At 49.5% G+C, this 142,325-nt stretch overlaps 3 protein-coding genes across 3 annotated transcripts in view; 2 read left to right on the top strand and 1 right to left on the bottom strand.

The window, feature by feature from the left end:
- The window catches only part of KIAA1755 (KIAA1755 ortholog), a 39,979-nt gene extending 17,006 nt beyond the window's left edge, over positions 1–22,973 (bottom strand). Inside the window, exons 1-5 of the mRNA XM_045804601.2 lie at positions 22,711–22,973; positions 12,606–12,803; positions 7,314–8,655; positions 6,534–6,722; positions 397–520 (exon numbers count right to left, since the gene is read on the bottom strand). Coding sequence (XP_045660557.2) covers positions 397–520; positions 6,534–6,722; positions 7,314–8,655; positions 12,606–12,803; positions 22,711–22,713 — 1,856 coding nt within the window. The 5' untranslated portion in view covers positions 22,714–22,973. The remainder of the gene's footprint in view (positions 1–396; positions 521–6,533; positions 6,723–7,313; positions 8,656–12,605; positions 12,804–22,710) is intronic.
- Positions 22,974–48,909: 25,936 nt separating this feature from the next.
- On the top strand, positions 48,910–74,767 carry BPI (bactericidal permeability increasing protein). Its single transcript, XM_045804602.2, has 15 exons — positions 48,910–49,109; positions 51,714–51,828; positions 53,125–53,253; positions 54,612–54,773; positions 56,035–56,098; positions 58,281–58,344; positions 59,676–59,767; positions 62,959–63,135; positions 64,126–64,185; positions 65,575–65,742; positions 66,769–66,836; positions 68,993–69,035; positions 71,698–71,761; positions 72,800–72,876; positions 74,379–74,767. The coding sequence occupies exons 1-15, from the start codon at positions 48,980–48,982 to the stop codon at positions 74,415–74,417; spliced, it is 1,452 nt and encodes a 483-aa protein (XP_045660558.1). The 5' UTR covers positions 48,910–48,979; the 3' UTR covers positions 74,418–74,767.
- Positions 74,768–83,727: 8,960 nt separating this feature from the next.
- LBP (lipopolysaccharide-binding protein) lies at positions 83,728–106,086 on the top strand. Its single transcript, XM_045804603.2, has 15 exons — positions 83,728–83,883; positions 85,812–85,926; positions 87,099–87,227; positions 89,564–89,719; positions 90,300–90,363; positions 93,829–93,892; positions 95,819–95,910; positions 96,422–96,598; positions 98,182–98,241; positions 99,520–99,687; positions 100,961–101,028; positions 101,544–101,586; positions 103,372–103,435; positions 104,251–104,327; positions 105,682–106,086. The coding sequence occupies exons 1-15, from the start codon at positions 83,760–83,762 to the stop codon at positions 105,724–105,726; spliced, it is 1,446 nt and encodes a 481-aa protein (XP_045660559.2). The 5' UTR covers positions 83,728–83,759; the 3' UTR covers positions 105,727–106,086.
- The last annotated feature ends 36,239 nt before the right edge of the window (positions 106,087–142,325 follow it).

The raw sequence follows: 142,325 nt of genomic DNA, 5'->3' as shown, positions 1-142,325 counted from the left end.
TAAGTTCTTCGGCCCAAGATCTACTGAATGAGAAACTTGGGGTGGGAGCCAGCGATCTGCTTTAACAGCTCTCCGGGTGACTCTGAGGTACGCTCGAGTTTGCGAACCACTGATGTACATCCCGCTGTTTTCTTCACCACACTGGTGCTCCTGGGAGTTGCTTGTCCGTGCTCTGCTCCTTACACACCATCCATCTCCGAAACCCTCCTAATCTGGGAACCCCCTGATGGCAGGGACTAAGTCTGTCCTGCTTTCTCCCCAGCATCTGGCTTGGGACTGGCTTGGGAACAGGCGACTGGGTGGAAGGACACGGTGTCTCTCCATTCAGTGCCTGGTCCTGGGCTCCGGGCCAAGAAGTTGAAGGGGGACGAGTGACCAGCTGGCCCAGCCCCTTACCTGGGAACAGTGCACAGGTAGGACAGCAGCTTGGTGACCTCTGCGGCTGTGCACCACGGTGCCTCCCAGGCCCCCTCGGTGGCTGACACCAGGAGCAGGGGCCTCCCTGCCCTGTCCCGACCTCCTGGAGGAGAGAGGACACATGTGAGCAGTGAGAACTTTGGTGGAGCCCTCTCTGTGGGAACCTTCTCTGTGGCCTCCAGGCCCCTCTGCCTCGGATGCCCTTTCTCTCCTCCCCCGTGAACGCTGAACTCTGAGTCAGCCTTCAAGCCCCAGCTCAAAAGCCACTTCCTCAGAGAGCCGTCCCTGAGTCCGTCCTCCGGGCAGAGGGAGCCTCCCCTCCTTCTGGGCTCCCCTCTGTGCAGGGCACTCTGGGAGTCCCAGCTCGGGGACTGCGGGGGCACGCGGGTGGGTTCAAGTGTCAGCTCGGCACTGGCTCGCTGGGTGGTCTTGGGCTAGTCGGTGGGCCTCGGAGCCTGTTTCCTCATCCGTTAGATGGGGAGAATAAAATGCGGAGCTGGTTAGGTCATTTCAAGGACTAACTGAGAAGGTCCTAAGAAACACACTGAGCCAGGGGCTCAGTGACAGCCGTTGTTATCCGGATCATCCCCTCTGTCCTCGTCTCTGTCCCCGGCCCAGGGCCGCGCGCTCACACTTTATTTTTGCAGACTTTTACCCATGGGTTCTCCACAGACTGTTTCCTGCTCCAGGAATCAGGGCTGTGTGGCCCACTGTCCCCCCAGGGGTGACAGTCCGAGGCCCAGGGAGTCAGCACAGCCTGGCTGCTGTGGCAAGGAGAGAGGACAGAGGGGGAAAGGGGCTCAGGCCTCTGGAAACTGGGCCGGTCTCACACCCTGGGCTTGAAGCCCTGCCCTCCAGAGTCACCTCATGCAGAACCATCCTGAATGGCCACTGCCCGCTCCACGTGGGCACGGCCCTCTACAGTGTGTAAGTGGGGAAGACCCTTTATGGCTCAGGACGTCTTGGAGACAAACTTAACTACTTTCGTAAGGACTGCCTTACACAGGAGTGCAGGCCTCTGGAACATTCTTTCTTTCACACAGGTTTGCAAATTTGACATAATTTAAAAATTTAAAAAGATGTCCATCTCTGTGTATGCGTATCTAACTTTATATCCTCTCGATATCATGGGTTTGATCTTTTTCTCCTTAATACTCATTCATAAATCTCAAGAGGAAAAACATTTTGTTGGGGACAATGTGGGAAATTTGAATATGAACTGAGTGTTGAATAGTATTAGAAATTATATTTAATCTTGTTAGATGTGCTAATGGTATTGTGGTTATTAGGGGAAATATCCCCAGAGCTGAGAGAGGCATGCTGAAGTATTTAGGGGCAAAATATGAAGATCTTTCATTTACGCCAAAATGTTAAGACTTCTTAAATCTGGGGTCGCCTGGGTGGCGCAGTCGTTAAGCGTCTGCCTTCAGCTCAGGGCGTGATCCCGGCGTTATGGGATCGAGTCCCACATCAGGCTCCTCCGCTATGAGCCTGCTTCTTCCTCTCCCACTCCCCCTGCTTGTGTTCCCTCTCTCGCTGGCTGTCTCTGTCAAATAAATAAATAAAACCTTATAAAAAAAAAAAGACTTCTTAAATCTGAATAATGGGTGTGTGTGTTCATTATACTACAGTCTCTACTTTTTGGTATGCTTGAAATTTTTTATGAGAGAAAGTCAAAAAACGTGAAATGATTAAATGTGAGAAAATGACATAACCTGCAAAGCCGGAGATGTCTGTCCATGTCCCTCTGAAATCCTCTCGCAGCCACTGCATCGTGTCCCCCCGGCCCATTTTCTTGGTAAGGAAACCAGGGCCCCGCGAGGGGAAGCGGCTTCCCAGCCTCGCACAGAGCCCGGTCCCTAACCTGCCAGCGACGGAGGGGGTCACACTTGATCTGGCCCTTGACCATACGGAGAGATGAGCTCCTATCTCTGTAGATCCATGACTGGAGTTCAGTAGAGATTCTTGGGGTGCTACTCCCCTACTCTAAACCCTTCACAGCTCCCCATGGCCTCCAGGAAAAAGTGTAAGCTTCTCCACTTGGCACTTACGTTGCCCCAGAGGCTGCACACTCGTCCGGGCTCATTTCATTCACTTTGTGTTAGGAGCCCTCCCCACGCCTCCCACCCCCTTCATTTGTTGAAGTCCTAATCCCTGGGGGAACTCAGATTGTAACTGGATTTAGAGATAGGGTCTTTAAAGAGGTGATTCAGTTAAAATGAGGTCATGGGGGTGGGCCCTAATCCAATATGACTTGTGTCCCTGTGACAAAAGGAAATGTGGACACATTCACGTGTGAAGATAAGATGGACATGTACAGCTCATATACTGTGTCACCCCTTGTCACCTATGGCCCAGCCAGGGTGGGTCATCTGTTGTTGCCTAAACTAGCCCGATCCTTTCTCACCTCCCCACCTTTGTTCATGCTGTTTCTTCTACCAGGGATTCCCTCCCCTCCTATTTCTGTCTGGTGAAACCCTCTTCATCTTTCCAAGCCTGGTTTAGATGCCACCTCCTCCAGGAAGACCTCCTCCCTGCCCTCTATAGAAGTCCTTCTCTCACCCCAGCCCCCTACAGCAAATGTAGGCCTTTATTCCATCCTGCAAGACTGAGGGCTCCAGTATAACCTGGCTCAAATTCATTGTATCCCAGCACTCAGCACAGAATTGGAACAGGTAACCGATGTCTGTGGCTGATGAATGCATGGATTATTACAATCTTGCCTCTCAAACCTCCATGCACCTGAGGATCCTGCTAGAATGCAGATTCTGATGCTAATCCGGCCTGAAAGTCTGCATCTCTCCCTAGCTCCAAGGTGATACCAATAGAATTGGTCCCCAGACCACACTCTGAGTGGCAGAGGCTCCTGGTATTCAGAACATTCCACACTGGGACATGGCTATCAGCTTGTGTGTCTGGTTCCCCACCCAGCACCACTGGAACAGGGCTTGCCCACAGCCAGAGCTAGCTGAGCACGCAGATGCTGGCTGAGTACACTGGAGCGATGGGCAGCTGTCCACCTGATTTGCCTTCAGCTGGGAGGTCCCTTCTCCCCCGATGCCTCCCTCATCTGACAGCTGGAGCCAGGAATATTAATGCCTGGAGCCCTGGCTCAGAGCTGCGCTGTGCACATCGGGCTCCAAGTCTCCGGTGGAAATAGGGACAGCAAGTCGGGATGTGGGGAGTACCAAAAGCCACCAAAAAACGGTTGCACCTTTCTGCAGCATTATTCACTCCCAGTCTGGGGGGAAATGGTAAGCCATATAACTGGCAAGCCATTTAGAGCATTTTTTAAAATATTGAAACAAATATCAATGTATTCTTAAGTAGAATACAAAATGGATAGAAATTTTAAAGACAAAAAGGATTTCAAAGATATGTGCAGAGCAACCAAGAGCTCAGGGAGAGACTTCAACCCCTGGGGCCCTGTTCAGTTTCTTCTGCATTCGGGGTTTTTCCATGCAAAGCCTGAGAAGCCCTCTCCAAAGGCTTGGTGCCTGTGGTACGCAGAGTGATGGTTCCAAAGATGCCCACATCCTAATCTAGAGCCTGTGCGTATGCCAGCTTACCTGGCAAAGGGACTTTGCAGATGTCATTAAAGCAGGACCTCTAGCTGGAAGATTAGCCTGGATTATGCAGGTGGTCTAATCTAATCTAATCTAATCTAATCTAATCTAATCTAATCATATCTAATCTAATCATGTGATCCTTAAAAGCCAAACACCTTTCCTGGCTTCAGGCAGTCAGAAAAAGGTGTGAAGACAGATGGGCAAGATGCCAGCATGTCTTATGCTGGTGGGAATGGTCCAAGAGAGGAGAATCTCTCCGGAAGGATGTCTCTGAGCAGGCGAGCAGGAGCAGAGCTGGGAAGAAAGAAGGACAGGATGAAGGGTGGGAAGGATGAAGGGAAGGTGGTTGGACCAATGCGTTGAGGGTCTGGGGGATTGAAAGATTATTAAAATTGGGCTGGTGGGTGAGCAAGGAAGAGGGGCAGGGTAATGTAATTCTGGGGTGGCCATGGCGGGAGAAGCTGGGAGGGGGTGATGAGGACAAGATCGCTGCAGATGAGGCGGTCAAGGGAGGAAATGGAAGGAGCGTCAACATGGAGAATATTCCTTCACTCAGAAAAGGCACCAGACGGGGTGCCTGGGTGGCACAGTCATTAAGCGTCTGCCTTCGGCCCAGGGCGTGATCCCGGCGTTCTGGGATCGAGCCCCACATCAGGTTCCTCCGCTATGAGCCTGCTTCTTCCTCTCCCACTCCCCCTGCTTGTGTTCCCTCTCTCGCTGGCTGTCTCTATCTCTGTCAAATAAATAAAATCTTTTTTCAAAAAAAGAAAAGGCACCAGACACTGCTCCAGGTGCCCAGGACCCACGAGCGCATGTTGCAAGTCCAAAAAATCACAGTAAGAGTCATTGTGGAAAGAGTGACAGTGGTGAGCCAAGCCCTATCTGCTTCCTTTCCTCTTACACAAGGAGGAGCCCAAGGCTCAGAGAGGGCAAGTGACTCCCCTGAGGTCACACAGGAAGCCGATAAAACCGAAATTAGAATGGTCTCCTGCCTCCCAGAACAGGGCCTTTTGATGGACAAAATCTGAGCGTTTAGAACATGGCAGCCCGAAAGGATTGTGAGGCCCTTTGTGTACAATTAATATGGGCAAAAACAGCATGAGTTTCAACAAAGATGACCCAGAAGAGAACGGCCAATGACGCCTAGGAGCTTCAAAAAGACAGAGTCATGTCCAGGGCCCTATGGAGATGCCAAAGTCTAGGAAGTAAAATAGAATTTCAAGACAGGGAGTCGAAGAAAGCACTGTGGTCTCTCTTGCCTCTAGACATTTGCACATCCTGTTCCCTCTGTCTGGAACACTGTTCCCCTCTGCCTTCACCTGGATCACACCTAATCATGCTCTAGGACTGAGATTTCTTTCTTTTTTTTTTTTTAAGATTTTATTTATTCATTTGAGAGAGAGACAGAGCACAAGCAGGGGGAGGGGCAGAGCAAGAGGGAGAAGCAGGGTCTCCACTGAGCTGGGAGTCCAACGTGGGGCTCGATCCCAGGACTGGAGATCATGACCTGAGCAGAAGGCAGATGCCCAACCTTCCGAGCCACCCAGGCGGCTAGGACTGAGCTTTCTATTGCTTGCTCCTTCCTCCCTGACCTCTCCTCCAGCCCCAGCCTGGGCCAGGGCACTCGTCTGCCCTCCGCGGTTGCCATTGGTTTACACTGGATTGTAATAACCTGCTGAATTTTCTCTACTATGAGATTATAGACTTCTTGAGAGCAGAGCACACATCAGACTTGTTCCCCGCTGAATCCTCAGTGCTAAGCCCAGGGCCTGGCTGTACACAAGCAGGTATTAAAGACATATTTATTGCCAAGATGAATAAATAGTCAACAGAAGTGATGACACCCTCTCTGTTAGAGGCTGATAACACCCCACTCCGCTCCCTTCGGGCTAGCTACCCATCCCCCAGAGGCTCTTGGCTGTTGGCTGTATTAGCTCACGAATGTCCCTTTCTCTGGAGAATTGTCCTCAGCTGAACCGGATCACGGGCTCACCCTGCATCCCCATCCCAGGATCAGCCTGGGGTGATGATCCACAGACCCAAGCGTACAAAAGACCAGCCTCCTACACCTGCAAATGGAACCAGCCCCCCAAGTGTAATTCATGCTCCAGACCCTCATGGGGTCAGGCCACAGCCTTGTTCAGCTCGTCCCCTGCCCCGTCCTACTTCCCTCACTTCCCTTCTCCTGAGAGCAACCTTCAACCGGCCACTTTCCCAAGGATCCCTGTCTTAGGCCCTGCTTCTAGGGAACTGACCTAAGACACCCACCCTGGCTGCCTCATTGCAAAGTAGGATGGATGGATGGATGGATGGATGGATGGATGGATGGATGGATATCTAGAAATTGCTTTCATATAATCCAACTTCTTCGCTGGAAAGATGAAGAGCCTGAGTCCCAGGGAGGCCTGGTCCAGAACACAAGCCTCCGGGACCTTCTCTGTCTCCTCCACATCCACCAGCATCAAGATGCTCAGAGACTCCCCCCACCCCCACCCCCACCCTGTCACCCTCCCCTCCACCTCCAGCTGCCCCGTGATCCCTGAGGACCTGGCAGGCATGCTATCCTTGACTTGAAGATCTCCACACTCAGAGCCCCCATCCTGGGCTCAGGGCCTGGGGCCTCCTCGTCGAGAGTGGGGCTTCTTTCAGGAGGGCCTTCTGGGAAGCCAGCCTTTTCCCCGGTCAGTGGGCCTGAGTCAGCGTCTGGGCCAAATGTTTTGGTCTGAGTTGCTCCAGCTGGGGAAGAACAACAAAGAAAAGGGTATTAAGGAGAATATGGGTTTCCCCGGAGGAAATGTCTTTTCTGGCACCTTCTGACTGATAATAACAGCTTACAGCTATTCATCTCCTACTACGTGGCAGGTGTTATGCTAAGTTCCTTACTTTTTTTTTTTTAAGTTTATTTATTTATTTGGAAATCTCTACACCCAACATGGGGCTCAAACCCACAACCCTGAGATCAAGAGTCACACGCTCTTCCAACTGAGCCAGCCAGGTGCCCCTAGGCTCCTTACTTCTGGTGTGTCTTTGAACCTCAAAACAACGGTGTGAGGCAGGTGAGACCCGCACAGCACCGAGGAGTCCTTGACCAAGGTCAGCCAGCCGGTGTGGGACCGAGCTGGCTGTGGACCTGGGCCGGCTCAATACAGCTCAGTTCCAGATCCCCGAGACTTCAAGCCTCTGACATGCCACCTGTGCACTAAAGCCCTGAGACTGAGCCAGTTTCGGGGGGGGGGGTGTCTCTGTCCCTGGCAACCTGTGCCTCCTTGTCACCTGGTCATGTCCAGAGAATAGTCCCCTGTCCAGCTGAGCAAGTGCACGCCTTACCTTTCCCCAAGCACTTGGCTCGGTGGGGTTTGGGAGAATAGAGTGAACACAAGACTTTCCAGGGCCCGTCGTGCTGGAATGAGGCTTTCTCTGGAGGCCCCGGGGCTTGCCTTTGCCCTTTCAAGAAGGAGAATCTGAGCCCAGGAGTGGGGGATCTGGAAGAGGAGGTGTTCTGACTGGGGCCAGTCCCAGGTTTGGGAGGTTTCCCATGTCCCAGTTTGGGTCTCTCTTCCATCTTGGTTTCAGGGGCCGGAGCTTCAGGAGGGGAAGCTGGGCACAGGTGCAGGGAGGATGCTTGCTTTGGTTCAGGCCTGGGCTGCACCATATTTTCTGGGTTTCCCAGAAGTCCCTGCATCTTGGAGGAAGCTGGCTTCTCTGAACCACCTGCCATGAGGCCAGAGGCACAGGGCAGTGGCTTCTCAAGGACAGTGAGGTAGGGCTCCTGGGGCTGGTGTTCGGAGTCGTGGGTGGGGGAGTCAACTTTATGGTTGACCATTCTCCTCAAGCCCAAAATGCAGGGCTCCTCTTCTGAGCTTGCTGGCTTCTCAGAAGCCCGTTTTTTCAAGGAAGGTCCCCCACTGGTCCCTGAGAGAGGTGGCGTTTGAGAGAAAGGGACTTCCTTAGTTCTGGATAGTTCCTCCAGTGTCCCCAAAGGACAGCCACTGGATATCTCCACTTCCCTAATGGGAGATCTTCCTCTGCTCTCCAGGAGGGCCACATAGTCTCCCTCCAAATCCTGGCTGGCCACATGGTCCATCCCAAAGGCCACCCCCGCAGACCTGGCTGGCTCCACCTTGATGAGTCCTGGGTACTTGTTCCCGTATGTCCTGCCCTTGCCCTTGGCCAAGCTCCGGGCAAGCAGCACCTGGCTGCCTGGGGACCTGGGCTGCTGCGGCTCCGGAGGGCGACTCAAATCGAGGGCCTCTAACTGAAGGGACCCCCAGGGCAGGGAGGCTTCATTCACAGCTTGGGGTCTGTCATCCACAAACTCCGGGCTGGTGATCTTGGTCCAGGGCACAGAGGCAATTCCATCTTCCGAAGCGACCAGGCAGTCGTGTAAGGGGCTTCCCTCAAAGTCGCTATTGATGGCCTCCAGCCACGTTGGGGTGAAAAGTATAGGGTAGGACGACACGGGGACAGGCTTTGTGTCCACCGTGCGGAGGTCCAAGGAGAGGCACTTGATCGTGATGCAGACAGACTGCTCCTCCTGGGGCTCGACCTGCAGGTAGAAGTCCCCTTGGCGCAGTGAGAGGGGGCTGAGGGGGGCCAGGTGCACCACGACCTCACCCCGCAGGCACAGAGGCCAGCCCTCGTGCAGGAAAAGGCAGTGTGAGTACGGGGCCTGCGGACAGAAGGGTGACGTCAGAGAATCCCGCCCTGAAAGACCCTACCCAAGGGTCTGCTTACTTCCCTCTCCCAGATGGAATCTGGAGCAGGTCGGGGAGGGGGAGGGGAGGCAAGAGAGGTGCCTCAGGATGCAGCAAAAGGGGCCCCATCTCAGGGTCTGCAAGTCACACCACCCCTAGAGCAAATTCCTCTCCTGCCTCACCCTAGTCCTGACCTTGACCTTACAAATGTTTGCTAGCCTACTTGCCCAAAAAAGCTCTGAGTGGCAGGCGCTACTGAGTGGGTGCCTTTCCCACGAGGATCGTCTTGCTTGGGTCACGGTCCCTTCTCCCCGTCCACCCAAAACTTCTCTCAACCCAGATCGAGTCTGAGCCCGTCATTTTAGAGCCAGGAAGAGACATGGGTTCCAAGGTCTGAATCGCTGATTTGTGCCAATTGCTTCAAGCCCTATCTGCAATTTTCCCATCTGCAAATAGGAATAATCATATGTATCATACAATTGGGTTGGTATGAGGATTAAGTGACATTTTATATACATGTAAAAAAAAAAACCCACAACGCAATGGCTGGCATACTCTAAGTGCGTGTTCAATAAATATTAATTTCCTCTCCCTTTGACATTTACCCTTTGAAAAATTGTGGGAATTTTCCATTAAAACATAAGCAAGGCAATTACTGCATTTACACCATTCTCTAATTTTGAAGCAGAGAGATTACAGAGTGGGTGAAGTAGAAACAATACTGAATGAAAAACCAGGAAATCTGACCCCGCCACTACCTTGCTGGATGATCTTGGGAAAAAAAAAAAACATTCCACTATTCTGGGCTTGAATGTTTATTATTTATTTGTTTATGATTTACTTATTTATTTATTTTCCTTTACTGAGTAAGGACATAGCAGATGAGGCAGAAATTATTATTATTTTTTTAAATAGGAGGTGCCAGCAATTCTCTGTACAGGTGGACACAGCAGGGGGTCCTGGAGCGGCTTGGACACTGATCTCTCTCTCTCTCTCTCTTTTTTTTTCCCCCAAAGATTCTACCTACTTATTTCCAGAGAGAGAGAGTGAGAGTACAAGCAGGGGGAGGGGCAGAGAGAAGTAGACTCCCTGCTGAGCAAAGAGCCCGATGCGGGGCTTGATCCCACGACCCCAGGATCATGACCTGAGCTGGAGGCAGACACTTCAGCGACTGAGCCACCCAGGTGTCCTGGACACTGACCTCTCTTGCTGGAGCCGCTCCACTGGGCTGTGTGGGACCCACGTCCCACAGCAACACCATGTGGCAACAATAGAAGGAACAGCCCCCCCAGACTGACAAACAGGTCTCTCTCTCTCCCTGGCTTTCGAAAAAGAGTCCTGTGGATGGAGCAAAACCTGGATAATCTTAGCTAATTCGGGCATGTGTCTGGGAGGGCTCCAGAGAATGACATGAAAGTTCCCACTAAAGAAGCAGGTCCTTCCTGGGTTGATTAATTGGGGCCAGAATATAAAATCTTTAAAAAAAAAGGGGGGGGGGCGCCTGGGTGGCACAGCGGTTAAGCGTCTGCCTTCGGCTCAGGGCGTGATCCCGGCGTTCTGGGATCGAGCCCCACATCAGGCTCCTCCGCTATGAGCCTGCTTCTTCCTCTCCCACTCACCCTGCTTGTGTTCCCTCTCTCACTGGCTGTCTCTGTCTCTGTCGGATAAATAAATAAAATCTTTAAAAAAAAAATTGGGGCCAGAATAAAAACTGACCCCCCTTTATGCCCCTAGTGGGTAAACCAGCTCCCGTCCGTGACGCTGTAGATTTCACTGGGAGCCTTCATATCCGTAAACCCCTCAAGTCTGACTTTGACGGAGTGCTCTGCTGTTGACAACGTGCTTTCCCTCACTTTCTCATTGAACGGGGCAGAACAATCCAGCAGTTATCGTGCAAACTGCAACGCACCATAGACATGACAGTTATGATCAACTTATTTGAACCTCACCATCACTTGGTGGGGCAGAGAGGTTAGGCATCATGGTCCCCACTTTACAGATGAGGACAACTGAGGCTCGGAGGGGTGAAAGAGCTGCTCCTGGTCACACAACTGAAAGCATCATAAACGGGACTTGTGCCTACGCCTTCACAATGGACCCCCACTGGACTTCATCGGAGGGCGCTGGCTGCCCCGGGTGCTGGCCGTTGTCAGGGCCGGCTTTGAGGCCGGCACATTGTTATTTCCAGGGGAGAAAGAAGGAATAGCAACAGCCAACGGCTACTAGGCACTTACTGCATGCCAGGCTCTGTGCCAGGCTGTGTGTATCATTTCTGGGAGGTAGGTACCGTGTTATCAACGTTCTCACTTTCCCATTAAGGAAACAGAAGCTCGGAGGGCGATCCCCCAGCCCCATAGTGACGGACACTGGCTTTGAACCTGGGGCACCTCACTCCTGCCACCCCCCGCTCGGAGGTGGTATGAATTCACCTATAATTACAATTAAAATCACCTATAATTAAAAATAGAGAACTTAAAAGGTTGTGACCCTTGTTCCTGGAAGAAATGGGGAAGGAGACCGTGCAAATGCAGTTTTAACGGCCAAAAGAGGGAAGCGGGGAGTTGTAGAGCTTGTCGTGGGGAAGAGTCGGGAGGGGCAGGATTTGCATGAAGTAGTGTCAGGGTGGAGAAGTGGGAGTTGGCAGCAGGTGCTGGGCGAGCATCTTCCTTCTCCTGCAATAACAATGACTGTGTGTGCCGCTGTTCCTGCGAGCCAGGAGCCACACCGAGCACGTGAAACGAAGCATCTCAGTCTCCTTCCAGTTCCAACCATCTCTAGTTCTAGCTCTGAGACCTGAGCTTTTAGCTGCCATTATTCAATTTTTTGCTACCACTGAAATGATGTGCACAGTCCCCACTCTTATTTTTTGCTCCCGGTGCATCGCGTCCCTGATGTACATAAGCCAGCGGGACCTACGAAGCTCTCAGTGATGCCTGAGCCTGGGGCCGCGGGGGGATGGGCGTTAACAGCAGAGCGGGCGCAGTTGGCAACCGCGGGAAGGGTGTGGGCAAGTTCCTGCAATGGGCGTCTGAGGGTTTGGTCTCCAAAGGCCTGTCCCCACCCTCGGAACAGTCACCACCTCTGACCAGAGATGTAGGCGTATGATGCAAGCCTGGCCAGCCCCGCTATCCCATTTCTCTGGCTGCAGTGATTGGTCCAGAGATGGACATCGAGTCCAAACCTGGCCAATCAGGACCTTTCCTGGCAACTTTTTAATCTGCAGTTGATGGGGAAGAGTTCTTTCTCCTCTCCAGGACGGGAATTGATCCCAGTCTTGTGGGGACATCTAACTGTAAGAAGGATGTTGGCAAGCAAGGAGAAGCAGAGACGAGAGACAGAAACCCCTAGGGGTTTGATTGGTGTATCAACTCAGGACTGAGGCCAGATCACCTTGAGTAAAGATCTGTCATTTGCAGCCAAGGAGAACGACCTAAAACCCTTTCGTTCCACTTTGCCTTAAAGAGGCCTCCCTGAAATCTGGGTTCATAGAGGTCTCCTGGGACAAAAGTGAGTCCTGAGTCCTCAAGGGCTCCAGGAAAGATCTGGAATATTCTCCGCTATTTCCCCAAAGAGGACCCACTTCAGCCAAGGCAGCCTGGTGATGCCCACAATACCAGCCCCGGGGCAGGCTCCCAGGGGCATCCCACAAGGGCGCCTTTTATCCAGGATTTACTTTCCTGCTGGTGAACAGATAAACGTGATTAACTCCTAGATATCAGAGAGCAAAGGGCCAAGAGAGCTTCTTGCTCCCCTAGGGGGCTGACATCTCCCTTTGGGCGAGCAATGGTACCTGGAGAACCATCCCACATACTTAGTTCTTGCTCTGAGACAAGATGCGCACCAGCCCACTTCCTTCTCTGCTCACCTCCAGCCCCCTGGATCCCGGAGAGCTTGTCCCCCAGCCCCGCTGTCCCTTCCAACTTACACAGGCTGCTTCACGCACTTGCTCACACAGGCGCTTGGCAGGAATAAGGAAATCCAGGAGGAATCTCAGCCCATCCCCCTGAAAGTCAGAATCCAGCAGACGGAACACCTGCCCCAGGATGGTGGGCGCCGTGGCTTCAAAAGGGGGATAGAGGCCTGCCAGGGCGTGCTGGATGGCTGCGTCCAGGGATGGGGGGTCCTGTGGGGGATAAGAGGAGAGTATGAAAAGTGATCATAGCAGTAATATTAAATGTAGTGGCCACTTTCCATGACCTTCCAGGCCCCATATGACTAAGGCCACTGCTAACTTGATGACTTCCTCTGCTACCCCTACCCCTGTTCATCTCCTCCAGCCATATTGGCCTTCTTTCCTGTTCCTCAAACACACTGGGCACCATCCCACCTCAGGGCCTTTGCACTGGCAGCTCCTTCTGTCTAGAACACTCTTCTTCAAGACATCCTCATTCCCTCACCTCCTGCAGTTTTTGCTCAATGTCATCCCCCTCCTGGAGGAATGGGGGGGCATTCAGGTCAGGGCCAGAGGGAACAGGGAGGTCAGCATCCCCAAATCCCACCATCTGACAGACCTGCAGACCTGCAGCGTGAAGCTGAGGCATCAGTGAAGACCGACCTGCAGGCAATGTCCACACGCATCGACATACAGGTGCATGAGCGATAATAAGTAATTGCTGTTTTATTTAACACCAAGTTTCGGTTGGTTTGTTACACAGCAATAACTGATTGATATAAATTAATATAATTGACATGTGAGCTCACAGATCCAGACTCCCAGAATGAGCTGCTCCTTGAACGCCTCCCCTAGACGTCCACAAGGCACAGCTCATCAACACATCAAACCCAACTCAATACGTCCCTAAACCCACCCCTCCCCGACGTCCCTACCTCAGTGACGGCCCCACAGTCCAGTCAGACTCGTAGGCCAGAAATCGGCTCATCCTCCCACCCCTCCTCTTGCCTCCTCTGCTCACACACAACCCTCAGCCACATGCACCACTCTTCTCCCCTCCGGCAGCTCCCCCACCAGCTCTGCTCTGCTCCCCTGTCCCTCCCCTGGCCCAGGCCTCTGTCTCTTCCCCTGAATCCCTTCCTTATTGCCATCCAACCTCTAGGCTGCCTCACCTCTGACCATGCTGGACCAGGGACCCATGGTGATCTTTCTTAAATGCAGAAGTATCTGCACTGCCTTCAGGAAAGCATTCAGGTCCCCTGTGATCTTGGCATTGGCCTCAACCCACAGTCCTTCTGCCTCTCTCATGCTTCGGCCACAGCGCTGCATGCATTCTCTTGCTTACCTCCAGGCCTCTGCACGTGCTGTTCCTTCCCCCTGGGATGCCTTCCACTTCCACTCCTTCTCCACCTGGCTAACTCCTTCTCATTCTTCAAGAGTCAGGCCAGCCCTCATCTGTTCCATGGGATTTCCCCTGACTTCCCTCCCCCACACCACCTGCACCAGGCTCTCTGGGCTTCTAGAGCGCCCCTATCACAGCGGCTCCCACCCTGATTGCCGTTTCCCTCAAAGACTCTGGGCTCCCTGAGGACAGGACTGGTAAGCAGAATAGTCACCCCCAAAGATGCCTGTTTCCTAATCTCCAGAATCTGTCTGTCTGTTTCCCCATAAGGCAAAGATGGAATAAGCTTGGCGAATCAGCCCGCCTTGAGTAGGGAGAGTAGCCTGGATTATGCAATCACAAGAGGCCTCCAAAGTGTGAGAGGATGCAGAAGAGGCGAGAGTCGGCGGGAAATGGGACATTGGAAGAAGGATCCGAGAGATGCCATGTTGCTGGCTGTGAAAATGGAGGAAGAGCCCAGGAACGCGGGCTGCTCCGAGCTGCTGGAAAAGGCAAGCAGATTCTCCTCTAGAGTCTCCCGAAAGGAGTGTAGCCGGCCAACACCTTGGTTTGAGCCCAGTGAGGCCTGCGTTGGACTTCCAACCTATAGAACTACAAGATAGTAACTGGGTGCTGTTATGCTACAAAGTCTGGGACCATTTGTTTCAGCAGCCCTGAAACAGCGGGAGGCATTGGCTCCTCCTCTCCAAGGGTCTCCCGTTCCTGGCACGGGGCCTGGGCCAAAACAGGTGCTCAGTAAGTGCTGTGGAAGGACAAGTGAAACGTCCCTCTCTGGGTTTTTCCATCTGTAAAACAGTTTGGACAAAACCAGAGAACCCATGGGTTATGATTTTCAACTCTTAAAATGCCTAATGGAAGCCATTCTGGTTGGCCCAGACTGCTTGCAAGCTCTGGGTCCATCTGTCACTGAGCGATGTAAAGCAAGATGAGAATAAACTAGAATCCAGCATAAAGGGAGCTTATTTGAGACTGAAAATCATTTTTACAAATGAGGTCCCTTCAGACAGGGAAATAAAACACCGGCTTTGAGGAGGAGGAATATGTCACTTCACCCCAGCAGGAGTCCAGTGCCAGGAGGCTGTAACACAGGGGGCGCTAGCCCAGGGTCATTGGACCAATGTCGGGGTCACCACTCTGCCCCCGCACCCACACAGCACTGGGCACAGGGTAGGACCCCATCACTATGTGTAGAAGGAATGAAGGTATGTCTACAGCCCCCATTCTGAAGGAAGGAGGGTCTCACCACTGACATGGCGTAAACGCAGTGGGGATGATGTACCGCGGGTTCTTGATGTCAAAAGTGCGCATGCCCAGGAAGGGCTACTTTCCAATTGAGCACCAGGCAAGGTCAGGGGTGGGGGGAGGGGCGCCTTCAAGTTGGCAGAACAGGGAACGGCTCATCTGGCCTGGCCACCTCTTCTAATGCTCTTCCCTTCCAAAGCAAGGCCAAACCCCGAGAGTTACCCCCACCCACGCAAGCCTGAGGACAGCAGAGGGAACAGAGGGAACAGAGTTAGAGCACCCCGGCTGACACCTGTGAACACGCAGACACACGAAGTCGATAAGCCAGCAGCCCTCCCCACTCCACCCAGCCTCTCAGGGGGCACTCGATTTCCCGGGTTCCACACCACTGTGCCCCCTTGAGCAGGCGCCTTCCCTCTCTGGGCCTTTCCTTGTGTGCACGTTGAGCTGGGCTAAGTTTGTTTCGTTTCGGTTTTGGAAATTTAATCGTTCGCTGGCATCCTCACGAATTTTTGCATATCCAAGTACCATTTGTACTATCAGCACTGTTTTGTTTTGTTTTGCTTTTCAAATCACTCACTTTTAAAAAACTTACATAATTGCATTTTAAACGGAGACTCAATGCCACCATACTGGTTATGAGAATGCAGCCAGACTGCCCGAGTTCAAATCCCTGCTCTTGCAACTTTCTGCTTATGTGGCCTGGCGAGGGCTTAGCTCTCTCTGCCTCAATTTCCTTACTGGGAAAGCTGGAGCTTGGCATTGCACGTGCCTTAAACGGTTGAGCAAGACCAAATGAGGTAAGACACGGAGGGTCTCTGCACAGAATTAACACTTAGTAGGTGCTCATTCAGGAACAGCCGTCACTGCTACGCTTGTGGCCATTGCTATGGTTACTACGTCAGCACTTTACGTGGAAAATCAGCAGCAACTGGCATAAAGGGAAGGGAACTTCAATGATGCATTGGGCAGGTTTGGTATTATTGTCTTTATATAAATATATTTATATTTATCATATGTATTTCTTATTATAGCTACAGGATAGACCTTATATTAGTATATATTTCTATAAATAATGCAATATCTAACTATATAATAAGTACACCCTTATTATTCATTTTTACTGTTCTGGTTCTATAAAAATAAACTTTTTTTTTTTAAGAAAAAGCAAGCAATGAGAGCAAATACATTTTCTAAAGTAAGTTCTAGGACACGTGGTCACCTCCTGAAGGCTCGTCAAGTTTCTCTTTCTTTCTTCCAAAGCAAGCTTGCCACGCATTAGAAAGGTGGTAAAGACATCTTATCGTGAGAGGGGGATTTTCTCTGGGGGTCCCCAGAATATCAGAGGGAGATTCAAAGGGCCTGAGTCTCCCACTACATGACTCTGTGTTATTTAGCTCCAGTCTGTGACAGCCTGTGTCCCGACTGTGGTCTGCAGGCCAACCTCTGGGCAACAGCAACCTCAACCATCTCTGCCTCCGTGTACCTCAGTTTCCCCATCTGTAAACGGGGATTCTAGAGCCTATCCTATCTTGCTCAGAGGATTCTTCTGCAGATGCAGGGAGATGATGGGTGCAGGGGTCCTGAGAAAAGGAAAAGGTGTTGCTGCCTTTTTTGTGATTGTTTTTTGTTGTTGTTTTTACTCCTCCTGTCACACAAAGTTAGAGTCCCCACCACTGTGTGAAGTCATGTCCCCCTCCTGACCCCTTCCTGAACCTACCGCTGTCACCCCAAGAATAACAAGAGCTTCCAGGCGCCTGCTGTGCACCGGGCCCTGTACTCGCTCACATTCTCTTGCTTAGCCCCACGGTGGTCCTGGGGCAGAGGAGGACCGTCCCGCTCTGCAGATGAAGAAACTGAAGCTGACCTCGTCCAAGTTCGCAGAGAGCAGGAGAGAGACAGAGCCACGATCCAACCCGGTCTTGGCCAGTGAGGCCCGCCCTCTTCCCCTGCTCGCCACGGCCTTGCCCCCCTCGGGACCAGCAGCAGCCACCAGCCTTCAGGGTGGCCTTCCCTGCCGCCTGTCCTGCAGTGTTTCAAGCTGTTTACTTCTCGCAGACTAAAGCTCACAGATGGGATGCCTTCGGCTTTCACAGATGGGCTCGCTGGCTGCACACTGGAACGATTTAAGAGGCAGCCAGTAAAAAACAAGAATGTTCCAAGTTAATGGGACTCCAAGCTCTTGGCCAGAGCGTTACCTGCTACAGGCCTGAACCCCAGGGCTTCATAAGCTGTCCAAGAAAGCGGGTAAGCACACAGCATAGGAGCCCAGGAGCCTGCAGGAAGGAAAGCTGGCCCCTCTCCACTCAAAACCAATCGGGCAGCCCAGCCTGGGCCCTCAGGAACCCAAACACCACTGGCCAGACACGGGCCCCTCAAAATGATTTCCGTGAAACTTAATCGACGTGTTTCCATTCCTCCCCAGCCAGCGCAGCCAGGCTGGGCCTTTAACTGTTCCAGCACAAAGCCGAAAAGGGAGAAGGCGAGACCACCCCCAGCCGGTCTGCCGCCCTCCAGCCCCTCCCTAGCAGCAGAAAAGGAGCCCCCAAGGGGCCCCATGGACCCCGCTGCAGGCCTGGCGCCTGGACGGTGCTCAGATGCTCACGGGCCTTGTGGATGGACACGAGGAAACTGCTATGGTGCTGACAGAAAAGGGTCTGTCCCCAGTGGTCCCCTCTGGGCATGGGGGCCGGGGGGGGGGGGCGCGTTTCTACCCTTCTGCCCCGTGACCACTACCCAGATGAACATACAAGATTTCCACCACCCCGAAAGAGCCCCCCCCGCCAGGCAACTCTCTCACCCCAAAGGGAACAACTCTTCTGACTACTGGAAGTTTCTAAAAGAAAAAACTCCCAGACAGCGTGATCTCCACTGCGTAAAGATGTGCGTAAGCCAAGAGGCCTTGGAATAAAGTGTTAACTGCCGTCACCCCCGAGCACCGTGGGGGGCAGGGGCCTCGTCAGTCACCATGTTCATTTTCTTCATAGTTTCCTGGATTTTCCGACCGTTCTGTAACCAGCCTGTGTAGCTTTTATAATCAAGGGGGGGAAATAAAAGTGCGATTGTGTGTGTTTTTAAGGGCTGTTCCCTTTTCAAATGGTCTCACCAGATGTTGCGAGCTGGGCTTTCTGAGATGCGTGCTGAACTCTTCTCAAAGGCCCAGATTCATCCATTTGCCCCACCAGACAAAGCTTTGAGCGCCACTTAGCACCAGTGCCTCCTAGCCTGGGAAGAGAGGGCTTCGAACACCTGAGTAGGCAACGTCCCGGGGCTGCCGTCCTCCCCTGCTCTCCTCCGTGGCAGGGACGCCTAGGGAAGCTGAGATTCCACCCTTGACTCCCAGGGTGACCGTGGCCTCAATTCCCCCATCTGTAAAATGGGACAAATCTATCTATCTCTAAAGGTGCCTCCAGGAGGGCCGTTCTAGAATTCAAGGTATAATCAGGTTCAGGAAGGTTTGGATCTGGGACATCGTTTCTAAATGGAATCAGTTAATCCTCAATTGATGGAAAGTTTAAAAGATCTGTCTCATCCATCCCTCTACTCAGCCCTAGAAGAATCCAAACCACCAGCCACAGACACAAAGGCCCACAGGGGACTGAAAAGAGACATGGAAGACAGAAGGAGGCCAAGTGTGAGAAAATAACCCCTCTAGCCCCTTGGTGAGCGGCCCTTACCAGTCGGCCTCGGGCTCAGGGAAGCAATAGGGAGTAGTGAGGCCTGGGACACATGCCCCAGCTCATCAGCTCCAGCCGAGGGTTGCCTTCGCCCACACTGCTGGGTCTGCTGACATTTTAGTAAAGCCTCCCAATATTTTAAAGGTTAGCCAAACCAAACACATCTGTGAGCCAGATACAGCCCAATGGATATCAGCTTGTGGCCGCAAGGCTCAACTACCTGGGACCTTCCTCTTGAACTTCTCCAGGCTGGAGATTCTAAAACCAGTGTTCTGTTGTCCTGGCTGCCAGGAAGTTGTTGCTCCAACTAAAACTTCTCCTGCTTTCAATCCTTTTTATTTTTGTGTGGGTGGAGGCAGGAGGGAGAACTGGCTCCTTATTAAAAAAAAATAAGAACCTTTCAGAAACTGGAAAAACAGCCCCGATGCAGTGAACTGAGAAGCCACGTGGGTGTTAGAAGACCCACATTCGAGTCCAGCTCTGTCATGTGTCATCTGTGCAACCCTGAGCAAGTCACTTCACCTGTCCAGGGCTTACTTTTGTGTTGGTTCCTCTCTCTCCCTATCCCTTTTGCCCCTGCCCTGGGGCTCACCGTCACCCACCCAAAACACATAATGATAAAAGCAATTATAACTAGAGCTTCTTCCTGAGCAAGCTTCTGTATCAGGCTTTATCCTAAGCGCTTTGCATTATTTTATTAACATTATTTTATTTCATCTTTCCCAACAAGTCTATGGGATGGGTATTTTTATTCCCATTTTACAGCTTAAGACACGGAGCCCAAGGCTCTACCACCAGGAAATGGCAGAGCTGGGGTATGAACATGGCATATCGCTACCTGCTCTTCTGCCCCTTCCCCAGGCTGGGCTCTCCTCTGGCCACAACGGCCTTTTGACACAGAGACGTGATTGTGACCTTCCGCTGCTCACAATCTTGAGTGGCTCCCCACTGCCTTAGCGACTCAGCCTGCCGCTAGTGGCCACCAGTCCACACCAGCATACCTTTCCTGCTTCTTCTGACACACTTGACACTCCAGCCCAGGGCTTCCCAATCACCCATGTGCCCCATGCATGAGTTTTTCTTGCTGTTCATACATCCTAATTTATTTGACTTGATATTGATTATTATTCACTTCACATTTGTCTTTTTGTCAACTCATTTCCAACTTAAATCCATTGATTTTTATTTATCATCCTGTGTTCCTGCTGCTTAAATCACTTCCTACCACTCACTAAGATGAAAAACTGTAAATAAAAACGTTCATCTGAAGTCTCCCCACCCAGGACCCATGGTGGGTGCCCACTTTGAGAAGCGCTGCCTAAGCTCACATTGTGCCCCTCCCTGGACTGGGCAAGCTCCTTCCCACCCTTCAGAGCCCCGATCAACCTGCATCTCTTCCCTTTTCACCACACATATGCTTCCAGGCAAAGAGAGGGACTCCCATCGCCCATCGCCCAGCCTGGAAATCTCAGCGAAAAGTGGGCACTAGGTTCCCCCAGCGCCGGGACCAGGGCTGACTCTTTCACATGCAGGTCCTTACATGGGGCCGGGCACACAGAAGGTGCCTTGGGTACTTTGGCAATGGTGAATGAATTGAATTCAACCAGCGTTTGTCAAAGCGTGGGAGAGGATGTCAGGTGACTCGCAAGATGCGTTGGGGAGGACATGAACTCTACGTGAAATCACAGAAAGTTACCCCAACTCTTATCTAGTCCTTCTGAGAACACCAAAGAGAAAGTCTCAGTTCAGGGCCAGGATATCTTAAAACACATCTCAGACATTCAGTGATTACTCCTTTTAACAAAAAAAAAGCAGTCCTCCCACATGGAATCATCCAGAGCCAACCTCATTGAGCCAGAATTTACTAACACAAATTTGCCTTTGTTGTACACATTTTTACAGTTACTTTGTGTTTAGGACAATGGATACTGATTTTTCATGGTCGTGATATAAAATGTTTCATTTAAATATATCTTTACGTGTATAAGGTAAGCTGATTAAAAGAAAAATATTAAGCAAATAATAATTTTGATTTTGTTCTTTCTTCATAATACCTTATCCAGAAAGTGAATATGCAAAAATTGTTATGATAGTACTAAAAGTTCGGGAATGTGAAACAGGATAAGCCCAAAGCCCCTTGGTCATAAGATGTTCTGACAGTGGACTGCCCCAGAGCCCTGGGTAGCCTTTAATCAAATCATCCCAGGAAAAGAACAGCTGTGATGGGGCCATGAAGGAAAGATACATGGCATGCCGGAGTGGGAGTCAGGGAAATTGGGAAAGCCTTTCCTGAGGATGTCATACTTGGGTGGAGATGTACAGGACGGATAGGAATTCCTCAGGTGAAGGGGTGCCACCCCAGCAGGAACAGCATATGCAAAGGCCCTGTGGCAGGAGGGAACATGAACGATAAGAGGCTCTGAACCAAGGTCAGAGTGGCTGAAGTACCGAGGTGAGGCCAGAGAGGTGGGCAGGTAACAAAGGTGGGAGAAAAGTCTGTCCATCATTCTTATTCAGGAAAGAGTTGCTCAGCCTTTTGGGGGGAGCTACCCAGGGCCTGACTCTTGATCTGAGGGTCTGGCGTTCAGCAAGGAGTTTCTGGATTCTAAAAGTAATGACTGAGTTAGGTCCAAAACTAGGGAAGGTTCAGCAAACACCGCTTGGTGCAGATGTGGTTCTGGGTGGCCAGGACCGCTGAATGCGCGTTCAGAACTCCGGCTGTCCTATCTCCCACTTCCTGGTTGGGTGACCTTGGGCAGCCACTGAAGCTCCCAGAGCCTCGGGTCCCCATCTGCCGGGTGGAGAAACCAGCAGGTCTATTTTTAGGGCTGGTGTGAGTTACCTGAGCTCCTGCATGTAAATCGCCGGGCACCGCGCCTTGCCTGTGGTGAGAGGTGAGGAACCGTGAGCTGACGAAGATTTCTGTTCAACAGCTCGGGCAGCGATGTGCGTCGTGCACGGTCCTGCTGGTGTGTGACCCTAGCAGCCTGGTTTTGCAATATGTTTGTGGTGTGGATGCCGGTGGCTGCCCATATTTTAGCAGTAGGGACGGCAGGTGGTTAAGCCGTGTGTGTTTCAGAGGGCACGTGTGTTCAGCCGTGGGAGTCGAGGGGAACACGCGCTGATAAGCTCTGCATGTGTATATACCCGTCTAAACAGAATTCTTCTGCACCGAGTGAAAACCCACCCAAATTCAACACGGTCCATCTGTCAAGGGGTTAAAGCCTTGGCCTGTCTTCACAGCACTTTTCCAAATCCCTGCGCCCTGGGGCTCCCGGACCTGTTCGGAGCTGGGCTGTGATTCCCTGAAAACAGACTTTTCTTTCTTTCCGTGTGCCCAGGTACTGGCAGGCGCGGGCACGTACACACACACACACACACACACACACACACACCTTTCCCACAGCACCTCAACCTTATGGAGGGGCCGGCCAAGGAAGTCACAGTATGGAGGTATCACCCTCCTTCTTCCCCCTCTCCTAAGTCTACCTACCCCCCCCCCCCGTTCCCCACGAGACCACCTCACGTCAGGACTAGGTGCACATCTAACTTTCCTGCCCGGAGTCTAAAGATGGGGCGACATCAAAGTTCAGTCATCCAATCTTACCCAGCCACTCGGCGCCTGGAGAGACAGAGCCCAGACAGGAAAGACGACATGGCCAGAGGGAGGTCCCCGCACCCCCACCCCCATCTTCCCCGGATCCTGGTTGGGGGGCAGTTAACACAGAGGGTCATAGCATAAAAGGTGGGGGTCCGCCCTGGACACCGCCACCAAAAGGGGACAGAGCAAGGTGGTCCAGGCCTTGGCAGGCGTTACCATGGTGATGGGCTGCTCCTCTCTGGGGCGCCGGATCAGTCGGTCCGCAGGTTGGTCTGTCCTGCGCGGCCCCCTCCTAGCACTGGAGCGAGCGGTGCCGGCTGCCCCGGGTAGGGGAGGCCGGGGACCCACGGAGAGAGCCCGACAGAGCCGGCGAGACGAGACTGGAGGCACGGCGAGGCGAGCGGGGGGCCGCGGGCGGCCGCAGGGGCGGGTCAGAGCGATGCTCCCAGCGCGGGACGGGGCGGCGCGACGGCTGCCCCTTTGTGGCGGCGCCCGGCCCGCGGCCCGCGCCCCGCCCGCCGCGCGGGAGGACAAGCAGGCGCCCCCCTCCCGGCCCGGGCCGCGCCGCCGCGGAGAGCTGCTGGGCGCCCGCTCCCCTCCGCCCTGCCGCCCAGCCGCCCCCGCTGCACCGACGGCCCAGGCTCTGCTCGCACCGCTAGGCGCGCACCGCTTTGGCCCCAGCCCTGGGTTTGAGTCTCCGCCTCGTCCATTTCCCAGTGGGGGGATCGGACAAGTCACAAAGTGTCTTAAGCCTCAGTTTCCTCATCTGTAAAATGGGGATGATGCTACTGATGCTGCTGATGGGGATAGTACCTGCTTCTTAGACTTGGTGGCGAAGAGCAGGCCTCTGTCCCAACGTCCTGCCCTGTGAAGCCCACACCGCCCACCATCAAGATGGCCCAATTCAAGACTTAGAGGTGATGGTGGCTGGTCAGTGAGTTCTGGTCTTGTTTCTGGCAGATAATGACTAATTTTGTGACCTTGGTCAAGCCATTGCTCCTCAGTTTTGGAGGGAGACTAGAAACTAGATGATTTCTGTCTGGATGACTCTGGGGTTCATCCATTTATTGAGCAAACATTGTACCAAGGACGAGCCAGAAGTCAGAGCCTCTGCCTCAGGGAATGTATGATCTAGTGGGGAAGAGAGGCAAGAAACAGATAAACAGAAACAAATCATAATTGAGCGTGCTAGCTTGCTAAGGCAACAGACAAACATGGACAAACGCAGGAGGACCAGCTTGGAGCTGGTGGTCCAGGAAGGGACAGAGAAGCCTTGATCTGAAAAACGGGAAGAGATTAGGTGAAGAGTGGGGGAGGGATGAAACAGAGAAGAAAGAAAGGGAGTTCCAGGCAGAAGGAACAGCATGGACAAGGCCCTGAGGTACCATTAAGCTTAAAGAAACTGGGAATCAGTGAAGAACCGAAAAAGGGCAAGTGTAGTACTAAGGGTTCAAGTTCAAAGCCCAAGCCTTATTTACAGCCCATCTCCCACCCCATATAGGTTAATCAGTCTTTTAGCAGAGAGAACCTGAGCTAGGAACCATCCCATCTTGCTGTGTCATTTTTAACAAGTCCCTTCATATCCCTGGACCTCCCATTTGCTCATTGTTAATTTGGGACTAATAATCCCGAATAGTTTCACCATGTGACACAGCCTAGAGGATCCCTCGACAGCATGTATTAAGCAAGCTGTGCTTGTCTCCAGCTTGCAGGGGCAGTCTCTTTTGGCATCACTACTCCAGACATGAATGAGAGAGAACAGACTTGTTGACGTCAGGTGAAAAATTCCACTGGGAATTGAGGGGATCCCAGCTTGGAGCCTCCAGAGTCCCAGTTTTATGGTGAGACAGAACTGACATGACATCCCGTGTCCTGGGGTGGCAGGCAACAGAGATGGACTCTGGGTTAGTTTAGCAGAGAAATAATAGATTAGCCGAGTATTGGGAGCTTGCAGAATCAATGAGAAGACTGGGGGCCCATCTTCTGGAAAGCACAGGAACCAAATGAGATGCTCCAGGGGTCTCCTTGTGGGAATGAACGGTAAACCCTTGAAGACTGATGAAAATACATCAAGACAGAAAAACACACCGAAGTAGAGCTTTCTGTGTGCAGGTACTTCTCTAAGTGTGTAACAGTTATGAGGTAGCTTCTATGATGGTCCTTATTTTACAGACAAAAAAAAAAAATGCACAGAGAGGTCATGTAGCTTACCCAATGTGGGATAGGTACTAACGGTGGGGCTGAAATTGCACAAGGCTATCCGTTTCCAGAAATTATGTGATTAACCACCTTCCTATGCTACCTGAATGAATCCCAAGCTATGTGTCACTCTTTTCTAGAATCGAAGAGATTCTAGAATTAAATGAGAGATTCTAATTGGGTCATGCGCCCAATGTCCCATAACACTGAACATATTGAGACTAGTTGGTCATCTAAAGGGAAATCGGTTCACTCAAGAAGGGTAGGAATGGATCTGAAATAGCTTGTAAACAGTGGTGCCCATTACAGTCCATCCCTTGGGCCTCTCAACATCCTTTGTATCTTTAGTCCCATCCACGCTCTTCCAAATATACTCTGTACCGACACGGTACAACTACTCCACGTGCAGCCCAAAATGTACACACACTTACCTACACCCTTGTATGGTTTGGCTCCAAACTGTGTGTGACCTCAAGCAGGTTCACCTTTCTTTTTTTTTTTTTTTTTTAAGATTTTATTTATTTATTCGACAGCGAAAGAGACAGCCAGCAAGAGAGGGAACACAAGCAGGGGGAGTGGGAGAGGAAGAAGCAGGCCCATAGCGGAAGAGCCTGATGTGGGGCTCGATCCCAGAACTCCAGGATCACGCCCTGAGCCGAAGGCAGACGCTCAACCGCTGTGCCACCCAGGCGCCCCCAGGTTCACCTTTCTGAACCTCAAATCATCCTTTGTAAGACTGCATATGACTTACTTCCTCAAGGGACTGTGGTGGGGATTAAATAAGCCAATGAATGTAAAATGCTTTGCTGTGTCTGGTACACAGTGGAATTAATATGTGACACATAAAACAATGTTGTTTATGTAAGAGGCCAACGGTTGTGAAATCAGTCTCCAACTACCCAAGCTTAACTATTGGATTGGATTTGCTTCATGTCTCAGGGACTTTCCAGAGGATTTTCCAAGGACTGTTCTATGTATTTCCTCTCTCTTTGGCAAATGATTAACTGAATGAATCATGCTTCACTTGCTACACTAGATTTGGGGAAATAACGAAAGCCATTGCTGCTCTTACATATGGTAGAGTGGAGAAAGCGGGGAAGCATGGTGGAAATGGGTCTCTGCTACCGACCTGCTGGGTCGCCTTGCACAGATCCCTCCTCTTTGGGTACCACAGTTTCCTCAGCATAATTTAGAGGCTCTAGTCCTCTCCTTGTGAGACTTTTGTGAGAATCCAGTGAGGTGATGATTGAAAGAGCCTAACTCAGAGCCTGGCATATAGGAGGTCCCCCGCAAATGGCAATTGTCCTTATGATTCTGAAATTCCCAGGGCCAGGTGCCAGGACATCACCTCCTGGAGACCATCTCACTTGGGGGAAGAGAGTTGCCTAATTCAAACAGAATGTCATGAGATTCCAAGTTCATCCTAGCACCACATTCTTTCCCTACATCTATATACTAATCCTAGGGAAGAGACCTTGATTGGCCTTGCTTGGGTCCCAAATCTATTCCTTAGCCAGTCACTGTGGTCAGGATAATGAGGATATTCTGATTGGTCAGAATGGACTCTATGCCCACCGCTGGGTGGGAGCATACGATGGTAGCTCTACCAGGACTGCATGGAATGAGGGAGAAGTTCTTCAGAGAAACCAGAAGGAGAGGGATGGAGACACAGGTTAAGCCAACAAAAGCTTTGGGGATCATTGCCCAGTTCATGAACAGTGAAGAGAAAAGATGGAAAAGACGTAGTGTTGTCCCTCAAAGACCTTCTCTTCTTGCAGGTGAAAATACGATGTTTAGATGAGTTTCCTGAGACCAGGTCTTGGGATGGGAGTGGAGGAGAGCTGGGGACACACGGATACCTCAGACACTGTCCCACCCTCTCCTAGAATGCCCACCGTCTTGTCCACGGGGACAGAGATGGAAACAACCTATGAGAACAAAAATCCCTGAGACTTAAAACTTACCTCGTTCATCTGTTCTGATTTACAGCACGGAGCTCCACCCACAGAGGGCTGACTCACGCAGCGTCACACTGCTCAGCCAAGACACCTACCTGTCATGTTTGGACTGTTTCTAATATTGCTTCCTGGTGGAGGAACCCATGATATATATGTAGGGCCCTGAGTTCAAGTCCCGGCCTGTCCACTAACTTCCTGGGGCTCACAGGGGTTTACTTAAATTCTCCAAATCTCAGTTTTTTGGGCTGTACAATGGAACCAATAATCTCTGCTTTGCCTCCATCCCCTGCCTGCTGTGAGGCAATAGCCACGAGCATTGGTCACATCCTGCAAGAGACACAGATGCATTTATTGATCACCCACTGTATGCCAGGGACCGTGTGCTGAGTCCTGGGAGTAGCAGGGTGAACATGACAGACAGGCCCTGCCCTTGTGTGGCTCACAGTGTGGTAGGGGATCAGATCTTAATAATGAAGCATCATACAAATCGTGGTATGGTTGTTCAAGAAGGAAAAAGCACATATCAAAGGAACCCAGTAGATTCTAAGGGTCTAGGAGGGCTCCCCTGAAGGCCTAAGCTGGGATCTGAAAAGAGAGAAAGAATGAACTAGTGAAAGAAGTCAGGGAAAAGCATTACAGTCAGAAGGAACAACATATGCAAGAGCCCTGTGGCAGGAGAACAGTTGGAAGCACAAAAGAGGCACAGTGAGAGGGACAGGACACAAGAAGAGGTGGAGGAGGTTTTTGCCTTAGAGCCTTGAAAAGTCATGGGAGGGAACTAAAAAGAGAATAATGTGATCAGACTTATTTTTACCAAAAGATTCTTCTAGCTGCTGGATGAGCTGATGGTAGAAGGAGGGCACAGGCTGCAAGGACATCCACCAGCCAGGGGGCTACTTCAAGAGCTGGAGAAGGGTTGCGCTCTAAGGACAGTGGAAACCAAGAGCCAAGGCCCCATTACAGAGGCCACTGAGGGCCATTTCACTCTGCCCAGCCCATCCCTTAGCCCCCACCTGGGGGGCTTTTCTCTTTTCTTCCCAGTCCAGCCCTTCCTTGTTATTGTAGGACAGACTCCATCAATGACTCATCCAGGACTTGGGTTTCTCCCTCCAGCCACCTCCCCCTCCCAGCTCCTTGGAGCTCCTTGGGGCCTGTGGAGTTCGCCCCTCCCCATCTGGGAAGACAGCCAAGAGCCCCTCCAGCTGGGATGGGAGTCTAAGAAGGGAGGAGCTGGGACTCTGCCCACTCAGGCACCACCCACACTTCCCTGCCTTTGTGATTTTGCTCATCTTCTTTTTCCTGCCAGGGGACCCCCTATCTGCAAGTCCTGTTCATCCCCCCAGGACCACCTCCTCCGGGAAGCTCTGCCCCATGCACGAAGGTGATTGTTTCCCTTTTGCTCAACAACACCTGTCTTATCATTCACTCACTCAGGAGCTCACCTCTTTGTGAGGGAGGCAAGGGAGTGTGTGAAGATGGAGCTGGGGGCACAGGGTAGCAGCCTAGAGGAGGAAGCCAGCAGCACCCCACAGGGGAGGAGTCAGAGGAGCTTTCCCAGAAGGAGAGACTTTTGCACCTGGGTTGTGAAGGAGGAATAGAAGTTCACTATGGGAAGAAAGAGGAGAAGGCATTCCAGGCCAAGAAAGCGGTGTGTGCATGGGGTGATTACGAATCATTTCTGGGATGTGTGAAAGGGGCCCCATGCATTTTTTAATGAACAAATGTTTGGGGAGAGCATTGAGAAATTCACTATAGCTGCATCAGTTTGCAAACTAGTGAGGTATGCGCCAAACCTGGCAAACACGGGGTTTAAAAAAAAAAACCAAAACTGAATCTATTGTCAACATCTAACAACAGGGAGGCTTCACATAAATTTCCGGGCAGCAGCCTCTCCCCTTGTCCACTTCAAGCATGTGGTTCCCAGCTCACCGGAGTCTCCACCTGGGTCACTTTGTTCACTGCACTTCCTGGGTCACTTCTGGACCTTGTGGGCATTCGAGTTCACAGCCTTGGTCTAGATGATATGCTTGCCAAGGCTCTGAACTATCTGAGATGCTAAAAGGGCCAGGCGCACAGCAGGTGCTCGATAACTGTTGGCTAGGTGGATGGATAGCGTGATTCTAAAACCTGCCCACAAATGTCTTAGCACTCCTGCCTTTCCAAGGTGGAGCCCCTTCAGTGTGGGCTGGATCGAGGCACTCACCTTTAAAGAATCAACTGTGGAGGAAGTGATGGTATGTGACTGTCGTGACAAGGTCATAAAAGACAGGCGGCTTCCACCTAGCTGTCTCTTGGATCACCCGCTGTGGTGGAAGCCAGCCACCGTGTTGTTAGGACGCTCATGTGACTCTGTGGAAACACCCACGTGGCAAGGAACGGAAGCCTTCTGCCAGCACTCAGCACCAATGGGAGCGAGCCATTTTGGAAGAGGACCCTCCAACCCAGTCCAGCCTTTGGATTCTTATAACGCCGGCTGGTGGCTTGGCGGCCGCCTCCTGAGAGACCCAAAGCTGGACCCACCCAACCAAGCTGCTTCCGGACACCTTATCCACAGAGAGTGCAACAATAAATGTGTACTGTTGTTTCAGATGCTGAGTGCTGAGCTATGTGTTACATATCAGTAGATAAATTAACACAAATGGATGGATGGAAGAATGGATGGATGGACTGATGGATGGGATAGATAGAGGGAATGGATCGCTAAAGGGTGTGTTATTTAGGGAGAGAGATTCTATTGGGAAAGCAAGAGGAGTTCAGATCCCAACTGAGTTTTGTCATCCTGGAAAGCCAAAAAAGTTTGTAATCCAGGAATGCCATGGTCGTATCGAAGTTTCAGGTGGGTCACTCAGGCAGGGGAGGGGAGGACAGATAATGAGCCTTCAGGCTGAGAGGTAAGCAAGAGGCTGTGTCAGTCATGCTGGGGAGACGGACTGCCTTGTGTCTCCAAACACAGCTTCCTCCAGCAATAGTTCTATTCCGTTCTTTGTATCCCATGGTCCTGGCTCTGTCATTCGTCAGCCCTGACTGGCCCTCTGGGCTGTGGAGGAGGTCAAGACTTGAGCATTTCTCAGAGACCAAGTCATCCTCCTCACTCAGAGTCTTCTTTGTGTCAAGAAAGCAGTTGCTCCCTTGGCTGGTGGGGGCTCGGAGTAGGGTCGTGGCTTTCAGGAACCAGAGAGGGGGACCAAGGAGCTCCGTTCTCTGTGCAGACCCCACTGGCCCCTAGGCATGATGGGGACCCACAGCTACCGATCACCCATGGATTAAGTCAACCCTGAGATTCAGTCCATTGACATAGTTTGCAATGGCCCAGCACGTGTCCCAGGGAAACATCCTTGCAAAGGAGTCTGACACATATGAGAAGCTTTAATGCAAATCAAACTGCATTGAAATTCCATTTCTCATCTATTACACTGGCCAGAGTTCAAAAGCTTGACAACACATGTTAGTGCGGCTTTGAGCAGATAGGCACTCTCACGCATCGTTGGTAGGAATGCTAATTGGTAATAAGCCTTATAGAAGGAAATTTGATGATATCTAGCAGAATGACACATGCTACAGCCTCCAACCCAGGATGTTGACTTCTAAGATTTATCCTAAAGATATAATTCCACAAATACAAAAAAACAACACAAAAAACACAACAACTTATGCATAAACTTATTCACTGAGGTATTATTTGTAATAACAAAATGTTGGAATACCCATGTCCATTTATGGGAAACTGGGTGAATGAACTATGGTACCAAACAAGGGAATGTTATGCAGCCATAAAAGCAGGCAGGAAGGTCTCTACGAACCTATATGGAGTGACTTACAGCATAACACAAAATACAAGCGAAATGTAAAGGACTGTGTATGGTATGCTACTTTCCACAGAAGAAAAATTTTTTGAAAACCATTTATTTATGTGTGTACTTACTTATTTATTTATTTATGCCAAATTTTATCCAGGAAGGATAAATAGAAAACGTACTGAAAATGGTCACTCACAAGGAGTTGGTCACAATGCAATGGAGAGGAAAGAGATGGCAGCGAGATTTCTCTGGATATATTTCTGTACAGTTTTGACTTTTTAACTACATAAACACTGTACATTTTCAAAAATAAAATTAAATAAAGATATGAAAACCTAAACCCTAAACTTGAAAACAAAGAGAAAAAATGAACTTAACTGTCCTTTGAGTAAATAGTGTAATCACACACACAAAATAATTAATTCAAGTAACTTTAGCCACAAGATTCTGACTCCTGATCCCTTAGTGGGATATACTTTATGGATAAAGAGAATGGCAAAGAAACCCTCAACTTTAATCAGTAGTAGTTGGAGAGGTATTGGGATTATAATTCTGAAGCTACTATCTGTGTTGCATGATTGAAGAAATGAGCAAATCTATTGATGATTTTCACTATGGGAAAAGGAAGTTAAAAATACAGAATGGAGAAAAGATCTGTGACTCTGAGTTTTAACTGGAGACATCAGTAGGAGCTCATGCTTTAAAAGACACACACTCACGCAAGCACATGCACGCACATGTGCACACACACATACACACACACACACATAGACACTCGCTAGTTCTGCCCACTGACAGGGCCAGGGAACTACAATACCCTCATAGCAATTAGCGCACCCAGTGCCCAGATCTTGTTTCCTAAATATCAATCTCCCCTAAGTAAAACCCACATCCTTAGAAAAGAGACGGATTCCAGGATTGGGTAGGGAAAGTGCAAGGTGAACCTCAAATATCTTGCGTCAGAAAGCAAGGAAGCACTCAAGAATGGTGAGGCCAAGTGAAAGGATCCAACTTAAATGGGCTTCCACTAACCAAAGTTCAGACAATTTGATCATCAAAGGAAGAATGATGTGGTTTCTCACCGTTGGAGTGAGAGCTTACAGACAAGCAGGGAGTAGAATGATCTCTGCAGGAATGGGTTAGAGCCAGAAATAGTATAAACTCATGCTTAGTTTACTATAGATATAGATGAAGACTGGTAGATTGATAGATACACATAGAAACAGTTAAAGATATGTGTGTACACAGAGGTCAGTTTATACACATATATCGCCTTGCCCCACCAGCTGAAGGAACTTACAAGCAATCATACCCCAGTAGCAATGAGCACCCCTAGCACCCACATCTTGGTTTCTAATACCATTCTCCAATAAAAGAAATCAAAGGGGAGAAATAGCCGATTCTAGGACCGGGGTAGGAAATACACAAGATGAGCCTGGAGAAGGTAAGGAAGTGCCAAACAACAAACGGACAAAACCCACAATGATGGAAGTATGTCAAAGAGACGCAGGAACCCACTGAAAGCTTCTAATGACCAAAGCTGCAACAATTTGAGCAAGAAAAAAAAAATGGAAGTGTTACCTTGATACAGATATGAGTGAATAAATAAGTGGGAGAGAACAGACAAATTTCCCATGCAGAAGAATTCCAAATAATTTATGCAGACATTTTGCCTTTGAGAAGATGGAGCGTAACTCCCCAGTCCTAAAGTGAATTTCCTTCCAAAGAGCACAGTATGGAAAGGAGGGAAATCAATTTTACAGTGTATAATAAACCTGAAAAACACTACCTCAGCCGAGTGATCAAGGTCAACATCAAGACTCGTAAGATATGTTGATAGTAGATACTCTGGATATGCTTTGCAAGGACAGGGTAATTAATGACGGACTGTCTTAGACATCCTCCATTCTCACCTTACATGCCTTGCAAAGATGCCCAGAGAGGGCAACAGTCTTATCCGAGACCACACAGCACATCCGTGGCAGAGTAGGGATTAGAACCCATCATCCTGATCCCTGGCCCAGGGATCTACCCCAAAATTTGAGTGCTGGGGAATGGCAGGGACCGGACAGGCCTCTTCACAACATCAGCAGAGCTGCCACAGAGAAGGCGGGGGCAGGGGAAGGTTTCCGAGGGTTAGTGGAATGCCCCCACATCACCTTGGAGTGACAGAGCTGCCAAGAAATAGGAAGCAGGGCTCCCCAAGCCACCCCACCCCCAAGGCCACAGCTTAGCCTGATGTAGCTCTGATGTCTCCTTCCCCAAAATGCTTGTTCCCTCTCCCTCCTTTCTCACGGTGACAGCCCCTTCCTTCTGTGTTTCCACTTCAGGGATCCGGGGCCACCCAAGTACACCCTGGGCCTCTACCTAGGGTGATGGGGTCTAGACAGGGTGAAAAAACTGAACAGATGGTGCTGTGGGGGCGGCAACAAGGAGGGAGAGGGGTCGTGCGGAGGAGAACTTGGCCATGAAAGAGCTCCATTGTCCTGTGCAGCTGTGCTTGTCTTTCTCCCCCTTTCAGTCTACAGCCCTGACAGGAGAGGGGGCAGCCGCCATCTCTGTGCCTGTCCTACCCCCACCCCCCAGTCCTCCCAGGGTTCTCAAGCGCCACTTTCCCTTTCTGGTTTCTTGTCAAAGTAGAATCTCAGGTCTGCAGAGCAAGAAGTGGTCTGGAAGCCATGGTATCTCGCTGCTTCCACATCAGAAAGGCCCGCAGGGTGCATTTCAGGCAGACATTCCCCCTTCACCAGGATCAGAACCCCCAGGGCTGGGACCAGAAATTGTATTTTTAATAAACACAGCTGGTTGGTGAGACACCTGGTTCCACAGATGAGAAAAACTGGGGACTCCCTATCTGGAAAGGGACATGGACTTGCTCAGGGTCACAGAGCCAGTTTTATGGCTAGACCCAAGGTGATTCATTCATTCGTTCATTCATTCACTCATAAAAACATTCACTCGGCACTGACTATCATAGCCTACATGCTAGGGATTTAGCAGAGAGAAGGTTTGCTCCCAAGGTGCTCACAATAAGCAAGCAAGCAAAGAAACAACAACTACGTCCTTCAACAACACGATGATAGGTACTGCAATTGACATGTCCAAGATACTGCAGGAGCCCTCCTGGAAAGGGTACTTACCCCAGGCAAAGGGGGACAATGATCAGGGAAGGCTGCCTGGAGGAGGTGATAACCCAAGCAGAACATTTAAGGAGTCACAGGAAATACTTATGCCAAGGACGAAGGGCCTCCAGGCAGGTGGATGAGCACAAGCAAAGGCTTGGAGACAAGAAACAGCGTAGTGTGTGTGGGCAGCCAAGAGCAGTTCAGTGTTGCTGGAGCCTAAGATGTAAGGCAAGAAGTTCATTCACTGATTACATCTGTTGAGTGCTTACTGCATGACAGGCCCTATTCAGGCACTGGGTTTGGGCACCCTGGACAAAGCAGACAAAATTTTTGCCCGCACGGGTCTTCCATTTTAGTGGGAAAGAAAGAAAAAACAAACCAATAAGCAAATAAATGCATAGTGTGTGTAAAGTGCCAAGTGCTGAGGAGGGATATAAATCAGGGCAAGGGGCTGGGGGTCCCTATTCTGTGAAGGGCAGCCAGGGAAGACCTCGCGGAGAAAATGGCCATTCGTAGAGACTTAACGGAAGCAAGGCAGTGAGTCAGGAAGGACTGAGTGAAGCAAATTCTAGGAAGAGGAAACAGCAAGTACAAAGGTCCTAAGGCAGGAGAGAGACGAGAGGCTGGAGGAACTTATGGCAGGAGGAACTTATGTGGCAAGCTGAGACTTTTCTTTTTCTTTCTTTTTGTAAAGTATAGGAAACCAGCAAAGGTTTTAAGCAGAGGAGGGAGCACAGCCAAATTTAGATTTTAAAATTCCTTCTGACTACGGAAAATGATTCATGGAACACGGAAGTCGATGGCAGCAGGCAGAACAGTGAGGAGGCTGCCACAGTGGTCCAGGTGGCAGGAGATGGTAGCCCGGGCTGCCGTGGGAGGGTGTGGGAGGGGTGAAAAGAAGACAAGAAATACTAAATGAATTATCCAGGAGGCAAAATCCACAGGGCTGGCAGGGTTGCTATCATTGGGGGAAAAGGAGGCCCAGGATAGCATCAGATTCCTGGTGGGAGGACACCTCTTAGATGGAGTAAGACTGGGGAGAAGATACAGTTAGGTTGCAACTCTGAGCCTGAGGCTCCTAGGGCATGTCCCTGTTCAGGGATGACAAATGGGGGCTCTAGAGAGATCTGAGCTGGGGAGGGGGTTGGGGAGCTGGCAGCATAATGAGGGCTGGGAGAGCTCTGGCCCCACTGCTCATTTGAGTTGACTCATGATTATTGAGTAGAAAGAGAAGGGAGCCCAGAAGAGAACCCCAGGAAATCCTGGGGTTTAAGGGGTGGAATAGAAGCCCACCAAGGAGCCAATGAAGGAGTTGTCTAGGCCCCCAGGAGAGTGAGGAGCGAGTTGGAGGAAGCCACGGATGCTTCGAGGGGAGAGAGACAGGCAGTGGTGAGTCTGCTCAGAGACCCATTCAATCAAGGACTAAAATATGTGCGTGGGAACTTAGCCAGGCGCTAGACTGACTGACGGCGCTCTCAGCACACGGACGTGGAGCTGTCTTCAAGGTTGTGCTCCTTATACACTGCCGGGTAACAAATGACTCCACCGACTCAACAGCTTACAGCGACAAGGACCATTGATTGTTGCTCGGTTTCCGTGGATCAGGAATTCAGGAACGGCATGGTTGCACCGTTCTGGCTCAGAGTCTCTCATGTGGTCGCGGTCAGGGTGTTGGCCGGGGCTACAGTCCCCTGAAGGCTTGGCTGGGGCTGACAGATCCATTTCCAAGGCTGCTTGCTTAAGCGGCTGATGAATGGTGCTGGCTGTTGGAAGGAGGCCTCAGTTCCCCAGGCTCTGGGCCCTTCCCTGAGGCTGCCTGAGTGGCCTCACAACATGGCGGCTGGCCTCACCCAGAGCCAATGAGCTGAGAGTGTGGAAGCCACAACATCTTATGGCCTAAACTGGGAAGTCCACAGTTATTTCCTCCATAACTGATCATAGTCCTATTCCATGTGGGAGGGGACTCTACATGGAGGCTGGGGTCACTGGGGGTCACCTTGGAGGCCAGCTTCCACAAGGTGAAGACAGTAAGAATGTAAGTGCCTGGCGGTATGTTTGGTTTGTGGAGGTCTTTAAAAGGTCACCCATCTACCAGACCACATGGTGCCTCTTTCACAGAACATCTCTGAGACGATATGCTTTTCAGAGTTTATCCCTTTGTAGCTCACGTGTTTCTTCTCATCTAAGAAATATATTTAAAACAAATAATTATCAGGTGGCCAAAAGGAGCGTCTGTTGAGTTTGGAAAAGTTCTTTCATTCCTTCAAACAACCAATATTTTCACTGAGTTCCAACTGTGTGCCAGGCATTGTTCTTGGCACTGGAAATAGTGACTTGAACAGAGCAAAGTTCCTGCTGTCACCAGCTAGATGAGTCTGTAGGGCCGCCATAACCAAGTGCTAGAGACTAGAGAGCTTAAACAACAAAAATTTATTTTCTCACAGTTCTGGAAGCTAAGAGTCTGAAATCAAGATGTCAGCCTGGTTGGTTCCTCCTAAGGGAGGAGAGGGAATGGTCTGCTCTAGACCCCTCTCTTTGGCTTGTGATTGGCCATCTTCACGTTCACGTGGCATTCTCCTGTGTGTACTTGTGTCCAAATTTCCCCATTTTATGAGGACACCAGTCATACTGGATTAAGGCCCACTGTAATGACCTCATTTTAACTGCATTACCTTTATAAAGACCGTATCTCAAAGTAAGGACACATTCTGTGGTACTGGACCTTAGGACCACAACATAGGAATTTGGCAGCAGGGGTAAAGGTGGACGGACACACAATTCAACAGGTAACACTAGCCTTATAATCTAGTGAGTGAGACAGACAAGAAGCAGGTAAGTACGAAACACCTTCAGGGCTGAGGAGTGTTACAGAAAGAGAGAAAGCGGGGCACAGGGATGGGTAGGTCAAGGGAAAGGTGCTGCTCTTATCTATGGCGTAGGAGGTTCCAGGGGCTGAGTGGGGAGGGTAGCCTGAGGGCAGGAAGTGGGAGTCTGATCCTGGGAAACAAATGGGGCTTTGAGGAGGTTTGGCTGAAGAGGGAAGGAAGGCCTGTAGCTGGAGGGAGGTGGGGGATCAAAGAGAAGCTTTATCTGATTTTCTGGGGGAGAATTTTGTGAGCTGAGAAGACCAAAAAATTCAGAAAAGGGGAGGACCTGGCCTCTTCTGGGAGCTGAGAGGAAGGGGAGGGAGAGGGGGAAGAGGCAGGTGTGTAGAGAGAGGGAAAGGAGGAGGAGGCTACTTACTGAGTGCTGGTGAGGAGCAAGCAGACTTAGGGCTTGGCTGAGGGACACAGGAAGTGCGAGGGTGGGGGGCCTGCCCGCTCCGTTCCCAGGCCTCCCTCCCAGCCACCACCAACCCCTGCAGCCTCTGGCCTTCCCATTTCCTCCCCATCTCCCCCAGGACCCTGCGATGACGGGCTGTGGGGCTCTCCCTCCCCACCCGATGTCCGCTCCGATCAATGGATGCTGTGTTCTCCCTGGCTCCCCTCCACGTGTCCTTGGTCGCGGGGCCCGTGGTCAAGGCAGGCTCCATCTGGCCAAAGGGTAGCTCTGCCTCCACATCTCCGACAATATTTGAGATTCTTAGGAAGCTATGTTTTGCCTTTCCACATCCATTGGACCCTGCCCCACCTTTTGAAAACCCTCCAGTAACCCCATTGCTCACAGGACAGAATCCAAACACTTCTGATAGCCTCCAAGGCTCTGCATGGTTTGGCTTCTGCAGTACTTAAAAAAAAATTTTTTTTTATTTTGAAATAATCTTAGGTTTGCAAAAGAGTTGCAAAGACAATATAAAGAATTCCAATATATGCTTCACCTCACTTCCCCTAATGATAGCGTCTTACACAATCGTAGCACATTTATAAAAACTGAGAAGTTAATGTTGGTACGATGATGTGTTCCTTTAACAATAAATAAAAATGATTATGGATTGTTTTTCGTTTTTATTGTGGAATGTACCACAGATACAAAGGTGTGTATGTGCAGTTTGAAGAATAATGATAAATGTTTTGTCTTTTATGGAACTTCTGTTCATGTTTTTTTGCTCATTTTCTATTGTTATTTATTAGTCTCTTTGATTCATAGGTGTTTTTATATATTCTGGATGCTACTCTGGTTAGTTATGTGTGTTGTAAATACCTTACTGCAGATTGTGACTGGTCTTTTCATTCTTTATTTTTTTTAAGATTAATTATTTGAGAGAGAGAGTGAGCGCGCATGAGTGCAGGAAGGGGTAGAAGCAGAGAAACTTTCCAGCAGACTCCCCGCTGTACACAGAACCCAACACAGGGTTCAATCCCAAGATCCATGAGATCATGATCTGAGCTGAAACCAAGATTCGGATGCTTAACCAACTGACCCACCCAGGCCCTCCTGGGCTTTTCATTCTTAATGGGGTTTTTGATGAATGGAAGTTTTCAATTTTAATGTAGTCAAACTTACCAAATATTTCCTTTATGGTTTAAATTTTTTGTATAATATGTTTAAAAACTCTCATTAAGGATCTTTCTGTGGGGAGGCTGTCCCATATTTTATTCTAAAGTTGTAGGTTTTACCATCTACATTTAAATCCTTAATCCATCTGGTATAGATTTCTAGTGTATGGTGTGAGGTAGGGAATCATTTCCATTTTTTTCCATATGAATGGCCAATTATTCTGGCCTTGTTTATTAGATAGGTCTATCTTATCTCTAATATCTTTTCCTCCTGGACTGGCAATGCAGTTTGTGCTGAATATCAGCTTTCCATATACACAAAAGAAAAAAATGTTAAGGAAAAAGTCAAATGAAATATGTCGGCAAGTCCACATCTAGGAATTTATCCTAAAGAAATAAGTGTAAATGTGAAAAAATACTTAGTTCTAGGATGTTGTTTATAAGAACTAAAGAATAAAAGCAATCTACTTGTATATCCAACAGGAGGGGATTGTTTAAATACATTTTTGTAAATCCATACAATGGGTCATTGTGTTGTAATCCAAAAAAGAGGTGGTAGATTTTAACGCGGTAACATGGAAATACTGAAAAGAGCAGACTGGAGAGCCACATATGTAGTTTAATCCTCTCGGTACAATCTAGAGGATATCCATACATACATTACAAAGAAGGAAGGATTTATAGTAAGCTGTTAGTTGTTTATTCTTTGAGTTGCTACAAGGATATCAAAAAACACAAATAAAATGGAATTCGTTTTTTACATCGTCCAAAAAAAAATATTGCATATGCTCAGGCTCCTACCATAGGATCCAGCAATCCTGCCCAAGGAGTTTCCGCAAGAGAAATAAAAGCATAAGTTTTCACAAGAGTCTGTGCGTGAATGTTTATGGCAGCCGTAGCCATAATCACCAAAAGCGGGAAGCAAGCCAGATTCCTTCAGCTGGTGAACGAATAAACAAACTGTGGTTCTCCCATAGGCGGATTATTACTCAGCTTTACAAAGAAACATCGCGGATCGGCGCAGCTCCTGGTTCACCTCAATGCACTGTGTAAAGTGAGAGAAGCCAGACTCGGAAGCCGCATAGTCTGTGATCCCTTGTATATGACTTTGCAGAAAAGGCAAATTTATAGGCAAAGTAAACATCCGCGGTTGCCAGACGCTGGGGCGTTGGGAGGAGCCGACTCCAAGTAGGTACAGGGAACTTGTTTGGGATGAATTGTGCTAGGCATTGATTATGGTGGTGATTACACGGCTGTGAGTCGCTCAAAATTCAGACATACACACGAGAAAGGGTGATTTTTACTGTATGCAAATTATAGCTCAATCACAAAGCACAAACTGTAAGAGGCGTGGCGTATAATACCCATATAAATTAAAATAAACCAGCGATGTGAGCGCTAAAGAAAAGCACGTTGTGCGAGAACATTTAATGAGAGGGAACAGCATTCAGCCTATTGTCAAATGAATGCCCATGTCCTACAACTATAAAATGAGCCTCCGTCTGTGTGTGTGTGTGTGTGTGTGTGTGTGTGTGTGTGTGTGTGTGTGTATGTGTGTACACCTGCACACATTGGTAGAAAGACAAACTGCCAGATAAGCATCATAAATGGCATCCGGGAGTCTCTCTGAGTGGAGGGGTTCCAGCTCGTCTGCATTTTCTTTTGCTCCCGTGAATTGCTAATTTTCCCACGATGACCGTACGTTGTCTGGGCTCCTTGGAACTGCTGGAGTCCAGCGCTGGCTTGGGGAAGCGGGGAGGAGGCGGTCACTTCACAGCTGGGAAAACAGCAGCCCCCAGATGAACCCTGAGTCTCGTCCTGTCGATGTTTATTTTTCTTTCCTGGGCAGCCAAGGCAGGAGACTGGACAAAGGGGCAGAAATTCAGACTCAGAAGCCCCGTTCGGGGTAGCCTTGCCTCAGCGCCCGCTCGCCCCTCCTCTGCCTGGGCTCTTGCAGAGGAGTATAAGGCCCCCCAGAGGGTGGGCTCTGGTGCCTGCCACATCGACTCGCATTTCATCACTTCCGACTGTGTGTCCCCGGGCCGGTTACTCAACCTCCATGTGCCTCCGTATCTTCCTCTGTAACATGGGGATAAAGATGGCGCCCACCTCGTCCGGATGTTGTGTGTGTTTATGTGCGCATGTGCTCCTACAAAGACCTTAGAACCTACCGGGCACCACTGAAGTGCTCAGTAATGTTTAGAAAGATGGTTGTGGAAATTCAGCTGATCGACGTATGAGCCTACCGTCCCACCGCAGGGCATGTGGCAGTCCCAGGGTCACACCCCCAACATCCCCCAAATAATTTTAAAACGACTCCAAGTTCTTCACCGCGATGCAGAGCAACCTGAAGAGAATACGCGCTGTCTACAAAACACGGTCTACTATTTCTCTTCGGCCAGCCGCTCCCCTCGCCACCGTCACTACCAGCTCTCTGGAGGTTCTCCTTCTCTAAACCGCCTTCGTTCAGCCAACAAGCATTTACTGAGCACCTACTATGTGCCAGGAGCCATACTTGGGATAAATCAGGGAACAAAGTAGGTAAGAATCCCCACTGTTCACATGGAGAGTACAGATCTGTCCCCCAGAGCCAGCCCTAGAATCTTGGTCTTTCCCCACCTTCTTCTTCTTCCTCATTCTGCCATCCAGAACCCAAGAAAACCCCGCAGGCCCCTCCTCAGACGGCAGGGGACGGAAGAAGCCAAGGTGGCAATGCCAGACGCTAGTGGATAGGGCCTGGGCAGAGACTGAGCATTCCCAGCTCAAAAACTGTGTCCCACGACGAGCGCAGAGCACCAGCACACAGTAGGAGCTCAGCAAGGGTGACCCCATTTTACAGTAGTCCCCTTGTGCCCAGTGGGACTGGCAGCAAGTTCCAGGCAGAACCCCCTTGTTGTTCACTCCTCGGGGAACATACAACACAGGGCAAGGTGCACAGTAGGCCGGCGCCTCCTGAACTCATCTCTTTCAGAAGCCGTGGATGGCCCAGGTCAGAGTCTGCTGATGTGCTGGGAGGCACGTGGGGGAGATGGGGGAGCTCACTGGCCCAGCCAGGGTTTTCTCTGGTCCTTTAGACCTCGCAGAGCTCTGTCAGCCCCCCACCTGGCTACCTCCCAGCCCCTTAGTCCTGGCCTACCTGGGGGAGCTTCCTGGGGCAGGAAGTGGGCGCTGTGGGAGGAGGCCAGGGTTTGCACTTCTCCTCAGCTCCACGGGTTAGTAGCTCTGAGGCCTGCAGACCTTCCTGACCCTCAGTGTCTTTGGCTGTGAAAATGAATGTTAACCCCTTCCTCGGTGGAGAGAATTAAATGATATCTGGTACATCGAAACATTTTGTAAATGTTTATCTGTCTTTTCTCTCAGAAAAGAAGCCTCTATCTTCAGACTACAGACACCTGGGAACAGACTCCAGGACGCAATCTTGGGAGGTACTTGTCGCCGTGGCCCCCTCCGTTCCTTCCAGCCACACGGGCACGCACGTGCACGCCATACAGACACACAGACACGGGCATTGCACTAATCCGGTTCCCAATTGCAAGCAACAGAAAGCCAACTGTGGCTAACTGGAGCAGAAAAGGAATTTATGGAAAAGATAAAAGTTGGACTTGTGGAATCATGGGAAGTTCTCCAGGCCTCTACCATGAAAGCAGAATGAACTTTATTAAAATTAACTGAGAGGCAGGACGCCTGGGTGGCTCAGTCGGTTAAGCGTCTGCCTTCAGTGAAGCATCTGCCTTCGGCTCAGATCATGATCCCGGGGTCACGGGATTGAGTCCCGCATCCTCATCGGGCTCCTTGCTTAGCGGGGAGCCTGCCTCTCCCTCTGCCTTCTGCTCCCCCTGCTTGTACTCTGTCTGTCTAACAAATAAATAAATAAAATCTTTTTTAAAAATTAATTGAGAGGCACCATAGCATTGTGTTTTGTTTGCATATGGTTAGTGCTCCGTGAATGTTACCTGGTAACAAAAGCACGTCTCTGCTCAAAACTGTCACCAAGGAAGTCCTGGCCCCTGGGCTGTGAATACTCGCAGTGGGGGTAGAGACAGAGACTCTGAATTCTTCCTGAGGGTCAAACCCAGGTAGCCAAGAAGCATTGTCTGGGGGCGGACCACATCCCCAACTGGGGGGGGGGGTGAGAAACAGTCACCCCCACCTGCCTCTCTGCTCTCTGGTCCTTCTCCCACCCTAGGAATTTGGAATTGCTGCTCTGATTGGCTGGATCCAGGACATGAACAGACCCTTGTTTCCAAGCCTCTAGAGCTACGGGTAACTTGGAGGTTACCTTTTCCTGTTCTTCAAGTCGTGCTATGAGACCAGGAAGTATACCAAACTCTCTCCCTCTCTCTCCCTCCAGCCAAGCCAGTCATCCTGGGGATTTCTCCCCCATGCAGTATAGAGGCCGGCCGGAGGCTGGAGGAGAAGGGCTGGACAGTGGGGAGAGGCCCATCCCACCGCCCTCTGTGCTCCTGCCCAGCTCACCACTGGCCAGTGGCCCAGCTGACAATGAATCAATGCTTTGTTTCTGAGTCTGACAGTCTCTGGCTTCAGCTCCCAGGTGTAGCGAGGGCTGGGGGCAGGGAACAGGCAGGGCAAGTTTTGGGCATTCAGAGGTCCCTTAGCCAAAAGATCAAATATCATCAAACCTGCCCTCCTGGCACCTTATTTCAAACGCTTGCAAATTGGAGGCTAGAAAAATGCAAATTCATTAAAAAGCGTTGCTGAATTTCCAGTGGTTTTCCTCAGCCTACCAGCTGCAAATCTAACTACTGTTATGGGAAGACCTTCACACTTGAAAAACATGGGCGGTCACTGGTCTCCCAGAACAAGACCACAGCATGACCCCGTGGCCCTCCCCAGCACCTTCCCCCTTTGCAGTCCACACTGCAGCCCCGAGAGGATTTTCACCCTCAGTGCCTTTGCTGGAGCTGTTCCCCCCACCTGGTCTGCCCCACCGCCCCCCACGCCTCTCCATGGCAGGTGCCTGCACAGAGGACATGTTTCTCCAGCGGTCCTGGCATTCCTTAGTCACCCCACCACACAACCCAGAAGGATGCTCCCCTTCCCCTCATTCTGAAGCCCTCAACATCCCTTTGTCACTTCTCATTTGTGTGGCCTTGGGTGAGCTGGTTAACTGCTCTGAGCCTCAATCTTCTCATCTGTGAAATGGAGCCAATGAGACCTACCTTCCAGGATGGGTGAGGATTAAAAGAGAATGTTAGCCAAGGGCTTGGCTTTGTCTCTGGCATGTTTGAAGCCCTCCAAAGACGGAGGCTGCCCTTATGGATGAGGAGCCTGGAGTCCAGACAGGCACAACCACACAGAGGCACAGCCAAAGCCAGGCCCTGTTCCTCACTGGCCCCTCTAGTCCCAGGCCGTCTGTGTCCCCAGCAATGTGTTCTGACCACCCCTGCGCAGGGCCAGGCAGGGAGCAGTGCCACAGTTCTCTCTGGGACCACCCTCGGCCCCTGGGGCTGGCTGAGCACACATACTGATTTCCTAACGAGGCTGAGCGGAATTGGCCACGGCTTTGGGGGCCCTTGGCCCTTTGGCAACAGCGTGTTGCTTGACTTCCTGGGATCCTCCCTAAGGCTGGAAGAGGCCCAGCCGGCTAGAGCCGATGTTGCAACAGAGGTGAAGCTCTTCGGAGGGAAAGAAGGAAGAGTGACACTCTCTTCCGTTCCCCCCTGGGAGAGCAATTTTGTTTTCTGTTTTGTATTCCCATACTTCAGCTCTTTGCAGAAACTCTCCCTTGCGCAAAGCCAATGGCTTCAGTGTCAGAAGCGAGCCTTCCACCAGCCCCACACCCAGGTGGGTTGCCACCCTGGGGCCAAGGTCACCTCCTTCTGGAAGCCTTGCAGGATGGTCAGCTCAGGCTGCGCTTGGCCTTCTCAGGCTCCAAACACTTACCGTCTGGAATTTATGCTCTGGATTCTGACCCTTCTTTCATTTGTTCCCCATTAAATACATCTTGTGACCTGCTCTGGGACTGCAGAAATTACAGCAGCACTGAAACTACCTTGAGGACGATCTGCCCGCACCTCCTGGAGCAGGGTACCCGAAGGGGCCCTTTTATGAGACCGTGGCTCAGGAGACAGACACGTTTCTAGCATGACAGGGTAAGGGAGACACCCTCCCGAGAGGTTATGCACACGGTGCCGTGTCCGATTGCCTTTTAGATACTGCACCTCGAGGTCGGATCTCCATGAAGGACCTGCGCTTGCGGATCGGGGCGGGGCGGGTGGGGGGACAAACGAGGAAGTCGAGGTTTGGCCAGGATAGGCTACCCGCTCAAACTCACACAGTGAGCAGGTGGCGAGCCGGGACTCGGGCCCAGGCCTATAAGGTTCCCAGCCCACGCTCGGGTTTGCTTTGCCGTGTGGGAAGTGGTCACAGCTCACAGCCCCACAAGAGGCAGGCTCCCGGAGGTGATGTGAGCCACGGATTCCTCTCTCGCGCACGTACACAGCCCAAACCCAAGCTCGGAGGACCGAGAGCACGGTTTGTGGTACACCTGGTGGGTTTTCCTGGGGGGTCCAGGACTCTCCAGCCAGCTAGTGATGAAGGCTGCATAAAGACTAGGCCCTGAGCAACTTCTCCGTGCAAAGTGATTCCCACCTTATCTCATTCAATCCCCAGAGCACACCACAGGCTGGGCACTGTTTCCCCCTCTTTAAATACGGATAAATTTCAGACGGGTCAAAGAGCTTGCTCAGAGTCACACAGAGAGTGGGTAGCCTGGCTGGAACGATGGACCCAGGTCCACCAGCTCCAAACCCAATGCACTTTCCTCTGGGAAAAGGCAACATCCTAAAGACCACAGAGTAGAAAGATGGACAAAACCAGCCCCTGAATTAACCAACTCTTGATCCACCCACCTTGGAATTCCTGCACAGATGCTGGAATTATGATTTCAGCCATGTTGAGCTGGGATAGCAGGAGGGAGTGTGAGAGAATGATGGAAAATTCTAATCCTTAATGTGGTCCTGGTTACCTATAGCTACACATGTATGAAAATTCATAGAACTAGAAGAAACTATAGGAAGTAAATATGGCATCATGTTAAGATTTTATAAACCTGGGTAGTCTATTCCTATCTATATGTTTGAAATATTAAATATATAATAAATAATAAAAAGACCAAAAAAAAAAAAAAAAGAGGAAGAGGAGCAGAGGAGGAGGAGGCATTGGAAGAAGCTTGCTTAGTTGTGATGGCTGGAGCTGCTGCAGCCATCTTACAGCCATGAAGGAAGTCAGTGTGAGAGTAAATCTGAGACACTAGGTTAACAGAGCAGAGAGATGGAGAAATGGTAAATGTCTGCTAGGTGCTGAATCAGCCAGAACCTTAAACCTGCCCTCTCTCTTTGGACTTCTCTGAAATAACATGCTTATTGTTGAAGCCAATGTAAATTGGGGATTTCTGTTATTGGGTTGAAAACATTGTCACTCATACAGATTAGAGAGCCAGATCTGAAGCAGAGGGGCACCTCCGTGGCCAGTGGCAGCACTGAAAAGAGGCTGGAGGGCCACTGATGGACTCATTTGGATTTAGCTGGCCATGAGCCATCAGAGGGAAGCCTGAGGAGGTGGCTTATTCAGAAACTTGCCAGTTCGTTCTAAGATTTTGTTTTTGTGGCAATGTAAGTCACAGTCACATGAGTTCCATTGTAATGCTCCTTTCCTGTCTGACACCCTCACAGATGCAGCCCCTGCCTGGGCCCAGGGGACTCAGGAATTTGGAGCAGTTAGAACTGCAAGTGTTCAAAACTATGTAAGATAATTTTGGGGGTCACCTGGGTGGCTCATTCTGTTAAGTGTCTGCCTTTGGCTCAGGTCATGATCCTGGGGTCCTAGGATCGAATTCCGCATCAGTTCCGCATCAGGCTCCCTGCTCAAGGGGAAGCCTGCTTCTCCCTCTGCCCATCTCCCTCCTCATGCTTTCCTTTTCCCTCTCTCTCTCTCTCAAATAAATAAATAAATAAATAAATAAATAAAATCTTTTTTAAAAATCTAATTTTTTGACAAATCATCGATCTATGTGTATTGGCTGTTGCTTAGAGTTATCTTCCTTGCACAAACACAGACATCTGACTCTGGGGGCCTAGGAGGTGAGGGCCCAGAGTGACAAGTCCTCCTGGCAACTGCCCTAAGTAAGGGGAAGAAGTCTTGTCTCCATGAAAGGCGGTGTGACCTTGACAGGGACATAATGGCTCAGTTTCCTCAACTCCAAAATGGAGAATAATCACCCCTCCCTCCCATCCCTCCTTCGAGGGTTGTTTTTAGGCCTGAAAATAATATATGTAAAGCGTCTGGCACACAGTAGATGTTCTGTATGTGGCCCGTGTTTTCATTCTTAAGCAAGCCAGAAGGATTCTTGTTGTGGATGGGGGCAGGAAGGGAGAGCCTTTGAGAACTGGGCAAAGAGAAGGAAGAAAAACAAAACAAAAACTAAAATACTCAGGTCTTACAACCTCCCTGCTCAGCGGGCTTCATTAGACTTTCATAAAATTAGAGTCGGGGAGACAGGGCGCCAGGGGGCTGATGGGGACCCAGCAGGAGAGAAACTGGCCTCCCCCTCCGCAGCCCCGCCCCTTCTCTCATCACCATGGAGACCGAGCTGGCTGCCCGGCGGGGTTCCCGCCCACCCAAGGCCTAAGGCTGCTGGCAAAGGGAGGGGCAGCGGCCCAGCAGACACACACCCGACTGGAAAGCTGGAGTGGGGGTGGGGAGTGTCTACGTCCCCTCAACCCCCCGGAGGCGCTGAAGACTCAGGCTGAAGTGGGACGCTCCTGGCGGTCTGTGTTTGACCGCGGCTCTGCTAGCGGCTAGCTGCGTGACTGTAGGAAGAACACTTCCCCTCTCCAAGCCTCAGGTTCACATCTGTCAAAGGAAGGGGTAAAAAAGAGCAAAAACAAAAGCTTGGTGAAGAAACCTGTGGGATGAGGAAGCAATGATATATGGTGCGGGTAGGATATCTAGGGCGGGGGGAGAACATTCACTACATCCTGGTTTCTGGAAAAGGGGAACTTAACAAAACTGACCAGTGTGATCCCGTTTTTCTTTGTTTAAAAAAAACACACTTTATCTAGGCTTACCAAAACTGGGGGAAGGCATAGTCTAAAAAACGCAAAACACCTCAGCTTGTGCCTAGAATTGGGGATTGCATGCGATTTTTATTCTCTTGGTTCTTTCTCACATTTTGGCTGATGAAAATGGATTACTTTTAAAGTCAGAGAGACATTAATAGCTACCATTTCTGTGCTTATTATGCGGTGGGGGGGGCATTGTGCTAAGAGCTTTACATGGTTTAAAGCCCTTTCTGTCTTCACAGAAATCCAAGGAGGGAGGGTACTCTGATTATCCCCACTTTACAGAAGAGGAAATTGAGTTTCAGAGAGGTTAAGGGGCTTGACCAAGGTCAAACTGATGTAGGAAAGACGTTAGGGTTGGAAGTCGACCGCCAAGAAAGAATTCTTGAGATGTCTTGGGTGCAAAAAGGTGATTTTATTAAAGCACAGGGACAGGACCCCTGGGCAGAGCCACCCTGGGGTCATGAGGAGTGGCCCATTATATAGTTTCAAGTTGGGAGGGGGTTAGGGAGAGCGTAAGTCTCTAAGGAATTTTGGAAGCAAGTTTCCAGGACTTGAGGGGGCTGGCTATTGTTGGGAAAAGGTTATTTATTACCGTCTAATAAAACCTTAGTCTTGAGACCCTTCAGATGTATATCAGTGGGTCATATGCTTGGGGATGATTGCCAACACACGTATCTTGGGGGCTTTAGAGATAAAGGAAGTTTCCAAAGGAATTTTTACATGTTAAAGTAGGCTTACAGGATGGGGGGGGGGAGCTGTTGGGCTAGGACTGGCTTTTGCCCTTAGCAAAGTGTCAACATCAGAGGCAGTTGAGTCCCTAGAGGAATGTCACTCTGCCTGTTTCAAGAACTTGTCAGTGACTGTAGGTAGTAGGGAAATTAACAATTTTTCTTCTGCCTTTGCTTCCCACATCAAAACCACAAGAGAATGACAGAGCTGAGTTTTAAAACTACAGCTAAGATGTGGACTCCAAAATTCAAGCATTTAATTATCACCACTGCTGTCTCTTAGGACAAGAAAATGCTAAAGGAACTGTTTTTTAAAATGTTTTACTACGGAAAATACCCAAGATATCAAACGTGGGAAGAAAAATATAACTTCCAGTTATAAAGTGAATAAGTTCTGGGGATCTAACGTACAGCATGAGAAGTAGAGTCGAGAATACTACACTGTATACTTGGGATTTGCTAAGGGAGTAGATTTAAGTGTCCTCCCCCAACACACACACGAAAATGATAGCCGTGTGAGGTGAGGAATGTGTTAATTAGCTTGGTTGTGGCAATCATCACGTCTATACTGTAAATGTGTACCATTTCATGTGTCCATTATACTTCCCTAGTATGGGGGGAAAAAGAAAAATATAATGAATCCTGATGTACCCACAACCCAGTTTCAATGAAGCTCTTAGGCGGAGGGATTTGGGCGAGGGCTCAGAGAGGGTCATGGGGATGCTTGGCACGGGGGAATGATGCCCAGAGCCAGAAGTCTCGTCCTATTATACACACACACCACACACACACCACACATACCACAACACCCCCCCACACCACCGCCACCCCCATTCACACACACCCCACACTCGATCCCCCCATACACACCACATACACACACATAGACACATACATGCACACACACATGCATGCACACACACAGAGACACACACACACCGCACCCCCCCCCCAACTCCCAGGCTCCCCTTCTGGCTGCCTCTGGGGCTGTGGCCCCAGCCGTGGCAGGCAGCAGTCCTCCCCCTCTCCCGCCCCCACCCAGTTTCCTTCCTCCTTTCTACATCCAACTGGCTTGCGTTTCCCCAGTCAGCTCCTTTATAGATCCCTGGCTCCCCTCCAAGGCCTCCAGGCTTTGGCAGCTTCAGAGGACGAAGACATGGCCAGAGCACCTGGCAGCGCGCTGAGGCGGGCAGCCCTGCTGGTGCTGGCCACCCTGGGCACAGCTGTGATCGCGACCACCAACCCCGGCATCGTGGCCAGGATCACCCAGAAAGGCCTGGACTACGGTAATCAGATGCCTTCCTTCCCTCCTCTTCCGCTCCTAAGGAGCACTTTTTGAGCACCTGCTGTGTGCAGCCCTTTAAATCCAGTGCATGGCTTGCTCGCTGCTCCTCAAAGGAGGCCCTCTCACCCCCCTCCCCACGTCATATAGATGAAGAAACTGAGACCAGGTGAGTTGCTCAAGGTCACAGAGCTGCAAAGTGGCAGTGCTAGGATCAGAGTGCTGGTCTGGAGGACTCCAAGTCCAGTGCTCAGGCCTCCAGGGTCCTCGCTAACCAGCTGCCAACTCGGGCTTCTAGGCCCTTCTCTTCCCTCCAGAGCTGGTTCTCAGTGCTGTCATTTGCCTTGAGATCCCTGGCTCGGTCTCCAGCATGGGCAGAGCCCAGGCCTGTGAGGAGGCTGAATGATGAGGAAGGGGAGGATGAGGAGGGCCTTCTTCAAGGTCTTCCCCAGGACAGGGGCTTGGCACAGCCATACTGTGCACATGACCCATCCGGATGCCCCAGAGAGGTTCCCTCCAGGCCACTGACCCAGGCCGAGACAGAGAAAAGCGTGGGCCTGGGACAGCCCCTTGCTGACCTGCTCAGATCTGTGCCAGGCGCTTTACACACCCGATCTCCTTTCATCTTTATGTCAACCTGGGTGGGACATACTGTTACTAGCAACAATTTACAGATGAGCAAGTTGGAAAGTTGAAAGTTGGAGGAGGGACTCGGGAAGTGGGTGGTCTGGAGCTGACCTCCAGTCTTGGCTCATGTCCCCACGTGGGGCTGTTTGAGGCTGTCTCCAGTGGAGAGAGGAGCCATGGGCCGGTGTGGGAGAGCCAGCCACAAAGAAATCGGACCAAGGAGAAGGCAGAGGCTCATCAGCTGGTGTACCACTGAGAGAGTCAGGACAGCCCTCGAGGGGACCTCGAAGGACACCTCTGAATCCCAGGGGTGCAGACAGAAGGCTCCCTGTGAGCTCAGAGACAAGAGGATGGGTAGCCTGAAGGCTTCCCGGGAGCAGAGGCCTGGGCTCAGCCTTCAAACCCGACAGTATTCGTGGTCTGTCATAGCGGCCTCAACCTCCCCATGCGGCTACCAGGGTGGGTTTCCTGAACTCTGCTCGCCTCCCTGCCCTTAGAAGACAGCTGACCCTCTGGCATGGCATTTAGAGCTTTCGAGACCTGACTCCAGGCAACCCATGGGTCCCAGCCATCCCACATTTTCCTTCCCCTCCCATCAGTGACTATGTCTGCATTGTTTACTTTCGAATCCCCAGGAGACCTGTCCCAGGGCCTGGGCTCTGGGACCAGAAGGCCTGGATTCAAATCCTGACCCATTCCTTGCTAGCTGTGTGGTCACTGGCCCAAATTTCGGCTTCCTCCTCTGTGAATTGGGGTTGGTAACGGGACCTCCCTCCTGGGATTATTCAGATTCAACAGCTTCATACATGTACAGAGCCCAGAACAGTGCCTGGCCCACATAAATGGCAGCAGTGGTGGCCATTCCCTAACGGGCTGTTGGAAGACACAAAGCGTGGGATCCCTCTTCTTACTGCTTCCTCTTTCTCCAGTAACATCTTTGGCTTTTAACTGGTCTTGGGTGCTGTTAGCCACATAATAACCGGTGGCAGGATTCCTGACATTGGCATTCACTCATTCATTTATTCATTCAACAAATATTAAGTGTCTTCTAATAGTAAGTGCCAGTCACTGTGGTAAATGTGGGGGCCACGTGCATAAATAAAACAGACGTTCCTGCCGCATGCCTTGGAGGGCTCGTACCTGGCAGGGGGGACAGACAGGAACCACAAAGTCACATGAACAGACGTGCCCTTACAAACAGTAATGGCCGCCCCTTAAGGAGATGCATTGTGACAATGTTGACGAGGAGGATTGCTCTCGTCTGCTGGCTCAGGGCAGGTTCCTGGAGGAAGAGATGATCGAGCTGACTAGAAGTTGACCAGGTGAAGGTGGGAGGCAAGGGCCTCCTAGGCAGCAGGAATGGCACAAGCAAGGGTTCAGAGTCCCGGCAGAGTCAAAAAAAAAAAAAAAAAAAAGAAGAAGAAGGACTGACACAAGCAAAGGTCCTGTGGAGAGAGAGGCCAAAAGTCAGGGAAGTAGTGTGTCTGTGAGGGCATAGCACTGAGGGAGGGGCAGAGACAGTGTTCCGGAAAGACTCATAGGACACCTGACTGGGTGCTTGGGGTGATATTTTAGACCAGGGATTGGCAAACAACAGCCCTCAGGGCAAATCCGGCCTGCCCCGTGTTCTTCTATGGCCCTTGGACGAAGAATGGCATTTACATTTTACATTTTTAAATGGTTGGGGAAAAAAATCAAAAGAATAACATGTCACGACATGTGAAAATTATATGAAATTCAGATGTCAGTGTCCATCAATAAAGTTTTATTGGAACACAGCCACACCCATTCATTTACAATCGTCTGTGGTTGCTTTCCTGCAATCACAGCAGAGCCGAGGGAGTGGGTGTGACAGAGACAGTATGAGCCACAAAGCCAAAGACAGTTGCCATCGGAGCCTTTACGGAAAACCCTCGCTGAGCCCTGGTAAGGCCTGGGACATGCTGAGCCTCTGACCATCGCCCCTGTTCTCACCCCTCAGCCTGCCAGCAAGGAGTGGCCGTGCTGCAGAAGGAGCTGGAGAAGATCAAGATTCCCGACTTCTCAGGAACCTTCAAGATCAAGCATCTCGGGAAAGGGAAATATAGCTTCTACAGGTGAGGCCTGTGGAGCTCAGTCCTTCGCGTACAGAACGTGTAATGTCCTGGGGCCACCAGGACCTAGACCACAAAGACCCAAACTCCTAAACTCAGGTTAAGATCCACAGACTAGTGCTGACACCACCGCAAGGGGAGATAATCCCCCAAACTGAGGGGGGCAGGGGCCACAGAAGGTGGTCACTGTGACTGCCAAGGCAGGGAGAACGTGTCGTGAACCCCCAGACTCTGTGCCAGGCCCCTCTAACAAGTAGGATTTTTGAGGAGGGGTGGGGGTTCAAGGACAGGAAGCCTAATCTAAAATGGCCCACGCCAGAATTTATTGACTCACATGTCTGAGAAGTCTCTGAAATAGTCTGGCTTCAGGTTCAGCTTGAGGCAAGCCCAAATGTCAGGGGGCCCTGTTTTTGCACTGCCACTTGTCAGCATCGCTCCCCTTGGGGAGGTCCAGTTCTCATAGAGCGTGTCCCCTCGAAGATGCAAGATGGCCACCAGCCTTTCCTCGACCCAGAGAATCCTGTGGGTTCTTTTCCCTTGCAACTCAAGCAAAACCCCTAAGATTCCCTGTGATTGCCCCATCTTCGGTTATGTGCATGGCGTCCCTGAACCAATCGCTGTGGCCAGGGGACACCCCACACTAACGAGCTCGTGCCCAAGTCCAAGCTCCAACCCATGAACATGGAGGTGAGGCCAACTTCCTTTGGAGCGACACAGAGTAGATGTGAGGGTGGGTTCCCCCAAAGTAAAAAGGCAGTTGTGTTACCACAAGAAGGGGGTGTGGGTGCTGGGCAGAAAACCCATGAATACCCTGTACAGAACTGTATACACGGCTCCATTCAACAGCTCTTCTTGAGCACTCACTATGTGGACACCGCAGCAGGCTTTGCTATAATAGTGAACCAGGAGGGACACATTCCAGCATTTTACAGAACTTGCAGCCCGTTGAGATCCCATGTATTATCCTCATGGGTCGTCACACTTCCTGCAAGATGGAGATTATTGTGCCCATGTTACAGATGAGAACACCGAGGCTCGGGATGATTAAGTGACATGCCCAGGGTCACACAATAGTACATTGAAGAGCAGGATTCGAATGCAGATTTGTCTGGCTTCAAAGCTAGTCCCCCAGGTACTCTGCCCAAGGCCCACAGAGTTTCCAAGGCTGCTCTCATAGCTTCTGGGTTCTCCTGGAATGGGTGCGATGCAGGGTTGGGGCTGGGGGTGAGTGTGCACTAACCATTTACTGAGTCCTTGTGTGGGCCCCCAGGAGGCTAACGGAGTGCTTCTTCTTCACAGCATGGTTATCCGTGGATTCCAGCTTCCCAGTTCCCAGATAAAACTAGCGCCCAGTAAGGGCCTCGATCTCTCCATGAGAAACGCCAACGTCAAGATCAGTGGAAAATGGAAGGCGCGAAAGAAATTCATGTGCGTTTCCAAGCCTGGGGTTTATTGAGTGTGTGGGTGAGCTCTTGGTGATACTGGAAAGGGAGAGAGCCAGGATCTCAGGAAGGCCCAATTTTGCCTTACCCCTCACCACTTGTCCCCACGGGGTTCCTGGGGGCATTTTTCACAGATGAAGTTTCAGCATAGCCTCGATTCCTAGCTGAGCATTTGTCCACATCCCAGTGCAAGACACCGTCAAGAGTTGGTACATGTGGCTTAGGACGGAAGGCTAAGTGGGACCTTTCATTCACCCCTTTTTCAGTTGGCTCTTGCTGTGTAACAAAGCACCCCAAACCCAGCCCCTGAAAACAACGGTCATCTATTATCACGATGTATCTAAGTGTCAGCTGGGGTTCTGCTGATCTGGGCGGGGCTCAGCTGAGGCCGCTCTGCTCCACGTGTATCTCTTCCTCCTCCTCCTTAGACCAGTGGGCTCCTCGGACCATATCCTTGGTGAGGGCAGGCCTGCAAACAGGGCAACTGGAAACACACACGTGTCCTTAAGGCCTAGACTCGGAACTGGCCTATGGTCAGTTCTACTCATATGCCATTGGCCAAAGTAAGTCACGCGGCCAAGCCCAAAGTCAAGAGCCTGGAAATGCACAAAGCTCACCCCAAGAGTCTGCATATTGGGTTTGCCGCACGGTGAGCCTGCCCCCTAGTGGTGGCGGCTCAGAATGACCGATCCTTTCAGCGGCTTCTTCGTGGGGGAGTCCAGGGGCAAAATGAAGGGAGGACAAGCCACCCTGGAGAGAGGGTCGTGAATCTGCCCTCCCGTACAAGGACTGCTGGGTCTGTCCCTTCCCCACAGTAAGAATCGCTTAGCTCTTCACATGGGCTCTTTTGCAACTATCATTTCACTCACTGATGGCGAAAAAAATAACAAACTTCATCATATCAAAGGAGAGTTGACAAGATATATTTAGGTCCAGTGTCTTACCCAAACTCGTTTCATCCCTGAAGGAGGAGTTATTAACCCCATTTCATGAACGAGAACATTAATTAATTAAAGTCATCGACCCCCCAACCCCCAGCTTTTTAAGGGCAAAGCCAGTGTTTCACTGCTGGCCAGGGGTCTAGGTGAGGCAACTAGACCTCAGAGCAGTTACAGCACCCAAAGCCACTCGGCAAGGGTAGGGGCAGTGGGTAAGAGCAGCGTTCTGCTGGGGGGGACACGGATCCACACTTCCCTCAGTGCTGTGTGACCTTGGACAGGCTGCCTCCCCTCTCTGAACGCTATCTCAAATAGCAAGCCCTACCCGCCAGCCCAGGCTTGCAGTTTGGATGGCAGTGGGGAAGAAGGTGCTTGCTCTAATTCTTTTGTGTGTGTTTCCCTTCAGCAAAACCAGCGGCAATTTTGACCTGAGTGTGGAGGGCGTCTCCATTTCGGCTGGTCTGCAGCTGGGCTTTGACCCCACCTCAGGCCTCCCCACCGCCACCTGCTCCAGCTGCAACAACGACATCAACAGCGTCCACGTGCACATCTCAGGCGGCAAGCTGGGGTATGATCCCCTGGGTGGGAGGAGGGACCTCGAGCAGCACCGTCCTAATCATCTCTGTATTAGGAAAGCACGCCAAGTGCCCCCTCCTTGCCAGGTCTCGTTCAGGGGCCTCAGATGTAGGGGAGGGACAGGGTCCGCAGACAGAGCAGACACTACCCCTGCCTCAAGGAGTCCCTCGTTCATCCAACCTTCATTCAACAGACTTTACTGAGCAAGTACGATGCCCCTGGCTCTGGGCTACCCACCGTATGTGCACTGAACGATGCAGTCCTCACCACCAATCCGTAGGCATTTATGCATCCACTCAACAAATGTCATCTGAGAGTCTGCCGTGCACCAGGCTCGATCTCGGGAAATCGCCGCGGCCAGTGAAAATTCACCAATAGCTAACATCAATAGCACACATTGCTGCATGCCAAGCGTTCTTTTAAGCTTGTGAATTGTCTCAACCAATCCACAGAATGTAGCCTAGTATTACCCCCATTTTCAGAGCAGAAAACCAAGGCAAAGAGAGAATAGGAAACGTCCTGAATTTGCAAACGTAGGGAGTATTGTAAAGGGATCCAGCCCAGAACTCTCTGGCCACAGACTCTTAGCTGCACAGTCCCTGTTGTCTTGAAGCTTCCTGCCCAGTGAGCAAGATAAACATTAATCAAATCATTGCACTAGTGAATGGCTCAGAATGGCTCACAACGAATTACAAAAGAGTATAAGAACTAAGAAAAAGAGGTACAAAGTGCTACAAAGACACAGAACAGGAGGATCTGACCTCGTCCGGAGACTGGCTGGTTTTTCCTTGATGAAATGACATTTGAACTGAAATGAAAAGAATAAGTAGGAGGTAATTAGGTGGATGCTGGGGACAAGGGGGTGTTCTAAACAGCAAAACAGCATGTGCAAATGCCCTGTGGTGGGAGGCAGCACAGAACACAAGAGGATATGGCAGAACAGTGTGGCTGGAGTGCCAAGAGGGAGAGTAGTAAGGAGGAAAGAGGTTGAGACCGGTGGGGGTCCAGCTATGCACCAGTTGGGGAAATAAACTCATAAACAAGTCACTGCACCCAGAGGGCCAAGTATCTATGGGAGGGTGTGTGTGTGTGTGTGTGTGCATGTGTGTGCGTGTGTGTGGTTAAAGCCCAGGAACAAGGGTGTCTAGGCTATTTGGAAGAGGGAGGAAGGCTTCCCACACAAGGCGGGCTCCCGAATCCAGCCCTGGGACACTTGGGAAGCCTCATGCGTGTTTCCACATGTCAATCTCCAGGTGGCTGATCCAACTCTTCCACAAAAAAATAGAGTCTTCGATCCGGAAGACCATGAGCAGCAAGGTAAGACCGGCTCCGAGTGGGGGCGGGGGGGGGGGTCCCTCAGTGTATGCAGCACCGGATTCTTCTGCTCTGGCCCCGGAGAACTGGAAGTGGTCCTCACAGCTCTTTGAAACCACAGGTCCAACTTCAAAACCAGTCATGGGGGGTCCAGCAAGAGCCAAGGAAGGGTCCCAGCACACAGCCACAACACTCCCGCCCCACTCCTGCCGGACCACCCCTGCTCTTCCTCCCGCATTCCTCCCTGCAGGCAAACTGCCTTCTCCCACCTCTCCTGCCTCTGAAGCCTCTTTTCAAAGCCGTCTGGCCTCCTCCCCCATCCCTGCCACACCCCAGTCCCCTTCTGGGTGCTCGCCACCCGGAAGATGGAAGACGTGCAATTGAGGAAGGCGCTAGGCTGCAGTGCCAGCAAACTATTCCCTAGGGCTGGAACGGGTACCAACCAGCGTTCCCAGCGCTGCTCTCACCCTAAATCCACCCAGGCCAGCTTCTTCAGCTGAGAAAAGGGGCCATTCCTTGGGCTGGTTTTCTATGAATGAACCATTAGCTCCCAGGAATGCTCTGAGCCTGTCTCATTGGCCAAATGAGTCAAGGGCAAGGGGGAGCCATTGAAGATTTTAGGCAAGGGGGTGACCTGGCCAGATCCGTGTTTTAGAGAAATTTCTGTGGCTGCCATCAGAATGCCTGGAGGAGACAAAAGATGGGGCAGGGTGTGTCAGGGAGACTGAGGAAGCTGGATGGTCTTCTGGATGGGAGCCTCTGCATTCCCGGGCAAAGGCACTGATGGTGGGGTAGGGAGACATCAGTCAGATCAGGTCATCAGTCTGAAGGCATTCTATCAAAGTCTTCAAACAAACAAACAACAAAACAATGCATGGTTGTCACGATGCATAATAACACAGTAGATTATAGAATGGGCTTTAGAGTCAGAATCTCTGGGTTTTAATTCTGGCTCCAGGGCCTAACTGGCTTTGTAACTTTGAGCAACTATCGGAACCTCAGTTTTGCCATCTGCAAAATGGGGACATTAATACCTCCGGCACAAAGCTGCTGGAAGGATTACTGAGGTGGTGCAGACGGTGTGCTCACCACCCCTCCCCCACCGCCTGGCTAACCCATGGTTCAACTGTCTTCGTAGTTAGGTCATAGTAAGTCAGGAATGTTAGCATTTAACACTGGAACTATTAAAACAGAGTGTTTCTTGGTAATACCATAAGAGTGGCCCCTCAAAAGCAGCCAAGCTAAAAAGTAAGACTGCACTACCGTCAGATAGTGATGGTGATGGGATGAAGGAGGAAGAGGGTGCTACATACATGGGGTGGGCTTGGCAGGACACCTAGAACTCTACAAGGATCCCAGCACTTAATCCATGCAAAATCCCTATGATGAGGGAGGGGGGATGTGCCATGATTTCCCCCATTTTACGGATGAGTAAACTGAGGCAGAGAGGGGAAGTGATAGTACTGGGGTTCAAACCCAGGCCATTCCACCTTAGAGATGAAGCTCTTAATCATAATAAGACATTCTTTAGAAGACGTTACTGGCTTGAGTGGCTGGATGGAGGGATGGAGGGTTGAAGGGATGGGTGAAGGAGGTGCCAGGGTGTCTGTGATAGTAGCAAGGGCTGGAAATGAAGAGGTGTGAGCTGGGCAGTGGGCTCCCCAGGATGCAGAGTGAAGAGTAGTTATCTGAGGGATGCATGGTGTGTCTGGGAGGGGTGGGGTGGGGAGGGCAGGTAGGATGGAACAAGGAGGGGCAGCAGCGGGAAGCCAGGCTCCAGGTTGTGGTGTGATTTGCTGTGGTTTGGAGCCATCTGGTGGCCCTCCTGGGTGAGTGGCCTTGGAGGGCAGTAGCCCAGGTGTTCAGCAGGGCCCCAGCTCCCAGATGTGCTGCCCACCCCCCCACCCCCGGCACCCCCGAGGCCATCAGGCGGAGGCACAGGCTCCTAGAGGATGATATTCTTGGAGCGTGCAGAGTCACACATCTTGTGTGATAGAAACACTCCAGGAAACCAATTTTCTCCCTCCTACATTTCTGTCCTCCCTCCCTCCCTCTTACCTTCCCTCCCTCCCTCCCTCCTTCAAAGCAACATTCAAGGAAAGGAAAACATGTCAGCTTCCTTATTCCCGAAGGACAGTTTCCACTATGGGTAGCCTTCACTGATCACTTCTTTGGCTCTCTGCAGATCTGCCAGGTAGTGACCAGTTCCGTGTCCTCCAAGCTGCAGTCTTATTTAAAGACACTGAGAGGTGAGCGCCGGGTGAGATCAAGGTGGCTGGGATCAAGGGGGAGGGGAACAGGGAAAGAGGGACCGTGTGCTGGAGCCAGTGAGTTTCCCACACGGGCTGGGGCTGGGGTGGGAGTGGGTAGAACAGATTATTTGCAAATGGCAGTTGGCATCGGATCCCTGCTGGGCCAGGCCCTTGGGGCAGGTGCTGGAGAGCAGTCCACCCGTGCAGGGACCCAACGACCAGATACTTCCAGCTCTGAGGCTGGACACGCACAGCTGGCTTGAGATCTGAGGCTGATCATTTCACCTCTCTGGGCCTCAGTTTTCATGCGCTTTAAAATGGGGGCAATTCTCTCTATCCCTAACTACTTGGTAAACTGTGATGAGCTGCAGTCGGTGGGGGGAGGACTCCCCCTGGCCAGCCCTTGCCACGTGCCACGCACCCGGCAGAACTATCAGCCCATGGAGGTTGGTGCATTCTCCCCATTTTACCACCACGGAAACTGAGTCTCAGAAAGGAGCTGTGACTTCTCCAAGGTCACAAAGCCAGAGAGAAGCAGAAGCAGGATCCAGATTCGGGGTTTTCCTACTCCAGAGCCTATGCCCCGAACTGCTACCTGGGTTCCCTCCCTGTGGTGTGGGCTCAGCAGCGCGTGGTGTGAGCACGTTTAAGATGCAGTCTGTCCTTCGGACACCCCCCCCCCGCCGCCGCCCCGCAGGGATCTCCAGTGGCCACGGTTTGGCCTCAGCAGGCAGGAAAATGATTTGGGTTGGAGTCCCAGCTCCATCACTCACCCGCTGAGCCGTCTTGGACAAGTTACATTTCTGAGCCTCATTTCGTCTCCTCTAACTCGGGAAAGGAAGGACTTAAGGAGGGGCCGTATTTATTGAATTCTCATTGATGACTGCTGAGAAACACAGAAACCATTCGGGCCTGAGCCAGCCTGGGCTCAGCCTGGGGTACTATCACAGCGAGTAATAGGCCCTTCGGCTTTTGAGCCCTGACCATGTACAACGCGTCTGTGGGGGTCACTAGTATTACCTCATTCTACAAATGACAAAAAGTGGCTTAGAGACATGAAAGGACTTGTCCAAGGTTATATAGAGTTCAATTCAATTCTCTGCTCCTTGACTGTATCTCTGGGCTGTTGGAGGAAGGGAAGGAGATGATGTCTGTTTATGTGGAGTGTGGGTTCATTTCCGTCCCTCAGGGAGGGCTCCCTGGAGGAGGTGGGAATGGAACCCGCACTGCAGTTCTTGATTCAAATTTGGCTGATGCCGACACTGCATCTCAGGCCCCAAAGATGCTGCTGTGCAAGCCAACTCATGGCCCATCTTCTTCCCCTCTAGTGACAACCAAAATAGATCAGGTCGCTGGGATCAATTACTCACTGGTGGCACCTCTGACAGCCACGGCTGACAGCCTGGATGGGCAGCTGAAGGTGAGACTTACCCCGAGGGATGAATATCCGCAGGCCTTTGTCTTGGACCCTCCCAAGGTTCCTCCTCATCCTTATCTCCGCAGGCCTTTGTCTTGGACCCTCCCGGGGTTCCTCATCATCCTTATCTCCGTGCCTTCTCCCTGCTCCAGTCACAATGGCCTCCCCACTACTCCTGAACCACCCTATGCATGCTCGCCCCAGGGCCTTTGCACTTGCTCCTCCTCCTTCCAGAAACTCTCACCCAGATATTCACATAAGCTCTCCCTTCCTTCTTTCCAGTCTTTACTCAAATCTCCCTCTCCCTGGAGAGACCTTCCCAGACCACGCTCACCCAGTTTCCTCCTTTCCCTCCATACCCTGCTTTATTTTTCTTAGTATTACTTCTTACTAACACCCCCCCAACATGTGCACGCGTGCGCACACATATAAACACACACAGTCAGACGTCTGCCTCCCTCTGTGCTGAAAGAGGAGGGGCTCTGGCTGCTTTGTTCCTGACTCCTGGTGCAGCGCCTGGCGCTCTGCTTGGTGTCTACTAGCTGCTCAGTAAATATTTTGATTGGATGGGCGGATGGTCGGATGAACGGATGGATAGATGCATGGAGCTTCACTTCATGCCACTTTCCCCTCACTCACCACCCTCCAACCAGGCACACAGACCTTGGATTTCCTCAACACACCAAGGTCATTTCTGCTTTAGGGACTTTGTCCTATGCATTCCCTCCCCCTGAACTGCCTTCCCTCCCATGCCTCCCTCTATCCCACTGGCTTCTTATACTCCAGGTGGGTCTGTGCTTGGATGTGGCTCCCAGAGCATCTCTCCCTGCCCGCCCCAGCTGGAGTAGGTCCCACCCCTGAAGTCCCTCTGGATGTTCCTCGTTCTGTCCCTCCACAATTGGTGATTGGCTTGGTTGTTTCTTTTTTTTTTTTTTTAAGATTTTATTTATTTATTTGACAGAGATAGAGACAGCCAGTGAGAGAGGGAACACAAGTAGGAGGAGTGGGAGAGGAAGAAGCAGGCTCATAGCGGAGGAGCCTGATGTGGGGCTCGATCCCAGAACGCCGGATCACGCCCTGAGCCGAAGGCAGACACTTAACCGCTGTGCCACCCAGGCGCCCCGGCTTGGTTGTTTCTGTTTACTTGTTTGTTCTAAGACACATTTGATGTAAAAAAGAAAATCTAGAAACTACAGAGGAGCAGAGAAATAAATAAGAAAGGAAGAAGGAAGGAAGGCGAGTGAGAGAGATTACCAAATATTACAACTCAGAGATACACACTATTGACACACAGATTAGATCTCCCCAACCCTGTCTCTACGAAGACACAGGAAATCACACACACACACACACACACACACACACACACACACGCATAAAAGAGGCAGAAACAAATATAAAACCCACATATATAGACATAGGAATAAATACACACATACATGCATTTACATGAGTTGTGTTACACGTACTGTCTCACAACTTTTCAAAACAGAACAGAGTAGGATGAACATCTTTCCATGAAACGTCCTCCTGCAGCCCTTTTACTGGCTGTTGGGTCTTTCGGGGGACAGCTTGTGATAAGGTTCGTGGACAGTGCTGCCTTCTGGGACATTTGGGCTCTGTCCATCTATTCCACATATGTAACCAGAGCTGCCATGAACATCCTTGTATCTGGATCTCTGCCATCCTTGACTACTTCCTACAAGTGGCATTGCAGGACCAAATAATATACTTTAAAAAAAACTAAGTGATACAATGGAATAAAGGCTTAAAACGATACATAATTATTTTTAGTGAATGAGAATGTCCTGTTTACCGGCCCCTCCCAGGCTCCTGCGCAGAGGTAAGGGCTGTGAGCCATGGGGAGTGTTAACCTCCGGGCTCCCTGGTTTGAAGCATTCACACACACACAGGGGCAAACCCATCTGGTTTTGCTGGTGATCCGTTTGCATGAATAGATACACATCAGTCTTTCACCTGCTTTTCTCACCTAAAGATACGCATCAGAGTTGGCTCCTGGTTGACACATGGGTCCACTCACTATTTTTTTTTTTTAAGATTTTATTTATTTATTCGACAGAGATAGAGACAGCCAGCGAGAGAGGGAACACAAGCAGGGGGAGTGGGAGAGGAAGAAGCAGGCTCCTAGCGGAGGAGCCTGATGTGGGGCTCGATCCCATAACACTGGGATCACGCCCTGAGCCGAAGGCAGACGCTTAACCGCTGTGCCACCCAGGCGCCCCCCACTCACTATTTTTAAGAGTTGCATGATTTTCTGTAAGATGGGTATCATGGTTAATTTTTAATGATGAGAGGATTCAAAGGTACGAGAACCCACCACCCCGATTTAAGAAAGGTTACCATTGTGTCATATTTGCCTCTGATTTTTTTTTTAAATGAAACATTCTAAAAATAAATCGCTGCGGCCCCCTGGGGTCCCCTCTACCTCCCAGGGAATCGCACGGATATGATGCCAGCGTGTCTCCTTCTTACCTGCGTTTTTCAACTTTTACTACATATCTATGCCTGTCAATAATTCTTGCTTAGTATGTTTTATGTGCCTTTAAATTTTACATAAATGGTATTCTACCATATGTATCCATCTACAATTTGCTTTTTTATAACTCAACATTGCTTTTTTCTAGCGAGATAAATGATCTGCTTTTGCGTGTGTTGCCAAATTGCTCTTTGGAAACTTATTAAACGTATATTCCCCAGCAGCATAGGAAACACTCTTATCCCAAACTGGATAGCGTGAGTTTGAAATACACGTGCTCTTAAAACAGTTCACCGCTCTCTTTAAAATTTTGCTAATTTGACAGATGAAAACAAACAGAATCTCATTATTCTTTTGGTAGAATTTCTGTGCTCACTGGCAAGGCTGAAGCTGAGCCAATGGAGCAATTGGGGGTATGCCAAGTGATTGGGGGTGTTGCCCAAGTGACCTTGGGCAAGTCACTTCACCTCCCTGCGCCTCAGTGTCCTCTCCTGCCAAAATGAGCGTCGTCACACCTGCCTCACGGGATTGGCAAGAAAAGCCCCTAGAAACTAGCCCCGAGGAGGCATACGGTCAGGGCTTCCTCCTCTGTGAGCACGCACAATTGGTCTCCATGACCCATTTTCTCCTGGAATGAAGACGTTGAGTTGTAATTCCTGAAGGAAGCCCAGGCTCACTCTGTCTCCTCTGCCCCCAGGGAGAGTTTTACAATGTGGCTCAGCCCAGCCCTGCTCCCTTCGGCCCGCCGGCACTGGCCTTTCCCCCCTACCACGAGCGCATGGTGTACCTGGGCTTCTCCGACTACTTCTTCAACACAGCGGGGCTTGTGTACCAACAGGCGGGGGTCCTACACCTGACTGTCACGGACGACATGGTAAGGCCAGGCTGGGGTGGTTGCGGGGTGAGCGTGGGGCTCAGAGCCCAGCAGGCAGTCTGGACTTGGGGGGGAGGGCGGGATCGTAGTCCAGCCTCTAGAGGCGACCAGACCTGAGTTGGAATATCGGCCCTCTCTTTTCTAGCTGGGTGACCTTGGGCCAGGCATTCAGCCTCTCAGAACCTGTTTCCTCACCCAAGGCTGTGAGGGGGTGGATGAGGTGTGAATGTAGGAGGAGCACTCAGCACACCCCGAGCAGGTGGGAAGTCCTCGAAGAGGGACAAAGTCACGGCCGACACTGCCCGAGCACTTGCCCTAACCCAGTCGGAGCCTCACGTCGCCATTATCATCATCATCAGTGTCTTTATCGATACGGTCGTGGCTGAGTCCTGCGCTGGGCCTCAGTTTACCCATCTGTAAAATGAGGACCGTGACCATCTTCTCCAGAGTCCAGGTGCAGCCTGGTCACCAACCACATGGAGTTCCTCCCACGCCGCGCCTGGAAGAGGTGCCGAGTTCCCCTTCTCTGTAGGGGCACCAAAGGGATGCTGAACCCCATGTGTCCCCTGGAAATAAACAAAGACCACCAGAGTGAGAACCCCTCAGGGCAAGAGAGTCAGCCGCCCTGCACTTGCGTTTGGCAGAGATGAATGCAGGCGGAGGAGGGGGAGCTTGGTGGCTTTATACCTTCACAACCATGCTCCTGTGGAGGCTTTGGGCACGGGCAAGCTGGACGCGAGCTATTAGAAGCCAGACATCCTACGTGATTGGTTTGAAGAGCGTACTGGAGCTGGCAGTCACTGATCGGCAGTCACTGATCGTATCCTGACTGTGCCGGGCTGATGGCTGCAGAAACTGGGGGTCAGCGCTGTTGCCATGGAGGGACTGGCCCTGTCTGTGTATTCAGTCTCTCACCCCTCATATGGAATCTGCCCCCCCAATCTATAACATAATCCCCCATGATCCTTTTCTCTTCTTCCCTTGCTGCAGATACCAAAGGGATCCAAATTCCGACTGACGACCACGTTTCTTGGAGCCCTTATACCCCAGGTAAGAAAGAGGCTGCTCCCCTTTTGTCGGCTCCTGAGGCAGCCTGGGGGTGCCGGGGAGGACTGAGCCCTGCTGGGTGGCCTGAGGAGAGCCCCCCTTCCAGATCCAGAGGCAATCCAGCTTGAGAGTGGAAACACCCTTGTGTAGTCCCTCCTCCATGCGCAGAGAGGCTCCAGGCACCCAGGCTGACCAGGCGTGAGGGCAGACGCTGGGGCTCATCCACTCAACAGATATCTATCGAGTGCTCACGATGTGGCCAGGGCTCTGCCCTCGGCATCTAGCAAAGCAGACCGTATCCCTGCCCTCCCAGAGCCCCAGTCCAGTGAAGAGAGACAATTATCCTTCAGGCACCCAAAACCATTAAAATGAAGGTGCACCCCATGATGCATGAGGCCAGCGGATGGGTGAGCGTCGGTCTCAGTCTACTCGGGCTGCCGTGACAAAGTGTCAGAGGCCAGGGGGGCCCCACAACAGGAATGTATTTCTCATGGTTCTGGGAGCTGAAAGGTCCAAGGTCAAGGTACCTGCAAATTTGGGTTTGGGTGAGGGCCTCTTACTGGTTATTAGATGGCTACCTTCTTGCTGCGTCCTCACACGGCCGTTCCTCTGAGCTCATACAGAGAGAGCAAGCACGCTCTGGTGTCTCCTTATGAGGACATCGATCCTATTGGATCAGGGCCCCACCCCACAATCTCGTTTCCTTAATGACTTCCTCAGGTCTTGTCTGCACCTACCGCTGTGCTGGGGGTGAGAGCTTCAATACATGAGTCTGGGGACACAAACATTCAGTCCATAACAGCCTCTCCCGTGGTGGCACTTCCGGAAGTTTCTATATGGGGAGTACTGGTGTGGGGAGGCGTGACTGGTAGAGGAATCAGGGGAATTCTCTTGGAGCTTTATGGCCTAACAGTCACATTGCTTTTCTGAGACCGTGAGTTTACCTGGGGGAGAACTGGAGGCTAGAAGAGATGGGGTTGTCACCAAAGTTCCCCCAGGAGGCCACCACTGCTCTGAGAAGTGGTGACATTTGAGCTGGCCCCTGAAGGAAGGGGGAGAGCCAAGCTGGGAAAGAATGGGGGGAGAAGCATTCAGCAAGAGGAACAGAGAGGGCAAAGGGTTTCAGACAGGAACAGAGTGGGTCCTATATTTGAGGAACAGAAACGAGTCCCACGTGGCTGGAGCTGGAGAGCAAGGGGTAGAGGCCTGCTGGGGGACGGGGGGAAGGGATAGGTGGCAGGCACCCCGTCCCAGAGCATGCAGTCCTTACGATTTAGTCAAAAAGCAACGGGAATACATTGGAAGTGTTCATGCGGGGTCAAGACAAGGTGGGATCTAGAAACAGTTGAATAAAACTGTCACTTTGTTGGTTGTCCCCACTGGGGGCTTCAGGTGGCCAGGATGTTCCCCAACATGACGGTACAGCTCAACATCTGGGCCTCGTCCCCGCCACACCTCACCATGCTCCCCACCGGTCTTGTCTTCACCCCTGCCCTGGAGACCCAGGCCTTTGCTGTGCTCCCGAACTCCTCCTTGGCTCCCCTCTTCGTGCTTCACCTGGTAAGCTGTTCCCAGGCATGGGCAGATGAGGGCACTGCCCTGGAGCTGGGGGACCAGGGTGAGTCCTGTCCAGCTGCAGAAGCTCCGGGGCCCGAGACCAGAGCCCCTGTACTAACCGCTTCTGGCTTCTGTTCCTGGAGTCAGTTCTTCCCTCCACCCCTGGCTTGAAATACGTGTACTGTTCCAGGTTCATCCACTCCTATCTTTGGTCATTTAATTACGCATTTGCGAATTTGTTCATTCATTCAATTATTTATTAGGTTGCTAACTTGAAATATGCTAGACCTGTTCCGGTTCGTGCACACATTAATTTATTCCATTATTCATTTATTCATTTACTTATACCTTCGTTCAATTAATCATTCATTTGTATATTTGTTCACTCATTCATCACGTATTCATTTAGGCATAGCTTTGTTTACGCCTCCTTCGCTTATTCAAGTTTTTGGTCCACTGCTGATGTTCGCATTCATTCATCTGCTCACTGGGTCACTCTGTGAACGTTTGGTGGCGCCCCCTGCGGCCGCGGAGGTGATGGCCAGACTCTCTCCCCACCAGGGGGCACTCACAGGCCTCGGGCCGTTCTTCCCTCTTTTGAGCTGAGACCCATTTCCCCACTTTGCCAATTTAAATGGGTTCTGAGGGGTCTGCCCGGGATCATGCAGACAGTGGGCAGGAAAGCGCAGGTGGGGAGCTCAGTTTTCTGGCTCAGTGAATATTGGCTGAATGAATGGCTTGAGAATAGGGCTGTCCTGGGCCCTGAGGTCAGTCTCCCCGGACCCGTGCAGGTGGCTGGGAATCCGAAATGGTCCCTAAGGCAGTGGGAGAGAATGGTAATTGGTGGGCAGCCCAGGACTCACCAGCAAGCACTAAGCAAAGGACGAGCCCCCCTCCTTGGGTACCGTGCGGGCTCCTCTACCAAGCCTTTGTGAAGCTGACCCTCCGTCTTGGAGACCTCGCCAAGACCTCGCCCCCTGCCCCCCCCCCCCCCGGGGGGATTTCACTCTTTGGATGGCTGCTTTGCAGAGCACGAACGTTTCCGTGGAGGTCGGCGCCACGTCTGACAGGCTTGTCGGAAAGCTCAGGTTGGACAGGTAAGCGGCCGCCCATCCGCTCTTGGTGCCCACAGGCCAGCAATGGCCCTGCAACACGCCAAGCTCCGTGTCATTGCTCTCGTGTTCATCCATCACATTTAAGCCTCAGACGGTGCGCGGTGGCACTCTGAGCCCTGTTCTGCAGACAGTATATCCGATGCTCAGAGATGAAGTGGCCCGCCCAAGGTCATACACTGTAGGTGACCGGTCATTGTGGTTTGCCTGTGGTCCCCCAGTGTTAGCACTGAAGGTCCTGCACCCAGGGACGCCCCTCGGTCCTGGGCAGATGCATGGCTGCGCGGGGCCAGCAGGTGAAGTTTCGCACAGAACTTCAGCAGCACCCAGCCACCCCTGTCCCTGCCCTGCCTTAGCACGTGGAGAACCCCCATCCGTTTCTTCCCAGCCCATCCGTGGGCCGTGGTCAGCTGCCTTCTGCTGGGAGAGCCCCGACAGGCGCAGCTGTGGTTAGGCTTGCGGGCTCCGGTGTGGAGGCCACCTGCATGGGGGGCCGAGCTCCCCTCGGCCCACACTCTACTCAGCAAACGTCCATTGCCCTGGCTACGAAAGAAGCCCGATACCGTAACCGAAACAAAGAAGCCCAATAATTGTTCCTTGCCCAGAGCGCGGTAGTGAGGATGAAATGAGGTATTCACATGTGTGGAAGTGTGGAGAACACAAGGAATGTAGGTGCTCGACAAGCAAGAGCAAGGGTGGGACACACAGAAAAGAGAAAGCCAGCAATGGGGGGAGAGACCGGGAAAGTCAGAGACACATGGGGAGACTCTCAGAGAGAGGGAGACACAAAGGGAGGGAAGGAGGGAGGGGAGACAGAAAGAGAGTGAGACCAAGAGAGACAGACTGACAGATGGAGAGGCAGACACAGAAAGGGGAGAGAGAGGGAAGCACACACACACACACACACACACACAGGAGCAGGAAGGGAGACCCTCGCAGAGTCGACGCAATGACCCCAACGGTGAGACCTGCTGTCTGCCTCTTAATCGCGCTCACGCTGTGTAAATTGAGTCTTGACCTACATTCCTGCCCATTTCCACCTTCTCTGGAGCACAGAGCTGTCCTTCTTAACCTTGAGACTGGCTCCTGAGGTTTACACGCTGCTTATTTCTCCCGGCATCATTCTGACAAGTGTTACTGCTTCGGATACATGTGGATTTAATTTTCCTTGAACACCCATGAGCCTCTCAAGTAGAGGAGTCGGAGAGGATACAGCTGGGTGAGGGCTGAGCAGATGCTCCAGTGAGCAGTGGTGGGGTGTGAGAGGCCACAGGGCAGGAGTCCTGGGGCTCCCACCTCTTGATTAACAAGGGTGAGCTTTCAAGCTTTGAAGGGTATTGGAGACAAGAGCTCAGACATCAGGAGATCTGTTGAAGTTCTTCGCTAAATTGTTCATTGTGTGACCTTGGGTGAGTTATCTGACCTCTCTGAGCGTCGGTTTCCTTGTCTGTAAAATGTGAGTGATGGCCCTTGCCTCTGGTGGTGTCATGGAATTTCCATGGGGTAAAGCACACAAGTGAATGATAGGGGTCAATAAGTAGCCATTTATTTCCCCCTTTTTCTTAGATCACTGTTAAAATGCCATAAAGACTGCAAAGAGGGGATAGTTTATTGGCTCTGGTAATTGAAAAGTCTAAGGGTTTCAGGCAAGGGTGGATCCAGGTGCTCAAATGATATCCTTAGGATTCTGACTCTCTCCATTTCTTGGTTCTACTATCCCCTATGCTGGCTTCATTTCTCAGCAGGCTGTCACCAAGTGGTGACAAAAATGGTCACCAGCAGCTCGCTAGTTTTCCTGGAGAAAAGAGAACGTCTCATTCCCAATATTTGCAGGAGAAGTCCTGGGGCCAACTCTCATTGGACCAGCAGGGGTCACGGGTCCATCCTTCCAACAATCACTGTGTTAGGGGAGGCGGACTCTGCCCTTTGGCCAGCCTACCCCAGAGCTCAGCACTAACAATGTAGGGAATGGGTGATGCCCCCAAAGGAACAATTAGGGGGCTGTGACCAGAGGAAGGGGAATGGATACTGGCTGGGAAAACCAGGCAGCATCCACCAGAGAGGGCCCCTTTTCCCTAGCAACCGGGCTCTAACGCAGGTCAGGTAAATGGTGATCTCAGCTTCCTCCTCCCCTCTCACAGGCTTCTCCTAGAACTGAAGCACTCAGACGTCGGCCCCTTCTCGGTGAGTCTGAGGCCCTTGGTGGCTCCCACCTTCCCCCTGATCTTGAGATAACCCTTCTCAGGGCCACAGAGGCTCCTGGCATCATTTCCGGAGGCCACCTGTCCATTTGCGTATAATTTGCATGTGAAGTAACGGTCAGAGGAACTTTGTGGACCCACAGACCTAAGTTGGAATCACTGCTCCATGCTACTAACTATGGGCCTTGGGCAAGTCACTTCCCCTCTCTGAACCTCAAACCTTCCCCCAAATCAGGGATAATCCTTTCTACCTGCATGAAAAACAAAATGAGGGTGGGGTAGCAAGTGATGGGGAGGGTTGAAGGTTAGACCATGGGATCAGGGACAGCCTCTCCGAGGAGGTGATATCTGGGCTGAAAGAGCCAGCGAGGTGGAGATCTGTGGCAGGCAGAGGGAAGCCGGAGCAAGGCCATGTGGTGAGGAAAAGTTTCAGCATGTTCCGGGAAGGGAGGGAAGCAGGTGTGGCTGGAGCAGAGTAACTGGGGGTGGAGGCGTAGGAGGAGATGTGGCTGGAGAGGCAGGTGGGGCTAGCTCATGCTGGCCTTCTGGCTGAGGGTAGATGGTGATCAAAGGGCAGTGAGAAGCTGGTGAGCCTTTCCCCACAGGGGGTGACATGATCTGATTTACGCCTTTATAAAAGATGCCCCTGACTGGGGTGAGGGGAAGAGATTTCGGGAGACAAGAGTCAGACCATGCGGATGAGCGGGGCGGTGGGCACATTTGTCTAGGAAGAAGGAGAAAGATGGCGGATGGGAGACATATTTTGGAAGTGGAATTAGATGGAGCTTGGTGAGAGCTGTGATATATGTGGTGGGGGTGATGAAGAATGACTCTTAGATTTTTGGCTTGAACAGCTGGGTGAATGGCAGAGCCAACGTGGAGGTGGAGAAGGGCAGGTGGGAGGGAGGAGAGCAAGTCTCTTGCCAGCCCCGTAGATGATTCCATACCGGGAATCACTGACCATGACTAAGTGGACCCCCCCTGCCTCCCTCCTAAGCCCCCCCTTTCCTTGGGCCACTGGAGTTGCCCAAGTAAATAGCAGCTCAGTGCTCTTCACCAGCCACCGTGAATGAGCGTTGCCCTTGTGATAACTGCTAGAAACCACAGTGTGCTGATTCTGTCCACGGTGTCTTATTACACATGGCCCAAATCTCCCAGGCGGCCCCTTGTTGAACCCCTGGAGAGCATTTCCTTAGATCTCTGAAATGTCTCCCAAAAATCCCCACCAAGTGGGTGCCTTGTAAGCCACCCGGCCCCAAAGTTGGACCATTCCAACATTCCCTCCAAATTGGATGGCAATCCAGCCAGCCCTTTCCATCCGATAAGACTACCACAAACAGAAGGACCCAAACAACCTCATTGCCCTTTCGTGGATTTCCGGTGCCAGAGCTCTTACGGTGGCCTGACTCAGCGGTAACTACCTTCCGCTTCTGCAGAACACACAAATTTAAAGTTCTCAGATTCACAGAAAGAAGGGCACCACACTTTATGAGCCCAGGGATGTACAGCCTGGGGAAGGAAACTCCGTTGTTCCAGGAAAAAAATAATGTACATATTCACAAGTTGCAAATGTCACCAGGCAATCATCTTGAGGACGCTGCATTACGTTGAATATTTTTTTACTATTGCGAAAGTGAAACATCTACATTATAGAATAATCAGAACCTACGGATTTGAAACCAAAGAGAATAAAAGCCATTCCTCTTTTTACCACTTAGTTAATCATTTGGAGTATATCCTTCCTGACCTTTTGCTATGCACATGCAACAGGACGGTGGAATTATGTGGTTTCCATAGCCTGCTTTTCCTCACTCAAAAATATATCATGAATATCTCCGTGTGGGTAATTAAGTTCCTACAATGTTATTCTTAACAGTTGCATCGTATTTCCCGGAATCAAAGCGCCACCAGTTCCCCCAGATAAACCCCCAATTGTTAGACATGTAGGTTGCTGTGAATTTACTGTTTTGGTTGAATTTATGGCTCTGGTGAGCGTCCTTGCATCTTAGTTTTTGTCTGCACCCTACCTCATTTCCTCAGGGTGAACGCCTTACAGGCGTATTTCCCAGCCCACCAGGCACACATTTCTTTTTTTTTTGAGAGAGAGAGAGAAAAAGCAGGGGGAGGGGCAGAGGGACAAGCAGACTCCCGTCTGAGCGCGGAGCTCGATGTGGGGCTCGCCGTGGAGCTCGATCCCAAGGACCCTGAGATCATGACCTGAGCTGAAGTCAGATGCTTAACCGACTGAGCCACCCAGGCGCCCCCAGGCACACACATTTTTAAGGCTTTTGCTGAACAGAGCCGAACAGAACCTCAGGAAGGTTGAACCCGTTTGTCCCACAGCCTGCAGTGTCTGGGACCATGCATTTTCTCATTCCAAGGTTTTCATGTTTAAATACTCTGATGACCTTCCCTTCCTCTGCCTAATACCTTCGATCTAGAACATACTCTACCTCGGGAAACTTGAGAGCAAAAGAGATCGCTTGGGTGCCCTGATTGGGCTGCAGAATTTCTCCATCATTCCCTGTGTCCCTCATTCAGCAGTTTTCCCAACTTTGAGGTTGCCCTGAGGGGAGGGAGGTTGGCGGAGGATGCCCGACGATACCCAGGTGCCCTGACGTGGGTCCCATCCTCCTGATTTCCAGGTCGAGGTGCTGCAGGCTATCATGAATTATGTTCTGCCCACAATTGCCATTCCCAAGATTAACGGTAAGGAGCTTTGGAGAAATGAGCCAGTTTTAGTCCTAGGGGAGGCGGGTGGTGTTCAGTCCTAGAGTCACCTAATACCTGGTCCAAGTTAAGGAGGCCGGAAGGTGGTTACGTCAAACGAGCCTCCAATGGCATCTGACCCAGAAAAGGGATGGAGAAAAGGGGATGCCCGCAGGTTGAACTCCTATTATATGCCCACCTATTATCCCCTCCAGTCTTTAAGACAGCCCCAGGACATGAGGGTTTTCAGGGGAGGAAATGGGAGATCCGAGAAGTCAGGTGGCTTGTTGTAGGTCACAGAGAACATGAGAGGTGAAGCCAGGACTTGGTCCTGGCTCTGAAGCCAGAGCCCTCAGCCTTTTTCCACCTCTGAGAGAAGCGCCAGGGAAGAAGGGCTAAGCTCGGCTCCCAGCTTCCGCTCACCACCTTACCTTTGACAAGCCAGGCACCAGGATAGTTAGAAATTATAACTCAAGACCACAAATGATTCTCAAGACTCCGACTTCTTTTCCTACCTTAACAGATGTAACTTCATAAGGACCCGGGAGAATAGGTTTGAGTTTAGAATTCTCTGGAGTTCCACGTCTGAATATGGTGGCCTGGGGGGAGCTGGCCCCTGGCTACTGCCCATCTCTGGGGTTTCATCCTAAACCCTGAGGGGCTTCGTGTGCACGCCAGTAGCTACCCCCAGTCCCATGCCTCGGGCTGTCTACCCCCCTCTGCAAGCAGCCACCCCCTGCCCGGGAACACCAGCACTGCCGTCACCCTCAGGAGGGTGGTCCTGGGGAAGAGGCCTGCACGGGTCCTGAATGTGGGCTTGGGGCTGATGGGGCGGGAAGGCCAGGCTCGCAGGTCCCTGGAGCGTGGCAAAAAGTCAGAGTCTCCAGGATAGCCTACTCTTCAAGCCTGCGAGTACCTGCTGAGCCCTACCCAGAGCCAGGCACTCCGGTTCAGGGAGGCCACCCCCACCCCCACCCCACTCTCTGGGGCTGGCCTCCACCTTCCCTCCCCTCGTGCTGACCTCGTGCTCCGTTACAGAGCGGCTGCAGAAAGGCTTCCCTCTCCCGCTGCCCGCCAACGTCCAGCTCTTCAACCTGGTGCTTCAGTCCCACCAGGTAGGTCCAAAGGTCCCCTTCGCCCACTGTCCCTCAACAACAGCAAGCGGTTGCCAGAAAGCTTCCCATGGGCAAGCCCCGTATCAAGCACTCTTTACCCTCACAGCACCCTGCAAGGTGGGGGGCTCTTAACGAACAGGGAAGAAAGAGTCAGGCTCAGAAAAGCCACACAGCTCTTCAGGGAAGTCCAAATTCACAGCCAGTCCCTGCTTTGAACCATTGGCTTTGAAACATTCCACACTCTGCTCGGGGAAAAATGGAAGTCCCTCGGCGGCCACAGCCTCTTTTATAAGTGAATGCCTTTACATACTTGACAAATATGTGTGACATGCCTCCTTAGGCCCCCATAAGTGGGGACTTATGTCCCAAACGACCTCCTCTTGCCTGTCCCCCAGCCAGACCCACAACAGCATCTGAGACTAGTTAGGAATGCTTTCTTCCCCTGGCTCGGAAGCTTCCCTTTCCTGGTTTTCCAGCCACCTCTCACTGGGTCAATGGAGTCTTCTTTACTGCTTCTCCCCCCCCCTCCTCCTTCCTCCTCCTCCCTCCCTTGTTCCTCCTCCTCGTCCTCCTTCCCCCTTCCTCCCCATACCGGCAGAAGTTCCCCAGGGCTCCTGCCCGGGCCTCTGTCCTCCTTACTGTCCGCTCCCTGCTGGCTTTCATCAGCTCAGGCTCACAGCCACCTTTCTGCCACCCAGAGACGAGCTGTGCTTCCAGTTTTTTCTATGTTCCCTCCACCCTGAGGCCCCTTAAGCCCTGTGTGTCCCAACAAAACTGGTAACTGGGCCACGAAGCTGCCACCCACTATCACATTCCTTACCTTGCTCAGTGGCTCTCCTGCGAACCTCGTGGCCCTGGGGGGAAGCGGCCACGTCACCCAGATTCCCTGCTCTCCCTCAGCCCCAATATCCAGTCAGCCAGCCCCCAGGTCTTCAGACCAGGTTATGACCCAGGCTGGAACCATAGACTAGCCGAGAAAGCACACACACACACACACACACACACACACACACACGGCCCCCGGGTCCCCCACATTGTGCCAATTTTGTCCTTAACAAAAAAAATGACCCCATGGCACAATGTAATTTCTTCATTTCTGAGAATTCTGAGTGAAGGGCAGGAAGGAGCAAAGAAACGTGGTTTCGCAGCCTTCATGGGAACAGGGCTCCCTTGAGCTGCCACGAGGCAGGGATGACAAATGAAGGCCTATCCTGGGGCTGTGGCCTCCACGTCTGTCCAGGAGGGGAACAGCTACCGGGGTGGCTGCTGTCGGCCTCACAGTGCCAGCAGCCGCTGATACGCAGGCCCCAGCGGCGACACCCCGAGGGCCCCCCACTCGCTCGGGCCTCTGTGCCAGCAGACAGGCTCTGCTTGGCTCCCCTTTGCGGGGGGTGGGGGGGGCGGCCAGGCTGCTCCCAAAGTTTCCTTTGAAAACCCCAGCAGCCCTTTGCTCAGAGACCAGGGTGCTCCCCACTGATGACGGCGATCTCATCTCTCCCTAGAATTTCCTGCTGTTTGGTGCCGATGTTCACTACAGCTGAAGCCATCAAGGGTGCCGGAGGGCTGTCAGCCCTGCCAGGAGGGGGTGGGGTTGTTGGCCCCCCACTCTTGCCGCGTCCGTGGGGGCACAGGCTGCCTTTCCCCACCCCTTGAACCAGAGAACCTTGCAAATTTCTCTGAACTCAGATTCGGAAATGATCTAAATACAGAAAATGTGTTCCTTGAGAAAATGTGGGCTGTGTACTTTAGGGATTATGAGTTTCCTGCAAGGGCTAAGTGTGCACAGAGATTTCCTCCGAGAATTGCTTTCCAGTTGTTACCACACTATTTCTCATCGTGCTTCATACACGCCCCCCCCCCTCCCGCAAAAAACCACTTTTTTTCTGGGCAATTCGGTGTGATGGTATTATTTCTTGGTTGTTGTTCATTCTTTCATTCATTGGCTGTACCCAGCATGCCCTGCAGCACCAATTCAGAGCATAGACACAATCACCTCTTTCCATTCCTCTAATTAATCTCTTGAGCCCCCACATGCCCTTCTTAGCAGAAAGGCTCATGTCCCTTTCTTTCTCCTTCTTCTTTTTTTCTTTTTTTTTTTAGATTTATTTATTCATTTGAGAAAGAGAGCAGGGGGAGGGACAGGGGGAGAGAGAGAAACCCAAGCCAACTCCCCGCTGAGCAAGAAGCCCTCCTCGGGGCTGGATCTCAGGAGGCTGAGATCAGACCTGAGCTGAAACCAAGAGTCTTAGGCTCAACCAGCTGCACCACCCAGGCGCCCCTTATTGTCCCTTTTTGAAGACACCCCTTATTCCACACTGCCCAAGAGTATCTGGGGTTTACTTAGTCCAAAGGGAGCTCGTCTTGTTTCAGGCAGAGAGGGCCTGTCTAGTGGCTCCATCCACCAGGCTGCTGTTCCTGCCACGGCCACACAGTGTCACTGTTGAACGACAGCCTATTGTCTTCCTGTATGGTCCTCAAACTCCGGCGCCTGTTGCTCTTGTCGCCGCCACACAGTGTCGCTGTTGAATGGCCCCCCTGCACAGCCTGTTTCCCTGCCCTATGCTTGGGCTCTGCGATGTGGCTCCCTTTTCCCAGGCTCTTCTGCCCAGCTCTTGAGCTCAAAGCAGAACAGGGGACAGAGGCCATTAGAGGTTTTATCCAGTCACATCTTCGGCTGCAATTAATTCTTCCCCGTGACTCTCCAGGCTGGCTTGGAAGCCAGACCCCTGGCCCAGACTGTCCTTGGGCCCTTGGTGAGTTTCCTTGGGGGCTCTGGGCCATTTCCCATCATGACACACCAGATGTGACCGATCTCAGGCCATTAGCTGGGTCCTCCTAGCATTGACTGAGCAGTCCTGGAAGGCTCTTTCACTGTTGACGTTTGGTCCGAGACCAGGATGAGGAGTCTGAAGCAGGCAGTGGGGTGTGGGATGACATGAGCAGATTTGGTTTTAAACATGTATGGTGACTCCCGAAAGCCTTGGAGGGGCAAGAGTAGAGGGGGATGGGCACAAATGAAGAGTCTGTTGTCATTCAGACTTCATCCAAGTTGCTTAGTAAAGATGGAGAAAAATATTTGTAGTGAGGAGAAGCAGACAAAAGACATTTAAAAATTTTTGTTTTTAAAGAAAAATGCATATGCTCTGCTAACATCATTGAGTCTCTGTTACATAGAGGCAAGGATCCTGGGGCCACACAGGAGAAGGGAGGGGCATCAATCAAGCCCAGCACACCCATGATTTCATTTATCCTCGCAGCACTTTCCATCCCCCAAGGTGGGGATCATTCACTCCTTTTAGATTGAATCACCTCCCGGGACCACACAGTGGGCCAGTGGCAGAGCTGGGATTCCCACCCTCAGAGACGCCCTCCAAGCCCATACGCTTTCCACTCCTCCCAGACATCAAAATCTTGTCTGTTGGGGGCTTGACATGTTTAAGGCAGGACCGCTGTGTTCTGTGGCATGGGTCACATATTATAAAGAGGCATCAGGCCGAGAGAACAAAATCTTTTCTCTAACTTGTTCCACCAAGACGGTGCTCGTTTTTCTAGTGCCAAAGCCCCTGGAGGCAGAGTAGGAACAGAAAAGTAGCGTGTGAGGCTGGAAGGAAGAACGTCAGTGGAAACACAGCATGGAATGAAGCTGGGAGGCCTTCAGACTACTAAGGACTCTGGATTTTCTTCCAGAAAATAAGGGAAGTCATGGGGGAGTTTCAAGGAGGAGAACAACACAGTCCAAGTCACAATTCTGAAAGACCCCTCTGGCTGTGGTGGGGAGCCTCGCTACTAAGTACGGGACGCAGCCCTGCCTTCCCCCACCCTCACTTCTTCACCCACCATCCTCTTTGGGGGCAGTGGGCCCCTCGCACATTGACCCTCTACTTTCCAAACACTCAGGGCAGCCCCTGCCTACTCTCTACAGAAGAAAATGTCCTTATTTCTTGGACCTAAAGACTAGAGAATGGAGCACACTCTGCCCCATGGACGGCTCTCTGATGGGAGGAATAGGCAGTTGCGTGAGGTATGATTTGCAGAGAATTCCCCACCACGCTGCAAACGGTCTGCCTCGCTGCCCACAAAACCACCCCAAGCAACTTCTCCCTCCAGGCTAACATCGCCAGCTCCAAATGATTGTTGAAGTGCATGGGCTTTCTTTTGGGGGTGTTGAAAGTGTTCTAAAATTAGCTGCTGGTGACGGGTGCTCGACTCTCTGAATACACGAAAAACCGCTGAACTGTGCACTTGAGCGGTGACCGTGACGGGATGTGGAAAGTATGTCCCTAAAGCCGTTAAAAAAAAAATCGCCACTCCAGTCTGCCTCAAAGTTCACCATTCAAGCAGCTCCCGTTCTGGGTTAGGCATTGCTTTTGGGGGTTCCTTTTGGAAATGCCAACTTGTTCAACATGCAGGAGCTGTCCCCTACGGGGAGAGAGAACGGGAGGCAGGTCCCAGGGAGACTAAGCACTACATTCGCCATTTTGCCACATCCCGTCGGTGACCATGTGTGGCCCTGCCCTGAGCCAGTGTCTTCACACTTATTATCTCATTTAATCCTCATGGCCACTTCGAAAGGTAGACAGGTGGGGGGTGGGGAGGAGTCTGAGGTTTAGACAGGCTATGTGGCCCACCCAAGGTCCCTGAGCTCAGAGCCTGGTTTCAAAGGTCAACCCAGCCCCCCGTGGGCTGCGCTGCTTTCTAAATGTTACTTACCCTCTCTGATCCTTCTCTGAAAAGTAGAGATAAAACCTTGCCGTCCTCTTTGGCGCAAGGTCTTTAGGAGGAATCAGTGGTGCAATTAGTAAGCTGCAGGCGTGATGGTTAAGGGCATGAGCTGTGGTCCCAGACACGGCGGTATCAAATCCCAGCTCTGCTATTTACCAGCTGTGTGACCTTGGGCAAGTAGCTGGCCTTCAACCTTCCTACCTGCAAAGTGAGGTCACAGTAGTCCCTACCTCACTGAGTTGTAAAGAGAATCAAACATGTGTGAAACCCGGGGTCCAGGACCTGACAAGTAGAAATCAGAGTAAGCTCTACGATTAATACACCCAGTAATTCCCACTGTGCTGGAAGGGCTCTATCTGGCTTGTCACAGTTATAGTCCCAATGCCTACTGGACAGTCAGTGCTCAATAAATAACTTTTTGAAAAACATTTTTAAAGATTTATTTATTTATTTATTTAGAGAGAGCGAGAGGGTGCTTTCGGGGCAGGGGGAGGGGCAGAGGGAAAGAATCCCACTGAGACGCCCCACTGACAGTGGAGCCCGGTGTGGGGCTCAGTCTCACAACCCATGAGATCGTGACCTGAGCTAAAACCAAGAGTCAGATGCTTAACCTACTGAGCCACCAGGCCCCCCTTTAATTTTTTTAACTAGGCTCCACGCCCAGCGTGGACCCTAACATGGGATCCGAACTCATGACTCTTGAGATCAAGACCTGAGCTGATATGCTCAACTGACTGAGCCACCCAGGTGCCCCAATAAATACTTATTTTTAAAAAAGCAATCCAGGATTTGAATCTCTGTGACTCAAAGTCGCTATGTCCTGGTTTTCAAAGTGTGATCTGGGCCTGCCTGCCTCAACAGGCCTAACCCCAAGAAGACAACCACTGGCTGGCCAGAAATCTGGGTTCAGGGATGAACTCACGAGGTGACCAGTCCTTCCCCCCTCTCTCGGTCTCACTCTCCCCGTCTGTAAAAGCAAGGACCCGCTGGAATTCCAGGAAAGGAATCCAATAAAGGGAGCTCTGGCAAATAGTAAAGAATCCTTCTTGGCTGAGAAATGTTCATTCTAACAGAAGCTCCTTAGGGCCCCCAAAGGTATCAAGACCCAGCGAGATGAGGCCATGGCTGGGATTTTAGATGCTGCCAATTGCAGAGGCCAAGAGCGGGGGGAGGGAGAGATGGGAAGGTCCTCGGGTTCCTCAGAGATCCCCCGGGGTGAGGGGCTGTGAATCCAGCAGCACGTATTTATTGGGTATTTATTGGGGCACCTGGGTGGCTCAGTCAGTTGACACAATTTTCAAACCACCCTGGGTCATCGCTGACAGTGCTGTTTTCTTCTGTAAATCCGAACGCACAGATCTGCAGGTGATGGGGCTGGGGGAGGCAAAAGCCATAAATACCAAACTCTCCCCTCCAAAGCACACCCCCCCCCCCGAGATGCAGAGACGCCGCTCTTCATGACAGCGGTCTCTCTCAGCTAGAGCCCACGTGCTCAGGAGTGTGGGCCCTGTCAGAGAAAACTACAGGAAAATAGGAACGAACAGACTTCTAGAATCACTGAGACTGGAGGGAAATCGGAGTTCATTTTCGTCCCTTGTTCGCAAAACACGGTCCAAGATTGGCACCACCTGGGAACTTGTTAGAAATGCAGAGTCTGGGGCGTCTCGGTCCGTAGAGCATGCGATGCTTGCTCTGGGGGTCGTGAGTTCGAGCCCCACCTTGCATGTAGAGATTACTTTATAAAAATACAAAATAAAAACAACCAACCAAAAAGAAATGCAGAGTCTCGGGCCCCAGAGGACCCTAAGGAGTCAGAATGGCATTTAACAAGATCCCTGGTTTGTATATACCACAACTTTTTTATCATTCATCTGTTGGTGGATAATTAGATTGTTTCCATGCCTTGGCTACCGTGAATAATGCTGCAATAAACATAAGGGTCTCTTTGAGATCCGATCTTCATCCCCTTTGAATATCCAGAAGTGGAACGGCTGGATCATAGGGTAGCTCTAGTTTTAATTGTTTGAGGACCCTCCACACTGTTTCCCACAGTTAGAGAAGGTTAGCTACACCAATCTATATTCCAACCAACAGTGCACAGGGTTCCCTTATCCCCACACCCAAAAGTTACACGCACACACACACACACAATGGAACATTGGCCGTGAGAGAGGAGGACCTGCCATTTGCAACACCATGGATGGAACTTGAGGGCATTATGCTAGGTGAAATAAGTCAGACAGAGAAAGACAAATACCATATGATTTCACTTATACATGAAATCTAAAAAAGCCAAACTCAAAAACAGAGTGGAATGGTTGTTACCAGAGGCTGGGGGTGGGGAATGCGGGAGATGTTATTTAAGAAGACAAACTTGGAACAAATAGGTAAGTCTTGGAGAGCCAATGCCCAGCATAGAGATTCCAGACAGCTAAACTTCAAAGTTGCTAAGAGACTAGATCTTCATGGTTCCTGATAGAGGGCCACCTAACTCTAGAGCGGTAATCACATTGCAAGATATAAATGTATCACATCAACACATTGTACACCTTAAAAATATATGCCAATTATATCCCCCAAATAAATTTACAAATAAATAAACAAGATTCCTGGGTGCTTTGAGAAACACTGTCCTGGTCTAACGCCTTCATCTGCCTTGGCGGGCAAGGAAAGAGAGGATCAGAGAGGGGCGTGGTTTGTCCCGTGTCACACAGCCTGTCAGGAGCAAAGCCTAGACAAAGACCCGGGCTTTCCTGCAGCTAGTCCTTCCTATTCTACGGTTCTGGGTTCTGGCACATACTGCCCCTTCCTCCTGGACTGCCCTCCGCTCTCTCTTCTGCAAAACGTCGATGTGACCTTCAGGACGCAGCAGGCTGCTACCTCTCCACGAAGCCTTCCTCGGTGGTCCCCAGAAACTCCCTTGGTGGCAGAGCATGGATTGCGGTGTATTTTTAGTACTGTCTTTTGTAGTCTACTGTCCCCACAAAAGACTGTACCGACTTTGACAAAGAATTCAAAGCTTTCCACAAGAGGAAGGCATTTGCTGAGAAAGAGCAGTCAGTGCCGGGGAAACGTTCAGTGTGCTAATTGTGTCCGTCAGGGTCCAGGCAGGAAAACAGAGTCCAACTCAGATGGTTCTTGGGATTTGAATTAAGGGGCTATTTATAGAGGCAGGGGACAGGCTTAAGGACACTGGCAGACAATGCTGAGGGTCCCAGGAACTAACATCCTTAGTTTCTGGCTTAAAGCAACAAAGAAATGCTTCCAATGTCCAAGCCCAGGGAAGCCTGGAGCCACGGGTGAGGGGTTTTGGGGGAGTGACACAGCCACTGTCAGACTGAGATCCAAAGCAAGGAGGGAGCTGAGAACCGCCCTGTTCCCTCTCTCTTCCAGACCTCTGACTTCCTGCCCGACTGCCCTTTAGCTGAGCCCAACCACAAATGAGGAAACTGAGTCACAGAGTGCCCAAAGTCACACAGTGAGCAAGTCAGGATTCAATGCAGGCCAGATGTCCCCAGGGCCCACGCCCTTAACCTCACACTGTCTCCTGCTTTATGTCCATTCCCTCTCTCCACAATGACCTACCATGTGCCGATCAATATTCCAGGCACTGAGGTTTCCACATTCGGGGTTTTCCAAACTCTTCCCACCAACGCTTTTTGTAATCAGAACTCAGCAAACACTGTTCTTATTCAAAGAGAGAGCATTTTCTCCGCTCTAGGACTGGACAGTGGCAGGAGTGCCGTGGCAGCTGTCACTGGAAATGGATGGACAGCCTGGGAGAAGAAAGGCCAGGGGTTCCAAGCAGAATGCAGTCATGCTGCTCCCAGGAGCCTCTGCTGGGTCCTGGGTCACCAGCAGGGACCTTGAGCCAGGGGTGGGCCCCCGTGGGGGTGGAGACCTGGCCTGGGGCCATGTGGCACACTGGCTGGCTGGGCATGTGTAAGGTCGGAAGGTCACTGCTGTGGGAATTACCACCCCTGCCAACCGCCCCCAGTCTGGGACATCCTCAGACAGCTGCTAGAGGAGTGACATCGGTGTCCCCAAGCGGTCCCCACTCTCCAGACTGTCCTCCCCTACTCCGCACAGGAATCGCCTGCCCCGTCTCCCTCATTTTATGGAGGCAAACTGAGGCACAAGGAGGACACGGGTTTGCTGAAAGTCACACACCAGGCAGGAGCTAAGCCAGGTCAGAACCCCGGCTCCCAGCTCCCAGCCCAGGACACCTCCCCACCTCCACGGGCTGAGTCTAGGAAGCAGGTGCCCCTGGCGCATGGGAAGCCCTTGCCGGCTTCCAGGCTTTGCCCTTGCTCTCAGCTCAGCCTGGAATGGCTCTTCCAGAGCCTGACTCCTGCTCACCTTTGGGGTCTCAGCTCAGCACGTCATCTCAAAGAAGCCTTCCCAGACCATCATTTTGGAATGGCATCTACAGATCTGGGTTCAAATCCCTGCCAGGTGACTGTGACCAAAAGCACTTCACCTCCTTGAGCCTCAGATCCTACAGCTAAAATGAGACAGAGACACCCGCGTTAGAGGGCCGAGAGGTGCACCCAACGAGCCCAGTATCCGGCAGAGGGCAGGAGCTCATAGCTCCTGGTTTCCTGTCCCTTCCCGCCCCATGCTGCAGGGATCCCAGGATTCCGCAGCCTCAGCCCTGCCCTCAGGAGCACCCAGGCTGGGACCCCAACAAACCTCAACCCAAAGGATACCAACAACAGGGGACAGAGGAGCAGAGAGGTCTGGGCTGTAGGCTTCCCTGTGTTCGACAGGGGCAGTTTTGATCTTAATGTCAATTCCAGTGCCTTGTCTGGCCCATTGGGAAGAAACTATTACTCCTACCATATTCGATCTGTTGAGGTGGTCACAGAGACCCAACCCAACGTCGTGGGGAGGATACAGAGACTCCATCTTTTGATGGAAAGAGTATAAAAGAATTTGTGGACATATTTTTAAAGGACCACAATTACAAAAAAGCAGGATAGTTAATGCTGTGATGGAGAAAGTGCAGATATTCTGGGAACCCAGAAGAGGGCCTCTTTCTAATCCAAGGAAATGTGGGGGTGATCAGGGAAGGCTTCCTGGAGGTGGGGGCAGGAGAAAGTTCACAAATATGGGATCCCTGGGAGGGGGAGGGGAGGAATCCTATAAATTAAGCACAATCCCTATCATAAATTTTGTTTTCTAAATGAAATTTTATTATCTTTACTTACTGCAAATACAATATGTCCCCCAAGAAAATAAAAATTTTAAATACCAACAAACAAAAAGATATTTCAAACACTCATAATGCTGCCCATCCAAACGGAGACAGTCCCTCATAACTCCTTGCTAAAAATTTTCCAGATTGGCAAACGTGGGCACAGAACCTCTCTACGGTGTCATTGGAAACTGCCCCCTTGTGAGCATCTTTCCGTATCAAGAAACAGATTTATTTCTGCAGTCTCACTTTCAATGTACCATAATTAACTTGGCCAGTGTCCTCCTGTTGGACACGTTAGATTGGGTCCCACTGCTCCCCTGCCTGTTTCATGCAGTGCAGCGATGGGCACCTTGGTGCAGTGATGTATTTGCCCACTGACATAGTTATGCACCCATGTTCCAGCAGCAGAAATTCAGGGTTACTGGGCATGCAAGCCTTTAAAGATTTGCCAAGTTGCCTTCCAGAAAGTTTTACCACCACAAAGGTTTGAGAAAGCCTGGTTTCCCACAGGGACACGGGAGAAAGATTTCTTTATACTCAACTCTGTTTGTTTAAAAAAGGAAAGATTTGGCCGGCGCCAGACCTGGCTTTGACTCCCAGCTCTGCCACTCGCCAGGTGTGGGAACTTGAGGGAGTGACATGACCTCCCTGAGCCTTCCAGTCTGTAACACCCAGCCTTCCCAGCAACGAACGCGGGGGCTTCTTGTGGGAAGGGTGGACCGTGATTGCCACCTGGGGCCAGGCCAACCCACCCTCTGACACAGGGCAGCAGCAACCGGTTGGCTTCTAAGCATGACCCATGACCCCAGCAATGTCGCAAGCAAGTTCCAGTCTCTGTGCCTCCCATTCCCGATGCCACAGTCCCAGGAACTGCCCCCCACTCAGGAGCCACCCCTGCCCCAGCCCCCTTGCTATTTAAGGGAGCAGGGCCCCACCTGGGCCACTGCACCGGGAATCCAGGATGAGGGCCTTGGCCGGGGCCCTGCTCTCTCTACTGCTAAGAGTACTGCTCACGTCCACCCCCCACGCCCTGGGCGCCAACCCCGGCCTGGTTGCCAGGATCACTGACAAGGGCCTGGAGTATGGTAAGAAGCTGTGGCTATTGGCTGGACTTGGCTGACCTGTTGGCTGACTTGGCCAGACTGCTCTGGGGACGGTGGGGGACCCTTCCTCGGGTTGGTGAGCCAGGGGCTGGTGGCCCGGGCTCCGAGTCTGACCTTGTCTCCCCCCCGTGGTGCTACTTGGGCACATTACTCGTCTGAGTGGGGGTCCCCTACTAGCCGACAGGGATAGGGATTTGGAACAAGTATTGATTTGGGAGCGAGCTTCCAGGATAAAGCACAGGAGAGAGGGAAGGTGAGATGAGAAGAGAAAGCAGCCAGAAGACAGGGGAGGTGAGTTATGAACCCAGCCAGTACCCACTGACTGAGACAATTCCCCTGGAAAGTTCTTGGTAGAGTTTGAAACATACGACTTAAATCTAGAAGGCAGAATGGTGGTGACCCCCAGAGGAAGGCCGTGACCCAGAGGGGGCAGGCGGGCAGGACGGAGCCTGCGGGGGTACTGGGACTGCACTGCCTCTGGCTCTCAGGGGTGGCTACGTGGCTGCATAAACATTTAAAAATTACCTGGCAATGTCTTTTATGTATGTTATATCCCAATTTTAAAGAACGAGCAAAAGTAGGACAACCTTTTGAAAAAGATGCGGAAACAAAGCGTCGGAATTCACCCACCCGGTGGGTAGAGAGCTGAGGCGTTTATACACCACTCCGCGCAGTAACTGAACCAGGGCTCTCCTTACATTCGTGGGGCCTCAACGGCCTCATCTGTTGAATGGGGTAATAACATTCCCCCAGGGCTGTTGGGAGCAGAGGAAAGGAAATCAGAGAAGGCTTCTTGGAGGAGGTTGGAGGAGGTACAAAAGATGAGTGGTGGGGCGCCTGGGTAGCACAGTCGTTAAGCGTCTGCCTTCGGCTCAGGGCGTGATCCTAGCGTGCCAGGATCGAGTCCCACATCGGGCTCCTCCGCTGGGAGTCTGCTTCTTCCTCTCCCACTCCCCTGCTGTGTTCCCTCTCTCGCTGGCTGTCTCTCTGTCACATAAATAAAGAAAATCTAAAAAAAAAAAAAAAAAAGATGAGTGGCACCTGGCCAGGGACAAGCGGTAGCATTCTTGCAGAAGGGCTGGCATGGGCCTTCTTTCGAGGGAGGAGTGCCAGCTGGACAGAGGGGAGGCCCCTGGTCTTCCGTGTATACATATGCGCTCCTTGAGGACGGAATCCTGGGTCGCTCATATAACCGAACAAAGGGTGCTAGTAAGGGCCGTTTATATTGAAATCCTAAATCAGGCCAAATTTGCCTTTGGTTCCTTTCCACTGTGCAACTGATGGTACCATGCTTATTTAGCCAATTGGCTAGAGTTGAACATTTTGGTCCTCTCCATATTTTGAGTAACAGAAACCCCGCTTTGCTGTTCCAGGCATCTACAGAGTGCCTGCCGCGTGCCATGCACCAAGCTAGGCGTGCGTGTCATCCCCCCCAACCCCCTCTACGCTCTGCAATGATCTCCTTTCATCTCCACGCCAGCCCAGTAAAGAAAGTTCTGCTGCCATGGCTATGGAGAAGTGAAGCTGATGTCTTGCTCAAGGTCACCCAGCTAGAGAGACGCCGACGCCAGGATTCTATCCCTCAGATCCTCACAGCATCTTCCGCACAGGCTAGACGCTGGGAAGGACAGGACAGGGGAGCACCCACCCACGCACACAGCCCTCCTCCCCTTGTGGGGTTGCTGACAAAGACCCTGTGTCCTCACCTACAACCTGGGCATCCACATAACAGCGCCACGTGAAATGGAGTGATGCCCCTGTTTCTCGGGTCACGTGGTACGCAACAGGGCCTCCAAAGTCTGTAACTGTCATTAATGCCTTTCTCCCTAGAGCAGGTGGGAGCCGCTGAAGGGTTTAGAGGGGAGGCAGGCGGCAGGCCAGGCTGACCGGCAGCTTTTTCCTGTCCACAGTGGCCAGGGAGGGGTCAGTGGCCCTGCAGAAGGAACTGCTCAGAATCACGCTGCCTGACTTCACCGGGGACTTCAAGATCAAACCCTTTGGCCGAGGGCACTATGAGTTCCACAGGTGGGGCTCCCTTCTGCTGGGGCCCTGAGGTGAATGGAGGGAAGGGTGGGGTCTTGTGGGGAAGGGAGGGAGAACCCAGGACGTCCCAGGGGCAGCAAGGGGAGAGTTCCTCGAAGCGTTCGGAGCAAAGTCCTGGGAGAGAATTAGGTTCCCCCATTTATTCATTCACCCAGCAAATACCAATGAAGACCTACTAGCTGTGTGACCTGAGCCTCGGTTTCCGTATCTGTAAAATGGGGATGACACTGTGATAATCCAGGTTTCAGTCTGGCCTCTGCATGTAGTCTGGAAGGGAAGATAGACCTTAAACTTTAAATATAGTAGCCCAACTGTTAGAGCTGAGGCTTGCCCACCCAGGAGAGTCAAGGAAAGCTTCCCAGAGGCGGTGGCATTTGAGCTGTCTTCAAAGGATCATTAGACACGAGCAGCCGATGCCAAAAAAGGCATAAAACACTGGTAGAGGAACAGGTGATGGAGGAGGGCAATCGAGTCACAGCTCAGGACCCCCTCCCTGCCCACTACCAATGATGGTTCCACTCATTCTTTCTTTCTTTTATTCAGTCCATTAGGAAACATTTATTGAGCACCTACTATGTGCTGAGCATATAAAATGGAACCTGACTACTGTTTTCCCACTGACGGCCCCCACAATATGGGTCGTCTTGGTTGCTTCTCCCAGCACTTTGTGTCTTTTCCTGGGACCGACCTCAGCCTTCCCTGAATCTGATCCCCTACCTCACCTGTCGAGGGGGAGGATGGCTCCAAGAAGGAGTTGCAAACCCAAGGGCTGTGTCGATGTGCCCTATTCCAGATCCCACCCAGGATCATGAGACTCGTGGGCTCTGATCCTGACCGTGTGACTTTGGGCAAATGCACCTCTTCCGAGCGGTTCTATTTCCCCCACTGTAAAAAGGGAACAAGAACCGTGCTGACCCCTCTGAGAGGCACAGGTGACATGATGAATACAACGCGCTTAGCACGGCCACATGGTCCACACAGAGCACACGACAGGCGCTCAGGAAGCGGGGGGAGCCACATGCCTGCCTGGAGCCGGCTCTGCCAGCCAAGTCCCCTGGGGTGGGAGTGGGGCGTGTGGAGTCTGGAGCAAGCTCCCCGCCTGGGCTGGACCCACGCTGGAGCTGACGCTGTGCTCCCTGTGTCTCTCTCCTCAGCCTGAGCCTCCACAGCTGTGAGCTTCGTGGCTCTGCTCTGACACCCCTGCCCGGCCAAGGCCTGAGCCTCACCATCTCTGACTCCTTCGTCAGAGTCCAGGGCAAGTGGAAGGTTCGCAAAGCATTCGTGTAAGTGGACTCTGCTCCCAGGCCCTTGGGCCCTTGGCCTTGGCCTTTGTCCCATCATTCAGCCCATAACAGGAAGGTTGACCAGTCTTTTCTGGGTGACCTGACCGTATTTATACTCTAGACCTGCACTGTCCAATACTCTTCACTGAGTACTTGAAAAATGACTGGTACAAACTCATATAAATAAGTGTGAAACACCAGATTTGAAGATTCAGTACAAAAAAGAACAGAAGAGACCTCATTAGTGTTTTTTATGTTGTTATGTTGAAATAATAACATATGTCATTAGAGTTAATTTTACCTCTTTCTTCTTACCTTTTTGAATGTGGCTGCTAGAAATGTTTTAATTACCTCTGGGACTCAAATTCTATTTCTATTGGACAACATTGCTGTAGAACGAGGCTTAGGGTACATGTCACCTGTATAGCACACACTCATTCAATTTCCACGAAAAGAATCAACCCATACGCTCTGTCCTGGCTTTTTTCAGTTAAGTATCTCAAAGATCTTTTTGTAGAAGCAAATGAAAATCTACCTCCTTCTTTTTTTTTTTTCACCTTTTTTTTTTTTTAAGATTTTATTTATTTATTTGACAGAGAGAGAGAGAGACAGTCAGCGAGAGAGGGAACACAAGCAGGGGGAGTGGGAGAGGAAGAAGCAGGCTCCCAGCAGAGCAGGGAGCCCGATGCAGGGCTCGTCCCAGAACCCTAGGATCACACCCTGAGCCGAAGACAGACGCCTAATGACTGAGCCACCCAGGCGCCCTTTTTTAACCTTCTTTAACATAATATTTGTATTGAGGTGAAATTCACATAATGTGAAATTAACCATTTTAAAATGAACAAACTCGGGGCGCCTGGGTGGCACAGCGGTTAAGCGTCTGCCTTCGGCTCAGGGTGTGATCCCGGCGTTATGGGATCGAGCCCCACATCAGGCTCCTCCGCTATGAGCCTGCTTCTTCCTCTCCCACTTCCCCTGCTTGTGTTCCCTCTCTCGCTGGCTGTCTCTCTCTCTGTCGAATAAATAAATAAAATCTTAAAAAAAAAAAAATGAACAAACTCGGTGGCATTTAGTACATTCACAATGATGCGCAAACACCACCTCCCTCTAGCTTCAGAACGTTCTCATCCCCGCAAGAGATCACCGTTCACTGCCCTAGCCCCGGCAAACACCAATTGTATTAGTTCTCTATGGATTTGCCTATTTGGGACATTTCCTACAAATGGAATCACACGATACAACCACATGGTAGCACGCATTAGTGCTGTACTCCTTTATATGGATGAGTCATCTTTCATTGTGCAGATAGACTGCATTCACCCTTATTACTTATTTTTTTGAAAGGGGCAGGGTGGGATGGAGAGAGAGGGAGAGAGAATCCCAAGCAGGCTCCACACCCAGCATGGAGCCCAACACAGGGCTCGACCTCACGACCCCGAGATCATGACCAAAGTCAAAATCTAGAGTCGGATGCTTAACTGCCTGAGCAACCCAGACGCCCCAACCCTCGTTCTTTTCAAAGCCTGCATAGCATAGATACCTACGACTTACTGAACCTGCCCCAGGACATTTAGGTGGTTCCTCACTTTTTGCTACGATGCATGATGCTTCCGTATATCTCGGCGGGAATAGCCGCAGTGTAAAGCCTTAGAAGTAAAATTCCTAGGCCAAAGACATGACCGTGAGGACGGATCCCAGAGGTGCTCTCCCCACTGCAGCCCCCGGGACCGCTGTTTACCCACACCTGCTCGAACTTCAGACTTTCATCCATCTATCTGACAGTGAAAACTGGCATCATTGTTATTTTCATTTTTAATAATGTTTCATACACTTATTTGCAATTGAACTTCCTGTTTGATATCTTCAATCCCCCTTTTTGTTTTCTTTTGGGTCGTTTTGTTCTCTCCTTATTAATTTGTATGAGCTTGTTCTTTGTGTATTAAGGAAATTAGCTCTTTGGCTGTCTCACCATGCAAAGTCCTTTTTTGTTTTTTGGGTTTTTTTTTTACTTTGAATATGGCGTTTTTTTGTTCACTGAAGTTTTCATTTTCTATGCTGGCAAGTTTATCGATCATTTCCTTTAAGGCTCCTGAGACTTGGATCCTAAGTAGAAAGGCTTTTGCTCACCCTTCCCCATAAATACCTAGACCCAGGCTTTCTTCCTGATCTTTCATGGTCTTATTTGTAATAAATTTTTACTTTGTAATAATTTTCCTAATTAAATTTTTATTCCAGCTCCATTTATTTTGGGATAAGAATCAAACTTTATATTTTACCCCCAAGTGGTGGCTGATTTTAGTCTGGGAATCGGTGATTGCTTCTCTTTTCTCCTCCAGGAAACTAGACGGCTCCTTTGATGTGCAGGTCAAGGGCATTACCATTTCGGTCAACCTTCTCTTGGGCAGGGAGCCCTCTGGGAGGCCCACTATTACTGCCTCTGGCTGCAGCAGCCACATTCGAGACGTGGAGGTGGACGTATCGGGAGATTTGGGGTAAGTCACCACTGGGACACTGGCCAGCTTGACCCCTGGGGGCAGCCCGAAGCTCATCCAGCCCAAGGCCTGGCCTCTGATAAGCATGCGTGTCCAGGTGTAATGCTGGGGCACATCACAGGCACTTGGAGGTCATTCTTCAGGGGACCCTGCTGAGATTAACAGATGCAGGTTGGAGCCAGGGATCCTGGTGGGGACCACCATCAGGTGAATGAAATCTTTTAGAGGAACACAAGGGCTTTTGGCCGAAGGAGAGCGTGTGGACAATGTACAAGTCCTTGGGTACATATCTTTGAGTTTCAGTTTCTTTGATTAGAAATATGTGGATTCTCAAGCCTCTCCGCTAAATCTACTGAATCTGATTGGGGGCAGCAGGGGGCTGGGATGCCAGGTGTGCTGAATCAGCGAGTGCGCTGGGAGCTGGGACTCCGCATTTTCATCCTGTCCAGGATCTGAGACACACCAGGGTCCCAGGATGGGGCAAGGAGGACTCGCCTGGGGACCTGCCTGGTCTCTGCTGCCTCGCTGTCCTTGCATTCAGCGGCACACAGCTGACCGTCCCCTCTGCTCCTCTCCCCAGGTGGCTGTTGAATCTTTTCCACAACCACATTGAGTCCAAGTTCCGCAGAATGTTGGAGAGCAAGGTAGGAAAGTCCAAGCTGCTGATCTGCTGTGCCCCTCAAGGGCTAGGTGGGAGCCCTCGATGGCCTCTGGCCCTGGATGGCCAGGCGGACTGGCCCAGATGATCTTAGGCCTAAGGCCCAGAGAGGACACATCATTTGCCCAAGGTCATGGAGCGTGGCCAAGCTGGGGCAAAATGTTGGTCTCGGGACTCCAAGTGTGTTGAGTGAGGCAATTAGAATGGTTGAATGTTCAGCCAATGATAAACCAGCAGGCGGAAGAGAGACTCCTGCCCCTCCCTCTCCTTGACCTTGCTCACTGCCCGCCCCACCCCCCACCCCCCACCGCCCTGCACTCTACAAGGCCAAAAAGGAAATCAGCCCTTAGGTGCTTACAGACACCAAACGGGACACTTGGGAAATGTGAGAACCAGGTGGGAGCTCAGGAGCACCTGCCCGGAGGGGGAGGCAGCACAGAGCGTCATTTTTTCCCTTAAAAAAAAAAAAAGTGAAATCTCCAAATTTTGAAATCTCTGACTAAAACAAAGAGGTTTCATGTTAACAAATACTCACTTCACCCCAAAAATCCCATTTTTGAGGTATCATGGACCTGGAGCTGTGTCTGTAGCAAAGACTGGGCTTCGGAAGGGAGAAAGTCATGAAGGAGGAAAGAGGAACACAGACACACACACAGACACACACAGACAGACAGACAGACACACACACACACACACACACACACACACACACACACTTTCCACTGGGTCCCACGGCTGGTCTTGTTTTGAGCGCCCCTGGTGGTTGAGGTGGGAATAGCAGACAGACCCTGCAGATGGGGAGGGGCCGACTGCTTTCTGTTCCTTCTCTTGTGCTGGGGTCCTGGGGTCTAAGTGAGCTTGGGAAATATGCCGGCCTCCTTCTTGAGCACCCCATTTCCATGTTGCCATGCCTTTCCCAGTAGGACATAGTATCCTTCACTGCGTTGGATTTATCCTGCCCTGCTGATGACGGTGCAAATAAAGATTAGCAATATTACATAATAATAGTAATATATTACAATTAGTTTTGATACATACAATTAGTTTTGCTTTGATTACTTAATATAACTAATGTGATACAGAATATATCACTGTATATTTATATTTATATATATTATTTATAACAACTTATAACAATGGTGGCTATTTATTGAGCCTGTGGACTGGCCAGGAGTAGTGTGCAAAGCGTTCAACCACTGACTCTGCCATCCATCTTAACCACAACCTTGGAAGAAAGCACCGTATTCCACATTTGACTGACAAAGCTCTGAGAGGTGGAGTAACTTGTCCAGCGGTCACCTTGCTAGTGAGGAGCTGGGTCAGCATTCGAACTTCCTAGAATGTGGAACAGCTTGTACCGAAGGCCTTCTGGGGGCTGGGTGTCTTGGGAGAGATGGAGATCTCACCTGATTCCTGACCCTTAGGGGTCTTCAGACATTTCCTTCTCAAGGAAAACAAAGAGCCTGGTCCAGGACCTTGCAAATTCCCCACTGGTGGTATCTAACCAGCAGGGCTAAGGATAACCGCTTCCTGCATGCTTGTTCTCTGGGCCATATAGACTCGCTGTCTCAGCCCCCTCATCCCCTAAAAGTCCCTGGGAAGCACTTGGCCTTGTCACTGTGTCCTGTGAGCGAGGACCCAAAAGCAAGAAGAGATTCTGCAAAGGTTACACAGCCAGTGGAGACTGGACAGGATTTGAACCCAGGCTTATTCAACTCACCTAGGACACCCTTAACCTGCCTCTCTAGGAGGTCCTGTGATGGGTCTGGGACTGAGGGCCGAAGGCCTGCCCTCCCCTATCATACGGGTCCGCTCAGGGGTGGGACCTCCAGGGGGCCTTCAGGAAGATCTGATGGGACTTTGTCTGAAGGAAAAGCAAGAAGGAAACAGTCCCTACTGAGGCCAGCAGTGTCCTGTTCCCGTGAAATCAACCGTGACTGTCCCTCACCACGCCATCCTTCGCTTTTTGGCAGCAACCCACGACCAAACTCTGTTCCTAAAACTGAGCCAGCTGCAAAGGGAGGCTAAGATTTCACCTCTTGCCTGCCCAGCCCCCAGCATAGAGCTTCCCCACACCCCTGTGCCTGATTCACGTCTGCTCACCCTCTTGCTTGCCCTTAAAATGCCACCTCCCATGCTCATGCAGCCCCCCCCATATACCTCTCCTTCCTTATATATGGGGCTCCATCTACGCAGGAGGTGGGTGGCCCCTTAATCCCTGTGCACTGTAGGGACTCGCGCGCGCACGCACACACACAAGAACAAAGAAAAAATTACGTATAAATCCAAATGTTTTAAGATAGAGTAAATATAAATCCATTTGTCATCTTTTGACTTAGGGCCCAAAACTGTTCTTTGAAAATAGCCTCCTGATTGACATTGGACTTTGTCTTTCGCGCGTGAAACATTGATCTGCTACAAATTCCAGCTCAGATTCCTTTAACCACAATGACAATTCAAAGACATTTGCAAAGTAATCTCAGTGCAGAATCCTTCTTGATTTTTTTTTTAAGATTTTATTTATTTATTTGACAGAGATAGAGACAGCCAGCGAGAGAGGGAACACAAGCAGGGGGAGTGGGAGAGGAAGAAGCAGGCTCACAGCAGAGGAGCCCGATGCGGGGCTCGATCCCACAACTCCGGGATCACGCCCTGAGCCGAAGGCAGACGCTTAACTGCTGTGCCACCCAGGTGCCCCAGAATCCTTCTTGATTTTTATGATTTTTTTTCCTCCTAAGCTTTTTCTTGGGCACACCAAGAAATTTCTCTAAGCGGCTCACCTTTCCCAAGCACTTAGGTTTTCTCAGTGTATTTCATTGGTTCACACAACAACTATTCTGAGCAATTATAGGAGCAAGTATAGCCAACAGGCTTGGGAACACACATTCCCTGCTCTTGAGAAGCATGCCACTCAAGAGGCCACCGCGAAGTGTGTGTGTCCACTGTGTGGTGGCCTCCGGGACACCGGCATCGCGAGAAACGTGGACTACGGATCCGTCCACCTACGTGTGAAGTGATGACATTTGAGAAGTATCTACTAAGTACGCCCCTCTCTGTGTGGCTATTTCTACCGACCTGTCTGGTTCTGCTATTCCATTCTAAATTCTGGGGAGCCAGCGCCTCCCAAAGGAAAGTCTCTTTCCAGGTGGTATTTCAGGCAGTGCCTCCAGCCAAGGTGCCCTACCCGGCTGAGTAGCTGACTACCCAGCTCAGCTGTCCAGCCCCGGGAACAACTTGGAAAGTTCCAGATGGACCCTACTGAGGTCCACATGGGGACCTGCATGTTTTTGATCACTTGTTTCTCATCACGTGGCATGTGATGAGCACTGATACATTTTTGTAGAATCAATCAATGGGCAAATATATGAAAGACGGTGACTAGAGCAATTAACGCAGTGGCAGACCAAAGCCAGGGAGACCCACTCAGGCTTTCTCCTCCCACGTTTTTCAGATTTGCGAAATGCTCCAGAATTCGGTGACCTCGGACCTACAGCCTTACCTCCAAACTCTTCCAGGTAGGCTACTCCACCCATCCCTGGGATACTCTATTGATTTGTGTAAGCACATAAGCCTGCCTTATAAAACATTAAATGGGACAGAAATGTAGAAAGTAATAGTTTTTAAATATTCTTCCCCAAATTTTCTTCCAGAAGGTAACCTCTGTTTGGGATGTCACCCCTCAGATATTTTCTTTTGTATATAAAAATATAAATATACGTAAACATACAAACATTCATTCATTCATTCATTATACATTCCTTTCACTAAAAGTTATCAATATATGTGCAAAGTTATCTATATATCAGTCTAGACATAGGAAGACATTGTTGCTTCTGTAACTTGTGTACCTTGTACATCTTTCCATATTAGCACACATAAATTTATCTCATTTTTTTAAAAAACTTTTTGGGGCACCTCGGTGGCTCAGTCGGTTAAGCGTCTACCTTCGGCTCAGGTCATGATCCCAGGGTCCTGGGATCGAGCCCCACATCGGGCTCCCTGCTCAGGGGGAAGCCTGCTTCTCCCTCTCCCTCTGCCCCTTCCCCTGCATATTCTCTCTCTCACTCTCTCTCTCAAATAAATAAATAAATAAATCTTTAAAAAAAACTTTTTGTGGAGGTTTATAGAGAGCAAATGCTCAAGTCATAAGTGAACAGCTTAAAGAATTTTGCCAAAGTGATCACAGGCACGTCCCTGCTCCCAGAGGGAGGAACAGAACATCTTGGGGCCTTCAGAACCCTTCACAGCTCCTCCCACTGGTCCCCACTGCAGGAACACCACTATCCCAACTTCTCCCAGCAAAGATTAGTTTTTTTGTTTTTTGGGCTTTTTTTGTTTTTTAAAATATTTTATTTACTTACTGGACAGAGAGAGACACAGTGAGAGAGGGAACACAAGCAGGGAGAGTGGGAGAGGAAGAAGCAGGCTTCCCGCTGAGCAAGGAGCCCAATGCGGGGCTCGATCCCAGGATCCTGGAATCACGACCCGAGCGGAAGGCAGATGCTTAACCAACTGAGCCACCCAGGTGCCCCTTTTGTTTTTTTTTTTAAAGATTTTTTTATTTAAGCAAAGATTAGTTTTGCACTCTGTACATGATTGACACTGTGCTGTGCTTCGAGTCTTCTATGAAAAGCAGAAAGTTCTCTCTGATCAACTTTAAAAGATGAAGTTGATCCATACCGCTGCATAGAGAGAGTCCATTCATTCTCCATGGTGTGGGTGTCCCTCCCTTGATTCATCCACTCTGCTGTCGAAGCCCATTCAAGGAGTTTCACTTTGGGACCATTATGGCTGGTGCTGCTATGAATATTCTAGTGCATATGGACGCATGTCCTTGGGTATATACCTAGGAGAGCGACTGCAGGCTCACGTGGCAGGTGTAGGCTCTGCATTATCAGAACCTTCCAGCTTCCAAAGTGGTTGCAACAGACTTTGTTTTAGTCGCTGTGTGGTGTTCCATCGTATGGGTGTGTCTGCAGGATTCTGTGATGCCCTGGCCCCCGAGCCCTACACTCACTTGTTGGCAGCTGTCCTCAGGGGAGGCCCAGGCAGCCACAGACGACCTAGCGCATGGGACATAAGACTCTTGTTCCCTTCGGGCTTTGGAGGGGCGTTTTTGGGGCCTCTGGACATGGCCTGACCTTCCTGGTTATTTGGTCTGTGTTGACAGCAGGCCAGTTTCCCCGAAGATCAGGGCTTCAGTTGGAAACTGGGGGACAATTCCCTTGATTGGAGAGTTCTCCCCATTCTGTGGCTTCTTCGGCATGAAGCTCCAGGTGTGGCTAGCCCACCAGTGGGACAATAGAACTGTTTCCTCTCTTTCTTGGAGGAGCAGCTCTTTGCTCCAGGGCTGGGCTGGGTAAAACGTCTTGAAGCAGAGGGGGCAGGGGTCCTGAAGACCACCACCTGGCTCCTAATTCTGACCCTCTCCGGGTTCACAGTCACAACAGAGATCGACAGCTTCGCTGACATTGACTACAGTTTAATGGAAGCCCCTCGGGCAACAGCCCAAATGCTGGACGTCATGTTTAAGGTGAGGGTCCTAGAGCAGGGGCACGGGTGGGTTCGGCCCCAGCATAGCATACCCTCCGGGCCAGCCCTTACTTAGGGGCCTCCTGTCTCTCTGGCTTCAGATCTGTCCCCGTCTCCCCAGGGCTTCCGGCTGTGTTGAGGGCAGGGCAATATAGAGTTGTGGGGAGTGTTTCAAGAGTCAAGGCTCCAATAGGTGTCTTACAAGTCTTCGGCCTTGAAACCCACCCTCTTCCCCTCCTTCACCTTGACCACCATGCAGGTGAGGTCAATCAGAACTGGCTAAGTGGTACAGAGGGTACTATGGGTTAATATGCCAAAGTTGGGGAGCTTTTCATTTAAGGATTCTGGACACACAACACTTTGACCCAAAGGAAAATACTTTCAATGGTAGAGTTTCAGGCAGTGACTTGCCAGTGCCCCCTCCTTAGTCTATATAAGCAACTGCCTAGCTCAGATGTCCAGCGCTGGGGTAGACTTTGCAAAGTTCAAATGCATCTTATTTCTCTCTCCAGGGTGAAATTTTTAACCGTCATCACTATTCCCCAGTCACCTTCCTTGCTCCTGTCATGAGCCTTCCTGAGCAACACGACAGAATGGTCTACTTTGCCATCTCTGATTATGTCTTCAACACAGCCAGCTTGGTTTATCATGAGTTGGGATACCTGAACTTCTCTATCACAGATGACATGGTAAGGCCGGTGGCAGAATAGCACTCACAAGTGACAGGTTAACCTGTCCTTCTTCCTCCTTTCCTTTCCACCCTGTTTACATCAATGAAATAGGAAGTTATTGAGAAGAAAGATTCAGACAAGGAAATATATAAATTAGCACAATTTCCCTTTTCACTTTGGCTGCCAGGAAGCTCGAGTCAAAATCCTTTCTCCCTTAGAACTGTGAAAGACTGTGATTTCCTTGTCTGGGTTTTACTTTTGCCCCCATCTAGACCTGTTCTTCTTTTTTTTTTTTTTTTAAGATTTTATTTATTTATTTGACAGAGAGAGAGACGGCCAGTGAGAGAGGGAACACAAGCAGGGGGAGCGGGAGAAGAAGAAGCAGGCTCTCAGTGGAGGAGCCCGATGCGGGGCTTGATCCCAGGACTCCGGGATCACGCCCTGAGCCAAAGGCAGACGCTTAACGACTGAGCCACCCAGGAGCCCCTAGACCTATTGTTCTAATTCATATTTTCTCTCATGCTTGGTTTATACAGGTTTAAAAGAAAACTTTAAAAAAATTTACTAAATGAGGCAGAATAATATATGCACTAATAAAAGCATAAAGCTATATTGACTAGGCAATTAAGACCAAGTTTAAAGTAAAGCACAATTATGAAAACACTGTGCCCATAAGTTGATATATTTTTTTAAATTAAAAAATCTAATTGGGAGCTTCCTTGTAGCCAAAGTGAAAAAGGTCCATGATTTAGCAATTCGTGGTGAAAGGAGAGTCAAGGTCTTCCGAGGACTTATCTCTGAAACAAGGGTCTCAAATGGGGCTTTGTATAAGGAATATTAAATTTTATAGTGGATTGCATCTTTAATAATTCTTAAGTTTCTTTAAAATGTCTGGGTTTCAGAAAATTATATCTTGTAGCTTTTTGTAAAGCTGAGGCCTTGTGAACAATGTCAGGATGATGCGGGCAACAGTGCAGCCCCACTTGGATGGTCCAGCTGGCCCTGATAATAGATGGGGGGGGATCTAGTGGGTGGGTGGAGTGGCTTGTGGTCTTTTCCGTGATTTCTCACATTCACAGGCCTTTTACTTCTGTTATCGTGTTTGAGTAATGCACCCACCCGTGTGCAATCCTTTCTTTTAGTGGATTGGGTCGCCATCGCTGCGTTTTCTACCAGCTCTGCGCTGGGCCCTGTGTGGGTGCTGTGTGTACACACCATCCCATTTAGCCCTCACGATGACCTGATAGGCCAGAACTATCCCCATTTTATAGATGAGGAAGTTGAGGCTCAGAAAGGTGAAGCGACTGGCCTGTGACCACACAGGAACAAAGCCAGGAACCATACCTAGGTCCTCATGACTGCAAATCTCACCCTCACGGACCTTCTGAGTGTGTCCCGCATGTCACCTATGTCCCAAGGAGAGCAGCCGGGACCCTGGCAACTGGTGCTTGTGGTGAGTGCAGGGCAAGCGTCTCACTGTTGCTATGGTAACCCCAGTAGTCAAGAAGCTACAGTCTTGAGCACCTCCCCCACCTCCCCGTCTTTCTCAGACCTTCAGCTCCAGTGGGAGCACCCTAAAACTTTGTGTCTCTTTCCTGCAGGTTCCCCCGAGCTCTAACATCCGGCTGACCACCAAGTCCTTCCGCCCCTTCGCCCCCAGGGTAAGCCTTCTCTCAGACCTCGGCAGGTGCAGGCCAAGCCCACTAGCCTCCAGGGGTTTCCCTTTAAAACCGAGGAGCTAATCTCAGCTTAACCAAGAGTCAGAAGGCCGGCAGGAAGGCCCCCCTAGGGAGGCCCCCAGTGAGGGCAGGGCCCTCCTTCTGCCGGCTTCAAGGTCCTTTCTCTCCAAAGCCCAACAACAGAGACCTGAGCCCGGTGTGTCTGGGACCACAGGTTGCCCTGTCCTTTACCGACGATATCTGAGAATCCCGAGGAAAGCCAACACGTCCCACCAAATGCACCCCTAATTGATAACATCAGACAATTACAGAGGGCAATTACTAGGGACCAGGCACTGTTCTTGGTGCTTTAAAAATTATGTTTTGACCAGATAATAAATTCTCATGGTTCAACATCCAAAAGACATAAAAGGTTCTAGAGTGGAAAATTTCCCATCCACTCCTGGCCCCTAACCACCCAGTTCCCACCCAGAGCCTACCTCCTTCTGGGGATATTCTATGTATATGCCAACAAACGCTGTGAATCTTTTCCATTTTTGTACACAAACAGAGGCGTATCATACACGCCATTTTGCACCTTACTGTCCCGGGAGATTGTTCCGCAGAGGCAGAAAAGGAACTTCCTCACTCATGCTCTCATGGGCATCCAGCCTGCCGTCGTACGGACTCACCATAGCTGGCTTAACCAGTCTCCCAGGAAGCACCGGGGGTTGTTTCCAGTTGTTGCTATGGCAGTGTTGGGGTGACTAACCTTGCAACTCTACCATGAGTGCTAAGCCCATCATTTAATCTCACAGAAATCCACCTGTCCTCTCCCCCACCCTCCCAGTCCCCCTCAAGACGCAGCTCAGACAGGCAGTCATGTCGAACATCCGAGGCTTCACAATACCCATCCTGCCCTTTGACTCCACAATTCCACTTCTAGGAACGTGACCCCCCTCCGAAATAGCCAAGTGTACTCACAGGGGTGATCATTATAAGGGCAAAACCTTGGAGACCCCCTGATGCCCACCGTGCTTACACCAGTTACAGTACCCACGCCCGATGGAACCCAATGCAGCCGCGACGCATATTTGCAGACTCCAGATGTCTGACGGGGCAAGATCTCCAGGTGCAGCATTAAGAGAAAAAGAAACGGAGCATTTTGTGAAAATAAAATCAATCGAATAGTATTCTCAGCTTTATCTGACTCCCTCAGGATTCCCTTGACAAGCCTGCATATTTCCTTCTCTTGACATAATATCCTCATTCTGCCCCCAGTTAGCCAGACTGTACCCCAACATGAACTTGGAGCTCCAGGGAGCCATGGCCTCTGCCCCATTCCTGAACTTCAGCCCTGGGAATCTGTCCTCGACCCCCCTGATTGATATTGAAGCCTTTGTGCTCCTGCCTAGTTCCGTCAGGGAGCCTGTCTTCCGGCTTGGTGTGGTAAGGTTCAAAGCCTTTGCAAATGCTATTTCCTTTTTCTGCGTGCTCTTCCCCTTCCTTCAGATCTCAACTTCAATATCACTTCCTCAGAGAGGACTTTTTTGATTGCCTCTTACCACCTTAGGCCCCCTGTCATTTATTTTTTTCTTAAAGCACCCTATTGTTTTTCCGCATAGCGTTTATGATAAAGATATTTATGTAGCTGTTTACAGGTTTATTTGTTTAATATATGTATCTCCCATTTGCTTAATGTATGTATCTCCCACTAAGTGACACAGGGCTATCGTTGGGAGGAAGGCATAAGGGTGTTTGACTTGTTTGCTCTGCATCTGTATCTGACCCATGAAGACTACACTTCCCAGGCTCCCTTGGACTTTGACTTCTAGCTAAGTCAGCCAGTGGAAAACACTGTCAAGAGAATAGAGGGCAGGAGGAAGGAAGAAGCCAGAATATTTCTTCCTCTGTCTTTGTCCTGGACAGAGGTTCAGGCAGTGACTGTGTTTCTTCCATGGTGGTTCCCATAACTCTAGTCCCTCCTTCTGTTCTTCCAGTCCTGGGGTGGAAGCAGTGTCCTGCCTCTGCTAGTCTCTAAGTCGTCCCTCTAGCTCACTTTGGCTTCTTGGCAATTCTATCGCTTGCGTAACCAGTTCCCTATATTAAAGTCCCTCTGAGTTAAATATTGAGAGGGGCCTCTCCTTTCCCAATGGACCCTGTCTACGAGCGAGGGGATTCCGAGTCCTTTGGGGTCTCTGCTTACTGGATGGAGAACTTCACTCTCTTGTTTCAGGTTTGAAACTCAACAAGACAAATTTCTGGAAGGGTAATTGCTCCTAGACGCTATACCTGCAATTTGATTTTGTTGTTTTGTTGTCAAATTAGTTGTTATTAATATATTATAAATAAAACAAAATAGTATTAATATTATTTTTATTATTATCACCACTAGGACTGACTCTTAGCCCTGAGATAGCTAGAAACGATCCCTTTAGAGATCTCCAGGGATAGGCACTCTACACTTCTTGGTAGTCTGTCTGTTCAAAGTTCAATCACTATCGTAGTCAGCAACTTCAAGTAAACCATGTTCAAGACCAAGGTCAAACATGTATTGAGTACCTATGATGAGCCTTCTGGGAGTCTACAGTCTAGTGAAGAAGCTCCTGCTTTAACTCACTGAGTTGTTTGTTTAAAGGAAACAGCTGATCCTAATAGTCATCCTTCCTGTACATGACAACCTTTCTCATTTAAACCTGTTTTCTTCTACTGGAATTTCCAGGCTACTAATATGTCCGCCATGTTGACCTTCAATACCAGCAAGATCACTGGGTTGCTGAAACCAGGAAAGTAAGTCAGCCTCCTGCCCACATTGAGGCACTCAACTGGGCTCCTTCCATATGAACACTGTAGCTAATTCTCTGTAGCGGGGGGTAAGGATGAGAGCAGATCTTCTTCTCAATGTTAGGGGTCTGCCATTGGGGAAGGAAACTTAAATTTTACCTCAATTGGTCCAATTCTTTTCTCCCACTGGTTCTGCCTCCACAAACTTCCTTTCCACCTAATCCCCATGACTTCCAAATTTCTAAAGAATTTACTAATACTGCTTTTTCTTAATCTGTGAATTTTCAACATCAGCTATATTGACTTCCTGACATTCACTACCCACCTCCCCTCTGCGAGTCTTCCCAATAAGGTTGTATCGCTGGTTTTGGTTCTTACTCATCTTTTCCAGTCCCATCCCAACCCCGTCTTTAGCTCTGTGTCTTCTCAAGCCAGTGCCTCCTTTCTGGGGACCCCCACATTGCTTCTGTTTCCCATGGGCATTATGTCCCCATGTCTGAATCTTCTCTGATTCATTACAGGATACAAATGGAACTGAAAGAATCTAAAGTTGGAGTGTTCAATGTAAGTTATCATTGCTTTTATTCATGAAGTACTTAAGGTATTAACTAATTTAGTGTGTTTACTAAGCAATGCTATGGCACCTGTAGAAGAAAATAGAAAAATGACAAGAGCTACTCTGTGTCCTAGAAAAGTGTAGAAGTTCTCGAGGACATGAAACATAGGGTCAAGGAACAGTTACATCCCAATAGAAGGTAAGATATAATTAAATGGTCTGTTGGACAGAATCCTTTTAACTACAAGAATAGAAAGCGAACTAAAAGTGTCATAAGCCAACAGGAGGAATTCATAGGGTCATAAAACTAAAAAAAAAAAAAAAAAATTAGGGGCTCCTGGGTGGCTCAGTCGTTAAGCGTCTGCCTTCGGCTCAGGGCGTGATCCCGGCGTTATGGGATCGAGCCCCGCATCAGGCTCCTCCGCTATGAGCCTGCTTCTTCCTCTCCCACTCCCCCTGCTTGTGTTCCCTCTCTCGCTGGCTGTCTCTATCTCTGTCGAATAAATAAATAAAATCTTAAAAAAAAAATTGGACAAAGCCAATTGACCAAACGTGGGTTTCATCTACACGCCGGGAGCCAGGATGTGAGGTCCCAAACCACATGGACTGAGACTGGAAAGGAGGGTTCCCCAAGGGAAAATAGGGACTCTTATTAAAACAAGAGGAATTAATTGCTGGGTAGGCTGAACCAAGAGGTGATTTCCACAGGGAGGGACAAGTGGCAAAATGGACGGCCCCATATTAAAGTCAGATAGACAGCGGGAAGGTCAGTGTGGGCTGAAGTGATCGGGGAGAGATTTCCGACAGAAGGAAGGTGGGGTGATGGCAGCTCCTGCTCACAGGCCAAGGAGGAGATGGATAGACCTTAACCTGCAATAATTGTCTTCCTTTTCACCATCCTGCCCACACTGGCCCCTCCGGCCAACCTCCTCCTGCCCTGCACTGCCCAGACCCACCCTTATGGACTTAAGAAGTAGGAACAACCACGTAAACTGTAGGGAGAGACGCTGCCCACAGGGACCCCAAAGGATGACCTCTTTCAGGGAATGAAGGAGGAAGTGAATAATGACACACTAATATTGCATCTGTGCATGGCATGTAAAAATGTTCCACGAGGTTAAACATTCATATGTAAAGATTCACAAAAGGTCATCTTATCAGGTGTTCAGAACATGGAATGCAGAAAGCAAGAACTATAGAATCAGATAAATCTGGATTCAAGTTCTGCCCCTGCTGCCCTGTTTCTAAATGTCACTTTCATTCTGTGGGCCTCGGTTTTCTGGTCCGTGAAATGGGGGCAGTAATATCAACTTCAAACGGTCATTGTGAAAACTCAATCACATGTATATGTAATGCTCTGAGCCCTATACCAGCTACATGGTGAATGTTAAAAGTTATATTTCATAATTTTTGTTTTGAATTTAAAAAAAATTATTACACAAGTAATTCAGGAAAACACTCTGTGAAAAAAAATTAAACTGTAAAAAAAAAAAAAATTAAAGATAAGGCTAAGCCAAACCTTGATGTTCTTCCTAGAGGAAAGACAGTTGGGTGTATAATCTTCCAAGGATTTCTATCCCTTTGCACACAAGTAAATGTGTATCTCAAAATAGTTTTATCTTATAAAATAGTAGCATGATGCAGGCATCTATCTGAAGTTTGCTTTTTTTCAGTCTTGTTTACCATGTCAGCACATACAGAACTACCCCCCACGGCAGGGTGGCCATGTGGACATTTATTGGTGAGCAAAATGGCACATGTGGTCACGGTGTATTTCTCCTGTTCTCCACCAGGTGGCGCTGTTGGAGGGGCTGCTCAACTACTACATTCTCAGAACCCTCTACCCCAAGGTCAATGGTAAGAATCACTAGCGATTTTTCCATGTCAAGGAGGACAGTGCTCTTTGAGGGAGAAGGAGCTGAATTTGGAGATGGGAAACAGGGCTCTCCCGTAGGCTGAGTGACCTTAGCTTCGTCATTTCTCCTCTGAGTTTCAGCGGCCTATGAGATGGGCCTTTTAAAGGTGGTCTCCTCTCCCTCCAGAGCTCTAGTGAGGGTTAGGGACTGAGGCAGCTCTTTGGAGCACAGGAAATGTGAAGGAGGGACTCACAGAAGTGTGCCCCCTATACCCTGAAATGGCAGGTGAAAGACTAAGGACCAAGCTAAAATTAAAGGGCACAGGGCAGGCAGCCATCTGAACGCACAGTCCTCAGTTAATTGCCAACTCCCTAGTCAGAAAATAAAGCATAAAGGTCTAAAACTGTTTCCACGAAGCCCTGCTTCATTTGGCTGCAACAGAAAGCAGGGCAGGGGTGGAGGGCAGAGAGCAGGTGCCCGCTAGCTTCTTACCATGAGTGTATGCTGTCCCATACCTGCCACTGCTCCCATATAGCACCAGGGCTGGGAGCTCAGGCTCCTGGGGCAGCCTGCCTGGGTTGAAATCCCAGTTCTGGCTGTGTGACTTAGGACAAGTAACTTGGCCACTCTGTGCCTCAATTTCCTTATCGGTAAAATGGAAATAATAGTCTTATCTGCCTCGTAATCTTTGGTGACCAGTAAATGGGAGTACACTGTGCATAGAGTTGGCAGAGGGAAACTTCTTTTTTTCTATTACTTTATTTATAATTGTTATTTATTAACAAATCTCTCTCAATGTTACGCCTCAACCTACAGAGAAGTTGGCAGAAGGCTTCCCCCTTCCTCTGCTCAAGGATATTCGGCTCTATGACCCTGTTCTCGAGATCCACAAGGTCAGTGGGTTCCAGTGGGCTTTTGAGGATTTGGGGAGGGGGGTTGGTTAGTTTTCCAGGTTCAGAGGCCATAGCTCAGTGGGCAGGACCCAGTTCAGCCCTGCAGCTCAGAAAAGGAGGGGGGCCCCAGGCACGGCTAGATGCCATGCCGCCATCCACGTGTCCTTCAGAAGTGGCACCCCTCCTGGGGCAGGAGGCATTTGACACAGCCTGTGCCACACTGCCTTCCACGCCTCCACTGTGGGTGACCTGGGGGAATGTTTGAAGACATTGCCATGGCAACAGCACAGGTTCTGAAAGCCATTTGTAAGTTTTGAACATTTCTTCTAAATTCTTTTTTTTAAAGATTTTATTTATTTATTTGTCAGAGAGAGAGAGAGCACAAGCAGGGGGAGGGGCAGGCAGAGGGAGAAGCAGGCTCCCCGCTGAGCAAGGAGCCTGATGTGGGGCTCGATCCCAGGACCCTGGGATCAAGCCCTGAGCCGAAGGCAGATGCTTAACGACTGTGCCACCCAGGCGCCCCTGACCAAGCATTTTCTGGTGTGTCTGTGCCCATGGTTCAGGTTATCCTTCTAGAATGGCATCTGTAAGGTGGGATGACTGGGTCGGTAGCCCTGCGAGCAGTAAAGGAGATGCTGTGTTGTGTCCGGTACTTCGTCAACATCCAGCAAATAACAGCCACTAAAGACAGGGAAGGACAGCAGCATGGCCAGGGACATGGACTCCCTGACTGGCTGCTGCATTTGAAAGACATATCCAACGTCCTTTTGGACCCAGGGATGTTCCACATCCTACTGCTGAGAGTTTACAAGGAGTCAGACAGCTGGTTGTTTGAAGTAAGGACTGACAATTCATGCAGCTGGCCTCAGGAAATCACCAGAAGATTTATTCTGTACTCTCATGTTCAGTAGACTTTTGAGGTCTTTGTTTGATCCCCAGTGGCAAGGGCTGGATCACTGTGGGAGAGAATTGGACTTTGCCTCCCATTCAGAGTTCCCGCCCCTTCGGGGGATGGAAACTTACAAGGAGGCAGGCGAGCAAACCTCAGGGGCGCCCAGTTTCGTGTTATTCGTGAAGGAGAGAAAATTTAGGTGACACAAAGGACATTTATGGGGCCTGCCAGGAAGCAGCATCTCAGGAAATGACAGATAAACCGGCACCTTAGAAAAGGTGGCTGGGAAAAGCCGTGCTTTACGGAGACCTTGGGGATGGAGGCACGTTGGCGATTTATGCGCTGACCTGGTTTCTGGCCGAGTTCGTGCTTCCCCAGACGTGGGCCTCCCTTTATATGGGAGATGCATCTTTTTGGCATAGGGGATGCTTTTGCCATGCTGTCCTGTCTTGTCTCTCCTAGGACTTCCTGTTCCTGGGCACCAACCTCCAGTACATGAGAGCTTGAGGGCAGGGACACAGCCGGGGTTTGGAGGCCACAGCTGGAGCGGCAAATTGCATTCCCAGATGTGCAGCGCATTCCCGGCGATTCTGGGAAGATGAAGACTTTTCTGTTCTCCGCTCTGGGGGAGAGGTCCGCCTGGCCTCTGCCCCCACGCTGCTCCTCGGCAGGTGCACCCACGCCCTCTCCGACTCTGGGCTTCACTTTCCCCACCTCACCCAGGACGGACCATCTTCCCTCACTGGCCTGTACTGTCTGTAAGGGCAGGCGTCACCTTTCCTAGTCACCATCTGAGCCCTGCACCTGGCACTTAGTAGACCCTCAGTAAATATTTATTGAATGGTTCGATGAAGGAACCACTTGGTACTCTAGCGGAATCTGCCTACACCCACCCTCTTTTGTCTAAGGGGTCTTTGGATGGTCTCACGGATGCCCACGCAGCCCTGCACCTGGCCCTGACGCCCGCTCTGTAAGGTGCTTGTCTGTCTCAGTGCACGGGCCGCTCATGGGCTGGCTTCAGTGTGTGCTCCCTCCCTTGCTTCTTGCCTGCTGCAGTCAAGGGAACCAGTGGGTCTCCCAGAGCAAAAACTCAACCTCCTGCTGCTTTCCCCCATTGAAATGGGTGTAAATTAGGAAGAAATGGATCCCTGTAGGTTTTTGGTCCGACCCAGATAAAAAGCTCATCCAACTGCTGTTTATGAGCCCCAAGCCCGGAGGAAGAGGCCGTGATTTCTAATTACTGAACAACCAGCCTTTGATCAGACTTACCAGAGTCATTTCCAAGTTACGTAGTCGGGCCCCCGGGGACCGGGAGTCAGAAGGCTCGTTTGATATTTTTTTTATTGTGTTAATGAGCAGCTGGATGGAGCTGCCGGCTAACAGATAATTCACAGGGAATAGACCCATTTACCCTGTGTGTGACAGCGATATGTTCCAAGATGGGACAATGCGCTGTCACCCAGCTGTCGGCAGGGTAGGCCGTGGCTTCACGTCCTCTCTCCTCTTTCCTTTGGCTCACTCGCCCACCTGCATCATCCATCCCCATGGTAGACAGATGACAGGCTTGGGCTTCGTCCAATACTAGCCATGTGGCCTTGGGCAGGTCCCTTCCCCCACTCAGGGTCCTCATCTATAAAATAAGGATGGTAATGACAGTAGCCACTTCTGAGCCCGTTGTCGTGGTGCTATTAGGTAATCCACATAAAAGGACTTACTTAGCTGTGTTGGGGATTTCATACTTACTGGCTCTCCTGTTTGTAGACTCAGCGTGGGGGAAGTCCAGGCAGCACAGACCCAGTTCCAGTCCCTGCTTTTAAGAGTGTTGCCTCAGATTTCGTGGAAAGAGCCAGCCTGGACTACAGTGTACTTGCTTTGGGCCCCTGGGCAAGTCCTGTTTCCTCACCTGACAACTGTGGCTGGGACTCCCTCTTCACAGGTGACTGGGGACTCCATGAGTTCGTATCAAGTCCTTGGGGTTGCCCAGGCCATACTAGGTGCTGGTGAATGGCTGATGTGATTACCACCTGCCTGACTTTGGGCTCCTCAGAAGCAGCCCCGGGTGCGAGGAGGGGAGTAGTTTAAACAAGTAGTTTATTTGGAAGAAGATCCTGGGCAGTTCCAGGGGAGCAGAGAAAATGGGATGGGTGGGGGAAAGCAGCCTATAAAGGGGACACGATCAAACCAAAGGTGATGGCAGCTTAGTTCTGCTGGGGAAACTCTGGGAGCAGCTCAGAACATTCCTCAGAATGCACACCCCAGGTCCACGGGGACTGGAATAGTTAAACACCACCTCCCACCACTCCCTGGTGGAGGGGAGCTTCTGGTGGACCTTTGTTCCCTGCTCTCCTAGTTTTCACAGAGAGGGCTCTAGCAGCCATAGAAGCCTCTCCGGCAAAGAAATACAAGTGCTGGCCGGCAGAAATCAGGTTGGTGTGCACGGCTGTGGGAAGATGGGTGGGGCTCTGACATGGCCTGCATATGGCCCCACAATGGAGTAGGAGCTCACCAGCTCAAAATCCTGAGTGTGCTAGAAAACCGTTTGCCACAATGCCTGGAAAAGTTGTTCTCCTGTGCATATTTTTAAGAAACTCAGCCTAGGGGTGCCTGGGTGGCTCAGCTGTTAAGCGTCTGCCTTCGGCTCAGATTGTGATTCCAGGGGCCTGGGATGGAGCCCCACATCGGGCTCCCTGCTCAGCGGGAAGCCTGCTTCTCCCTGTCCCACTCCCCTTGCTTGTGTTCCCTCTCTCACTGTCTCTCTCTGTCAAACAAATAAATAAAATCTTAAAAAAAAAAAAAAAGAAAAAGAAAAGAAACCCAGCCTAGTTTGCAAACACGCCTACCTTCTGAACACTCTAGGACATTCCAGAACGTCCCAGGGGATGGCTCCAAGAAAAGGCTCACTCTAGCCCAGGCAAGTCCTTGATGAGTATGGGGCAACCATTTTGCTATGAGACAGGGGAAGAACACTTAGTTGTAAAAGAGCAAAATATTTGTTATTCACAAAGCAAGGAAAAGCCGTTCCTACCCAGTGAGACTAAACACATTCATTTTATAACAGAGTGTCATCATATCTTGCTGGGCTAGGTCCAGGGCACCCACAGCTGGCCCATAACAGGTTCCGACACCCCGAGGTCTGTCTGTGGGCATCTGACTTTCCTGGACAGCTCAGGCCTGTAGAGAAGGACTGGCTTTGGGACAAGACATTCTGCTATGAATGATGAGTACGCTGAGCTGTCAGAGAACCTTCGTGAGACCACAGTCTCATTGCACCATGGACCTCATCCTCCCACCAAACTAAGATGGCACCCTGGAGACCCTGCTCTTGACTGCAAGCTGTAGCTCCCCCTCTGCTCTCCCCTGATTTCCCCACGCCCCCCTCCTTACAGCTACACAGAATTCCACGCCTGTGTATGTACAAGACAACTTCCTCTTTCTTCAAGATGCGTAGGATTTCCTGGCGGGCAGATGCCACAATGTATTTAACCAATCCCCTACGATGAGCTCTTACATTGTTTCCAATACTTGGCTTTTATAAATAAGGAATCCACCTCCTTATTTTAACCAGAGTCTGGCATTTTCACCAAAAACCTACCCGTGCTTTCTGAGGCCTGACCATAGGCAATTAGAAATAGCTTTATCTGACCGGCTTCCCGGAGGCAGGCTGGCCTCGCGGCACCAGACCTGGTGAACAGCCAGTGCATTGTAACTGGGAATGCTTCCGGCCGGCCATGCTCGTTGCACATTTGCATTCCCAGCCCGGGCACCTTCGATCCTCAGTCTCTCCATGTGAGACCCTCGCCAGAGGTCTTCTTTAAGCGCCTCTGCCGAGGACCCTTCACAGGGAGAGAAGGGGGAAGCCTTGCAGACAATTTTCCCCAACCATGACTCAGTACTCAGTACTTTCTACTCCCAGCACTTCCCCCGGTCACTCCCCGCTGGCCCAGGGTCCATAAAAGTGCCAGAGGCTTCTGTTTGGGTCTTCCGCAGCAGTGAGACGGTCCCCACGCCTACGCTGATCCATCTGATCCACCAGCATGCCATCTCAAAGGGGGAGGGCGAACAGGGGGGTGTCGGTGCTTTCTCTGGCTTGAGCCTCTCGCCTACACTATTCCCTCTGACTTTCATTTTGACTTGTGGTTGCTTTAATCAGCATCTCCGACACCTGGCAGCTCAGCTCCGTCCCCAGCTCAGCCGAGCTCTTGGCAGTGAGCAGTGCTTCAGTGAATAGCTTTATCCATCCATCACTTCTAGCCACGCATCCGCCCTTGTGTAGGTACAGGTACGTCTGGAAAATCCATATCCAGAAATGGAATGCAGTAATTGAAGGAGACTCTTCCATAACTTAGCACGTGCGTATGTGCTCATGGTCCCTCCTCTCACATACCCGGGGAATGTACCCGGGGAATCAGGCAGTGGAGTGGGGGGGGAATCTGCAGTAAACAATCCAACCTTGCCCGAAGAGTGGTCTGATCTCTGCCCTCAGCCCAAGAGCTAATCTCTAAGCCCTTGGGAAGTCTTGCTCGATCCGAGTGTCTTTGTCTACCTGGGGGTATCGGACCATGCCAGTCTAACAGTGTGATCTGTGCTGGGGGCTCCATGGCATCACCTGGACCTCTGAAGGGGCTGCAGACCGCACGCATGTGGTCAGTAGTGCCTACAGGTGAAGGCGCAGTGAAGACTCTGGACCCCAAGGCTTCCAGAGCGTCCTGGTAAGCACCACTCTCTGTACGTTGTTACACACTGATGCGGGGTGGGGGGGGGAGGGTAGGGGGAGGGAGTAAGGCTGTCCAAATATCTGCAAGGAGAGGCTGAAGCTCTGTGTTTGGAACTTTCCTGGGCTCTGCCCTATGAACCTCTTCCCTTGGCTGATTTTAATTGGTATCTTTTACTTTTCACAAACTGTCACCATGAGATGAAGAGCTTTCAGAGTGTCCTGGGACCCTTTAGCTACTTCTGGAGTGTATGGGTGGTCTTGGGGACCTTCAAACCTGCGGTGGGCATCAGAAGGGAGGGTGGTCTTGTGGACCGCACTACCTGTCACTTCACAACGGGTTTGCTATTGTCTGGCTCTGTTGGCCACTAGCCTCGCTGCTGCCTCAGACACTTGCTGTCTATGTTCTGTGGCTGACTCATCTTCAGCTCTGCTCTTGTGGGCACTGCAAACTTCGGAATCCACTCTGGTCAGTATAGGCAGGAAGGGGGTTTCAGCCTCTAAGGCCTGGAAGACCATCTCTGGTTGCCATGACCCTGATCTGTACGTCTCCAGTCCAGACCTATCCTGAGACCCTGACCTATCCCCTAACTGCAGGCTTGACATGCCCCTCGGGCTGACTGGCTTTGGGGGGGTACACGTGGCCTGTGTGACAAAAGAGTCGTCAAGGCATCCCGAGGACTCCCCCGGAGTCTGGTGCATACGTTCCCCGCCGCCCCTGCACATTCACCTGAGCCTGCTTCTCGAAGTCCGCACAGGAACACTGGTAGTAAAACACAGCAGAACAGACAACTGCTTTATGGGCCAGAAGAAAACGATTTCCCACCCGGGACCACTAAAGAATCCAGGGCTCACATCTCCACTTCCCTTAGAGAAGGCTTTCCTCCCTCCTCAAGCGATCTCCTGGGGCCCTTAGTGCAGACCTATCAGCAAAAATCCCAGGGACAGGAAGGCTGTTTTAAAAGGATGCTCTTGCTGGGGCGCCTGGTTGGCTTAGTCAGTTAAGCGTCGGACTCTTGGTTTTGGCTCACGTCACGATCTCAGGGTCATGAGATCCAGCCCTACATCAGGCTCCTGAGCTCAGCACGGAGCCTGCTTGAGATTCTTTCCCTCTCCCTCCCCCTCTACTGCCCCTCTGCTCCCCCTGCTCAAGTGTGCTCTCTCTCTCTCAAATAAATAAATAAATAAATAAATAAATAAATAAAATCTTTAAAAGGATACTCTTGCCATTCCATCCCATCTTGGGGTGTTGGGGTGCAGGGGTAAGTCCAGAGCCATCACCTGAGTCCCCCAGACCCAACCAAGCCCAGCTCTCTTCCAGCCCCACCCCTCCACTGCTAGCTAGCCTTCTAGGACCTGCCATTTGATCAAGAGCAGTCCTCCAAGAACTGCCCCATCCCTGTGTAGAATCATTGTAAGTTAATATAAATTGGTTAAAATGAAAAACACAAACAAAATCGGTGTTGGCAAGAATGTGGAATAACGGGAACACGTGTCCACTGCGGGTGGGAGTGTAAATTGGTGCAACCATTGGCAAGACATCCCAGAGTTGAACGCGCACGTGCCAGGACCCCGCCATTCCAGTCCTCCGTAGATGCCTCATGGAAATGCCTGCACACAGTCAACAAAAGGCACATACCTACCGGGATGTTGATAAAGCATCCTTCCTAATAACCCTTAACTGAAAATAACCCGAATGTCCATCAATCGTAAGTGAATAAATTATGGAATATTTACACCATGGAATATTATACAGCTATGAATGCAAATGAACTTCAACTACAGGCAATAATGTAGAAGAATCCAAGAGAATGCTTAGTTAAAGAAATTTGACATAAAGGGGTCCATGCTGTGTGATTCCACCGACACAGAGCTCAAAAACAAAATTAACACATATAGAAGTGAAAGTCGGGAGAGCGCGCATGGATGAGAAACTAGGAAAGGACAGGAGGTTTCTCCTGGACTCTGGAAAATGTTCTGCTTCCTGATGGCTGTGCTGGCTGGCTGGGGGAGTTCACTTTGTGAACATCACAGACAAGCGTGTACTGTTCGTGCACTTTTTCTGCATCTATGTTTTACTTCCAAGAAGTATATGTAAGATGACTCTATCTGTATTTACAAGACTTCTTACACTGCCTTTGATTACTTAGGCTCCTTATAAACAAAATCCTGTTTCTCCAGGCGTATTCGTCCAACACACCCGAGATGGACACCTTGTATAGGCTGCTTTTTATGGCATCATTTGTAATAGCAAAACAAGAACAAAACAAAAACTGAAAGCAACCCTTGTGCCCTTTGATGAGGACTGGTAGATCAAATTATGGTGCCTCCACGCAAAGGAAAGCATTAAGAAGAATGACTCCATGTGCGCACATGAAAAGATATCAAGGCATTTGTAAGAAGAAAGAGTGAGCTATAGGACGGGAAGTACAGTACTATCTCCTTTTATTTGAAATGATAGGGACACATACACGCATGCTTAGATGTATACAGGAAACTTCTTGGAGTTTACCCAAAATACTGGAAACAGAGGTTACCTCTGGAGAGCGGGAAGAAAAGGGTTTATAAAGTTCTGAGGTCTTGACTTCCCCTTCTTGTGCCATTTTGTATTGTTTGGATTTTTTACACAAGTAATTATTATTTTGTCAAAATATAAATGTAAACATGTCAATCAAAGTAACTGAACACATGCTTTAAAAATCAAATGCACAAAAGGGCCTCTACAAGGAGCAATGGTCACAGAGGGAACAACTTTTAATTCCTTAAATACTTGGTTTGGGTTCTGGATAACTCCAAATATCATGTAATGTTTCTATTGCCTCCCCTTTTTCTATTTACCAATTTTAAACAAAATTACCGACTTCATGAAGGTTAAGCTCATGAACCTGTCTCACTTACCTTCCCTCTCTCAAATTAGTTACGTAACTTAATTTTTGATTCCTTTCTTGTAAGTGTATAATTTTAGATACTATATTCACAACTTTTTTTTTTTGCCCCATCAACTAGTTTCGATGGTGTCTCTTGACTTCTCTTTACTCACTGTGTGACCTTGAACCTCCTCGAGTCCAAGTTCCCTCCCCTTAAAAAAAGGCAGGTGTGGGAGAGTTTGACTAGATAGCTATCCACGAAACATTTCTCTTTCTTCCTGGACACACAGCTATGTCTCCCAGCTTCCCTTTTTAGTATGTGTGGCCATTTGGCGAATGGACTGGGGGCAGAAGTAATGTGTGCCACTGCGGGCATAGTCCATAAAGCACCACCTATGTGATTCTCTCTGTCTCTGTCTCTGTCTCTCTCTCACTCTCCCCCACTTCCCCCATAGCTAAAGCTGGATGTTGACACCCAAGGTGACTTGAGATAAATGTGTTGAAGATGGCAGAGCCTCCAGCAGCCTGGGTGTTTTGAACGATTATACGGAGCAGAGGAGCTGAGCTCCTGGCATACCCAACCATCACTTGGTCTTTAGAAGAGCAGAAATGAACTTCTGCCATATTTAGCAACTGAGATTTGGGGATTTATCTATTACAGAAGCTAGGGGTGGTTTAAATTGCTACAGAAGGTAACAATAGCAACCCATGAAACTGTTGAAAGACTTAAATGAGTTAAGTACAATGTATGTAAATTGCTGAGTCTGCAGTCAGAGTTCAATAAACAGGAGCCATTATTATTGCTAACACACTCCTTAGGAGTCAGAGTGTCTCCTGATTCCCCATCCAGAGCCTTCTGATTGTCCTGCTCAGTCATTCTTTAATATAGTGATGTTTAACTCCTTATCAGATATATAGTTTGCAAATATTTTCTCCCATTCTATAGATTGTCTTTCACTCTGTTGATTGTTTCCTTTGTTGTGCAAAAGTTTTTTTTTAATGTAGTCATCTTTGGTTTTTTTGTTTTGTTCTGTTTTGTTTTGTTTTGGTTCCCTGTGCTTTTGGTGTCATATCCAAGAAATTGCTGCCGAGATCAATGTTACAATGATTTTTCCTCTATGTTTTCTTCTAAGAGTTTTATAGTTTCAGATCTTACATTTGGGTCCTTAATCCATTTTGAATTTATTTTTGTGTATGGTGTAAGATAAAGAGTCCAATTTTATTCTTTTGTATCTGGATATCTAGTTTTTTCAGTACCATTTGTTAAAGACTGTAATTTCCCCGTTATGTAGTTGTGGTACCCTTCTTGAAGATCATTTGACCATATATGCATGAGTGTATTTCGGAGCTCTCTATCCTCTTCCATTGGTGTAGGTGTCTGTCTTTATGCCAGTACCATATTGTCTTAATCACCACAGCTTTGTAATAAGTTTTGAATTAAGAAAGTGTAAAGTGTTTTGAATTCAGCTTGCTTCCTCTTTCCCAAGATTGTTTTGGCTGTTTGGGATCTTTGTTGCTCCATATGCATTAGAAGGTTGTTGTTTTTTCTATTTCTGCAAAAAAAAAAAAAATGCCATTAGGATTTTGATAGGAATTGCTTTGAATCTGTAGATGCTTTGGGTAGTATGGACTCTCTAACAATGTTAAGTCTTTCCATCCATGAACATGGGATGTCTTTCCATTTATCCATGTCCTCTTTAATTTCTTTCTGCAGGTTTTTAGTTTTCATTGTACATGGTCTTCTACTTCCTTGATTAAGTTTATTCCTAAGTAGTTTGTTCCTTTTGATGCTTTTGTAAATGGGATTGTTTTCTTAATTTCTTTCTTGGAGTGTTCATTTTTAATATAGAAATGCGATGGAATTTTGTATGTTGATTTTGTATTCTGCAACTTTGCTTATTTTGTTTATTAGTTCTAACGGTTTTTTGTGGAATCTTTGGGTTTTCTTCATATAATACCATGTCATCTTTGAACAGAGGTCATTTTATTTCTTCCTTTCTGATTTGGATGTCTTTAATTTTTTTTCCTTGCCTAATTGCTCTAGGAAGGACTTTAAGTACTATGTTGAATAGAAGTGGTGATAGTGGGCAACTTTGTCTTGTCCCTAATCTTAGAGGAAAAGATTTCAGTCTTTCACCATTGAGTATGATGTTAGCTATGGGATTTTCATATATGGGCTTTATTTTGTTGAGGTAGTTTCCTTCTTTCCCTCATTTGTAGGGTGTTTTGTTTTGTTTTGTTTTTTAATCACAAAAGAGTGTTGAACTTGGTGTTTTTTTCTTCATCTATTGAGATGATCATGTGATTTTTATCCTTCATTCTGTTAATGTGCTGTGTGATTTATATGTGTTGAAGTATCCTTGCATCCCATGGATAAATCTCACTTGGTCATGGGATATGATCATTTTAATGTGAGATTGAGTTTTATTTGCTAGTATTTTGTTTATTTGCTAGGCTGTTTGCATCTACAATCATCATAGATGTTGCCCTATAGTTTTCTTTTCTTGTACTGTTTTTGTCTGGCTTTGGCGTCAGGCCTCATAAAATGCATTTGGAAGTGTTCTCTATTCTTCAATATTTTGGAAGAGTTTGAGAAGGACCAGCATTAATTCTTCTTTAATGTTTGGTAGAATTCTCAGTGAAGCCATCTGGTACTGCGCTTTTCTTTGTTGGGAGATCTTTGATTACTGATTTAATCTCCTTACTAGTTATAGGTCTGCTCAGACTTTCTATCTCTTCATAATTCAATCTTGGTTGGTTGTATGTTTCTAGGAACATACCCATTTCTTCTAGCTTACCCAATTTATTGGGGTAAATTGTTTATGGTACTCTCTTACCATCCTTTTCATCTCTGTGTCATCAGTTGTATTGCCTCCTCTTTGATTTCTGATTTTGTCTTCTCTTTTTTTCTTAGTCTAACTAAAGGTTTATCAATTTCGTTGATCTCTGTTAAAAAAAATCTCTAAGTTTCATTGGTTTTCCTGCTCAGTTAACCTTCCTTTCCCCCAGCAAGAAAATATGTACCTATCTAGATCATAAATAAATGAATAATATCTCCTGGTTCAGAATTCTAAAAGCTTGTTATCAGTTCTACAGTTCACTTAACAACTGATTTTGTGGTATTGTAGTTTACTATTTAAATATTTTGTTGTCTGACTTCTCCTGAGTTTTATGTCTAACTTCCCTAAGTAAATTATAATTTCCTTGAAGGCAGGAAATAGATATTACATGTCTTTGTGTCACCCATGGCTTATTGCAATACTGAGTTGAGCACTTAATAAGTACCTGGCGATTTGATTTGAAGTCTCTTAGCACTTAACCTAATACTCCAACCTTTTCCCCAGTTACGGGTTGCCCTAGGCCCTTATCATGTAGCTCCTTCAATTTACAGTCAGTTGTTAATCATCTCCATATCTTTGCCTCTGCTTGTGCCGCAAAAGCTCAGTAGCCCCTGCATTTCACTTTCATGTCACTCCTGTTCAAATCACAGAGCTCCCCAAAGGATGTCTCACCCCATTCTCACTCTTTCTGATGGTTCTAAGTTGTCTACTGGGGCTCCAGAGGGTACTCAAGAGGGAGATGACTCATGAAATGTTAAGTCGGGAGGATGGATACCCAGGGCAGCAAAAAGCAGGAGAGGACCCAGAGGGCCTGCATTTTGGAGGTCGATCAAGGACTGCAAGGATGGGAGACCTGGTAGACTGAAATGACCTTTGTCATTTCTGGTGAATTTCCTTGACAACTTTCCATTTTAGGAGACGCTACTCACAGTTAAGGTCATGTAGAGGGAGTATAGAGTGGGGTGGCTCCAACAGAAAAAGTCCCTTTTAGCTCTGACATTCCATGATTTGAAGTAACTTACTTCTATGAGCTAAATTGTGTCCTCCAAAAAAGAGATGCTGAAGTTTTAGCCCCAGTACCTCAGAATGTGACTTTATGACCTTACTTGGAAATAGGGTCTTGATAGAGGCAATCAAATTAAAATAGGGTCATTAAGATGGGCCCTAATCCAATATGACTGGTATCCTTATAAAAGGGGAAATTTGGGCACAGACGCAGACACACACAGAGGCAAGATGATGTGAAGACAGCCATCTGATGACAGAGGCAGAGCTTGGACTGATGCAGTTGCAAGCTGAAGAATTCTTGAGGCTACCAGAAGCTAGGAAGAGGTAAGGAAGTTTTTCCCCAAAGTCTCAGAGGGAGCGGCCCTATGGATACCTTGATTTCAGACTTCTGGCCTCCATCACTGAAAGGCAGTAAATATCTGTTGTCTGAACCACCCAATTTGCGGTCCTTTTTACAGCAGCCCTCAAAAACTAATATACTTACCTCCTCCATGCTTCCTTTCCGTTATCCGTAAAATGGGCACCTAATGTCAACCTCCCAAGGGTGGGAGGGCTTCAGCTGAGATAAAGATATCAGTGGGCTTTAAATTAGTCATACAAAAGTCATCTCACTGAAATAACCACAGGTGTTCCAAGTATCCTTTTGAGAAGAAAATCTACCAAAGTGTTCCCTGGAAGTTGGACTCCCAGGGGGCCATGTCCTTCTCAGGGCAGCGTCCAGACGGCTCAGCTCCCCTAAGACCATCCCTGCCTGTCTGTGTGAGTCTCAGATGTGCTGAGGCAGAGATCAGATGGTGGTGGCTGTTTGGTGTTCAATTATTTGGAAAAATTCTTTTTGTTTCCATTAGAACATTCAATTTCCCCAATCTACATGCCAATGGGGGGAAAAGAAAAAGTGTACTCATTCCACAAATATTTATTAAGTCTGCACTATATGCCAGGTGTTGTTATGGTACTTGGCCTATATCCGTAAACAAAACAGACCCCCAAATCCCCACCTCTGTAAAGCTTATATTCTAGTGGGGAGAGAGAGGCAATAAACAAAAACATAATATGTTAATTTTACGGTTAATTAAGAGATGATGACAGTTATGGGAGGAAACAGCACAGGGTTATAATCCAATCTTTATTTTGTTGCTCAAACAGTCTCTGCTTTAAGCCATTAACAATAATTCAGTTTGGGGCGCCTGGGTGGCACAGCGGTTGAGCGTCTGCCTTCGGCTCAGGGCGTGATCCCGGCGTTCTGGGATCGAGCCCCACATCAGGCTCCTCCGCTATGAGCCTGCTTCTTCCTCTCCCACTCCCCCTGCTTGTGTTCCCTCTCTCGCTGGCTGTCTCTACCTCTGTCGAATAAATAAATAAAATCTTTAAAAAAGAGATCCTTTAAAAAAAAAAGAAGAAGAATTCAGGTTGGCTTCTGTGTCTATTCACTATGGCCCCAGCATTTTCCACACACTTCCTTTCTCTCTAGCACGGTAATATGTTCCAGACTCATGTTGTACTTTCTCTACCCAAGCACTGGAATTAACCATTTCTCCAAGGAACTTCCTTTCTTTTTTTTTTTTTCCAAAATGTGAATTTCTTCTTTTTTTTTTTTTCTTTTAGATCCGCTTATTCATTTTAGAGGAGAGAGAGAGCGAGCATGGGCCCAAGCACGTGGGGGAGGGGCCCAGGGAGAGGAAGAGGAAATCCCAAGCAGACTCCCCACTGAGACCCCAATGTGAGGGGCTCAGTCCCACGACCCTGGAATCAAAAGTCGGTTGCTCAACTGACTGAGCCACCCAGGTGCCCCTTTTTAATAGGAAAATGGTATATAGAGGCCACAATTTGAACACCAGATATCTCAGTATGCTCATTGCCATTGGGATGTCATTGCCTTCTGAGATCTCAGAACTCGGAAACACACATGGATGGAAAAACACATTCATACATGCATCCGTATTTATTCCTATTTGTCAATCTGTAAATATATTAAAACCTATGGGTTCATCCTTATATTTCTAATTCCAGTCCAACACCACACAGGGTTCATTCTAGCTCTTTCCTTATTACTAATTTCTTTTTCTTTTTTTTTTTTAAAGATTTTATTTATTTATTTGACAGAGATAGAGACAGCCAGCGAGAGAGGGAACACAAGCAGGGGGAGTGGGAGAGGAAGAAGCAGGCTCCCAGCAGAAGAGCCTGATGTGGGGCTCGATCCCAGATCGCCGGGATCACGCCCTGAGCCGAAGGCAGACGCTTAACCACTGTGCCACCCAGGCGCCCCACTAATTTCTTTTTCTGATGGTGAGAGACTTGTCTCTCATTGTCCACAAAGTATTTACTTTTTTGTTCAATACTAGTAAACATATATTTACTAAACAGAGTATCCACTCAAAATACCGTTTTCCAAAGTTATTAGGTTAGTTCTTTTAACCCCCACACACTTCAGTGCAGTTATCTTATTCACTAGTAACCCATGTTGGTTTGTTATTCTTTGTATGCCATTTTGGGTTTCTCCCACATATCCTGGTTGGTTTGGGTTATTTATTTGTTTATTGGGTATATGAAACATTACTATGGTTCTGTGAGTCAGGGCTACACCAAAGGGTGTACCCACAAGCCCGTGGTATTGTCAGTCTTTTTAATTTTTTCATCCTAAGAGGTGTGTAATGGTATCTCGTTGCGGCTTTCATTTGCATTTTCCTAACAGCTAATGATGTTAACATCTTTTCATGTGCTTATTTCCCATCTTTTCGTCTTCTTTGGTGAAATGTGTGTTCAAGTCTTTTACATATTTCCTAATTTGGTTTTATCTTAATGTTGAGTCTAAAGAGTTATTTCTATATTCTGGATACAAGTCTTTTGACAGATATGTGATTTGTACATCTTTTCTCCCAGAATGTGGCTTATCTTTTCACTTTCTTAACAGGGTCTTTCACACATCAAATGTTTTTAATTTTGACAAAGTCCCATTTATCAATTATTTTTCTTTTATGGCTTGTGCTTTGGTCTAAGGTCGAAGAACTCGAGTTCACCACACCCTAGGTCATGAAGATTTGCTCCTATATTTTCTTCTAAAGGTTTTATAGTTTTGCATTTTATGCTTAGATTTATGATTAATTCATCCAAGTTAATTTTTGCATGCTGTGTACAGTTTCGGTCCAGTGTCGGTCCAACCGTGCCAGCACAATTTGTTGAAAGGACTATCCTTTCTCCATCGAGTTGCTTTTGCTCCTTTGTCAAGAATCTGTTGGTCATACTTCTGTGGGTCTGTTTCTGGGCTCTATTCTGTTCCCTTGAGTTATGTGTCTTATCCCTACACAAACACCACTTTCTTGATTACTGTAGCTACCCAACAAGTAGTAAAATCAGGTTGTGTGGGGGTGCCTGGGTGGCGCAGCTGTTAAGCGTCTGCCTTCGGCTCAGGGCGTGATCCCGGCGTTCTGGGATCGAGCCCCACATCAGGCTTTTCCGCTATAGGCCTGCTTCTTCCTCTCCCACTCCCCCTGTTTGTGTTCCCTCTCTCGCTGGCTGTCTCTAGCTCTGTTGAATAAATAAATAAAATCTTTTAAAAAAAAATCAGGTTGTGTGATCCGTCTAACTTGATTCTTCATCCAAGTGTCTTAACTCTTCTGGTTCCTTGGCTTCTGCATACAGTTTGGAATCAGCTGGTCTGCACCTACAAAAACTCCTACGGGAAATTTGATAGAAATTATGTTAAACCTATGAAAAAGTCTGGGAAGAAATGTCATTTTGGTTATGTTGAATCATCCATCCCATGAGCACAGTCTGTCTCTCCATGTATTGAGGTCTTCTCCTTCATAACACTTCCTAGTTTCCATCATATAGATTTTGTTAATGTTTTGTTACATTCGTACCTGAACACGGCAATTTGTAGAGCTATTATCAATGGTATCGTGTTTTTAATTTCAGTTTCCAATTGTTCATCGGCAATGCATAGAAATATGATTGAGACGACTGATTTCTCTATGTCAACCCGCCACCATCTGGCTATCGGTTGTTATTCTTTAATTATATTACTGGATTCTACTCCTTAATCTTTCACAGAGACGTTCTGCTTCAATATTCACAGATGAAATTTGTGAATTTCTTTTTTTTCAAAATTTTACTTATTTATTTGTCAGAGAGAGAGAGAGAGAGCATAAACAGGGGGAGCAGCAGGCAGAGGGAGAAGCAGACTCCCCACTGAGCAAGGAGCCCGATGCGGGACTTGATCCCAGGACCCGGATCATGACCTGAGCCGAAGGCAGCCGTTTAACTGACTGAGCCACCCAGGCGTTCTGTAGTCTGCAAATTTCTTTTTGCTGCTTTGTTTTAGCTCAGGCTGCAGTAACAAAATACCATAACCTGGGTGGCTTACAGAACAGAAATTTTTGTCTCCAGCTCTGGAGGCTGAGAAGTCCTAAATCAAGGTATTTGCTGACCAATTCAGTTCCTGGTTAGGGTCCGAATCTCGGCTTACAGTTGGCCATTTTCTTGCTGTGTTTTGTGTTTTGTGTGGTTTTTTTAAAATCTTTTATTTATTTATTCGACAGAGATAGAGACAGCCAGCGAGAGAGGGAACACAAGCAGGGGGAGTGGGAGAGGAAGAAGCAGGCTCATAGCGGAGGAGCCTGATGCGGGGCTCGATCCCATAACGCCGGGATCACGCCCTGAGCCGAAAGCAGACGCTTAGCCGCTGTGCCACCCAGGCGCCCCTCTCGCTGTGTTTTAACGTGGCCGAGAGAAAGGGAGATCTCTCTTGTGTAAGGTCTCATGACCTTGACCACACCTAACCACCCCCCAAGGGCGCAGCTTCCCAATACCATCACACTGGGAGTTAGGCTTTCAACATCTGACTTTGGGGAGAGGCTACAATTCAATCCACAGCAATAAGGGTATCCTTCATAAGAATAGCTGGGCAGGTACCTTATTTCTTTATCCCCTGGGAGAGGTCGATGAGCTTTGGAATTACCTTTTACTTGCACATTTGGGACAAACTATCAAGTTCCCTTGGACAACTTCCTCAGCTCCTTCTAACTTAGCTGTTTTATTTCTTAAATCAATTTTGGTAATTTGCATTTTTTAAACTTATTTTGAGTTGAAATCATCCTAATTTTCAAGGGGATTAACATTGCATTACTTAAATGCAACAGTTAAAGAGAATAAAGTAAATCTAGATATGCTGACATGGAAAAACCTATAAGACAAATTGGGGGAGGAAGGCAAGTCTCAGAAAAATTGAACATCCATTTTTTTTTTTTAAGATTTTATTTATTTATTCGACAGAGATAGAGACAGCCAGCGAGAGAGGGAACACAAGCAGGGGAGTGGGAGAGGAAGAAGCAGGCTCATAGCGGAGGAGCCTGATGTGGGGCTCGATCCCAGAACGCCGGGATCACGCCCTGAGCCGAAGGCAGACGCTTAACCGCTGTGCCACCCAGGCGCCCCTGAACATCCATTTTTTAAAATAAACTTTCATTTTGGAATCAGCGTTTCATTTTTATATATAAAATGGATGTAAAATGGTCTGAGAAGATACCCACTAATAGCTGGTTGTAGCAGTTTTCCATTACCCTTAGACCCAAGCAAGAGATGCCTCAGCCTTGGGCTGGCACTTGCGAGGGGCCCGCTCCAGCCCCCTCCAGATATACCACACACACACACCCCAGGGGACACACCCTTCTAGAGCCTGAGCCTTCCTTCTAGACCAGGCTCCCTATTGCTGGGAGACTGGAATTCCTTCCAGGGTGTGTGAGAGCGTCACCCAGGTACTTCCTCCTAAGGATGATGTGACCCCTGCAAGGTCGAACCAGTAACCAAGGCGCAATGTTTGAGGTGGGGGAGGGGAGCTTGGACGTGCAAGTTGGAGTCCCCATGCACACAGGCGTGCACAAGGCCGTCGTGGGGCAGACCGAGTCAGGTGTGGGAAGAGAAGGGTGCTCCTACCGCCACGTTCTGACAAGGAACTCTGGAGAGTTCAGAAATTCTGAATCCGAACCTGATTTTCCAGGTCAATATGCACATATATTTGCCTAGAGGTAGGAGGATAGGACGTTTAATTTAAGTGTTTGTTAGCTGTGTTTACAGAAAATATGTAGACATTCAGCATGTGGGCCTCAGTTTGACCTTTGTCCTGGGCCCCCCAAATGTCACAGGAGGGCCTAGTTAGTCATGACGCTTCCAGGGAAAGAGGTGGGACTTGAGGGAAAGAAGGTGAAAGAGGGTGTTACAGGCTGAATTGTGTCCCCACTCAGATTCCTGTGAAAGTCCTAACCACGGCCGGTACCTCAGAATAGGACTGTGTTTGGACATAGGGCCTTTAATGAGGTGATCAAGTTAAATCGAGGCTCCAGCCTCCAGAACCATGAGAAACTGCATTTCTGTTGTTTAAGCCCCCCCCCCCCCCCGCCCCGGTCCGTGGTATTTCGTTAGGCAGCCCCAGCAAACTAATTTAGAGGGCTGTGAGTTTTTACTGTATTTCTTCTTATTATTTGACTCTTGTTTCTAAAGCGTATGTATCCGTGCTTTATTTATGTAATTAAAAAATACATATTAAAATGTTCTCCCATCCTGCTTATCTGTCATTTCCCACTCCTAACCGTTCCTTCTCTGTCCGTGTTTTGCCCTGCGATGCGGCAGGCTAGCGGCTCGTCTGTGTTCCTGTGCGGGGTTCCTTCCCACGATGAATCAGCTCCTCCATTTACCAATTCTCCCTTTGTGGTGTTTTCTGATTCATTAATGTCTGCTTGTCTTCATTCTGTCCTTCATCCCCTGGACTGATTTTGCTGCTCATTTTATATCTTCCTGGGTTGAACGCTTGATTCTCTTCTCTTGTTCTTCGTTTTCTTTTTCAGAAATAGAAACACTCTGGACTACATTTTCTATTCAATATGGTTTTAGCTTTATTTCATTGCTTTTGACACATAGTGTTTTCATTCCCTACCCCCCAATCTGGTGTTTTGTTTTGTTTTGTTTATAAGAGTTTATTTATTTGACACAGAGAGAGAGAGAGTGTGCGCGCAAGCAGGGGGAGTGGCAGAGGAAGAGGGAGAAACAGCCCCCCACACTGAGCAGGACTCAATCCCAGGGCCCTGGGATCATGACCTGAGAGGAAGGCAGATGCTTAACCAGCTAAGCCACCCAGGCGCCCCCCCCCAATCTAGTTTAACTTGCAATTGTGACTTCCTTTAGCTCTCGAATGGAGTTTTAAATTTTGAGGAGGGGGTTTAAATTTTTCATGTGGTTGGGGTTTTGGTCCCATTTGTCCTCTTGTTTTAATTTTTCGTTTTATTACTTGGTGGCCAAAGGGGTCTCTATGATTTCTATCCTGGGGAAAGGTACTGGTATTTCCTTTGTAGCCATGGTCAATTTTTATAAGAGCTTTTATCAAAGCTCTCATGGGTGTCTCAATGGAAGGTACGCTCTCCGTCTGCAGGATACCCAATGCGGTAGCATCACTAATGTCAGCCTGATGAGCCCTTTGATTCAGACTCTCTCTGCAGGCCTTTGTGACCTGTGACTCGTGGTAAAGACTTGCGCCACCTTGATCCAGTGAGATTTAATTTCTTTATCTCTGTTCAGCCGGCACTGTGCGAGGGTGACGTCAGAGGCCGTTCCTACCTGTCCTCTCTCCACCTTGCACCCAGGTTGTTGGTCTGGGGGAGGAGCCCAGAGAACAGGAGGGTGGTAAGGTGACAGGGTTCTCCCTATAGCTCGGATTCCCACCACCCCGGGGCTTGAGGACAGGTTCCAGGTATGACCTTCTCTAACTCAGCCCACCTCTGCTCTGAGTCCTCATCTTTCCAAGGAAAGACGTTGGCCAGACCTTTCCAGATCCTCTTGCTTACTTTTGGGAAACCGGACCTACTTAATATCTGGGAGATAGATGGGACTCTCAAAGCCTCCCCTAAATGTGTTGCAGATATCCCTGTTTCTGGAAGACACTTTTTCCAATTTGCTCAAATCTGCTAAATTCATGATCGACGGCATGTCCTTTTGTGACTCGTTCCACCATTTGTCTCTGCTGCTGCTGCTGCTGATAGTGGGGGTCCCCCCAGGCTTTCCCTCGGCCCTCTGCTCCCCCACACCCATCCCAGCCGATTGCTTCTGTCTGTTGCCACATTCTATGAAAGCCCATAGCTGGATCCTCGCGAAATTGAGAGACTAGGTGTTGAAGTGTCTGACTCAAAATAAAAGCTATTAACTTTGTGGCTCCCTGGGGACACCTCAAAGGTCATTCTGAACCCGAAATTCAGTGGGAAGCCAGTGTGCTTGCTGATGAGGACAGACGAGGCATGTTAAGATGCCGTTGAGAGAGAACACAGTGGCTTCAAATCATGTCTCATGGCCAGAGAGATGCTCTGCACGGTGTCTCACGCAGGCAACTCAACGTGGTCTGTAGGTAGGCAGCAACCAGGCTTCAGGGGTCTGATAATATTGCTTTTATTCTCCTGGGCAACATCAGGGAGTCTGCTGAGTGGTAGATAAACACAGTATTCTCAAACTTTCTTTGCTTTTCCCTTAACGTCTTACCTTTCTCTTTCTCCTTTCCATTTTGTTCTTTTTATCCCTCCTCCTGACCCTGAAACAAATCTGTAAGTACCAGTATTTCTGATGTCCAGGAAGCGTTTGTAGGACTCTTTGTCTTTTCCGTTGAATAAGACCTTACTAGCTCTTTCTCTAGCCATCATTCTTAACCTCCTCACAGTCTTTTAAGAAACAGAGAAATCTTCTACTTGCTTTAACTGGCAATTATTATATAAAACATTCTCGGGACACCTGGGTGGCTCAGTTGGTGAAGAGTCTGCCTTCAGCTCAGGTCATGATCCCAGGGTGCCGGGATCGAGTTCCGCATCAGGCTCCTTGCTCAGTGGGGAGTCTGCTTCTCCCTCTGCCTGCTGCTCCCCGTGCTTGTGCTCTCTCTCTCTCTGACAAATAAATAAATAAAATCTTTAAATAATATATTTTTAATGTGTATTGGTCAGGTTTCACCAGGTTGTGCTGTGAAACAAACAACCCCAAGATCTGAGTGGCTTATCACCACAATGGTTTACTTCTCACTCTCACTACCCATCACTGCAGTTCTGCTCCAAGTCCTCTTCATTCTGGATCCAGTTTACAGGAAGAAAGAGAAAATTAAAGTATAAAAGGGACAAGCCAGACAGACCTAATCCCTTTTAAAGTTTTTTTTTCCCAGGAGCCGTCCCCTTCCCAGTCTGGGTGTCCTCACTCCGCAGCCTCCTTCCACAAGCACAGCTCTTCCAGCCCCCGGGTCCTGGGGTGGGCGGCCACCAGCAGCGCTGCCATGCCAGCAGCATCCCCCAGCATCCCCACCCACGGTGATTTTGCATCCAAGTGCCTGCACTGAGACACCTCCGAGCTCTAGCTCAGCTCTGAGAGTAGTGGCTGCTCCTTATCCTATGTTTTCTTTTCTTTTCTCCTTATCCTATCCCAGCCAATCCCTCATCACAGCAATCCCGTTATAGTTAATAATTCTTTATATTAAACTTCCCCTGTTCAAATTACCATGTGGTTTTTCTCTCCTGGTTGAATCCAGACTGAGACACCTGGCCAGCATTATTGGCTCACATCTCATTGGCCAAGACTAATTGCCAGGGCTCTTGAGCTGGGCAGGTGGCCACTTCAGCTAACGCAGGGTTCTGCTCATAAGGAAGAAGGGGAGATGCGGTCCTGTATAAGCAACTGGCAGCGTCCGTCTCAAGAGCAACGGACATTGATAAGGACTCTTTCCAGAGCCCCAGACTTCTCTGTTTTCTAGGACACGTCTCTTGACCACACCCATAGGTGAAAATTCCCACCTGCCCACATCTCCAGGCTCATTTCACACTATCCTCTCAGATACTATGGACCCCATCTCTTGAAAATCCCCTCAATGCCATCTATTAGAAAAAGCTTAAAAAAGTAGAAACTAGGGGTGCCTGGGTGGCTCAGTCGGTGAAGCATCTGCCTTCAGCTCAGGTCATGATCTCAGGGACTTGGGATCGAGCCCTGCATTGGGCACCCCACTCAGTAGAGAGTCTGTTTCTCCCTCTCCCTCTTCTTCTACCCCTCCCCGCTGTTTGTGCTCTCTCTCTCTCTCAAAAAAATTAATAAAATCTTTAGAAGAAAAGGTAGAAACAAATGTAACAAGTATGATTTGCACTATGATGGGTATCACACAGACCAAATGTTCCCCAGTCTTTGAAAGCCACGCAGCCCCTCCAACCCTCAGAGTCTGCTGGACAGCAGTCCCTTTGAGCCCCCTTCACAGGGAGGCTGACCCAGGGTCTGTCCTGGGCAGCTCCAGGCCCAGTCACACTGGCCCCCACAGGCAGGGATGAGCGTCCCCTCCTTTCTCAGGACGCTCCCAGTGCTCTCCGGGCAGGTGCCTGTGGTGTTGACGTTGCACCCCATCCCCTCCTCTAACTCAAACATGAGTTCCAGCCAAGATGGAAACTGGAGGTGGTGACAGTGGCCTGCTGTGTGACTCCGGGCAGGTTACTTCTTCTGTACTAGTCCTTCATCACGGCAAACCAAATTTGTTGTGAGCGTTCAGGAGACAACGAATGAGTCGTGCTTACCACAGTGTCTCGCACACGGTAAGCTCTCAGTAAATGCTAGGCGTGGGTAGTATTCCTACTATTGTTTGGACAGTTCCTGGTTAGCTTTTCAGATACGGGTCCCTCACTGAGGAGTGGGTCATCTCTGGCTAAGGAGCCTCCAGGTGAGTTCTGGCCACTTTGAGGTCTTGAGGCATCAAGAGCGGTCCCTCTGAAGGGATGAGATGGGAGAGCAGGAGGCAGGCAGCTTAAGGAACCAAGCTCTCCTGATGGATGTTAGCTTGTACTCACAGGAAAGCCGGCACGGTGAGATCTTTCCAGAAGCCCAGAAGCTGCATTCAAAGTGCAGACTGCACTGCCATCTGCTGGCCATGTCTTAGAATGTCAGGCTTGAAGGCACGGAGGTTATGGTTAACCAGGCAGGTTCCTGGCCCATGCACGTGCCCAGCGGTCCTGGGGTGTCCGCATGTTTATCAAGACCCTCAGGGGATCCCCTGCAGGCAGTCCAGTGCTCCCCACCTCTTCCTATGAGGGGACCCCATTTTTCGGTTGTGAACAAAAATGTTCAAAGTGATGTGATGACCTGAGATGTGCTCCTGCCCGAAAACACCTAACCTGAGTCTAACGATGAGGAAACATCAGGCAAACCTGAAGGCTGTGTCTGGCTTGTACTCTTCAAAAACGCCAAGGTCATGAAAGGCAAAGAAAACTAGGGAACAATTACCAACTCAAGCAGACTAAAAAGACAGGACAACCGAATGCAAGATATGATCCAAGAGTTTTTCTTGTGCTGGACAGGATGTCATGGGCCGATTGACAAAATCCGAATGTGGCCTTCCGATAACAGTATCATCCCACTGTCAATTTCATGACTTTGCTCATTGTTCTGTGACTAAATAACGGAACGTCCTTGCTTTTAGGGGACACGCACATAAGTATTTAGGGGTAAAGGGCCACCGGGTCTGCATCTGATTTGCAAACAGTTCAGGAGGAAAATATATACATGCACGTATAGCCTTGGTGAAGGGTGTTCAGGAATTCTTTCTTTGTACGGTTTTTGCAACTTTTCCAGCGGCCTGAAATTATACTCAAGTATGTTCAAAATGTTTCTCACAGCCCTCCTGAGAAAATAAAGGGTGACATGATGCCACCATACGTTCAGTTACGCACCCCAGCAGGGACACCCCACAGCCGGTAGCTACACTTGTGAGCGGAGCATGGCATACAGGGTTTGTGCGACACCGCTCTGTGCGTCCGCAGCCCCTGTGACATTGTGCGCCAATGGCACTTTGCTACAAAATAAATGATTGAAATCAAACAGGAGCACCCCGCCTTTTTATGGAGTCCTCTGGAGGTGCCAGCCATTCCTAATTACTTTTTGAGGTTTACCCCGTTTATCCTCACAGCAATCCCATGGGAGAGATGCTGTTATTCCCCCTCAATTTGCACTCCAGACAGCTATGTGCCAAGGTCACACAGCTAGGGACTGGTGAAACTGGGATCCAGCGTCTTACAACCCCAACTAGCAGCAGGTAGGGTCCACGACACTAGACGACTGCAGGTCAGCTCACTGTGGAAAGGACCGCGGCCCACTCCTGCGGCTGCCACATTGAATTCTATGATCGCAGCCACACTTGCCTGGGCCTTGGCTCTGCCTCCGCTCACATCCTTGCTCCTTCTCACTGCCTCCAATAACCCTCCCCTACCACCTCTTCTGGGCTGAACCACTTCCTCCCCAATTCCTTCTTTGTGCCTTCCCGGGAGGGCTCTCTCCCTTCTCTAACTGTCCTACCATCCCATAGCGTCCCTCTCCGAGACTCTCCCGCTCTCCATCTCCCGCGAGAATTCCTTTGGCAGAAGCAACAGAGTGTCGTCACTGCTAGCTCCAGCTATGAAATCAGGCCTGGAGTCAAAACCCGGCCCTGCCATTGACTGGCTGTGTGATCTTGGGCAAGTCGCTTCACCTCTCTGAGCATCTTATAAGTAAGACGGAGCTATTATAATGCAACTCATTATGAAGAGAAAGTGAGCCAAGCTATCCAAAACCTTTCATATAACATCCGGCAACAGTGAGCGCTCAGTAAACGTTAGCCCCTATCCCTATGTCCTTTCTCCATAATGACTGTTTTACATTTTTCAGATTAATTAGCTATAAGCAGGTGTCAAAGTTTTATTTCAATCTTGCCACAGAGCCGTCACAGTTTCCTTTTGTTAAGGACATTTTGCAGGGAAAGAGAATGGTTGGGTAATCACTATTAAACTGAATACGAGACAAAGAATGTCTAATAATCAGCTGAATGTGTGGGTAGCTGATTTCCCCAAAGAGGTTTTAATCTTGTTAAAGTTTATCAGAAAATTGCTGAAGCATTTATCAGGAATGCTAATTTCCTCCCACAAGGAGGCTGTGCATTGCGTCAAGTGAGAGAGCTCCACACCAGCCCGTGACTGGGGCCTCTTCCTCATCACACCCATGATGATCAAGGCTGACATTTCTTGAGGCGTCACCGTGCACCCAGCCTGGAGCTGTGTCCCAGGCCTCGCAGACCCTGTTAGCAGATGCTGGGTGCATTTCAGCATTGCCCCCTGCTCCCACGGAGCACGCTCCGGCTTTGTTCTGGGTCAGACTGTGCGGGCAGCTGCTAATCGCTGATGGGATGGATGAATGGGGGTCGTGGCCGTCATGCCCCAGGTCGTTGTGCAATGTGGGGCACACACCTGTCCTGCCCTCCACACCCCCAAGACGGAAATAAATGGGTTTCTGAAAATAGAAACCATCCACTGTACCCCCACCCCAACTAAATGGGGTGGGAAGTAGGTGCTGTCTATTCAGGAAAGTGTGATGTGCTCAGGCTTTCTGGTCCCATATTGTCCCCTGGGGCCTTTAGCTGCTCGATGACAAGGTGCTTTATTCTGGCCTCCGAGCCCAGCAAACAACCAAGGGCTCGTTACCGAGCATGGATGCCTTTTCTCTGACAGACAATGAAGAGTTGGCTCCAAGTTGCTCATTAGCTTCTTTGGGGATTTGTTAGACATCTTGCTACTGGATGAACGAGCAGATGGACTCGGCTCTTGGCTAGGATGTTTTGGAAGGAGCAGATCTGTCTGCTCATTGTGAAGAGCGAAACGACGTATCCAAACGGGGTGCCCTGTGTCCGAGGTAGTTGGGGTTGAGGTCAGTGGTCCTCCAAGTGTGATCCCCTGCCCCGCAGTGTCGGCATCACCGGGGAACTTGTTAGAAATGAGAATTCTTGGTCCCCACCCCAAACCTACTGAGTCAGAACCTCTGGGGTGGGGCCCAGAAAATCTGTGTTTTAACAAGCTGTCTAGGTGGCGTGGATGCATATGGCAGCTGGAGTGGAGTCAGGTTATCATATCTACTCTGCTTTTCCCACCATCCCCTCTTCCTTCCTATCTTCCCCTTTCCGTCCTCCCCTCTAAACCAACTTCTCAGAAGCCCCTGGGGCTCCATCTAAGCCCCTCAGCTGGTTTGTGAGACCCCGTGGACCACAAAGAAGATGGGAGATTCTTACCAGGCGCCAGAAAATGGTCACATCCTCCCAGCTGAACGTTGGCGAGCAAGCCTGCGTGGATAAACTAGAAAACGCTGTGGCGGCCATTGGAGGCCATGGCTCCACGTGCTTCTGAGGCAGAAGCAAGACCAGGCCAGAGTCTGGAGTCTGTGCTGTCCTGGAGCCAGCCTTAGCTTCATAAGGATGTTTGGAGTAAAATGGCTTAGACAAAGAACAGCAGTGTAAAAAACAGAATTAGCCATCGGCAACCACAGGGAAGCCGGGAGCCATGGAGCCATTCAAGAGAAAACACAGCACACAACCATAGGACAAATCTATTGAAACATATCAGCATTTTCTAAAGACTCAAATGGCTTTTCTGCAGAGCTGGGGGCCGATATTCAGTGGATATTTGAGGAGACAATGACTCCTGAAGGCTGGAGAGCCGGAGACGCTCATGTGCAAAAGGATGCTATAGTTGATTCTTTCAATAAACATTTGCCAAGGGCACCCGGGTGGCTCAGTTGGTTAAGTGTCTGCTTTCCACTCAGGTCATGATCCCAGAGTCCTGGGATCGAGCCCCACATCGGGCTCCTTGCTCAACAGGGAGCCTGCTTCTCCCTCTTGCTCTGCTTCTCTGCTCATGCTCTCTCTCTCTCTCTCTCTCTCAAAGAAATAAATAAAATCTTTAAAAATAAATAAATAAATAAAAATAAACACTTGCCAAGTGCCAACAGGTCAACACTGTGCGTGCTGGCCTTACTAAGGTTAGTTTGGGATTATGAAGTACTTTGTTAACTAGTATAAATGCAGACCAAAAAAATACACCAAAAAGGAATGACTTTTATTTAAAATTAGGGGAACACCTAATTTTTTAATTTGGGAGATGATGTGATGAGTCTTGCCCACCCTTCCTTAGAGCAAGGCCAATCTTCTCCATCCCACATCCCCAGAGGCCCCTTCCCCAGAAGCTTCACATGTTCCTTTACTGAGAAGATACAAAGAATGAAGAAATTGCAGCATCTCTTGGTTAATAGACTGGTAACCGGTCTCCAAATGGAGCCAATCTCTCTCTCTGGGTCAGAGTCAGGACTTGTGGGGTTTAGGTTTTGTCCTAAGAGATATAGGGAGTCATCAAAGTGTCTTTAACAAGGAAGTGATGTAATCAGATTCACTTTTTTTAAAGGATGGCTCTGGCTGCGATGTGGCAAATGGACTACAAGGGAGCAAGAATGGAATCAGGGAGACTAGGTAAGAAGTTCTTTACCGTGGTCCAGGTAGAGACATGGGGGTAACTTGGACAAGCAATGGTAATGGCAAGGAGGGGTCCCATTCTGGACCCTAGCACTGCCAGGACTTGCTAATGAATTGGAGTGAGGTCTGATGGAAAGAAGATGCTTAAGTATGTGTCTTAATTACTGAACGGACGTGTGAAAGAGCCCTTCGAGATGCCTACCAGACACCCACACGGAGGTGCTGGTGCATGAGATTGGTGCTAGATTTGGTGCTATGAGTCTGAAGCCCAGGAGAGAGGCAGAAGCTGGAAATAGAGCATGAGCCTTAGACATATAGGAGATATTTAAAGCCAAGAGACGAGATGAAGTTACCCAGGAATGAGAAAAGAGAGGAAGGCACAGGCCGGACCCCAGAACACTCCAACATTTAGAGGTTGGAAGAGGAGCAGGCATGAGCAGAGGACCCAGAGAAGAAATGGTGAGTGAGGTAGGAGGGAGTGCAGGAGAAGGTATTGTCCCAGACGCCAGGCGGGCAACTGTTTATAGGAGGGAAGGATCAACAGCCGAAGGCCACTGAGAGACTGGTCTGGATGGAGGATGAGAACCGACCACGGGGGCGGAATGATGGAGGTGGCTTCGGGGAGAACAGGGTGCGTGCAGTGGTGGGGCTGAAAGCTGACGGCTGTGAGTTTAGAGAAGAACAAGAAAGACATCGTGAGTCCAGGCAACTAAGCCAGTAAAGGAGTTTCGCTTCGAGCCCCTAATTTCCTCTTACTGGGGCACACTCGCTCTTCCCCTCTGCTCTGTGCCCCGGGGGCTGATTTGTGTGCGCCGCACCAATGGGCCCCTTACCCTCTGGCTTCCAAGGGGGTCTGGCAGGATCCGGGAGGGAGGAGGAGGAGCGGGGTGTCCTCTACAGGAGGCCTCCCAAGGACATTCCTCTTAGTCCTCCCTTCTGTTTTGCCTGAGATGTAACAGCTCGGCGGCCCCTGGCTCCAGGTCCCTGCTCCGTCCCTGCGGCTCCGCGATACCTTGCTCTTGCCTCTGAAAACGGTCCCTTTGTAAATAAACCCTCCTCGGATGCTCCTAATACAAAAGTGAGACACTGACTTACATAAGCTATAAGCCAAGAATTGAGCAGGTATCTGGAAACCTTAAAGAAAAAAAAACTCTGTTATGAAAAATATCAAGACATATTAGAGTACAGAGAATACTAAAATAAACTCCAGGGACTCATTACTCAGCTTGAGCAGCTAATTTATGGCCCCTCTAATTTCCTCTAACTCCTGCCCAGTCCCCACTGCTGTCACGGATTATTTTAAGATTTTATTTATTTATTTTATTTGAGAGAGAGAGAGGGAGCGGTGGGGGGGGAGGGCAAAGTGAGAGAGAGAAACTCAAGCTGACCCTGCTGAACGTAGAGCCTGATTGCACAACCCCGAGACCATGACCTGAGCCCAAACCAAGAGTTGGACGCTCAACCAACTGAGCCCCCCAGGCGCCCCCAGATTATTATTTTTTAAAGATTTTATTTAGAGAGAGAGAGAGTGCATGTACGTGCATGAGCAGGGGGAGGGGCAAAGGGAAAGGGAGAGAGCGAATTCGAAGCGGACTCTGTACTAAGCGCAGAGCCCAAGCCAGGGCTCGATTTCACCACTCCGAGATCCCAACCTGAGCCAAAATCAAGGGTCAGATGCTCAGGGGCGCCTGGGTGGCACAGCGGTTAAGCATCTGCCTTCGGCTCAGGGCGTGATCCCGGCGTTACGGGATCGAGCCCCACATCAGGCTCCTCCGCTATGATCCTCCTTCCTCTCCCACTCCCCCTGCCTGTGTTCCCTCTCTCGCTGGCTGTCTCTATCTCTGTCGAATAAATAAATAAAATCTTAAAAAAAAAAAAAAAAGAGTCAGATGCTTAACTAACTGAGCCACCCAGGCGCCCCGCCACTGGATTATTTTAAAGCACATCCTGGACGTTCATCCATAAGTAATTCAGTGTGGATCCCTAACAAAGTAAGCATTGTTTACATAACCACAATACCGTTATCACACCTTAAAAGTTAATACTAAATTGGGGCATCTGGGTGACTTAGTCGGTTAAGCATCGGACTCTTGATTTTAGCTCAGGTCATGATCTCAGGGTTGCAAGGTTCGGGCTCCATGCTCAACAGCGAGCATGGACCCTGCTTAAGATTCTCTCTCTCTCTCCACCTGCCTCTCCCCACCACCCCCCTGCTTGCACGTGTGCACTCTCTCTCTAAAAAAAAAAAAAGTTAATACTAAATCTCTAATATCATCAAAATATCCAGTCAATGTTCGCATTTCCCCAATTGTCTCATAAATTCTTTCCTACTCAGTTGGTGTGTGCTGGGGTCCACACATCCAGGATCGAGAATCTTTCAGGGCTCCGAGGCTTCTAAGAGCCCCTACATCTGCTTTTTCCCTTTCTCATCATTTCATTGAAGAAAACAGATAATTTGTCCTGTAGAATTTCCCATTTTTCATTTTTCTAACTGCATTTCTATGGGGTCATTGAACATATATCTCTTCCCCTGCACTTTCTGTAAATTATTAATATGATTTAGATGCTGGTCTGATTCAGATTTGAGTTTGTGGCAAAAAAAGAAAATACTCGCAGGCGTCTCTGTTCTACTATTGTATCAGGAGGGACACCCTAGCTTTTGGGGTGCAACGAGCACACCTACTATCCAGATCTCAATTTCTAAACACCACTCTCCACTAAAAGGAGCCAGGCTTCTTGGATAAAGGGCTGATACCAAGGCTACAGAAGGAAAGCTATAAAATGAATGTGAAGTATCTTCTTGCATCGCAAAGTGAGGACGTGCTCAAAGGAAAACAGAGATGCATCAAAAGGACATACAAGCCAGCTTCAGTGGTCTCCCAATGGACACATCTTGGATAATTTGAGCATCAAAATAAATAATGAGGGGCGCCTGGGTGGCACAGTCGTTAAGTGTCTGCCCTCGGCTCAGGGCGTGATCCCGGCGTCCTGGGATCGAGCCCCGCATCAGGCTCCTCCGCTGGGAGCCTGCTTCTTCCTCTCCCACTCCCCCTGCTTGTGTTCCCTCTCTCGCTGGCTGTCTCTCTCTCTCTGTCAAATAAATAAATAAAATCTTTAAAAATAAATAAAAAAATAATGATACTAATGAATTATAACCCACAGAATAAAGATTCCTTAGTCCACATGGATATAAAAACATAAGTATGTACGTAAGAAGAAAATGCTCTTCCCTAGAGTAGAATGTCAATGAATATATAACCATGTTTTGGTAGCTTTTTATTTTGAAATAATTTAAAAGCCACACAAAAGCCACAAAAATAGAACAAAAATCTTCTGTCTACATTTCACCAGGATTCCCCAATTGTTAACAGTCCCCTACATGTAGTTTGGCTACCAAAACATAAAGTTATATTCTTGCGGTTGAACTGTAATGTGCAAATTCCCACCCCGTCTCCCCACCAACGTCTCCTCACGCACACGCGTTGGCAGAGATGTGAGAGAATATGCTTACAGTAATTTCTTGGCAGTGAAACGAATGGGTCAAAGTAACTTACCCCTAAATAGGATCACATTGTCCTTTGTATTAGCTTCCTAGAGCTGCTGTAACAAAGGGCCCCAAACTTTGTGACTTACGACAACAGAAATTTATTCTCTCCCAGGTCTGGAAGCCAGAAGTCTGAAGTCAAGGTGTCAGCAGGGCTAGGATCCCTCCAAAGGCTCTAGGAAAGGATCCTAATTTGCCTCTTCCAGCTTCTGGTAAAGCTCCTAGAGTTCCTTGGCTTGTGACAGCATCCCTCCAGTCTCGGCCCCTGTCCCCACGTGGCCTCTCTGTGTGTCTCTCTGCGTGTCTTCTCCTCTTCCTACAAGGACGTTCCCACTGGATTTAAGCCCCAACCTAGTACAGTATGATGTCATCTCTATCCTCACCTTAATTACATCTGCAAAGACCCTGTTTCCAAATATGGTCACAGCCTGAGGTTCTAACATGGGTTTCGGAGGGACACTTGGTCAGTCCACTACACCCCTCCGAAATGTGCAAATGTACACTCCAGCAACAGTGCGTTCATTTGGCCCCACATTGCTGACTCTCAGTAGCACCCACATTGTTCAGCTTTTAAAACTTTTTAGTTTTATGTTGGTGAGGATGCGGAGAAAGGGGAACCCTCCTACGCTGTTGGTGGAATGCAAGCTGGTGCAGCCACTCTGGAAAACAGTATGGACGTTCCTCAAAAAGTTGAACATAGAGCTGCCCCATGACCCAGCAATTGCACTACTGGGTATTTACCCAAAGATACAAATGTAGTGATCCGAAGGGGCACCTGCACCCCAATGTTTATAGCAGCAATGTCCACAATAGCCAAACTATGGAAAGAACCCAGATGTCCATGGACAGATGAATGGATAGCGAAGATGTGGTACACACACACACACACACACACACACACACACACACACACAATGGAATATTACACAGCCATCAAAAAATGAAATCTTGCCATTTGCAAAGACGTGGATGGAACTATAGGGTATCACACTCAGCAAAATAAGTTAATCAGAGAAAGACAATTATCATATGATCTCACTGATATGTGGAATCTGAGAAACAAGGCAGAGGATCATAGGGGAAGAGAGGAAACAATGAAACAAGACAAAACCAGAGAGGGAGACAAACCATAAGAGACCCTTAATCTCAGGAAACAAACTGAGGGTCGCTGGAGGGGAGGGGGGTGGGAGGGATGGGGTGGCTGGGTGATGGACATCGGGGAGGGTAGGTGCTGTGGTGAGCACTGTGAATTGTGTAAGACCGATGAATCACAGACCTGTACCCCTGAAACAAATAATACATTATATGTTAATAAAAAATATAAAAAATTTTTTTAAAAAACCTTTTCAGTTTTAAAAGCTGACCAGCCCCAGCTCCACTGAACCAGATATATTCGTAAGAAGTTCCCAGGTAAAGCAGGTGTCTGACCTCAACTTGCCATTCTTGTTCCAGCTGTCTTGTCCTGCAGCTGCCTCTGGTCCGCTGTGTTCCTGAATCTCCCTGGGAGGCTTCCAGCACTGCCAGGAGGAAGAGGAAATGCTCCCCCCCCCAAAAGATCCCTTCCTTGGTCTGCAGGGCAGTGAGAGGGGAAAGCCCCATCCATTCCACCGTGGAGGACCCACGACAGCCAGGCAAATACATACAAGCACCTACATCCTGGCAACCGTGATAGTTTACAGGGGAAACCAACCGAGAGAGGACAATCCAGCAGCTCTTAAGATTCCACGCCACCACCCTTCTTTGCAATTCTAAGAACATTGTGATTTCCAATGTCTCTTTCTTTGGGGCTTAACACTTGCACCTCCTTCGTCTGCCCCAACCCTGGGAGGTCACCATGTTTGTCCGGGTTTTATAAAAGGAATACAAACATTTAGAGAGGGGATAAGCTTTCCCCGGGGCCCACACTGAAGTGGTAGCAGAACTGGTGATGTCCTCTGCACATCACAGGACTCTCTCCACCGCCGAACACTTCTTGTTCCCAGCCTTCTCGATGCTCTCAGGGGTCAGACTGAGCTAGGACAGGTCTACTGAGACCCCTGCATTTTCCCCTTGCGCCAACAAATCCGAGAAAGATGTTAGACAAGCACGCGGCATCTGTCTTGGGGTCAGGATCGAGAAAGGGGGGTTGATGAAAAGGCATTTCAGTGCACCCTGTCCCATCCTGTTTCAGGGCTAAAAGGAACAAAGTAAGTCCAAGGAAATGTTCTTCAACGTGTGTGTGTCTATCAAATAAAAAGAAACAAAAATAGGGGCGCCTGGCTGGATGAGTCAGCAGAGCATGTAACTCTTGATCTCAGAGTCGTGAGTTCAAGCCCCATGTTAGGCATGGAACATTCTTAAAAATAACTAAATAAACAATGAAGAGTGGAGAAATATTATATTTTAAAAGCATAACAATATAAATATATATAAATAAAATACTACGTATGTAATTTATTTTTGTATTTTAATCAGGAGGAAAAGTTTTGCTACAAGGTGCATCACATATTATAATGGGTTGAATTGTGTCCCTTAAAAGATGTCAAATCCCAATCTCCAGGACCTTGTGAATGTGTCCTTATTTGGAAATAAGGGCTTTGCAGACAATCAAATGAAGTGAGGTCAATAGGGTGGGCCCTAACCCAATATAACTATGTCTTTAAAAAAGATGGATTTTGCCAATAAGACATTGTATGTTAATTAATTGAATTTAAATTTAAAAATGTAAAAAAAAAAAAATTTGGCTACAGAGACAGACACGTATCGAGAAAAGGCGATGTGAAGGCACAGGGAGAATGCCTTCCACAAGTCCAAGAATGCCTAAGGCCAGCGACAGCTAGGAGAGAGTCCTGGAACAGATTTGCCCTCAGAGCCCCCAGAAAGAACCAGCCCTTCTGACACCTCAATTTCAGGGTGTAGCCCACAGAACCGCGAAAGAATATGCTTCTGTTGTTTTAAGGCATCAACTTTGCGGTCGTTTTTTTACAGAAACTCAAGGAAACTAACACACCCACTTTAGAAGGAAATAATGAGGATTAAGTAAAACGAAGGTTGTCAAGCCCTTTGCACCCTACAGGCACAAAGTGATGGCAGTCAGCCTTATTTACATTTTTAATTCCTGTGTCCATTTTCTAACCATGTAATTATTTGTTTCATATCCATCTTCTCTGCTGGACTGGGGCAGCCACTGTGGAAAGCGGTATGGAGGTTCCTCAAAAAATTAAAAATAGAACTACCCTATGATCCAGTAATTCCACTACTGGGTATTTATCCAAAGAAAATGAAAACGCTGATTCAAAAAGATATATGGACCCCTATGTTTATTGCAACACTATTTATAATAGCCAAGATATGGAAGCAACTCAAGTGTCCATCGAGAGATGAATGGATAAAGAAGATGTGGTGTGTGTGTGTGTGTGTCTGTGTGTGTGTGTCTGTGTGTGTGTGTGTGTGTGTGTAACGGTACTCAGGCATAAAAAAGAATAAGATCTCGCCATTTGCAACAACGCAGACGGATCTAGAGGGCAAAATGCTAAGTGAAATAAGTCCGTCAGAGAAAGAAAGATACCATTTGATTTCACTCCTATGTGGAATTTAAGAAACAAAACAAGTGAACAAAGAAAAAGAGACAAAAACAGGCTCTTAACTACAGAGAATAAACTGGCGGTCACCAGAGGGGAGGTGGGGGCGGGGATGGGTGAGACAGGTGAAGGGGATTAGCAGTACATTTACCGTGATGAGCAGTGAGGAATGTATAGAATTGTCGAGTCACCGTATTGTACACCTGAAACTAATAAAACACTGTATACTAATTATATTGGAATTTTAAGAATAAATAAAAATAAATTTATTTTTCAAAAACCAAAAAAATTAAATATGAAGGGCAAGGAAGGGACTGGAGATTCTTCTTCATCAAGTGTTGGCCCAGTAGCTCGTACCGGACCACCCTCCCTTCTATAAAAACCCTAAATGCTGGACGAAAAGTGCAGGACACCGCTCTGACGGCGCTGGAAAGCGAGCCGAAGCTGGGAGACACCAGACGGGAGTTACAACTCGAAATAAAGGGTCAGCACCGGCTGAGGTCCCAACTTTTATAGCTTTCAATTTGATTGAAGGCGACAGTCTTGCTGGTTTGAAGAAGCTGAAGACAGGGTTTGGGGCAACCACAGTGGCTGAAAGTAAAGGAAGAATCCTCTTAGAAAAGGAGGAGCCTCCAATTTCTGTGTATAAAGTCTGCCTAACTCTCTGGCTGACTCCTGAACCCTATAGGCACGCACCGCGCAGACTCCAAACAGCCCCAGTGACGGCTGAAATAACAGAATTGAGATTCCAGCTCTTCTCAGCACAGAGACGACCACTTAAGATCAACAAAAGTAACTGCCTGCTTAAAAAGGAAAGAAGGAAGGAAGGAAGGAAGGAAGGAAGGAAGGAAGGAAGGAAGGAAGGAAGGAGGGAGGGAAGGGAGGGAAAGGTAGGCAGGCAGGCAATATTCTACAGAGGAACACAGCAAAATCTAAATCTTTCCAATCATTCACAATGCGTAGAATATATCCTAAATTACTCAATGTGCGAAAAGCAGAAAAACATCACCGATACTCAAAAGAAAAGACAATCAAAAGAAACCAACACCTAGAGGATCCAAGTGTTGGAATTAGCAGACAAGGGCTTTAAAAACCTCCTGTAACTATACTCAAGGACATAAAGAAAATAGGCTCATGATGTATGAACAAGTAGGACATCTCAGCAGAAATACAGCAACTTTAAAAAAAGAACCAAACGGAAATGCAAGATCTGAAAACTTACAATGTCTGAAATTTCAAAGTTCACTGGATGGATTTAACAGATTGAAAGTGGCAGGGGAAAAAAAAGAGAGTAAGCAACCTCAAGAGAAATTATCCAAATCGGGGTGCTTGGGTGGCTCAGTTGGTTAAGTGTCTGCCTTCGGTTCAGGTCATGATCCCGGGGTCCTGGGATCAAACCCCATCAGGCTCCCTGCTCAGTCGGGAGCCTGCTTCCCCCTTTGCCTGCCACTCCCCTTGCTTGTGCTTTCTCTCTCTCTCTGTCAAATAAATAAATAAAATCAAAGAAAGAAAGAAAGAAAGAAAGAAAGAAAGAAAGAACCCAATTTGAAGAACAGAGAGAGGAAAGATAGAAAAAAACAATTAACTGAGCCTCAGGAACTGATGGAACAACATCAAAAAACCCAACATAGACGTAATTGTAGGTCTAGAAAGAGAAAAGAGAGTCAATAAGGCCCCCCAAATTTTTTTTGATTTTTAAAATCTTTAATTAAAATTTTAAAAAATTTTAATAATGGCCATAATTCCAAAGTGTCTCAAATTTGGTGAAAGGTATAAGATTGCAGGTTCAGGGAGTTAAACCTAAGCAGGATAAATACAAAGAAAACCACACCAACGCACATCATAACACAACTGCCGAAAACCGAAGATTAGGGGAAAGTCTGGAGAGAAGTCACAGAAAAATGTCACAATAGAAGAACAGTGATTTCAGAGATCCATGACTCATCAGTAGCTTTGGAGGCCGTGAAACAGTGTAACATCCTTCGAGTGTTGAAAAGAACAACTGGATTCTATATGCAGCAAAAATGTCCTTCAAGAATGGACGGTGCAACCAATTAAGGAATGAAGAGGTCACCGATCTGCAGGTAGAGCGTGGTGATGGTGGCACGGGGGTGGGGCCCATGGAGGTAGAGTCGCCCAAGAAAGTCTCACTGAGAGGGGGACACTATAAGGTGGAACCCGAGAGCTGAGTAGCAGCCAGCCTTGGGACAAGCCTCACTCCCCATCACACCTTTGCTCTAGCACGCACCTGGCAGGTGCACCATGCTTTCGTATGGGATGAACAAAGGGAAGAATATGTGGATGAAACGTATGTGAAAGGCATCAGGGGGCGCCTGGGTGGCTCAGTGGTTAAGCATCTGCCTTCGGCTCAGGGTGTGATCCCAGGGTCCTAGGATCGAGCCCCGCATCAGGCTCCTCCCCGGGAGCCTGCTTCTTCCTCTCCCACTCCCCCTGCTTGTGTTCTGTCTCTCACTGACTGTCTCTCTCTCTATCAAATAAATAAACAAAATCTTGAAAAAGAAAGAAAGAAAGAAAGAAAGAAAGAAAGAAAGAAAGAAAGAAAGAAAGAAAGAAAGAAAGGCATCAGACTTTGTCTTGACAGTTCTAGAGTCCGCTAGAGTCCTGGGGCCAACAGGTGGAATTTGCAGGAAAGCAGGAGAGTTCTCAGAATTCTGGTAATAGAATAGAGTTTGATGGCTGAAAGTCCCCCAAGGCGGAGAGCAAATGGTGAGAGGAGTGACAGAGACTCTAGTACAAGCTAGGAGACGCAGCCGCTGGGGTAAAACCTCGCCGGCCCGAATGGACAGGAGGAGGTGCTCCAACTCAAGCTGTGAGCGCCTGGAAAGTGACCGAAGCTGGGTGATGTGTTTCTTACTCTGCAGCAGGCATCAGAATGACCTCGAGGGCCGGTATGCATTGCAGATTCCTGAGCCCCGCCCTTAGGGTACGCTTCAGGGTGCCGAGCCCCTGGGGCCAGCATTTTGCAGTATTCTTTGGGTCATTTGAATCACAGTGACTAAAGGACCCCACCGAGAAACACGGGCTCCCCACAATATTTGGTCTCCACCCTTTAGACCCTTGACGACCAGAGAGGGAGAAGATGAAGTAAGGAGACCTCCCTAACTGCAGGGCAGGATGCTGCAACAGGAAATCCAGCAGAGCCTTCCCCAAAATGCATGCAACCACCAAAAATCACATGACTGAAGGCTCTCCGACAGCAGAGAGAAATGTTCATGCTTGGTAAAAAAACGAACAAGAGGGGCGCCTGG

The sequence above is a fragment of the Ursus americanus genome, chromosome 22 (genome assembly GCF_024610735.1).
Source record: "Ursus americanus isolate L20-20 chromosome 22, mUrsAme1.1.p, whole genome shotgun sequence".
NCBI lineage: Eukaryota > Metazoa > Chordata > Mammalia > Carnivora > Ursidae > Ursus > Ursus americanus.
The sequence above is the reverse complement of the archived record's forward strand: the minus strand, read 5'-3'. Positions and strand labels throughout refer to the sequence as shown.

Bases quoted from the DNA above. Each gene is read 5' to 3' on its own strand.
- BPI (XM_045804602.2), top strand. From the start codon at position 48,980: ATGGCCAGAGCACCTGGCAGCGCGCTGAGGCGGGCAGCCCTGCTGGTG. The intron at 51,829-53,124 runs GTGAGGCCTGTG...TCTTCTTCACAG, and splicing joins GGGAAATATAGCTTCTACAG to CATGGTTATCCGTGGATTCC. The intron at 72,877-74,378 runs GTAGGTCCAAAG...ATCTCTCCCTAG, and splicing joins TGGTGCTTCAGTCCCACCAG to AATTTCCTGCTGTTTGGTGC.
- LBP (XM_045804603.2), top strand. From the start codon at position 83,760: ATGAGGGCCTTGGCCGGGGCCCTGCTCTCTCTACTGCTAAGAGTACTG. The intron at 98,242-99,519 runs GTAAGCCTTCTC...TTCTGCCCCCAG, and splicing joins TCCGCCCCTTCGCCCCCAGG to TTAGCCAGACTGTACCCCAA. The intron at 99,688-100,960 runs GTAAGGTTCAAA...TGGAATTTCCAG, and splicing joins CTGTCTTCCGGCTTGGTGTG to GCTACTAATATGTCCGCCAT.